Below are 144179 nucleotides of genomic sequence, written 5' to 3'. Positions count from 1 at the left end.
GAGCACAGGTAGACCTGTTTTCTTCCCTGGAATCCTCCCACTGCCCGCTTTGGTACACCCTGACCGAGGCACCCTTCGGTATAGTTGCGCTGGCACACAGCTGGCCCCCTGGACTATGCAAATACGTGTTTCCCCCAGTGAGCCTACTTGCACAGACCCTGTGGAAGGTCAGGGAGAACGAGGAGCAGATCGTCCTAGTAGCACCCTACTGGCCCACCCAGAACAGGTTCTCGGATCTCACGCTCCTCGTGACAGCCACCCCCCGGTGAATTCCCCTGAGGAAGGACCTTCTTTCTTAGGGAAGGGGCACCATCTGGCACCCGTGACCAGACCTCTGGAATCTCCACGTCTGGCCCCTGGACAGGACGTGGAAGACCTAAGTGGCCTACCCGCGGTGATAGACACGATCACTCAGGCTAGGTCTCCCTCTACGAGGCACCTGTATGCCTTGAAGTGGCATCTGTATGCTAAGTGGTGTTCTTCCCGACGCAAAGACCCCCAGAGATGTGCAGTCGGATCAGTGCTTTCCTTCCTGCAGGAGAGGCTGGAGGGGCGGCTGTTCCCCTCCACCTTGAAGGTGTATGGAGCCGCTATTTCGGCTCATCACGATGCAGTAGATGGTAAGTACTTAGGGAAGCATGACTTGATCATCAGGTTCCTGAGAGGCGCTAGAAAGTTGAATCCCTCCAGACCGCACCTCTTCCCCTCGTGGGACCTCTCTGTAGTCCTTCAGGGTATACAAAATAGCATTTTAGCTTAGCATAAAGCTAAATGTTCACATGACAATATACACAAGGTTAACTATTTCTGCTGCTCCAAATTGCTTCAAACCCCCACAGAGTGTCCACAACCACATCTTTTTCTGATTGCATCATTTACACACATAAATGTTTTCGAACTGAATAAACTAAATACATGAAACAAATAACAATAAAATGCAAAGTAATTTCTTCAGTAATCAAAATACTTTTTGAATGTAACTGTATTCCGATTACCAATGTAAATTGCAACTGTAGTGGAATATAGTTACTAATATTTTGTATTTTAAATACAGAATTCTGTTACATTTATTCTGTTACTCCCCAACCCTGTGTATACGTATATGTAGAAACTGACAATACCAAAATTTTAAAAATGTTGTTAAAGTAGTTCATTGTTAGTTCACCTTAACTCTTGAGTTAAATAATGTCAGTGCATACAATATCATTAATAAAGTGTTACCACAATATTAAGCAGAATGCAGTGTATACTGTGCAGTATTCAGTATGTAGTATGCTAGTAATCCATTCCAAACATTGCCAGATTTTCTAAATACCATATTGTCCACTGAAATCTTATTAGGTCACCCATACACCACCAGCCACCCGTGCCCCATATCTGCAACATCATGTACCTAATTTTGTCCCCTTAAAAACAATGGACCTGGCTCGCCCACATCACCAGGAGCAGAGAGCACAACTAGAAAAAGATCACAGTTCAAAACCAATCAGAAAGAAAATATGGAAAACAGGGGCAGCGGTCACTGCATCCCACCCCCCGATGCAGCAAGCTGCCACAGTTTGACTGACAAACTGACTTTTGGAGAGGCCCGTGCCCATTCTAGTCAGAGTTTATTGAAGGTGATTTTGATCTCCTCTATGAGGCCGCAGCAGTAGCTATGCCATCTGTCACCTTGATTGCATGGCGGCCTCTCTGGGGGGTGCTATGGCTCCTGATCGTTTACAGATTGCACTGCTTTCTCCTCCATAAGGACCACATGCACAGAGCCAGATGGTGGGTATACACGGTTATTATGAGTCTTTATCTCTGTGCAGGAAGGAGTGGAACCATTAGGCCTCCCTCAGGATCTCCACTCGGCTCTGAAGCCATGCTGTTCCTCCCCAAATACAGTCTTCTTCAGCTGTCAGCGTCCTGTGCACACTGCTAATAAAAAACAAACAATGATGCGATCATGCCATTTAATATGAAGTTAAACAAGAGCGTGCATGCATACGCACATTTGCACACTTTGTTTTTCGTCTGGATATAATGAGAGTTGTTGAAGGCTTTGCGAATGCTAGGGATCCGTGTTGATATCGGTTGCTATGGAAACTGTGACATCAAAGGTTGGCATAATAAGTCAGTAGGTTATTATGGGAATAAATGTTTTGTCCTGTCTAATACAGCCTTTGGTAACCAGCAAAATGTACATAATATCATAGTCCAAGTTAAATTCTCATGAATAACATCTCAAAACATAATGAGCAGATTAAAGCAGAACTGGTTTTATTATGTTATTACAAGGTGAAAATCTCACAATATCCCCAGCTTTTTTGTTTGTTTGTGCCTTTAATGTAAATCTATCATATTCTGTAAGTTTTGTTGTATTTTCTCCCCAAACATTATATGGTTAGTTGATGCATGGCATATCCACATTTTTAATCAACTTCAAGATTTAAGGTTGCAATTTCTATTATGTTACTGGTTACAATTTATTTTATGTTTTTCACCATTTTAATCACCTTTTTGCATTCTGTAGTTCGTTTTAATGGCCCTGTGATGTGACAAACACATTTCTGAAAGCACAAATATGCTTGCATATCTCCATATAGTCTCTCAATTATTATGAGAGAAAAAAAAAAAAAAAAAGATTCATGCATAATAAAAGAAGAAAAGAATTTGCAAAATACTGTTCAAAATAGTTTTAGATGGAGTATAGCATGTCATACTGCAGGACATGACAGCTATCCATATTCCTTTATAATATCATGTTTTATCAAAATGGGACTAAAATCAAAGTCTAACAGTTTATTTCTCTCATTCACAGATGGTTTAATGTCTGCCTTTTTTAGTAAAAGTCATTGGGCATAAGAGTGCCGCTTTCAGTCTGGTATGAAATTATGGCAGGCAATATGTGTTCCAATCCTAGACATATGTAGCACATGACCAGGAGGGTAAAGGACAATGTGCACAAAGAAAATAAAACATGTGTACCATCAATGCATATTTTTCATGCTTGTTTAAAACTCTAGAGTTCATTTGCGATATCATCCAGTGAAGAAAATTAGACAATTTCACACTGAGCAGTCCAGTCCTCAATGAAGAACATTATACTCACACAGCATGACAATGTCATGTCACAACAGCACAAAGCAGACACGATTAGAGATCTTAAAGTCACAAAACATAGTAGAAAAAAATAGCCAGTGAATTAGGGACTTTTCAAATATTCCAGTCTGTTCCAGAATTAGGCCTGAACTATCTAGGTGTTCCAATTCAAGTTGTGTAAAACAACATTGGGCCTCAAAAATTACAAATAGAAGTTCCTTTAAAATGTTGGCCGCCCTGGAAATCATTGTATAATTATACACTGTTCAGATCGTATTCAAAGTATGTGAGAGACATAATAACAAAACAGAAGTATTGCAACTCCAAATCTGTGCTGACAGCAAACAGAGTGGCATCTTGACAGCCTCATAAAACCTAAGCTACTTTTAATTGGTTCATTTCATTCTCAAGTAAAGTCATGTTTGGCTATGCTCAGAGGGAATAAACAGTGTGGAGACCTTGTGCGTGTCATTGTTTTTCGTTTCTGATTTCCTGTCCAAGGACAATGTGGCAATATGTTGCGTTGTTTAGGACAACAGTCTGTGAGCATGAGCCCTCCTTAGGCTACAGCACAGTGCTCACAGTGACACGAGCCTGTGGTCACAAATGTGCTTATGGCACACAGAAAAGCAATTTTAACGTCCTATGCTCAGCCATGCCACTAAAACGAAATCTCATCATGGCTATTCAGTACCATTCAGGACAGACTGTTTTTATTTAATATTTAGCTACATGCGTGAAATATGTCAAATTTAGAAATTTTTATATTTAAGCTGTGAGGTGTTTGCAGTATTATATTCAAGTATCCCATTTTTTTTTACATTCAATTTACTGTTGTTTTTTTGTTTTGTTTTTTCGGACAGAAACGCCTTGTTGATGAGAGAGGTCAACGGAGAATGGCCAAACTGGTTCGAGTTGACAGAAAGGCTACAGTAACTCGGATAACCACTCTGTACAATTGTAGTGAGCAGAATATCATCTCAGAATGCACAACACATCAAACCTTGAGGCGGATGGCCTACAAAAGTAGAAGGCCACGTCAGGCACTTTATTAGGACCATAGTGTTTCTAATAATGTGCTCAGGGAGTGTATTTTTATGTAGACTTATCACACAAAAATGAAACATATGTCGAAAGAAAGCTTAAAATGTCTACTTTTAAATAAAACAATTCAAATTTAAAACAAATATTCTCCTGCAATGTAATCTGTATGAAACCAAGTGATGTACAGTTTCTCCTGGCTCAGCTCATTATCGCTAATGTGATCACATCCACCAACAGAGCGCGCTATTCATGCGGTAATGTGCTGAGACGATCAATGCAAATATGCAAATGGTAAACGCCCCCACAACAATGCCTTAAAAAAACATCAAGTTCATCATCAGATTCATTCACTTTCCTGCGCGTTTGGAAGATGGCACGCTACACAGGTGAGGAAGCTCTACAGATGGTACTGGATAGTGACGAAGAGTTCACATTTTCCTTAGAAGAAGAGCAGGACTCCGACGATGAACGTTTGCATTTTGAAAAGCGATTTGATCCAGCCGAGGATACAATTTCGGATGAGTAAGTCATTTAGTTTTACTTACATTAGTTGACATGCTATTTTATATAAACATGGACATATTTTACTAGTTGGACTATTTCCAGACTTGCCAGCCAGTATTCAGAGTATTGACATTTGAAATATGTCCTAATAGGCAAGTTTTAGTTACATTTAAATGTTGTTTCGGCTAAATCAGGTATTTAAATTGTATGCTGTATGATATAAATATGATATGTAATATGATATAAAAATAATATGAATGTTTAGATTATATCTTAACTAGTGTATATGCTGCCTCATTATCATCAATGAAGCTTGTGCTTGCAAATATCTGTTCGGGTGTAAATGTGTAAAATGTGCTGTAAATACACCCATATTAGAAAATCAGCATATTAGAATGATTTCCAAAGGATCATGTGACACTGAAGACTGCAGTAATGATGCTGAAAATTCAGCTTTGATCACAGCAATAAATTGCATTTGACAGTATATTCAAATAGAAAACCGTTATTTTAAATTGTAAAAATATTTCACAATATCACTGTTTTTGCTGTATTTTGGATCAAATAAATGCAGCTTTGGTAAGCAGAAGAGACTTCTTTTAAAACATTAAAAAATCTTACAGATCTATAAACTTTTAAATGGTAGTGTAGGTCTAAATTTTTTAGTAAAGTCTTTATGTAAAGAAAATGTATAGTCAGATAATACATTCAATCATTAAGTCTCCTCACATTCATTCTCTCTCAGGGGAGGGGTCTTTGTCTCCTCAGGTGTGAATTACATCAATATTCATGATCATCCACGCCTCCTCGCATATGGCTTTTCTAACACTAAAAGTGTCTAACAAAAGTTAAATGACTATATTGTTTTGTATGAATGAGTGATCAGGATGGTTTCACATAATTTTTGTAGCAAAAACTCCAGGCTACAAGATCCAGTTCTCAAAAGTCTTGTGAACAAATGTTTAGTATGTGATATATGGCCTTATTTCAGTGACTTACAATTTTAGTTTTTATAAAAACCACGTATAAACGTTATTTTCTCAAAAATACAAACATGTACGTACATGTTGTTCACATATTATTGTAGCCCAGTTTGTGCTGAATACAGTGTTATCAGACTTTAGCCATTAATATGTTTTTAAGCAACTGAAAAAAGCACAAATGTCAAGGCATGTCAAAACATCTCCAGGGCCCAAAACACCCTCAGACCTCAGAGGGTTTTTAAGGAAGACTGTCCAAATATTTTTTGGGGCAACTGTATTATATAATATTTAATAACCTATGTAATCTGTCTGAATCACTTAAAGATGGTTTATATTGACACCGCCTGATGACCAAACCTGCTGGTAATTGGAACAGACCAGCATTACTACTCAAGACCCTTCACTCCAGAGAGCATGACAAGCCTCGCACAGAAGAACTGAGTTACTTAGGAGAAGCTTTTCCATATATTTGCTCTGGAATGGACTCATGGTGCACATATACACTCTAAGCCTCTCATCTCTCTCACCCCTCTGCATCAATCTGTTACCAAGCTGTTCCCACATTTTGGTGAATTTCCCAGGCTAATTCCTTGGCACAGACAGAGAAGAGTGGCTGATTACTTCAGTGTGAACCTCACAAGCCATTCCAAGCCTATGAAATGTTCAGTGGATGAGCATCTCTTCTTTGTCTGACTTAGGAAGCCTGAGGAATGTGCAGGGGCAGAGACTTTGATTTTCCAAATTTGATTACAAGCCACCAAACAATCTGTGTTTCATTGCTTTTTACCATAATTATTTAGACACTTACTGGATGGAATATTTTATAGAAATGCAACAAAAATAGGCATTAAATGAAATTTTTTTTGCTGTTTTAAGTGTTAAATTAATGTCCAAGTTAGAGAGACCGATAATCAATATTTTTACAGATATTCACACTTCTACCAGTTATCACTTCCCTAATATCCAGTCTACCAATGGGCAGCACGGTGGCTCAGTGGTTAGCACTGTCGCCTCACAGTAAGAAGGTCCCGGGTCAACTGGGCCTTTCTGTGTTTGCATGTTCTCTCTGTGTTTGCATGGGTTTCCCCCAGAAGTCCATAAACATGCAGGTTAAGTGATTTGAAGACTCTAAATTGCCCCGTAGGTGTGTGTGAGAGTCCCCCAGCCACTGGGGGTTGCGTCAGGAAGGGCATCCGGCGTAAAACCTGTGCCAAGTCAAATATGCAGATCACGGATGGTCCGCTGTGGCGACCCCTGATGGGAGCATCTGAAAGTAGTCTGATTATTTGAGTAATTACTTATAGACCAGTTAATAAAACAATAATTTAAAAATGGTTCTGCATATCGGTTATCAGACACTTAAACATTACAATAATTGGTATTTGTCATAAAAAACAATACTAGTCAATCTGGTCCAAGTAACCCCCAAGCAGTGATTAAAACTGTTTAAAATCGAGACTTGCAGCAATAACTGAATTTTTTAGAGTAGCCTTATAGATCTTTCAAAAAGTGCAACCAATAATGTATCTAAATATCATCAAAAGATATGAATTCTAAATCTATCCTGGAACTCTATCCACTGTTCATTTTTATTTTTTCTCTTCATAAATTACAGTTCTGGGGCTGTGTGCAGATATTACTAGGTTGCAGGACAGCTGTGTCCCATTAAAATATGTGATGGTTGCTGATTTCCTACAGCACATGGTCATCAGGCCAAATCTACAGCCTGTAATTAGGAAGATGAAATGTTTAATTGTACCTTAATTTTGATAACATTTATCTGTCACCCATCATATAATCAGCCATTATGCTCACAAATCAATGTCAGTAGATTTTAGCAGGGATGCATTCACCATTCTGACAGATATGTCTGCATGTGACATCATGTTCTACCCTGTCCTCAGTTCAGGGAGTCATTTTTGCTGTTTCATCACCTGCAACATTACCATCCTGTGCTTTCACTTATCATAGATCAACCTTAATAAAGACATGGCACTGCAAAACAAAAGGAGGAATTATTTTTTATGGATAGCTTAATTAATTGAGATATTCCCATTGGAGTCCATATCTGTTAGGCCATCTACACTCACTGAGCACTTTATTTGGAACACTATGGTAAAGTGCCCAACGTGGTCTTCTGCTGTTGTAGCCCATCCGCCTGAAGGTTCCACGTGTTGTGCATTCTGAGATGCTATTCTGCTCACTACAATTGTACAGAGTGGTTATCTGAGTTACCGTAGCCTTTCTGTCAGCTCGAACCAGTCTGGCCAATCTCTCTTGACCTCTCTTATCAAAAAGGCATTTCCATCCACAGAACTGCAGCTCACTGGATGTTTTTTGTTTTTGGCACCATTCTGAGTAAACTCTAGAGTCTGTTGTGCATGAAAATCCCAGGAGATCAGCAATTTGAAATACTCAAACCAGCCCATATGGCATCAACAATCATGCCATGGTCCAAATCACTGAGATCACATTTTTTCCCAATTCTGATGGTTGAAATGAATATTAACTGAAGCTCATGACCCGTATCTGCATGATTTTATGCATTGCACTGCTGCCACATGATTGGCTGATTAGATAATCGTATGAATAAGTAGGTGTACATGTGTTCCTAATAAAGTGCTCAGTGAGTGTATATGCTAGTGTACTAAATTCATTTTTAGCAGATAAACGCATTGTATATTTACAGTCTTTCTCTTAAGAGACAATAGGCCAATATATTGATGATTACTCATGCACTCACTGGCATATCAAAATGTTTGTCCAATAAAATATTTGTCTAATAGCTTGTGTGCTAACTGCTTGGCCACGACTCCAACAGTTTTTTGGGGGGTCTTTTTTTATCTGTTTTGGGTGACATTAATCTGAAATAATTCATGAAATATGACTAATAACTGCTACCGAAAGGTAGTACCTCTTGAAGTGATGTCGCAAACACAGAATCAGACCAGTTTAACTGAGCTTACTGTATTTGCCTCCACACATGCTACAGCACAGGAAGTTCTTGTTTCTGAGGGACAGAAACTGTCCATTCACTGTCAGTTCAGCATTATGGACAAATGGACAGATGGATGGAGGAGGCATAGGAGTGGGAGAAGGTCACGAGGAGAAAAACAAAGCTTTTCATGCCGCATGATGGAGTGTGATATTTCTAAGCAAAATGTACAGCTCTGCCAAGAGCGTCCCAGTCAAGCGCTGCCGAGCTTGTAGCAGTTATCAATGACAGCATGCTTGAGGGGGCACCCAAAACCCAACGGAGAGAGAGGAACAGATAATGCCTTCCTCTCCAGTCTTAAAAGAAGAAAACACAGTGTAATGGACCAGTAGCATTCATTATTACTGGCTCTTTGAATCTGGGGAAATCAATTGTAAAATATTGCATTGACAAGCAAATCAAGTAAATACTGTTTGTTCAGTGATCATTTGTTGCTGTTCTGTCATACAAGTTGTTAGCCAAGCCAATGACCATACAACTCCAATTGTTCTCTCTTATTCCGAGAATAACCAAAATATTTCTTCTGTTAATTTTCCTTTGCATTGCTTTAAAGGGATAGTTCACCCTGGAATGAAAATTCTGTCATAATTTACTCACCCTCATGTCATTCCAAACTCTATGCACTATAAATAACTCATTTTGTGTTACACAGAAAAGTCAAAGGGGTTTACAAAACATGAGGGCGAGTAAATGAATGAATTTGTATCTTTGAGTCAACAATTCCTTTAAACAATTGACAGCTTAAGACCAAGCACCATGACAGGCATGAATTATGGCTTTTAATGACTTCTGCACCTCTCAGGAGGGGCCGCATTCACCCTGGAGAATCATGGGCGATTATCATCAGCGCAGTGCTGCCAGCTACTCACCCCAAGCACTGCATGAGATGCATCACTACAAAAGGTAATATAGGGAATCAGATCTGGGGCAGGACTCCAGCAGTACAGCTTTATAATCACAGTCCAACGGTTCCTTTCTGCATTCACTCAATAATAATAGAATAATTATCTGTGTGGTTTCTCTAACTTCTGCAATAGTAGAACATTCTGCTAAACATGTGGCACCCATAATAATTAACACAAAATTAACACGTATAATTTTATAGCCCTTCTGCTGCCAAGCTTTGCCAAAACAGTCCCCTTGTTTGTGCAGTGATCTCTGGAGCACTTCATTACGCCCACCCTTCTTCAACATGCCTTACTCTGACAATGATTTGGAAAGACGAATACTTAAAGGTGTGCTCAAGAACCTTACAAGTGATTTATCCTATGATGTCCTATGAGGTATATACTGTATGAGATAAGGTTGGTATAATAGTAGTGTCATTAACACAAAAATAAGAGGGGGTGTTGTAATCATATACCACTCCTCACCTCATCCAGTGAAAATTGACCAAATAATGGATCATGTGATAGGTAGGAAGATTCTTGAGCCACGTTACTGCTAATCTCACATAGATTTATGACTGCTGGCATTAAGCTTGGTTCAATTTGCAGTTTATTCTAGCCAAGATCCACCTACTTAGAGAGGAAGAGACCATCTTTATGACATACAAACTGATCAACCACATTTTGCTTTTATGTGGCTTGTTGTATACATCGTGGTAGTTTCCTGGTTAAATAAACACTAGAGATGCTACAACAATGACTAAATCACTGTTACACAAATCAAAAGTAAAATGGCAGATTATCAATTCATAAACGCCTTTCACTCTGTTCCTCACACAATGCTATTTTATGACATCAAAACACATTACTATAGCACATGACTTGTAAGGCGATACATTTTAATGTTTGCATTACATAACCAAACTTTAGTTACAAGCCTGTTCGAATTTGATCAAATTACACGGCAGCTCAACTGAAAGTGTTGCACTTGTGATGCAAAGGTACAGGGTATGAGTTCTGAAGAGCATGCGAGTCAACACGTGAGTCAAAAGTGTCCACAAAATGACGTTGTTTTTTTTCAGCGAATGCGTTTTTCATGTCACATTTGCTTTCTATGACACTATCGGTTAGGTTTAGGTTTAAGGTTTAGGTTAGGAAAGTAGGGTTTGTTTATTTAAAACTCGATAGAGCATTAACCTTAAAAAAAGGTAACATTTTACTCACTTTGGCACCAAACAGTGGACATGTGATAAGAAGCATGGATTGACGGTCTCAGAAGAGGAGACAACTGAGATTTGTCCTCCGTCACCCGGATTGAGGTGAGTAACCATGCCACCACAAGGACCTACTAAATAGTGGGAATTGGGCATTCCAAATTGGGAGAAAAGGGGATAAAAAAATGTAATTAAAAAAAAAAATATATACATATATATATATATATATATATATATATATATATATATATATATATATATATATATATATATATATAATCCCTTAATTTCATCCCATTACCTGTATATACCATCACTAAAAAACGTAAATGAAATTACTGTACTTTGTGAACTATATAGGCAAATGTGAGATTGCATATGGCAGTGTCTAGCAGTTGGCAAGATAAAACACTTCAATTTCAGTCCTCTGTAACAGCAGGATGTCTTTTCAGTAGATCACAGAGAATAAGCCAGACACTGGATTCATACTTTTAGGTTGAATGAGCAATGATGCTCAGACACGTCAAACCTTTGTGGCCTCACTCAGATGCCCCACTGATGGCAAGAACTAAAAGGGAGAGCGTCTCAGTAAAAGGAACAAATCTCCCTCTTGTCCTTGATTTTTGTTCTTTGATTAAAGAAGAACATTTGTGATTTGCATTTTAAAATATGATGATCACAAACAATTATTGCTCCGTCTGTATGTCTTACAAAATATGAATTAGATTATAAGCCTCCGTGAGCACTGATTTCTTACAGCCTTGTTGCGCTGACAGTATTTGAAGTTTCCTGCAGTAACTTCATTACCCGTATTTTGTCCAGAATTAGTGGAGCGTGCTGAAAATTGCTAATGGCAGATGTTTCACCACTCTGTCACACTCCTTGTATCATTTGATTTGGAAAGCAACATACGGTGTTCTAGTCTATCAGTATGTCACAGACTGTCTGCAAACAGCTGGTCATAACTCAGTTCAGTGAAAACCATTACTTTCCAATGAAGTGCTGGAGACAGTCCAAATTGTGTTTTGGCATGGCCTCAGCCTCCTAATGCAGCCGGCTTGACGCTGCAGGTAGGGAGGGACAGGCCGGGTGCCAGCATCTTCAGCTAAACAAAGCACACAGCTAGCAGGAGGGGACAGAAGTCACCGGGAACGCTCCAAACATGGGGATGTTTGAGCCTATGATGAATGTTTGAATGGGGTTTAAATGAGGTGATCATCTTTGACCTTTAAACAAAATGTGCAGAGACAACTTCCTGCAGTGTAGCAAAGGCAAATCATAGCTGTAATGTCAAATTGGATGTGGCTGCAAGATAGCTAATCGCCACTGATTGTCAGTGCTGGATAGATTACTTCTGAATTGTAATCTGATACTGGTTACAAATTACATGACTAAAATTGTAGTCAGTAACATAATCTCTTGGATTACATTTTTAATGTGATTTTATCTAATTGCTTTTAGGTTACTTTTGGATTACTTCTGACCTAAATCTTGTTTATTTGATGTCACATGCATTTGAATAGGATAAACTTGTACCATTTTGACATAATCTTGCTTAAATGTTAAAGGGGTCATGACATGAGTAATAAAATTTTCCTTGATCTTTGACAAAGGTCATTGTAGTAAAAAATGAGTAGTAACAGATCATCAGTTATATCTGTGAGGCAATGTCACAAAAAAAGTTATTTTTGAAGCCGCGTATTAAAGCAATTGTGACACGAAACTTAACCGCACTAATGCAATCAGTTCTGCATTTATGTGTGGATTACCATTCCATCTTCAGTGTAATTACAGTATAGCTGATGGGTCTGTGTGCAATTCCACCCCCCCCCCCCCCCCATCCGAAAACCCTCAAAGATTTATCAAACGTATATACTTTTTTTTTTTTTTTTACAAATTTAAAATATTTAAAAAGAATAAGAGGGATCAATTAATTATGAGCCTTTGCCTGATTAATATGTAATCATTTAATCCATAAAAGTAACTGTAATATGATTATTTTTAATAAATTACATTATTTTTGTAATCTGATTACATAATCCAAATTATGTGTAATCCTTTACTACCAACACTGCTAATATTTTCTGTAATTAAAGGCAAAGTGTGTAATTTCTGTGCCACATAACAGAATCGCAAAAATAATTACTGTTTTCAAAAAGGTTTCCCAAACACTCCCCCTGTCTTCTATTGGTTGGTCAAACTGACAGTCCCACCCCAAACTCATGTGATTGGTTGAGCTAAATTTGCAATGTTGGGCTGGTTGGGATGCTCAAACAAACATAGTAATCTTCTGATAGTGTCAGAAAGCCACAGTATTTACATTTTATATTAAACTGTGATAGGAGAAAAGGATTTGAACATTAAAAAACATTACACATATAACCTGTAAAGACAATGCAGAACCCCAACATTAATGCACAAAATTCACCCCAAAATCATGCTTTGACCCTTTTTTAATGTCAAAGCATGACAAAATTGGTCAAAAATGTGCATATTTGACAAAAAAGACCTCTTGAAGACTTGCAGATCTTGCAGGCATCTTTTAGCAAATCCATATAACAAGGCATTACCCTTAAAAGCATCTAGGCAAAGGTTTATCAATATCCTACTGCCTACTAACTGATGCTTGAGGTCTGTTAAGCTAAAGTTTCCATCAGTAACATTTTCTGTAAGCTATTTACTTTTATTTTATTTGTTGGTTTGACAACTGTAAACTGACAACTGATCTATTAGTGGCCCTCTAATAATTATGGCTCGAAGGTCAAGTACAGCTCCGATGAGTCTGAGCAGTGTTAATCACATGTGATTCACTCCAGGATTTAAGTGTTTGTTTTTATGCAAGGCCAGAGTCCTCATTTTCTTTGCCCCTTGTTGGCAATGTGGGTTACAGGACTGACAAAATAGATGGAAATTGCACTAACGAATGTTTGCCACTGTGAATGAATGGATTCACATGAGTAATTGTGAACCCCCTCCTTGCTACTTTGAGTTGATTTCCTCTTTCAGTTACAATAATAAGTATGTCCCCATTCTGTGCCATGTCTCCAATGTGTTCTCCTCTCACATCAAGATTCACTGTTGTCATTCTCTTACCTGTATCACTTCTGTCTGACTATCCATGATTTCCATGATATTTTCCCCAAAAACAGCAACATTGTCATATCAGTTTGTCCAATTAATGGTAGACAAGTGGTGTTTGGGAAACCTGTTTGGAGAAAAATATACAGTACATGTTTTTTTTTTTTTTTTTCTTACAAATCAGGAAAAAGATACATTTAAAACATGACAATTTAAATAAAATGAAACACAAGTTACGCACAATAACTGGCTGCATTTACCTACACTATAAAAAAATAAAAAAAACTGTTAAAAAAAACTGTAATTTTCTGGCAGGAGGGGTGATGTAAAATGTCTGTTGAAAAACAGAAAAGTACTGTCAGATTAAAAACAGATAAAAAAAAAAAACAGTAATTAGCTTTACCATAATTAACACCTATTACTGTAATTCTACAATACATCTCCCTATAATTCCATGAAATCTTTTACTTTTAACATATATTAATTGTTAGAACAGAGTCATACACCTCTAAAACACAGAATAATTATCTTTAAAAGAATGATAAAGAAAAGCTTAAGTACAGATAATTACTATTGTTATTACAAAAAAATAATGTAAATCTAAGACAATTTATATATAAAACACTCACAAAAAAACATGTAATTTTACTGTTCAAAAGCCCAGGTTTAAATTAACTGTCAGAAAAAATGTTTTATTTTTTTATTTTATTTTTTTATTATTATAAATACATTAATAAACTGTCAAAATAAATGCATTTTCTTTCTCTAAATGTAGGTTAACTGTACTTTTGCATTGTGTCATTCTTCATTTAAAAAATATAAACTGCAAAAAAACTAATTATCTTATTGAAGCAGGATAAGATTTGTCTACATAATACTTTAAAATCACTGACATTTTTGCAGCAGTTCTTTTGTTCAGCATATTACAAGAACTCATTAGCAACAGCTTTAAATGCTTAAGCATGTTTTTTACACAACACTTTTGTTGCTTTTTTCACTGGTTCATCATTTTTTAAAGCTGACAAACCAATCTCTAAAATGTTTTTTTGCAGTGGGAACAACAGCTTTTGTTTTCCGCCCCTGAAAAAAATACAATGGCATTTTTGCCTTAACATAACAAATTTAAACATGATATCACACACACACACACACACACACATTCATACACATATCCACACATTCATACACATATATTTAAAATAATAATAAAAGCAGAATGAACCTGCAATGGAACATTTGAACATTTAAACATTACAAATTACACAAAAAAAAAATATAGCACTTTGGCTGAACAATGGACAGTGGTTCCACGTGACTAAAACAAGTTCTCTTTTTTTTATTTATTTTTTATTTGGAATGCCCAATTCCCAATGTGCTCTAAGTCCTCATGGTGGCGTAGTGACTCGCCTCAACCCAGATGGCGGAGGACGAATCTCAGCTGCCTCCGCGTCTGAGACCGTCAACCCCCGCATCTTATCACATGGCTTGTTTAGCGCGTTACCGTGGAGATATAGAGCGTGTGGAGGCTTCACGCCATCCACCGCGGCATCCACGCACAACTCACCACACGCCCCACCGAGAGCGAACCACATTATAGCGATCACGAGGAGGTTACCCCATGTGACTCTACCCTCCCTAGCAACCGGGCCAATTTGGTTGCTTAGGAGACCCGGCTGGAGTCACTCAGCACGCCATGGGATTCGAACTAGTGAACTCCAGGGGTGGTAGCCAGCGTCTTTACCACTGAGCTACCAACAAAACAACAATCAATTTAAAATTAACAAAACATAATCAATTTAAACCCAATAAAACAGACCATGTAAAACTAAGTTGAATGAATGGTGTTAGTTTAACATGTATGAATGGTGGTCATTTAACTTGAATGAATGGTGTTAGTTTAACATGAATGAATGGTTTTCATTTAACTTGAATCAGTTATGTTCTCCTAAATTTAAGCCTTCTTGTCTTGTTTAGCCTACATGTTTCTATCACGTTAGATGAAGTCGATTAGGTCAAGTTACTAGAACTAGGTATAATGCCAGTTATAAATGTCAATTCTGTTTTCTCATTCTTCAGTGACTGTCAAACAAGACTACAGAGGCAGCACACGGTATGAAACTAATCCATTTATTGGAAAAAAGTTCTGAAGTCTGTTGTACATACCACATTCAAAGCTTAAGAAAATACAGGTTCAATACAAGTTAAGCTCAATCAAAAGCATGTGTGTCAGTGTTGATTACCACAAAACTATTTTGACTTGTTCTTCCTTTTCTTTAAGTGAGGCACTTACAATGGAAGTAAATGAGGCCAAGTTTTGGAGGGTTTAAAAACACTGTAAACCTGTATAAGTTTTACTAACTTAAAAAATGTGATTGCCTTTACTTTTACAAGTATCAAAACTTAAGTCTCAATATGCATAACTTGTTTTTCTCAGAAACTATACATTAAAAGATATTATTTTGGTCCAATCAAAATATGCAATTACTAATGTTTATTTTAATAAACCACAACTAAAAATGTAAAGTTCTACAGAGTTAATTAATATATTTATACAACTTTAAAAATATATATGTTTTTGAAATCATTAAAGGAATAGTTCACCCAAAAATGAAAATTTGCTGATAATTTACTCACCCTCAGGCCATCCAAGATGTATCTGAGTTTCTTTCTTCATCAAAACAGAATTTAAGACTTTTAGGATTTCATTTCAGGCCTCCTGCTCTAAACAATGCAAGTGAATGTCCTCCATTTTTGACGGTCCAAAATGCATATTTAGGGTGCATCAAAATAATCCACATGACTCCAGTCGACAAATAAAGTTCTTCTGAACCCAAACGATTGATTATTTTTTACATTTATTTACATTTACATTACATTTATTCATTTGGCAGACGCTTTTATCCAAAGCAACTTACAAAAGAGGAAAAACATAAGCGAATCATCTTAAGGAGACAGTGGTATGCAAAGTGCTGTATTACAAAGTTTCAGTAGCATCAGAATAGTATTCAAAACAGAATAAAGTGCAACAGGAAATTTTTTATTTATTTTCTTTCTTTTTTTTAACGACTGGTTAAGTGCTTATGGAAAAGATGCGTTTTTAGTTGTTTTTTGAAGACAGTGAGTGAGTCAGCTTCACGGATGAAGTTGGGAAGGTCGTTCCACCAACGTGGTATGATGAAGCTGAAAGTCCGGGAAAGTGTATTGGTGTCTCTTTGTGTTGGTACAACAAGGCAACGTTCCTTAGCCAACCGCAGGCTTCTAGTGGACGCGTAGCTCTGCATAAATGATTTTAGGTATGCTGGAGCAGACCCAGTGACTGTTCTGTATGCCAGCATCAGAGCCTTGAATTTGAACGTGCATCAACCGGCAGCCAGTGGAGAGAGACAAGGAGTGGTGTAACATGTGGTCTCTTTGGTTGATTAAAGACCAGACGTGCTGCTGCATTCTGGATCATTTGGAGGGGTCTAATTGCACATGCAGGGAGACCTGCAATGAGAGCGTTACAGTAGTCCAATCTAGTTATGACAAGTGACTGGACAAGCAGTTGTGTGGCATGTTCAGAGAGGAAGGGTCTTATCTTCCTGATATTGTAGAGTGTAAATCTACATGATCATGCGGTCTTTGAGATGTGATCTGTGAAATTTAGTCTGTTGTCGATGGTTACCCCTAGATTTCTGACTGATTTGGAAGGCATTAGTGTAGTTGCACCCAGCTGCACGGTGATGTTGTGTTCAACAGCAGGGTTGGCTGGAAAGACAAGGAGTTCAGTCTTGGCTGGGTTGAGTTGCAGGTGGTGCTCCTTCATCCAGGCCGAGATGTCCGCCAGGCAGGCAGAAATTCGAGCAGTCACTGTGGTGTCGTTGGGCTGGAAAGACAAGTAGAGTTGCGTGTCATCAGCGTAGCAGTGGTAAGAGAAACCATGTGCCTGAATGATGGGCAAACAAAACAAAACAATACTTATATACTTTTTAACTACGAATGTTCGCTTCTGTACATCTCTGTGACGTGAGCTCATGAGAGGGATGACGTAAGCTTGTTGGAAAGGTCACGCGTCACGTGGAGGAGGAGTCAGGAAGTGCGTCATTGTTTACAAGAGAAACTTGTGCTGTTCGCAAACCAAAACAGTCCAAAACCATTTAAAAACTATATAAAATAAAAAATAATTTTCAAATAATAATAATAAAAAAAACAATGTAAACAATGATGTGCTTCCTGACTCCTCCTCCACGTGACGCACGACCTTACCAACGAGCTTACGTCATCCCTCTCATGAACGCACGTCAAAGAGATGTACAGAAGCGAACATTTGTAGTTAAAAAGTATATAAGTATTGTTTTGTTTCTCAAAATAATCAATCGTTTGCGTTCAGAATAAGTTTATTTGTCGACTGGAATCGTGTGGATTATTTTGATGCACGCTAAATATGCATTTTGGACCGTCAAAAAATGGAGGACATTCACTTGCATTGTTTAGAGGAGGAGGCCTGAAATGAAATCCTAAAAGTCTTAAATTCTGTTTTGATGAAGAAAGAAACTGCCTTGTTATTTTTGTTTTTTTATTTTTTATTATTATTTTTATTTCTTTAAATGTGAAAATGTTGCAGCTTAAACATAAAAAAATAAGCAAACTGCATGTAGTAAACATTTAATATAAAAAGACAAGGTACAATTATTGACAAAACATGAAAAAAAAAAAAAACATTTGACTCGGATCCAATGCATAAATCAGTCCAAACGTAAAAAGAAATCTGAAAAGCCTGGGCAGGTGGGTGATAACTGCACTTTCAAGAACAATGAAATTTCTGACCAGATTGTAGTGAATTGCAGCACCTGTGAGTTCTCTGACCGCTGTTAACAGGGCAACTGGTGAATATCCAACATTTGGCTCTTCTGAATCTTCAGCCCTGAAATGCAGAAATAGAAAAAAGTGACAAAATTAAAGAACAATTTATTCAAATCTGTTTCAAAATACACACCTACATAAAAGAATAGTTCACACAAAAATTATGTCATTATTTATATCTATTATATCTTCCATGGAAGACAAAATCTTTGTTTTTTGTTGTTGTTGTTGTTTACACATATATATATATATATATATATATATATATATATATATATATATATATATATATATATATATATATAAATCATCTTCTTTAAAAGGATAGTTCCCCAAAAATGATAATTCTCTCATCATTTACTCACCCTCATGCCATCCCAGATGTTTATGACTTACTTTCTTCTGCAGAACACAAATTATGATTTTAGAAAAATATCTCTATATTGGTCTATAAAATGCAAGTGAATGGTGACCAAAACTTTGAAGCTCCAAAAAGCACAAAAAGGCAGAAAAAAGTAATCCATAAGACTCTAGTGGTTAAATCCATATCTTCAGATACAATAAACAGATCAACAGATCAATATTTAAGTAATTTCTTTTCACAAAACTTTCAGATGTGAATGTGAAACTAAACAGGCTTTCAGATGTAAACGTGAAAGTAGAGATTTATAGTAATAAAGGACTTAAATATTGATCGTTTTCTCACCCACACTAATTATATCACTTCAGAAGACATGGATTTAACAACTGGAGTCATATGAATTACTTTTATGCTGTTTTTAACTGCTTTTTGGAGCTTCAAATTTCTGACACCCATTCGCTTGCATTGTGTGGCCTAACAGAGCTGAAATACTCTTATAAATATTTGTTTGTGATCTGCAGATGAAAGTCATATACATCTGGGATGTCATGAGGTTCAGTAAATAATGAAATAATTTTCATTTTAGGGTGAGGTATTACTTTAAGTTTCAAAAATGGTTAAATGATTTAGAAATGTGTGAATAAAGTAATTTACACCAAATATTTAGAAGAATCTTGAGGCGTCTTCTCTCAGCAACACAGGAAGTGCACGAAGCACAGTGGTTCAACTTGTGTGGACACTATGTTGATCCTGAAAGTACATTTTTAATCTAGTGTTATATGTTGAACATGCTGAATGTGTTATTCAGCCTAAACATTGTGAATTATCTAAAACCCTTCAGTTCCCAACCCAAATTCATAGCATTTGTAACCTTCTCAATAGTTTGAAGATAGGAAAGCACAGGCCCAGATGGAATCTGTAGACATTTTTGGCTCTTTCCAAGCAGATTGTTTGGGAAAATCTGCAGAATTCTGTGGATGGGATTTAAACATGTTAAAATGTGTTAAATGAACCTGAGAGTACTGTACACTAATATAGTGTTGGGTTCGAGTCCACCTTAGTTGAGTCAGAGTCAAGTCCGAGTCTTTAAACAATCGAGTCAGAGTCCAAAAGGGGCTGAGTCGGACTCAAAACCGAGTCCATAATAGGCCGAGTCCGAGTCGAGTCCATATGAATCTGTTCATGAATCTAAATTCAAATTGTAACTGTAAACTCAACATCAATATTTTAAGCTTATTTTAACTTTCACAACTTAGAAAACACAATTGTCAATATAAATGTAACAAAAACACTCCTATATTTTATGATTAGTTTCCTGCTGAACCAACTTCAGAGTGGTTTCAGAATGAAAGCATATGCTTTAGGTGTATGAACATAAAACTGTCCTTCAACACAATATTGCATTCTGTTGACATTTCAGTTATTTGTTGCTTTTTACCCTTTACTCCAATATAGATTAAAGCAAATGAAAGCTGCGTTAGTCATTAAAACCAGAGTTATTATTGTTTTGAATTTTAATTTTTTTGTTTTTTTGTTCTATTTCATTTTCATTTTGTCCTTTCAATTTAGCGTATTTTTATCTAAAATGATCCCTGTCTAAAAAAATAATATATACTGAGATTTCTTTTTTGTCTCTATCTGCCAACTGGTTTGGGAAAATAATGAGTCAACACAGTTGTAATTAGCACTCACTGAGAAGTTACATCTCATGACTTGACTGCAAATGCTACATCCGAAAACACTGGTGAAGCCCACTGCTAATATTAGGGCCATTTAACACAGACATGATTGTTAATTCACGGAAAACATTTGGCAGTTCTACGCACTGCTTGTGCATCTAAAACCCTGATGTGTCTGGGTGTTATCGTTTAAAAAAAAAAAAAAAAAGAGGTATCATAAAAATGCATTTAGTACTACCTTGAAGAAGCTATTTGACAACAGATACTCACATATATTCCACAAGACAGGTAACCTAACTTGAACAAATGATCCAGTTCAAAAGTTTACATTCCCTTGGTTCTAAAAGGATTAGTTCACCCAAAAATTTAAATTCAGTCATTGTTTACTCACCCCTGTGTTGTTATAACCCCATATGATTTTCTTTCTTTTTCTTAACACAAAGGGAGAAATTGTGAAAAACAAATTGTGCTCAGTGATCTCACACAGTGGCAGTTTATGGTGACCACCTCTTCAAACTTCAAAAGGACACAAAAGTATAATTCAGAAGTCTAATAAATTATTGTATGTGACTCATGTCTTGTTCTGAAGGAATACGCTAAAGTTTTGTGAGAAACAAACCAAAATCTTATGTATTATTTAGTGTAAATCTTCAACGACCATTGATCTTCTGTGCGCGTTCATGAGACAGACTGCACGCGAGCTTTAGAGCTACTGGCACAAGACCAAACCCTTTAATATTATGTGTTGCTTTCTCTATGATTAATGACTGTTTGTGTAATAATTGTTCATGAGTCCCTGCTTTGTCCTGAGCTGTGAAGCTGTCCACATTTCTTAAGAAAAATACTGTACATTCTTTATCTTCCCAGCATCTTCTGCACATTTGAGTTGTTCCCAACAGTGGCTAAATTATATAGACATCCAGCTTTTGACACTTAGGACAATTGATGGACATATACACAACTATTACAAAAGGTGCAAACATTCACTGATGCTCAAGAAGGCAAAACAAGAACCAAGAACCAAGGGGATGCAAACTTTTGAACAGGATGACTTGTGTAAGTTACAGTACATTATGTGTAATGTAGCTTTTGAAGGGCAGCACTACATAAAATATATAATATTTTATCTCTTATATTTGCATACATTCTGAAAGGGGGGTGAAAACGTATAGGCCTAAAACAAAAGGGCTATGCAAACTTCTTCAATATGTAGTTTGTGAAAATGTATATTTTATTTTATATTTTGTTTTTCACTATTTAACCACATTTAAGCTTTTTTTATTATTATTTCAAATTCCACGTAGCCTATTCTATCCATATAATTTCATTTTGCATGTGTAATTATGAGTAGACTTGTTATGTCAGGTACACATTTTAACACAAAATTCACAACATTGGAACCTAAAATTCAAAATAAAATCTCCACATCTCAGCATCTGAAGGAATGTTCTGGGTTCAATACAAGTTAAGCTCAACCAACAGCATTTGTAGTATAATATTGATTATCACAAAAATGTTTGACTCGTCTCTCATTTTCTTTAAAAAAGCAAAAATCGAGGTTACAGTGAGGCACTTACAATGGAAGTGAATGGGGAAAATGAAAGTGAATGTGGCCCATTTTTGGAGGGTTTAAACAAAGAAATGTGAAGCTTATAATTTTATAATAGCACTTGCATTAATTCTTCTGTTAAAACTTGTGTATTATTTGAGCTGTAAAGTTGTTTAAATAGTCATTTTTACAGTCGTTTTAGGGTTTGTTGACATTATATAATCATGACAAAGAAGTTGTAAAATTGGCTATAACTTTACACAGATGCAGTTAGTAAGTGATTTTGTCACACTAAAATGCATATCCTTTATGTCTTGTGGCTAAGCCTTTGAAACAGTGACTTTAACGTTCACAAACTGGCCCCATTCACTTCCATTGTAAGTGCCTCACTGGAACCTCGATTTTTGCTTAATTTTTTTTTCTCCCATTTTCTCCCCAATTTGGAATAACCAGTTCCCAATACGCTTTAAGTCCTTGTGGTGGCGTAGTGACTCGCCTCAATCCGGGTGGCGGAGGACAAATCTCAGTTGCCTCCATGTCTGAGACTGTCAATCTGCGCATCTTATCACATGGCTTGTTGTGCAGAGACATAGGGCATGTGGAGGCTTCACGCTACTCTCCACGGCATCCACGCACAACTCACCACGTGCCCCACCGAGAGCGAACCACATTATAGCGACCACGTGGAGGTTACCCCATGTGACTCTACCCTCCCTAGCAACCGGGCCAATTTGGTTGCTTAGGAGACCTGGCTGGAGTCACTCAGCATGCCCTGGATTCAAATTGTGTTTGTTCAACACGGTGAAACAAACTCTGGCTACATCTACGACATCAGGGGGTGCTACAACTGCTTGCAGACAGAGTGTCCATTTATTTCTGTTTCTTTATTTTTATTTCTTTATTTTGTTCATTGCATCACAAATCAAATGCCATGGACTCGGATAAAAATCCCGAGTCCCAAAGGCTCGAGTCCAAGTAAAAATGCATCCAAATCAAATCAAATCAAATCACTTTTATTGTCACACAGCCATATACACAAGTGCAATGGTGTGTGAAATTCTTGGGTGCAGTTCCGATCAACATAGCAGTCGTGACAGTGATGAGACATATACCAATTTACAATAACATCAAATTAACACAGCACAATTTAAAGTCTAATGTACACATAATTACACACAACAATATACAAATAATAACATACACTGTACAGTATACAATACACACAATATAGATACACATTATTCAATAAAACAATTTTTTTTAAAAGTATATATAGTAGTATATATAGAATGTACAGTAGGTTGTATTGTACTGTATTGACATTCAGGCTGTCGGTTGATAGTAAGTTGTTAAGAGAGAATATAATATAATAATAATATAATTTATGACAGTCCGGTGTGAGATATAAGAGTAAGAGTAATAAAGTGCAGTGCTGATGTATTTTGATCGTGGGAGATCAAGAGTTCAAAAGTCTGATTGCTTGGGGGAAGAAGCTATCATGGAGTCGGCTGGTGCGGGTCCTGATGCTGCGATACCGCCTGCCTGATGGTAGCAGTGAGAACAGCCCATGGCTCGGGTGGCTGGAGTCTCTGATGATCCTCCGAGCTTTTTTCACACACCGCCTTGTATATATATGTCCTGGAGGGAGGGAAGCTCACCTCCGATGATGTGTCTGGCAGTTCGCACCACCCTTTGCAGTGCTTTGCGGTTGTGGGCTGTGCTATTGCCGTACCAGGCGGAGATACAGCCAGTCAGGATGTTCTCTACTGTGCAGGTGTAGAACCGTGTGAAGATGTGGCGGTTCATTCCAAACTTCCTCAGCCGTCTCAGGAAGAAGAGGTGCTGATGAGCCTTCTTCACAACAACTTCAGTGTGGAAGGACCATGTGAGTTCCTCAGTGATGTGGACACCCAGGAACTTGAAGCTGCTGACTCTCTCTACTGGTGCTCCATTGATGGTGATGGGACTGTGTTCTCTGTCTTTTCTTCTGAAGTCCACCACAAGCTCCTTTGTCTTACTAACATTGAGGGAGAGGTTGTGCTCCTGACACCAGTGTGTCAGAGTGTGCACCTCCTCTCTGTAGGCTGTTTCATCATTGCCAGTGATCAGACCTACCACCGTCGTGTCATCAGCAAACTTAATGATGGCATTGGAGCTGTGTTGCCACACAGTCATGTGTGTACAAGGAATACAAGAGTGGGCTGAAAACACAGCCCTGTGGGGCTCCAGTGTTGAGGGTCAGTGATGAGGAGATGTTGCTGCCTATTCTAACCACCTGGCGTCTGCTTGACAGGAAGTCCAGGATCCAGCTGCACAGCGATCTATTTAAGCCCAGAGCCCGGAGTTTCTCATCTAGCTTGGAGGGCACTATGGTGTTGAATGCTGAGCTGTAGTCTACAAACAACATTCTCACATAAGTGTTCTTTTTTTCCAGGTGGGAGAGAGCAGTGTGTATTGTAGATGCAATGGCATCATCAGTGGAGCGGTTGTTGCGGTAAGCAAACTGCAATGGGTCTAGAGAGAGAGGCAGCACAGAGGAGATGTAATCTCTGATTAGTCTCTCAAAGCATTTGCTGATGATGGGGGTCAGAGCAACAGGACGCCAGTCATTTAAGCAAGTTATTTTTGATTGCTTTGGAACAGGCACAATGGTGGATGTTTTAAAGCATGTGGGGACTACAGACAAAGAGAGGGAAAGGTTGAAAATATCTGTAAAAACACCAGCCAGCTGGTTCACGCACACTCTGATGACACGGCCCGGAATGCCGTCTGGGCCCGCGGCTTTGTGGATATTCACTCGTCGGAAGGATCGGGTTACATCCGCTACAGAGACGGAGAGTGAACTAACCTCTGTAGCTTCGGCCGTGAGAGCTCTCTCCGCGAGGGCGGTGTTATTTCCCTCAAAACGAGCATAAAAACTATTTAGCTCATCCGGGAGAGAGGCAGTGGTGTTCATGGCGGAGTTTTTATTCCCTTTAAAGTCTGTGATGATGTTAATTCCCTGCCACATGCTTCTAGAGTTGGTGGTGTTAAACTGTCCTTCAATCTTGTTCCTGTACTGGCGTTTTGCTCTTCTGGCTTGTTTATGCTCCTCCGCGTTCCCGGAATTGAAAGCGGGCCCCATTCACACACACACACACACACACAAACACGCACCCCAGTGGTCATAAATATTTAGAAACATAACAAAAAACACAAAACACACAAAAAAACATAAAAAGTATACTTAAAAATCAACAAAATTGCACACACACTTTAAAACTACAGAGCCAAATATCTGCCCCATTTTTTATCAAATAAGACCAGATTGCCCAGCCTTCTATACGACATAACCTCAAATGCCGCTACCCTGCCCATCCCTGTGCACCACTCTAGAAATGAGGGCGCTCCAGCCGACTTCCATCCCCTAAGAATAACCCGTCTGCCGATCATAACACTGGCCAGTACCTAATTTTTAATGTATTTATACCCTATATTAATGACATCGCCTAAAATACAGAGTCTGGGGCAAAATGAAATTTGAGTGCCCAATACATCACACATAAAACTCTTAACACACCACCAAAAAACATGAGTTGTGTCCTCATCTTCTGATTGGCATCACCAGCAGGTGGGTGTATCTTTAAGACCAAGCCTATACAATCTAGAGGGGGTCCAATAGAATCGATGTAAAATCTTAAATTGCATAAGGCGCACCCTTGCATCTCTAGATACAGACTTGACATATTTTAGAATCCTAGCCCACACTCCCTCCTCCAATACCAAGTTTAAATCTCTCTCCCATAATCTCTTGAGAGAAGTTGAAGCTCTGTCCCCCAGACTATGAATTAGCAGGGAGTAATATATTGATGCCTCATGACCTTTTCCAAAAGCAATAATCACCACTCCCAGAGTATCTGCCGCTTTAGGGGGATGTATGCTACTCCTAAAAATAGTACAGAGCAGGTGGCGCAGCTGTAAATATCTAAAAGAACTGAGACCTGGGAATCCCAAAATGTTGAACCATATTTTCAAAGGATCTCAACACTCCACTCTCATATAGGTCACCGAGCGTATTAACCTCCCTCACAATCCACCCTGACCAGCAGAAAGGGGACTTATTAATACATAATTTTGGGTTCAGCCATATGCTCGAGGCTACATTTAAATAAATGTCCGAATTAAACACTCTGGACACTTTTGTCCATACCGAGTGCAAATGTGAGATAACGGGGTGTAACTTAACTTCTCCGGTTAGTTTGTTAGAAAGGCTTTGCAATGGCAAAATAGGGGCAAGAACTTCCTGTTCAATACAAAACCAGGGAGGGGCTCTCTCAGGTGGAAGTGACCAATGAGCCAAATGTCTGAGACCGAAAGCATAATAATAAAACAAATTCTTGGGTAGGCCTAGCCCACCTTTGTCAATCGACCTATGTAATTTATTGAAATCCAATCTGGGACGTTTACCATTCCAAATGAAGGATTTCACTGTGCTATCAAATTGCTTGAAATAAGAGAATGGGACATATACAGGGAGAGATTGTAGCAGGTAGTTGAATTTTGGAATACAATTCATTTTAATAACATTAACCTTCCCATTTATAGATAAATGTAATGAAGCCCATCTACCCACATCGCTCGAAAACCTTTTTATTTAAGGGTCAAAATTAACTAACTAAATCACACAAATTTGCTGGGAATAAAATTCCCAAATACTTAATGCCCTGTTTGGACCACTGGAAGGCGCCCAGCTGAAAAGCCGTTACCGGGCAGTACGCTGTCAAAGCCAAAGCTTCGGATTTAGACCAATTCACTATGTTGAGGCAAGGCATAGATCTAGTAGGGTCAGAGACAAATAATAAAATATCATCTGCGTAAAGCAAAAGTTTATGCGCCATACCTCCTACCATCACCCCTGGAAAATCATCCTTCTTTCTTATCACAGCTACTAATGGTTCCAGGGCAAGACAGAACAATAATGGGGAAAGAGGGCAACCCTGCCGGGTGCCCCCATCCAGAGTAAAATAATCTGAAATTAATCCATTTGTTTGTACCGCCGCTACCGGGTGTCTATAAAGTAACTTAATCCATCCAATAAAAGTATTCCTGAACCCGTATATTTCCAAAACCATAAAAAGATAATCCCATTCTACCATATCAAACGCCTTTTTGGCATCAAGCGAGATGGCAGTGACCGGAGTCTGATCATTCGCCATTGACCATGTTTTCAGAAGAGTTACGGCCCCGAATAAACCCCACCTGATCTATATGTATAAGAGATGTCATAACTTTACTTAAACGGTTAGCCAAAATTTTTGACAATGTTTTAATGTTTAGCTGGATCAGGTAAATTGGACGGTAACTCTTACACTTACTCTAATGGTTGCTAAAAGCATCACACAATTAGCCAAACTATTTCACAAACAACTTGCAAGTGATGGGGAATTTGTAGAACATTTAAGAAATGAGAAATGTTGCAATTCTGCTAGAGGTCTGCAACCCGACCCGGGCCCGATGGAACCTGAGAACCCAACAAATTTCGGGCCGGGTTCGGATCAGTTTTTCAAGTAGGTAGTGTTGTAGTACTCGAGATTGGTCACTTTTTGAAGGTCTCGGTCTCATCTCAGAATCAACCGCATTTTTACTCGGTCTTGTCGCTGTCTCAGACAAAGAGGACCGGAATTTTATTTCAAGACCGGTCAAGACCACAACTGCAGGGATATCACTAAATTGCCTGTGCATTGTCTGATTTATTTGTTAACATCATTACTGTGATTGGATGTAAAACTTCCTGCTTCAAATGCAAGCAATAACTTGACTCATTTCTAATTTGAAATTTTTGTTACTGTTAACGGCTGTCACCCCTCCCCGCCCTCCTTCACACGCACTCCAAGAAAGTGAATTCGGGAGACAGGAGAAGAAACTGTGGCTGTCTGAGAGATGTCAGCCAAATCTTCTTTAATACAATTTGGCTACCTAAACCAGTGTTTCCCAACCACTGTGCCCACTAGTGTGCCGTGAAAGATTGTCAGGTGTGCCAAGGAAAATTATCAAATTCCTCAAAATAAATAAATACCATTTTTTTCCAGTGTTTTTGTGAAGGCATAGAGACGGTAGACGAATTTTAAAGTTGCCAATTCAGTACATTTTCCATTAAAAAGTATTTTATGCAACAAGTTTAAATATGTTGTCCATCATAACATTATTGTTATAACAAACTCTAGTCCGCTGTCAAACGCGTCTCACATGCCCACAAAATGATGCTTCATCATCACACTTGTAGTAAAAACATTCAGTCAGTGAATCGAATGAATGAATAGAATACAACAGGTGTATTGTTTTACTCAAAGACTAAAAGCTGTTTATTTGTGCACAGCATAGAGTTACAGATGTTATGAACAGATTGAACTTGTTGCGTTTCTCTCATGAAACATAAAAAGAATATGAGAAACTGTTACATACGATTACTAAAAGCAAATTCTCCTGTTTTAAACAAGTCCAAAAACACCGTGATACGATGTGTAGATGCTGAGGTACTGTATGTTATCTTCACAGAGTGCGTTTGACATCTAAACCAGTGACTGGAGGCCAGGGGGCTACTCTCAGGTCCTGTTGTCTGCTGGATCCATTCTGTCAGTGCGACTTATGTGCTCTTTTTCTCTCTATCAACAACGCGATTTTGACCTGGTGCGACTTATAGTCAGGTGTGACATTATTTCTGGAAAATACAGTAAATAAATAAATACAAAATATAAAATTTGCTGTGCCGTTGCAAGAATTAATTTGCAAGAACAAATCTACAAATTTGAAAAGATACAAATTTGTTGGTTTTTTATTATCCAATTAGCGCTCTTGGCATCTATGACCTCATTATACAGCATTCCTATGTTACTTGTGTTTTTTGCATAACCGAATTTCAAACATTACGAGTTCACGCTACTAAGACAGACAGAAATAAACATGGATAAGTTCTTGAAAAGGAAATCTATCGACGATGGTTATGTGGGATAGTGGTGTGCCATGGGATTTTTTAATCATAAAAAGTGTGCTGTGGCAGAAAAAAGGTTGGGAAACACTGACCTAAACCACAAAGAGTTCATCTGCAAAAAAACGTCCAAAAGAAAACACAGCAGTATGTAAATTCGGCAATGCAATGCTTACCGAGACGGCTGGGACCATGTCAAACCTTTATCGGCACTTAGAAAGGAAGCATAAAGAAAGGTAAGCTAAGTTTAAGTGATGCTAGCAAAGCTAGCTAGCTAACATTAGCAATTTGCCTCTTGCTGCATTCCATTCAACCCAGAAAGTCGGATTTTCCAACTTCCTACTGGGAAAAGTGCAATGGAACACCACTTGAAGTCGTAATTACAACTTGGAATGTCGTGCGGAAATTTTAAACTCAGATTTCACCGAGATGCAGTGCGTGATGTCACACAATCTTGTCGGCACCAAGGAAGATGTACAAAATAAGTGATAACCATTCACTTTTATTAAATAATATAGATAAATTAGTCAAAGTTCCTACATTACATGATATTAAAGCTTGTTTAACAAATGTTAGCAGAGTAGCGGGTGTTCAAAACATGGTAAATTATACTCCCTTTTGATAATCGTACACCTGTAGCTAAAATGCTGGTGTTGCAGATTGTTTATGAGTTGGGTTGCTCTGAGACATCTGTGGTGACAGTCAAACACCTGCTAAGCTAACGGAAGCATTGCCGTTTTGTTTCCTTTAACGTCATCTTCCGAGCATCTGACATTGGAATGCCTTTAGTCGGAGATCAGAGATATCAAGTGGAATATCCCACATCCGATTTTAATGGAACGCAGCATCTGTACCTAAACTCATCTTCAGCCCTCACCCAAAGCGATTTAGCGAGTATTAGCTATACATATTAGCTGCCTATATATGTACTGTTTTTTAGGGCGCTAGTTTCAGTTGCATGCCAGCTATTTGCCACCTAGCTAGGTGCGCAAGCTACCTAATTTAGTTAACATATATTGAGGGATGTAGCTAATGCAGTGTTAACTTTGTCAGAGATTGAGGGGACAGGGCATTTAGTGAAAAATTGTTGTTCCCAAGTTACGTTTTTGCTTGTGATAAACAATGACGAGACAGGCCACATAAAGCTATGTAGCTAATGTATATAAAGTTACGTTACATCAACGTTAGCTAATGTCAGCTCCGACATAAACGCTACATGCCGCAGTAACACTCCCTCACTTGGGTGAGAAAGCTAGAGATGTGACAGCAGAGAGTGGAGACCAAGTAATGCGCCTCCACTTGTATGAAAAATTTACATTTTAAATAGGCTGCTATGCTTATGTTTAGCATTCTTTGTTCTATTTTCTAGATTTAGCTATGTGGTTAGCATATTGCACACATTTATACAAGGCTTGTTATTGGTTCAAAAACAACAAAAAACCTATATTGTTTAAGAAAAGACAGAGAAAAGTGAAGACTTATGTATTGAATAATTTCTTGATATATTCTGTGCTTAATGATGGATTCTAGGGGGAGAGTCATCCAGAAAACCTGATGCGATACTTGCACAAAAACGTTATTGTTTTAGGTGGTTGTTAAAAATTGGAAAAAGAGTGTTGAATAAAGATGGTTAAGTTGATTTCAGCTCCTTAGTGTTTGTTTGTATTTGTTTGCTCATAGAAAACAAAGGAAAATTCACACACAGAAAATTCACCTCTGCAATGCCTTTTGATCATTTTATCAAGACATTTCTCATGATACACTGTTACACACACACACATACATTCTATATATATATATATATATGAGAGAGAGAGAGAGAGAGAGAGAGAGAGAGAGAGAGAGTATGGCAATAAAAGAGGTGAAGAGGAATCTTTATTTGTTGTCTGTGGGTGTTTTTATGGGAATGTGGATCTTTCAGCTAAATTTGAGGAGTGCCTATGTGTCATGTAGTGTGGGATTTGCACTGGTCTGGTCTTGGTCTTGACACGGTCTCATCCTGCCTTGGTCTTGGTCTTGACTTGGTCTCAACCCCTCAGAGTCTTGGTCTTGTCTCAGTCTCGATACACTCTGGTCTTGGTTTTGACTTGGTCTCGGTTTAGGTGGTCTTGACTACAAAACTGCAAGTAGGACTTCGGGTTCGGGTCGGGTTCAGGTTTGTATTTAATGAAAAAATAAACAGGCTTACCTAACTCGTTTCGCACAGGCACTCTCACTCACAGACACGCGTGAACGGATGAGTTAGTCCATTTACACCAAACGTGTTTTTGACATTTGCACCACGTCTCGCTTTTTCTTCAGCGTCTCACAAAGGACCAGCACATTGTCAAGTTAATAAGAACTTCAGATTTTCAAAAACGCACGTCGAGACACCTGCGCTCTGTTTCATTCTTTGCGCTGCGTCTAGATTGTTTTTAGCACAGTTATCACAAAGATTCAACATTCTAAACAAGTTCAGGCTGCAAAGAGGGGACTGTTGCAATTTTTCATATTATTCCAGATTGTTCTGCACCAAGTGAAGTTTCAGCACATAAACGGAAAGACAGAGTTTTTTCCCTTCTGCTCTAGTGTACTAAGGCGCTGCTGTGCATTGCTAAAACTGTATGTTTACTGTTTCAATACTGTTACGAATGTTGCCTATATGCTTATATAAAATACAGCCTATTGCAACAGTACTTGCTAGGAGGAGAAATTAGATAGTAAGCGATTTCGGGTTCGGGCTTAAAATCGTCATGGTTACTGGTGTAACCTCCGTTCCCTGATGGAGGGAATGAGACGTTGGTGTTGATGTAGTGAGACTAGGGGTCACTCTTGGGAGCCCGAGACACCTCTGGTCTTTGATAAAAAGCCAATGAAATTTGGCGAGTGGTATTTGCATGCCACTCCCCCGGACATACGGGTATAAAAGGAGCTGGTATGCAACCACTCATTCAGGTTTTACGCTGAGGAGCCGATATAAGGTCCGGCCATTTCAGCGGGTAGTTCAGCGTTGTGGCAGGAGGGACCAACATCTCGTTCCCTCCATCAGGGAACGGAGGTTACACCAGTAACCATGACGTTCCCTATCTGTCACTCACTCGACGTTGGTGTCGATGTAGTGACACTAGGCTGAACTGTGTTACGTGAACTGGTGGTGTGTGGTGGGCAGACTTGCTGTGTGCCTCATAGCCAGCACACCAGGTCGACACGTAACCTCCCCCAACACAGTTATGAGTGTCGAACGGCCCTTTTTGGGGACAAGTCGACTACCCAGAGATAGAGACAGGCTTAACCCAGTCGTGGCCTCTTTCCCCTTCTCTTTTTCCACTCCCTAAAAAAGAAGGGGGATTATCTGACTGGGCCGCCAGGTCTAGTCGGGGGGTGTCCCTCCCAAGGGTAGGACACCGCGGAGACCACACCTCGCCCCAAGAGACGGGGGGGATATTTAAGTGGAAGAATACATCACATGGTCTTTCCAACCATGTGGAGAGCCTTCAAGGTAGATCCTGCCCAATGGGGGAGGAGTTACTACAACATGGAGACTGGGGCAGAGGGGCTCTGCCCAAGGAAGACGCAGTTTGCCAGTAGGGAAACGAACTAGCGGAAGATATAGATCGCATGGGGTTAGCCTTACAGGGAACCGCCACATGCGGAGCACCTACCCCAGAACTGGGCTCTTAGTTAGCGCGTGTACTGGGCCGGCAGTGAGTCTGTCCGAAAACTCGACTGCCACAGGGCTCGGAGGAAGTCAACCAGGGAACAACTTTTGTGAACACTACTGGGAATTAACAGCGCACGTCTTCAGCTCAAAAGGAGGTGGAAGGCGCTATGTGCAAGCGATACACCCGGCCGGCTATCCCAGGCTTATATGCTTGTGTTGCGTGCCACTACCTGGGACGAAACCGGTTCCACCCGGTGGTTGTAGAACCTTGCAAAGGTGTTGGGTGTTGCCCAGCCCGCTGCTCTGCAAATGTCTGTTAGAGAGGCACCTCTGGCCAGGGCCCAAGAAGCCGCTACACCACGGGTAGAATGGGCTCGTAGCCCTACCGGGGACGGCATGTTTTGGGCGAGATATGCCATAGTTATGGCGTCAATGAGCCAGTGGGCGATCCTCTGCTTGGAGACAGCGCTTCCTTTCCGCTGTGCACCAAAGCAGACAAAGAGCTGCTCAGAGATCCTAAAGCTCTGCATGCGATCCAAATAGATGCGTAAAGCGTGCACCGGACACAGCAACGACAGGGCTGGGTCTGCCTCCTCCTGGGGCAGCGCTTGCAGGTTCACCACCTGGTCCCTAAAAGGAGTGGTGGGAACCTTGGGCACATAGCCCGGTCGGGGGTCTCAGGATCACGTGAGAATAGCCCGGACCAAACTCCAGGCACGTTTCGCTGATAGAGAACGCTTGCAGGTCACCTACCCTCTTGATGGAAGTGAGCGAAGTCAGGAGGGCAGTCTTCAAGGAGAGTGCCTTAAGCTCGGCTGACTGCAAAGCTCAAAGGGGGCTCTCTGTAGACCCTGAAAAACTACAGAGGTCCGATGAGGGAACGAGGCGCGGCCTGGAGGGATTCAGCCTCCTGGCACCTCTTAGGAACCTGATGATCAGATCATGCTTCCCTAAGGACTTACCATCGACTGCGTCGTGGTGTGCTGCTATGGCAGCAATGTACACCTTCAAGGTGGAAGGGGACAGCCTCCCTTCCAACCTCTCTTGCAGGAAGGAAAGCACTGATCTGACTGCGCATCTCTGGGGGTCTTCCCGACGGGAAGAACACCACTTAGTGAACAGACGCCACTTAAAGGCATACAGGCACCTCGTAGAGGAAGCCCTAGCCTGAGTGAACGTGTCTACCATCGCAGGTGGGAGACAGCTTAGGTCTTCCGCGTCCCGTCCAGGGGCCAGACATGGAGATTCCAGAGGTCTGGGCGCGGGTGCCGGATGGTGCCCCTTCCCTGAGAAAGAAGGTCCTACCTCAGGGGAATTTGCCCGGGGGGAGCTGTCGCGAGGAGCGTGAGGTCCAAGCACCACGTCTGGGCGGGCCAGAGGGTGCTTACCAGGATGACCTTCTCCTCGTCCTCCCTGACCTTGCACAGGGTCTGTGCAAGCAGGCTCACTGGGGGAAAATGCATTTTTGCGAATGCCAGGGGACCAGCTGTGTGCCAGCACGTCTACTCCGAGGAAGGCCTCGGTCAGGGCGTACCAGAGCGGGCAGTGGGGAGGATTCTTGGGAGGCGAACAGGTGCACCTGTGCCTGTCGAATCGACTCCAAATTAGCTGGACCACCTGAAGGTGGAGTCTCCACTCTCCCTTGAGGGTAACCTGTTGTGACGGTGCGTCCGCCGAAGTGTTGAGGTTGCCCGGGATGTGAGTGGCTTGCAGTGACTTGAGGTGCTGCTGACTCCGTTGGAGGAGACGGCGGGCGAGTTGTGACATACAGCGGGAGCACAGACCGCCTTGGTGGTTGACATATGCTACCACTGCCGTGCTGTCTGTCCGAACTAGCACGTGCTTGCCCTGGATCAACGGCCGGAACCTCCGCAGGGCGAGCAGAATTGCCAGTAACTCGAGGCAGTTGATGTGCCAACGCAGCCGCGGACCCGTCCAGAGGCCAGCGGCTGCGTGCCCATTGCCAACAGCGCCGCAGCCCATTTTGGAGGCATCTGTCATGACCACGACGTGCCTGGAGATCAGTTCTAGGGGAACACCTGCTCGTAGAAACGAGAGGTCGGTCCAAGGGCTGAAAAGATGGTGACAGACCGATGTAATGGCCACGCGGTGTGTCCCGTGGCGCCATGCCCGTCTCGGGACTCGAGTCTGGAGCCAGTGCTGAAGCGGCCTCATATGCATCAACCCGAGCGGGGTGGCCACCGCCGAGGATGCCATATGCCCCAGGAGCCTCTGAAAATGTTTCAGTGGAACCGCTGTTTTCTGTTTGAACACCTTCAAACAGGCCAGCACGGACTGGGGGCGCTCATTCGTAAGGTGCGCCGTCAAGGAGACTGAGTCCAACTCCAAACCGAGAAAAGAGATGCTCTGAACCGGGAGGAGCTTGCTCTTTTCCCAGTTGACCCGAAGCCCTAGTCGGCTGAGGTGTGAGAGCACCAGGTCCCTGTGTGCGCATAACATGTCTCGAGAGTGAGCTAAGATTAGCCAGTCATCGAGATAGTTGAGAATGCGAATGCCCACCTCCCTTAATGGGGCAAGGGCAGCCTCTGCGATCTTTGTAAAGATGCGAGGAAACAGGGACAGGCCGAAAGGGAGGACTTGTACTGATATGCCTGAGCCTCGAACGCGAACCGCAGGAAGGGTCTGTGTCGAGAAAGGATCAAGACGTGAAAGTATGCATCCTTCGGGTCTACTGCCGCGAACCAATCTTGATGCCGGACGCTCGCTAGAATGCGTCTTTGCATCAGCATCTTGAACGGGAGTCTGTGTAAAGCCCGGTTCAGTACTCGCAGGTCCAAGATTGGCCGCAACCCACCGCCTTTTTTCGGTACAATGAAGTAGGGGCTGTAAAACCCTTTCTTCATCTCGGCTGGAGGGACAGGTTCTATCGCGTCGTAGGAGGGTAGCGATCTCCACGCAAAGTAGCAGTGTTTTTGTCTTTCACCAAGGTGAAGTGGACACCGCTGAACCTGGGCGGATGCCCGGCGAAGTGAATCGCGCAGCCGAGTCAGACGGTCCGGACCAGCCCTCGTGACGGACTGGAAGGCGCAAGCCATGCGTCCAAGTTCCACGCAAGGGGGACCAAAGGGACAACGTCATCGGATGTACCGGCAGGTGGGGCCTCGCGGCGTGGTGGAGCTCGAGGTGCCAAACCACGTCGTGGCCATGCTGAGTCCGATGACATCGAAGCACTTACCTGGCTCCTTGTGACCACCCCTGGAACAGCCTGGGACGGGGGAGGAAGAGACCTGTCCTCGTGACCCGTGGAGACTGTCACATCGGGGGCGGATTTGTGCCACAGCTGGGTGCTCAGGGCGGGAGACCGCCACTAGAGCGCCAACCTGCCAAATGGAGTGGTGGACGGTGGTCGTGATGCCAGCCGTACACACCGGATACGTGACCCAGGGAACAAGGAAACCACTCTTGCTGAGCTCTTGAGTACTGCAGCCACTTGGGCATGCAGCGCAATTAAATGCAAAAGGTAACAAAAAGATGAAGATCTGTTTACCAGCTCCAGAGCAGCGGGTTTCGTTGTCCCTGAGTCGCCCGTCTCAAGGGCACTTTGAAGCCTTTCACGGGTTCTGGGCGGCCGCGAGACGGGTGGCGTCTGCTTCCTGCAGTGGGCTCCACGCCGGGGCCAGGCCGAAGGGGCGGGCTGCGGTGGAGCCGGTGCAGTCACCGCAGGGGGACGCCCTTGGCGATGAGTAGATGGGGTGCGGGATCTGAGCCGCACCGGGGCAGGATATGCCGGCTAGCATCCATCTACTGCTCTACCATCGAGAAATGCTGGGCAAAGTCCTCGACGGTGTCGCCGAATAGGCCCGCCTGGGAAATGGGGGCAGCAAGGAATCGTGTCTTGTCGGCCTCACCCATTTCGACCAGGTTGAGCCAAAGGTGGCGCTCCTGGACCACTAGTGTGGCCATCGTCCGCCCGAGAGACCGCGCCGTGACCTCCGTCGCTCGGAGAGTGAGGTCGGTCGCCGAGCGCAGTTCCTGCATCAATCCCGGGGCGGATCTACCCTCGTGCAATTCCTTTAGCACCTTGGCGGACTTGCAGGAGAGCCATGGCGTGCAGGGCGGAGGCGGCTTGTCCAGCGGCACCGTAGGCCTTGGCCATCAGAGACGACGTAAACCTACAGGCCTTGGACGGGGGCTTTGGGCACCCGCGCCAGGTGGCAGCGCTCTGCAGGCATAGGTGCACCGCGAGCGCCTTCATCCACAAGGGGATTGCAGAATAACCCTTGGCCGCCCCACCATTGAGGGTAGTGAGAGCGGGGAAGCTGAAAAGATCGGGACCGGGCAGTAAAAAGTGCCTCCTGCGACCTTGTCAGCTCTTCATGCACTTCCGGGAAGAAAGGAACGGGGCGGGGCGTGGCTTTGAACGGCGCCGCGAGCCCAGGAACCAATCACCGAGCCGCGAGGGTTCAGGGAAGAGCGGTGAAATCCACTCTAACCGATGCTCGCGGCTGCCCGGGAAAGCATGTCGTCATCTCCGCATCAGCCTGTGACTGGGCGATCGACCCCGAAGGGAGGAGCCCAGCTGAGGCTTCTGACTGGACGAGCCTGCTCTCCGATGCTGCGCTAGAGAGCTCATCACTTTCGCAAGCTCCGAATAAGAGGTCGAACTCGCCGTGAGACGAGCCGGCGGACTCACCCGGAAGCCCGATCAGGGCAGACGAGCGTGCTGGGGAATGGGAGGTCCACGGGGGGATACCCGGCGGAGGCGGTCCCATTGGGGTCCCCAAATTGCCCCCAGTGCTAGCCGCACTGGCCTCAAACCCGTGGGTAAAAGGACCGAGGCGGGAGCCTCTGGGGTGGCTCGCTTTCTTACGAAGGCGAGCCCAGACCGCAACGTTGCCATGGACATATTCTCGCAATGAGAATATGACCATCCACGAACGCTGTCTCTGCGTGAGCAGTGCCCAGACACGAAAGACAGCGATCATGACCATTAGAAGGCGAGAGATAACGAGCACAACCAGGAATAACACACAATCGGAAAAGCATCTTTAAAAAGACGCGTTTTTAAAAAGACGCTCCGTGTGTGCGCTCTTTTAGAGAAATATATACTCTTTTAGAGGGGAAAAATGCTCTTTCAGAAAATATACTCTCTAGTTTTTCTGCCGAAGCGCCCAGGGGCGTTCTCTGCCGTGCACCAGTGCAGAGGAGGGAGAAGCCGCTGAAATGTGCCGTCAGATCCAGCAGAGGTGAATGAATAGTAGTATTCAGCTCAATGAGCATGACCGTTCGGCTCCGAAGAGAAAATCTGAATGAGTGGTTGCATACCAGCTCCATTTATACCCCTATGTTCGGGGGAGTGGCATGCAAATACCACTCCCCAATTTTCATTGGCCTTTTATCAAAGCCCAGAGGTGTCTCGGGCTCCCAAGAGTGACCCCTAGTGTCACTATATCGACACCAACGTCAAGTGAGTGACAGGTAGGGAACTGAAGGTATCATTCGGGGCGGGTTGGGTCGGGCCACACGTTCTCAGGTACGGGTCGGGTTTCATTTTAAGGCCCGTGCAGACCTCTAAATTCTGCTGAGTTTTCTGCATGCACAGATTCTATCTGGGCTTATAACATAAACATATTCTAACATAACATGTGAATACAACTTTTCAGTACACTCACCATTAAAGGGATAGTTCACCCAAAAATGAAAATTCTCTCATCATTTACTCAATCTTTACATTTTTAAATGTATAATTAACAGTATTTTTATGTATTTGACCGTGATATATTGCCATAACAAAAGCGATATTTTGTAAAATTAGAGAAAATTATGCTACTGTTGTCAATAAAGAATATTTTTACGGTTTGTTTTGTTAAAATTGTCATTTAAAAGCTGTTTAAAAAACAGATATTTAATGTATTCCATTTGTACAGAATTGTTTTTGTTAAATCATGTGACACTTTTCGATAAACAGTTTATTCTTGTAATTTTAGTAAAATGTTCCTGTCATTTTGAAATACAGGGAAAAAATTTATAATTTATTGGTAAAAACTGTCAAAAAAATAAAAAATAAAATAAAAACATTTATTGTTTCACTAAGCATTTGCAAAGCAAATTATCTAGTAACATCATTTTGTAGAAATATGAAATTCGATTGCAGATAATATAGAGAAAAAAACATATATATATATATTTTTTTATTAGATTTGGTTTTTTTTTTTTTATCCCCTTTTCTCCCAATTTGGAATGCCCAATTCCCACTACTTGGTGGGTCCTTGTGGTAGCGCGTTACTCAATCTGGGTGGCGGAGGACAAGTCTCAGTTGTCTCCGCTTCTGAGACCCTCAATGCGTGCATCTTATCACGTGGCTCACTGTGCATGACACCATGGAGACTCCGCATGTGGAGGCTCATGCTATTCTCTGCGATCCACACACAACTTACCACATCCCCATTGAGAGTGAGAACCACTAATTGTGACCAGGAGGAGGTTACCCCATGTCACTCTACCCTCCCTAGCAATTGGGCCAATTTGGTTGCTTAGGAGACCTGGCTGGAGTCACTCAGCATACCCTGGATTTGAACTTGCGACTCCAGGGGTGGTAGTCAGCATCAATACTCGCTGAGCTACCCAGGCCCCCCGAAAAATTGTTGTTTTTTTTTTGTTGTTTTTTTTTTTGCTTTGTCACTTAACATCAATATCTGCTTGAATGTGTATTTTTTTATAATGTAAAAGTCAGGTTTATGGAAAAATCTGACATATTGTATAACTTTAATAACTATTGGTACATTGTTGTAAATTTAGGTTAAAAATAAATAAAAAGGAAGACTTCTCACTCCACATACCATAAAAATATACAATTCCATCAGCAATTCCAAATGCCAATTATCAGACTTTCTGGAAAAGTGAGGGTTTGCATTTGAATGCATTTTATTGTCTCAAGGGAAAGTTTGGTTCACAATATAGCATCTTGTATACCACACTGTATTATTTTCATTTGCTTTTGACCTGATTGCTTTAATGATTTACCCCATTGTGTGCTCAGCTGTAGTCTCTCTCAAGCATAACAGTACCATCTCCATCCTGCCAATCAATGTGGCATGCTTCAGGGATTTCCCTCTATTTCACACCAAGCACTCTTCACCAAGCTCGAATGATAAGAAACATAAAGTCAGATTTATTTCCAATAACTGTCTTTTAGCCATAATGCACCAATATTAAAAGTGTGGCTGATAATACAGATAATCTGTAAATTAATGTATGTTATGTGGAATAGCCAGTAACTGGACAATATAAAATATCTATACTATTTTGTTTAAAAAAGCAAAATAAACCACAATAACAATTTTAATCAATAGCTTTAAATGCTACAATTAAATTTTGGCATCACAACATTATAATGTACAATATGAAAGATGGATAGTCATTTTGAGATCTGCTAAAGATCAACATTTAACATTGTTATTAAATGATCAGTATTTTTAAAAATGTATTTAAAGTTAGCACTAAATGATGGCAAAAGTAATCGAAATCTCAAAATAAGCTGAAACGAGCATCTGTAATTTAGTATCCAATGATGCATAAAGAAAACTACTAATATCGGCCGATAACTGATATGGTCCTGATATATTTTGCATTCTTACTGCCTTTATGTGGTTACTGTAGAGATTTTATTTTGTAACATATTCACTCTTATTTATTTATATTTGCTTCTTTCTTATTCTTCTTTTCTTTTTTCTTTTTTCTTTTTTTAGAGATTGTTGAGTTGGTGTATCCGATGCGGAGGCACGTATGCACTCTTGGAAGGTAATCTAAAAGCGAGTTGGCCATGACAAATGGGGACAGCTGGCCTAATTGAATCATTTGAGCTAAGACAGCTCAACTTGGTTATCCTCTCTGCTGCCCATAGTGATATTAGCGCGGGAATCATTAGGCATGAAATCATGTCTGCATTCTCGTCCTGCATCCTTTATGACACGACAGCCAGCAAGGCCTGCTTTGCGTTTTTAACACCAATGAGAGCCTTTAAGCAATCTTAGATGAGCAGGCTCTGTCAGTCATGCAATACGATGAATGTGTTTTGTCTCAGATATCTTTTGCAAATCACATTCTTGTCACATTTCAGATATATAGTATTTAACAAATTAATGCATCAGATTTATACTGCTGATTACCACTTTTAGATTTTGTATGCCACTGACACAATGTGATTTACTCAAGTAGGAGATGTTTCTGGATCAACATCTTTGTCAACATTCATATCAACCAATCAGATTTAAGGGGTATGATTTAGGGCCGATTTTAGTGACCAGATTGCTATTCATTTCGATTGTGTCTTGAGGGGAATTTTCACTTGATGTTTTCATGATCAGATAGCTAAATCATATACAGGCAATAACTGATTGATAGGAATGTTGTTTCTATATTCTGTAAAATCATGTTAAGTAATTTGCCAGACAGATTATTGTGTTTTGTTTTGTTTTTCTTCTAATACCTGTGTTGTATACAAAGGCCTTCAGGATATTTTTGAAGGTGGGAAAATGTAATCTCTTTTAACCACTGTCACACTTCAGAGCTCATAATGAGCTGCAATTACATTCATTCCTGCAGATCGTTTGTCTGTAATGTAATCAGGTGCATTTCATACGCCACTCCATAAATGGGCTCCTCAACGGGGTTGCAACAGCCTCATGCTTCCAGACCTCTCCTGTCTCCAGGCTTGGTCTTACCCTTCCTCCCTCCCCCTATCAAGCAGACTGTCATGCCAGACACAGCATCTCCGATCTGCACCCCCCTACGCACTCATGGCACAGAGTCTGGAATCTGGATAGTATGGCAAGTGTTATTTGAGGATGGATGGACTCTTGCAGTGTTGTCTATTATCATGGGTGCAAAGTACTCAATCATAATCAAAAAAGTGGTTCATACAACTTGTGTGATACGATACTGCAAAGTGTGTGTTAGGTAAAGAGTGAAATTTAAGTTATTCACTGATAATCTTCCCCTCCAGTGGGCTTTTAACCTCTGTTACTGGATGCTTTAGTAAGTGCTTTGAACTTCAGAACTGGATTGGTCTGATTTGTGATAAAATCCCTCAGATAACAATTGATTCACAAATAGGACATCGCTACTATAAACGTGACAAGAGAGTTAGGGCAGATGCCAAAATTTGGATGAATAGTGACTTAAATATTAGACTGTTCATCACACGAAGCTATCGTATGGATTTAAAAAACTTAATATAGCACACAAGTTGAATGGAACACTTTTATGATATTCTTATTGTGCTTTTCATCATTTTGACAGCTCTAGTCATCACTTTCTTTCATTATGTAGGAAAGAGTGGTCAGGATGATCTTTAAAAATTCACAGTTTGTGTTTGACAGAAGAAAAAAAAACTTTTACTTTTAAAAACTTAAAGGGATATACTGTAGTTCACCCAAAAATGAAAATTCTGTCATTATTTACTCACCAACCTATATTACTTTCTTTCATGGAACACAAAAGGGGGTGTTAGGCAGAATATTAGAGAATGACAGCCTCAGTCACCATTCACTTTCAATGCATCTTTTTTCCATACAACGAAAGTGAATGGTGACTGCAGCTGTCATTTTGCCTAACATCTCCTTTTGTGTTCTATGGAAGAAAGAAAGGCATACAGGTTTGTAACAACATGAGGGTTAGTAAATAATGACAGAATTTTAATTTTTGGTTGAACTGTCCCTTTAAGTACAAATAAATGTAGAGAAAGTCTTTTACTTTCACTCCATTATACTTTTAACCAGACACTTTTGGCATATTAATTTAAGTATAATTTCTCAGTACGTTTTACACCCCTGCCCATTGTGGAAGTTCACTTGTGACAGGGTGACTTAGCAGAGATGTGTGTGGGATCCCCTGCTACGTCTGAGCCAGTTTCCATTTTGAGGGTGTGATGTGACCCCAATGAGACGCCTACTTTAGCACCGTAGCATTAAATGATGTCCCAGATTTCCCTGAGCAGGGCCGTGCAGAGACCTCAATCTCTAGGGTGTGCTTGACTGGAGACGCGGTCGACAGGGGTACGTACACACGCCTCAAGGAAAATTTGCCATGAGCAATTATTGAGAGTTTTAAAATGACAGGTCTATTCCAGGTTTAAAACCCAAGCAGAGAGGAGAGGCGTGCTGACAGTCATTTGAAAAGATGGAATTACTGCTATCCCTGACTGTGTGGTCTTGGATGACTGCTCTCTCTCTCTCTCTCTCTCTCTCTCTCTCTCTCTCTCTCTCTCTCTCTCTCTCTCTCTCTCTCTCTCTCTCCATTTCTTTCTTCCTGCCCTTAGGGCTTTTGTGCAGTGTGCCTTTTGGATGTTTACACATAATTACAGGCATATCTCTCATACTTCTCGAGAAATACAGATGTGCATCCATAGCAGAAAATGAGTCATTCCTATTCAAGCATGAGAGAGCAGAGCTAGTGCTGTAACATGTGTTTATTGAGGAGATGACACACCCACTCACAGTCCAACATCAGGAAATTCAATGTCAAGTTAAATGTCATTGTTGTGTCACTTTGGGCCACTTTGTAGGCTGTTTTCAGTTGTGCTTTAGTCGCAGCTGAGATTAGAAATTTTAATATAGTGAATATAGATTTGCATTTCCTGCAGGAAATACCAGTGCTTGAAAGGCAGCAAAAGAATATTGTTAGTTTTATATAAAATGATAGTTAGGAAAGTTGTAGGAAGATGAAGATAGAGGGATAGTGCGATTGAAAGTAGGGATGCAACGATATGAAAATATTTGTCTGAAACTGAATTTAACAAAAAACTATTGATCGATACTGATATTTTGCCACTTACCTTATTTTGTCATCAGATCACTGTTTTACTTGGAAATGCTTAAAAATGTATTTAAGTACAAAAGCTTTTTTGTTCTACCAATAAATATAATTTACGATATCTCAGAAGTCAAAGTCTGCTGGTTTTAAAGCGTTTTGGATGATTTCCCTCATCATGGAGCCTATAGATGAAGTTACTGTTTACAAACAAACACTCCGCCCCACCACTTCCGGGTTCTTTTGGTAGCCCAGAAAAGAACAGCTGTCTATGGGCGCTTCGCTCAAATTGCGGTGAAACTGCCCAAAAAGTGTTGTTTGTGGGTTGAAACACCTATTTTCCACAGATTATTGGAGATTAGTGCTTCTTCAAATTTCTTCCAGATCGTTGCATCAGGAAAAACTCAGAGTTTTACATAAATGATGATATTTCACAGGTCACCGTCACTGTTATCTGCTCTCTTAGTCATAACTGACCCGCAGCAGCTGTTGGTGGATATGAAATTTGTTAACAAAAAAATTGTGCAAACTCTGATTGCAAATGGCTGTTTTTAATTTCTAAAGTGCTACAAAGATATACAAAGATATGTGCTACAAAGATATGAGGTCAAATATGATCTAACAATGATCTTATATGATCAAGACCACCATATATGATATAACGTGAGGAACAGGACCCGTCTCAACCACTGCAGGGCATGGATGCCATGGACTACTCTTTGTGAAAGGATAAATGAATAAAAATGATGTCATACTGATAAAATGATGTCTTTGCATTTATTTTCGATGCAGTAAATAATACTGTTCTATCGAAAATGGCTGTTATTAAGTTTTGATATGGAATAGGATCATATTGAAGTAAAACATTATTATTTATTGTATGTGGGTTAATAATTTAAGCATTTAAGACACATATTTTATGTCTGATGGTAGTTTTCATTTCTAAGTACACAAATTCTTAGGCTTTAGAAGTGTGTTAAATGTGTGAGGATGTGTATTCATCAACCTGTTAGACGTCCGACATAATCATACAGGCACATTGAACCAAGTTTAATCTTGTTTTGCCGATAATTCAGAAAAGAACCCATATAATTTCTTCACTGTAACCCATATATATTCCTTTATAATAACTTTTATTAACATTAACAGACATTATTACATTTTATATATCTTAAAAGATTATTAAAACTGCAGCGCTGCCTATTTCCACCATTGAAATCTGCAGCTCGAAAGAACCCGGAAGCATGGTTTCCTGCGGTGTGACGTCAGAAGCGCCAATTTTTTTCCGCATTAACGTGAGAACAAAGTGAATAAAAATGAAATATTACGTGTTCTTAGGAGTGCCAGCCATTCTACATATTGTGACTATTATTATTTCTGGATTGTGCATTTGAATCCAAGTGTTTTACTAATTAATTATAAAGAAACCATCTGTTTTTCATATCAGTGTTTTCATGCTTATTACCAATATGCTAATGGTTTTAATTTGGTCAATAACTGTTTACATCTGAAGACGTATTTTAGGTTATTTGCTCATCTGCAATACGTCTATAAGACTTTTCCTCTCAGATGTCAATAAGATATTCATCAGATGTCTTTGAGACATTTATGATTTAGAATGTTTTTAAATCGGATCTTTTTAAGATGTTTAGCAGATGTAAATTAGAATGTGATGCTTTCCAGATGAAAAGATCTCAAATAAAAAATCTCAGAGATGTACGTTTGCTATCTGGGTTAATACAGGTCTGCTTTGCAAGCAGTGTAATAATAAAGTGCTCTGTTCATATGTACACTTATTATCAGAACATGTTTTTCTTTTGAAGACAATTTGAGTCATATAAGGAATATTCCGGCTTCAATCCAAGTTAAGCTAAATTGACAGCATTTGTGGCATAATGTTGATTACCACAAAAAAAGAATTTCAATTCATCCCTATTTTCCTTAAAAAAAAAAACAAAAAAAATGAGGTTACAGTGAGTTACTTGCAATGGAAGTGAATGGTGCCAATTTTTGGAGGGTATAAAGGCAGAAATGTAAAGCATGACATTTTATAAAAGCACTTATATTAACTCTTAATTCTCAAATGCTGTCGATTGAGCTTAACTTGTATTGAACCTGGGATATTCCTTTAAATGTACAGTACATGTCGTCATAATCATTGGTTTTTATCATACTATGTAACAATATATTTAAATTTGTTACATAGACCACTGCCATTTGTGATAAAGCTTAAACCAGTTCATCAGATTCATTTTTCCCTTCAAAGTAGCAGAGAGAGAGGGAGAGAGAGAGTCTGGTGTGCTGCAGAGTGCAGACACGTTAGACAACACTGGCAATGAAGCATTGGCAGAAAGTGGTAATTATTTTAATTAATGATAATGGTTTTAATGATTCAACATTTTGGCTAATTGATTATGATTGATTGCACATTACTGAACAAGGAAAGTGAATCAGGGAGGTAATCAGGGAGATGACAGCACAGGTCAACACTGCAGCATGAGGGAACATACAGTACACGTGCTAATCAGGCCCATGGAGATAGCATAATGGAGTAAATGCTAAAGCAACCACCAACTCTGCATTTTATTCATGTAACCGTTTGTCAAAGGATGAACAAATTATATATTTTTGGGAAGTTGCCATATCCATTGAGGAAAAATTACATACTATTTAAATAATATAACTAAGGTTTTGTACACTATACACATATCCGTTAAACATAGACCTTGACTTACCGTAATCAGTTATAAGACAGTTATGAGAGCACCAATCCGTGGTTCATTATCTGAAGTTTTCGATGTGGGAATGGAAAATGGTGCTTTGCTCTGTGGTTTTGCTTTGTATGCCTACCCCAACGGAAGTCACCCTTGTGAAACATCATTTGGAAACAGCATTTTCACATTTTTCTATAATTATTATGCTGGCTGCTTTTATGACCTCATATTAATTAAATGTATAATTTACTTAAAAATGAAAATTCTCTCATCAGTTACTCACCGTCATGCCATCCCAGATGTGTATGACTTTATATCTTCTGCAAAAGACAAAGATTTTTAGAAGAATATCGCATCTCTCTAGGTCAATTCAATGCAAGTGAATGGTGGCCAGAACTCCAAAAGCCACAAAAAGGAGATAAAGTCATGATAAAAGTAATCCATAAGTTTTCTGAAGCGATCCAGTTGGTTTTGGGTGAGAACAGACCAAAATGTTTCTCCTTTTTTCACTGTACATCTTGCCATTGCAGTCTCTAGGCACGATCAAGATTTCAAGCTTGATTACACTTCCTAGTGCTTGACACAATAGATGGCGCTATTGGAAGTGTAAGTTTATAAGATCGGTTAAAGGAACAGTTCACCAAAATATGAAAGATGTACAGTGAAAAGGTGTTATATTTTGGTCTGTTCTCACCCAAAACCAGCTGGATCGCTTCAGATGACATTTATTAAACCACTAGAGTCTGATGGATTACTTTTATGCTGACTTTTATGCTCTCTAACTAAATTGTATGTAACTCTAATTTCTGAAGTGGACACCATTGTTTAACAGCAAGATTAATTTTTTTAACTTAGGAAATTACAATTATATTTATTCTCTTTAATTAGTGGGTTATGGCAGTTAATTGCTATGTGATCATTTTTGTTGCCATTTATGCCACTGCAGTTTGGATGTTCATTATGAGATCCTTAACATTGCTGCCAGATCTCTTACTAAACTGGTGTGGATAAACACTCCAAAAACTGTTGGCAAACACCAGCCTTCACTTTCACATTCTTTCATATTCACATGCTCATTACATGATGAGACACAAACCAGCAGATCAGTAGTTACACTGTGACATTCTTGGCTCTCTGGTACTAAGGCACTATACGCTTTTAGTGCTCACAAGGCTAGTGGTTTTCAGCTGGTAGGCCAAGAAACCAGGGAAAAACAATTGTTAATTCAAATAATAAAATGCAACTTACCATATTATCATGCATAGTTGGGATAGCTGCAGAAAACAGAAAGTCATACACATCTGGGATGGCATGAGGGTGAGTAAATGATAAGAGAATTGTCATTTTTGGGTGAACTAACCCTTTAACGTCAAAGGCCGTGTCCAATCAAATTATACAGTATTTTGCCCGCAAATTCATCTGTTACCTGGTAAAATCTAGTCAACTTTGACAGATTGCACGACATCCTTGAAAACCATGAACAAACCTATGCAAGTTCACTTGTTAGTCATGTTAATAATTTAGCATATTGTCTATAAAGTCTCCTCCCTGCCCAGCAGGTGGCAATATGCACAAAGAATGCAAATCACCAAACACCAAGGAAGAAGACTGTGAAAATGAGAGTGGAGATTTATAGCAAAAAGGAATGAAACATTGATCTGATTCTCACCCACACCTATCATATCGCCTCCGAAGATATAGATTTAACCACTGGAGTCATGTGGATTACTTTCATGCTGCCTTTATATGCTTTTTGGACATTCAAAGTTCTGGACAACATTCACTTGCATTGTGAGGACCTACAGAGCTGAGAGATTTTTCTAAAAATCTTTGTGTTCAGCAGAGGAAAGAATGTCATAGACATCTGGGATGGCATAAGGGTGAATAAATGATGAGAGAATTTAATTTTTTTGGGTGAACTATTCCTTTAATACATTTGATTTTAAGGACATTTGTTTATTTTTGTATGATGTCCAATGTAAAAACTGGGACCTGAAAAAACAGTTCAAAAACACTGCGCTAGGCAGTATATCCAGTTTTACTCAGCTTTGTATGAGGCTGCATGTGTTTACAAGAGCTAAATAAAGTATAAGCTACCCGTGATAATTGCAGCTGTTTGTGTACTTGAGAAAACGGTGATCTTGGTGAAATAAATGGGGGCATAGAGGGCACTCTGGAAAGAGACACACTTTTAAGAATCGTCACACTGGTGTCCATGACAGGTACCACTCATCCTGACCACTCCATGTTAATTTGAGTGGTCATGAGTTGTCTGTCTTGTTGTCCTCTTGTCATGGCTGACCCAAGATGTAATTTTGCCTTGCCCTTTTCCTCAAATTTCCCTGATGTTAGCTGCATTTAGAGGACACTCATCAGGAGAGGAACCCATCAAAACCTGCCCGCTAGAGTTGCCTCGAACGATCCCAAAATCCCCATACATGCAAATATCGCACCCTTTTTATATCATGTTGAAGAGACACTGAGTGGAGTGACCTTTTACCTGTGCCCTCTTCTCTCAACTACTTATCCCTTCAACTACTTATCTTGCGGTTTTACCCTCCGGAGGTGGCATCTTTCAGAGTAGGTTGACTGGGTTAGACTTTAATTAATGAAATGTATGATAATGTGATTTCTGTAATAGAATGACATAGTCTAATGGTGTTGTGTGATTATGATTAATACAGCACTTTACAACATGAACATCCAGCCAAAGGCTAAACGACGGCCTTTCTCTGTTTGATTCCAGACTCTGGCCTTCCTACAAAACTAGCAGACTGACCTAATCAGAAAGTTTATAAGATCAGTTAAAGGAACAGTTCACTCAAATATGAAAATTCTGTTATCATTTACTCATCCTCATGTTGTTCCAAACCCAAATGACTTTCTTTTGTCATTGGAACACAAAAGGAAATGTTATGCAGAATGTTAGGAGCTGACTGCCTCAGTCACTTTTTTGCAGCTTTTTTTTTTTCATACTATAAAAGTGAATGGTGACTGAGGAAGGATGTCATTCTGCCAACATTTGTGCTCAAATGGACATCTCCATGGAAGAAAGTCAACATGGGATTGGAACGACATGAGGGTGAGTAAATGATGAAAATACACACAACTCTGAAAAATATTAGACAATTTAAGATTCTTGCATAGGGATTCAATATTTACAGGCTAAATTTCTGAATCTCAAAGAACAACCCAAACAGCCTGACGAACATGACAGCATTAATTAGCAGATTTTTTGAAGGAGAAACACAAACCGTCTCCAGTAGCAACATAGAACTTTACAGGTCTCTGCAGAGGAGCGTTTGTCACCCTCAAACCTTGTGAATTTGATAATTAATACCGTAATTCAACTAAAACCACTCAGTGCAAGACATAATGAAAACTGATGCACCTACTCAGCACAGTGAGCATCACAGGTGGGCCCAAATTAATGTGCAAATAGAGCTAAATTGCCTGTGCTCAGTGTTTTCGTCAGCATCATTTCAGTTTGTTGGAACTATCAGTAATGAATTCTGATATAACAAAGTCGTAAATTTAAGGTTAAGCTCTGGCACTACCTTCAAGGGGGGTTAATTTGAGAGTCCTAGCTGAGACCCAACATCTCAGCATTACTGAAACATCATATGAGCCCTTTGAGACAAAGAGCAACAATATACTGTCTACAATTTGTGTCCATTATTTTTGTAGACCATGAAACTGCTTTAAAAATGTTGTTGACTTTTCACTTCTTAAAACCATCATTGGAATATCTGGCGTAAGACTATTCAGGGTTAATTTAGTTAATCTTGGGTAAGTTCTTTGCGAACTACTTAAATTAAAACATTTTTATACTGCTTTGGCTTTTTCTTCCTTTTTTTTCTTTATTTGCCACAAAGCTTCTTATTTATTGAAAATTGTGTCTGAGAACCAACCTCAGACAAATCAGAAAAATAATCACACATTTATGAATATTTAATATCATAGTCACGGCAAATAAGGCGAGTAATTAGTGGTTTCCATAAATTTGCAAATTGTTATTTCATGTTGATGAAAGAACTTCAGTTTTCTTCATGAATTATTCATGCATCAACAAAAGTTTAACGGAAAGAAATGAAAAGTGAAAATTGGTGGACTATGTAAACACACAGTAGCAAACAAACACGCACACACATGCACAGTTTATAATAAGCTCAGACAGCAGCATTTATTTACTTGAAATACAGTGAGATTTACACAGGAATAAAGTTTTGTAGGTTTACTTTCAGGTGTATAAGAAAATATGTGTGGGTACACATTTAGCTATATTTAAGGGGGGGTGGGGAAATGTCCTCGTAAGGGAGCTAAATCTAAAAATTTGGGATGTCCTTATTTGGATTGAAAAAAAATATACTATTTTAAGTCTTTAAATGCTTAAAAAAAAATTTAAGGATTAGGGTGTGGATTAAACCCATGTATGTAAATTATAATCATTTTCAACAATAGATGTCTATGGTGTCCAGATCCATGGTCTCACATTTGACCGCATTCTCAGAAGTAACTCATCCACAAACATGAAATATTACAGAAAAGAGCCACTTTGTAATTATTGTGTGTATGTTAGCGGGGTGGGGTGCAGGGGTTAATGTTTCAGTGAGGCCGTGAGATGCAATTATTCAGAAAACAGGAGCAAAGCAAATCTGTGATCTGGAACTTCCCAAGTACCCACTCAGGAGGGATTAATGAGGAGTACAATGCTGTGAAATTACGTGCCCTTTGAGTCAAGAAAATGGCCTTAGTGGTGCATGACCTTGAAATGAGGTGAGACAAAACACACCTGAACCACAATTAACAACGTGACATGGAGACGGTTTGACATTTATGAGACAAAGAATACAATACTCAATATTTTATGTGGAAAATTAACAAAACTCATTTTTGATGGAATGCGTTTTTGCTTTTCTTTCTTTTGTTTACACCCCAATTCAGGACTAATTTGGAGGCCTAACGTGAGCATCCTAAAATGACATTAGAATAAAAGGGATTACAGAAAAGGAACACTTGCTCACTAAGCGGATGTTTGTTTGTCTTTGTTGTCCAGTGGCCGCTTTTATTTTTGTGTAATTCTCTGTCTGCTGAAATGTATTTAAAGAGAAGAATTGGGATTGGAGGAGCCATCCTGACATGATTATGAAGGATTCATCGGGAGCCATCTGCCATCGTTATGAAAGGGGGTGAGGGTGGGTTCGCGCGGTGAGTGTGGAGAGACAGTGGACCTTCTGTTCAGCAGCCTTCCTACAATCACACAATAGACAAGCCTTTAGCATGTTGAATTAACACACTCTCGCATCCAGCTCGGCTTTGCGAGGGACAGTTGTTGGGTCAGGCAGACATGTTAAAGGTACGAATCCGTTCTCCGAGATGGACGCAGCCAGACGGGCATTGTCTTGGACAGAAATGTGTGATACTTTCCCAGAGTGAGGTCCAGGTAACAGAAGGACGAGGGTTCTCGCGGAACATATAGTTTACGTCATATTCACACACCAGTTGGAGGAATTTAAGGAGCAGATGGGTTCTATTGCTCATCAAAATGTCCAGTTGCTCTTCAAAAAGGACGAGGCCGGAAATCAAGCCAGCATGAGCTCTGATGGTGCATACTTAAAGAGTTATGTTTGAATATCAGACATTGTTTTCCCTCGCAATTTAAAGGGATTGTTCATCTGCAAATGAAAATTCTGTCATAATTTAATCGCATTAATGTTGTTCCAAACCTGTATGACTTTCTTTTTGTGTTCCTCAGAAGAAAGAAAGTCATATGGGTTTGGAACAACATCATGGTGAGTAAATGATGACAGAATTTTCATTTTGAGTGAACTATTTCATTAAATTCCGTGTTTAGTCTTTGGGCCATAAGTGACTGTATAGGCCAACATAAATCCATCACTGATAAACACGACACTGATTTAAAGACTTTTTTATTAAAGTCTTTATACTTTTGTTTTTATAGTTTAAAAGACAGAGAAGTAGGAAACAAAAATTATATTCTAATGGTTAGAATTGTTAATCTTCATAAAGCTTACAGCGCACATGGAATTCACCACAACGTGGTGAGTTAGTTTTAAAATACTGCTAATATAAACCGTCCTGTCTGCACTGATTTTGAGTGAACAACAACTTAAATTTCAGTCTTTTCCAATCCTCGCACAAAGCTATCATTTGGCTTCAAAAGACTTGGAATATAACAAGCTGCATGGATAACTTTTGTGGTGCTTTCAGTCATTTTTGGAGCTTGACAGCCTCTAGTCACTATATGCTTTCATTCCATGGAAAAGAGGAGTGTGAACATTCTTCAAAATATCTCAGTTTGTGTTCCATGGAAGAAAGTTAAAAGAGGCCTAGAACCAGATATGAGGTGGTTCAATAGATCAAATACTCCACAAATGTATTATTTCTGCAACTTTAGAGAGTTCTTTCTCATCAAATATACCCAGCATCCCGTCTTGACACTGATGCTGTGAACATAAAATCTCACTATAAAATATTTATATCACTCTCTTTAAAATTGATTTATATTACAATCCTTTAGACTATTTCTCCTCTAAAAAAAACGTCAGTGATGTGCACACTGCTGACAGGATGATCATTACCACAGTAAAAGGTGGTTGTGGCAAGTCTTTTCATCCTTTTAGGTGAATTAAATTTCACATCAATGCACCTTTAAAAAATTGAATTGAATTGTATATTGTCATACCAGCTCGAGGCAGACCAAGCACCATGTCCACTGTAATCATAACTGTGGTGAATTGTTGCCCGTAACCTCTGAGATAAACGGTCAAGAATCTCAGCACTGTCTGGGTATCTCTATGACAGGCCGTTACGAAGATAAACCCAAACAGAGTCAGAGCCAAATAATCCCTACTGATCTCCTCTTCTCTGCATTGTTTTAAAAGAGTGCCTCTTTCATTCCACCTATTACAATACTGCCATCACTTCACATTACAGGTCAAAGTTATGGTGTTTAATTACATGCCGCCTGCTCCCCGCTTCTAATAACCTGTCATTTGGTGGGGGTGGGGGAGATTTGAATGTCACACCATATTGCGGAGCCGTAATGGTGTCCGGCAGATCCACTGATGGGATGTTTTAGGACAATTAAATATTCAAATCACAGGTGGGATATTGAGTGACCCACAGCATGCACACACTTTTTCTCTCATTCACTAAAGCGCCCACACACACACAGACACACACACACACACACACACACTCAGAACTTGACCCTGGGATCCACTGCACTTGACATTGACAAAATGAATGCCTCCACCGCCAAAATAGTTTAACTGTAGCCTGATCGCTTTTATTATTCTTCTAATCCAGATATCAGCTATTTCATCAGGCCGGAAGATATGCATGTCATGAATTATTTTGACATGGAGACCTTTTAATTTTCTCCAGCAATATTTAATCTCACCAATCAGTGCCTGAAGTCGGTGGTGCCGTGCGGCCGTGGTGGTGTTAGAGGACAGTGCTTTTCCAACAGCTCCAAATCATCTGGGAGCCGTAATGAGCTATGGACACAATTATTATCATCTCCTGTGCTCACACATTCCATCAGCCTGTGGGGGGCACACACACACACACACACACACACACACAGAGTGAGAGAGAGAGAGAGAGAGAGAGAGAGAGAGAGAGAGAGAGAGAGAGAGAGAGAGAGCGAGAGGACAACTTAAACAAAACATAAGAGAGCTATTTGAGGCTGACGGTTATAAGAGTTTGAGTGTAAAGAAGGAATGTCATGGATTTGTTTAATTTCAAAGCAGATGTTATACAATGAGGTTGACAATCAAGTCATTTTAAACTACTTGAAATATTCCTTAATGTTGTATTACATACAATATCCTACAAAAGTTTGCCAATACTATGACATTTTTATGTTGTGTAAGAAAAATGATCATTTTATTCATCAAGTATGCATTAAAGGTGTACTCAGTAACTTTTGTCTTTGTGTAATCTTGGATTTACACTGACACCTAGTGGCTTGGATGCAGTTTTCAGTTTCAGACGCAATTGTAGAAATGTAGTATTCACAGTCAGCCATGATTACTTTAATCTATGAGTGAAAGTGTCAAATAATGGGACTGTTACTGAGATTATTCAGCTGGTCATGTGATTCTAACATGGCAGCCCCATGTGCGGACCCTCTCCATGTAGAATAAAACAGCTTTTATAAGGTTACTGATATGACTGGAGTCTTCATTTTAATGTGAGTGTTCATGATTTCTTACATATATTGCAAAATTGTAATTCATGTCTTTAGGAGTTAAACTTTTTTAATGAGGAAAAAATGACTGAGTACACTTATAAATTGATCAAGAATTACAGTAAAGACATTTATAATATAAAATGACTGGAGGCTCATGGTATCCTCCGCGATCCACGCACAACTCACCACGCGCCCCATTGAGAGCGAGAACCTCTAATCGTGACCACGAGGAGGTTACCTCATGTGACTATACCCTCCCTAGCAACTTGGCCAATTTGGTTGCTTAGGAGACCTGGCTGGAGTCACTCAGCACACCCTGGATTTGAACTTGCGACTCCAGGGGTGGTAGTCAGCGTCAATACTCGCTGAGCTACCCAGGCCCCCTGACTGTTTGTATTTAAATAAATGCTGTATTTTTCACAAAATAGTAGGTTGAAAGAGTAGGTTGACTTTTCTTTAGCTAAAATCGGTCTGTGCTTACCGAAATTCTAAACACTGCAATGTCCATGGAGGGGTGCCAAAAGCAAGTTGTTAAGTGAGTTCTTTTCAGCTGTACAGGCTGTAATACAATGAAGAGGATTGCATATTTTATACACTGTACACTGGGAAAAATGCAACCTTTGAATCACGCTCGTCAATAATTATGCTAACACTACTGTACCTTAGTGATGGGAAGATCGGATCATTTTACTGACTTGAATCTTTGAGTCTCGTTCAGCAAAATGAACGAATCTTTATTCAAGTCATTTCGTTCATTTGAGCAGAATTAAATTAATAGCCAAATAGCCAAATCCCCCCCCCGTCTACTTACGCAAACTTTGATTATAGTTCCAATAAGAAAAAATTGATAATGCAGCCAAGGACAAATTATGAGAAACAGAAAGATTAGTTCACCTCTGAAATCTTCTTGTCCGAGTTGTTTGTTCTTTTGTCACGTGACAGCCGTATGTGCATAGTGTATACGGCTGTCACGTTACAAAAGAACGAACGACTCGGACCAGAAGACTCGAGAGGTGAACTAATCATTTCTGTTTCCTGTGTGAGCAATGCATAACATATATGGCTGTCACGTGAGAAAAGAACGAACGACTCAACCAAAACAGTTGAAAGGTGAACTAATCATTTCTGTGTCCTGTACAGCACCTATGCGGTTTTCACGTAATAAACGAACGGAGGTTGCGTAATGTGCATGCGCGGCCAACAGAAAATGAACGAATCACTCTCTGAGACTACTCGTTCTTCTGAGTCACATAAAAGATTCGTTCAAAATGAACGAATTGTTCAAAATGAACAAATCATTCATGAACGACCCATCACTACTTTACCTGGATTCACTGTGGGATTCAAACCCAGGTTTCCCATGCTGCTGACACAACATTCCCTTGGTCGCCCCACAAGGGAAGGTAAACACATTGGAGCCAAAGCAAAAATCTTCGCTTTTGCAGATGAAAGTGGTGTTTGGCATGTACTGGTCAATGAAGCTGCCAGTTTAAGACCTTTGAGGGGTCGGGTTCTCAAACAAGAGACTCATATGACTTGTCATCTTGTTGTTGTGTACCTGGGACTTCCGCTTCCCTCTCTATCCTGGTTAGATCCAGTTTGTTTCCTTCTTTCAAGACAGTATTACATGGAATAGACTTCATCTCTCAAAAGAACAATAGACTGATTAATTTTAAGAGATATTTGTTTCTTTTTGGCAAATTTTAAGTGTTCCAAATACTTCAGCAACTGAAGAAAGTAACTATATTGTAATGTCCATACATTATTAAAGGGATAGTTTACCCAAAAAATGAAAATTCTCTCATCATTTACTCACCCTCATGCCATCCCAGATGTGTATGACTTTCTTTCTTCTGAAAGAAGAAGAATATCTCAGCTCTGTAGGTACATACAATGCAAGTGAATGGTGAATAGACCTTTCAAGCTCCAAAAATCACATAAAGGCAGCATAAAAGTAATCTCCAGTAAGACTCCAGTGGTTTAATATATGTCTTCTGAAGTGATGCAATCACTTTGGGTGAAAGAAATTCATACACATTTGGATGACATGAAAGTGAGTAAATGATAACAGAGTTTTCATTTTTGGGTGAAATATCCCTTTAAAAGCACAACCATGTTCAACTGTTCTAACAAAAAGAAATGTTTCTTGAGTACCAAATTAGCACATCTTAAGGATTATGTGATACATTATTTTCCTTTCCTATTAGACTGGATTAATGATTGCTGAAATAGGGCTTTGACATCAGGGATAAACATTTTATTTTAAAATAAATAAACATAAAAAGTTATTTCAAATGAAATGCAATAAACACAGTAATCCTGATAACTTCTGCATGATAAATGGAAGGTTACCAAGAAACTAGCTCACACAAAGCTATTGGGTGGCTTCAGAAGACTTGAAAATAGCACATATAGTCAAATTGAGTACTAATATTGTCATTTTTGGAACTTTACAGCCCTGGTCACTGTTTGCTTTCATTGTATGGAAAAGAGAATTCTCTTTTTGTTATACGGGTTTGGAACAACATCAGTGTGAGTAAATAATGACAGAATTGTTTTGAGTTTTTTTGTTTGTTTTTTTGTTTTTTTGGTGACCTATTCCTTAACAGGAATATTCCTTGAAGATGCCCTTATAAAAGTATCATCAATAATTTAAGGGACCACAAGACTCAAGTTTAGACCCCTGCACCTTGTTTTAGAGCATCTGCTTGATCTATATTCACTTGATAGTCACATCTTGATATATGGGCCAGTACCTATGTACACAAGCAGATTCCATTTCTGAATCCGGAAATCTATGACCTTCTCCCCGCCATTGTGATGACCCTACATTTAAAGTGAGACATTACAGGACATTAGACAACAACACAGCACTCCATCAAACTGTGAGGAAAAGAAAAATGTTTCAATTAAATCTTCAGTAACAGCTCCAGTGCTGAACACACACACACACACACACACACACACATCCTCAAAAAGTTATTTGACATAAATTACGGGTGTCACATCATTTTCCTGCACATAGAATGTAATTTACGGCCGATCCCATTGACTGGGAGCTGAACCTCAAATAAAATCGTCAAACTGCCTGGGCAATAAGACGCACCTTTCTCTCCCATCAGCACACAATCAGCCCTGCGCCCGCAAGCAGATTAGCAATGCAAATACAGCTCATGATAGTGACGACTTGTGCACAAATACGGAGCTGTAGCCGATATCTTGGAGCGCCAGGGAGGTTTGGAGACATTGGCTTTATCTGCATCCCTTTTCATCTAATGAAAACCTAGTGAGAGGGGAGTAGGTGTATCTGTAAAACTCAATACATTAAAACATGCTTTAGTTGAATTCACAGTACCACTGTTTTCATCTCCAGGGTGAGTCTAAAGGTCTTTATGACATTTAGGCTATTCAGGCAACAGTTATCAGTTATAGAGCAGTTTTGTGAGAGACATTAAAAAGTGTTATGAGTACATCAGATTCATTGAGTGGATGTTCAAGCATCATGTAATGCATGTGCAGGGGTGTAGCAATTATTTAAAAAATGAGGGGGACAGAATGATTAGCGCAAGATGAACATAAATGTATAAGATATATATATTTTTTATGGCTCTCAATAGATTAAGATTTTTAATGAATTAATAACATGAATGCCAGGGAATTTTAACTTTTGCATTTACACATTTAGACTTTTGCTATATGAAAGACACAGCGTAAACACATTTGCCCTGTGAAAAAGTGTGGGGGATGAACTCTGGTTTTATTGAAAGTGAGGGGGACACGTCTCCTGCATCCCCCGCGTATTCTACACCCTTGTGCATATGCATTACATGACACTTGATCATCCACTCAAAAAAAAAAAAGAACATTTTTGCTGCTTGTTCAAGTTACTTAATTAAAACAAACTAAAGCAACACAATTCTAGAACATGTCAAAGAGTTCTATTCATTTATAATTATAAAATGGGAAGTTTACTTAAAGTTAGGTCTACATGAATACTTTTTGTCATGTTAATGCAGCATTGATGAAACTGAGCAAAAGAATTCCATTTCCCTGCATGCTTTGCATGGGACTGGATAGGGAGACAAATGTTGAAATTAAGTTTTATTTTGTGCATTTTTGAGCAAGATGAGAATAGGAGGAGATTTGTTAATGTTAACTGTTCTGTTATATTGGTTTTTAAAAAGAGTGTCTGTTATGCTGGACTTTTTGTTATGGGGGTTACCGTTGTGGTGAAGAATGGCGGTTGTGCTTAGGTTGAGGATGGAAATTTATTTTCATGTAGTGATGCTTTGCTCTTTAAACAGGTGCTATTATATTAATAGTGCAACAGTTTATCTGTCCTTACATTAGTTCATCTGGCATATACCAATGCTATGGGATAGTTCACCCAAAAATATTATTTCTGTCATCATTTACTCAATCTCATGCCATCCCAGATGTGAATGACTTTCTTTTTTCTGCTGAACACAAACAAAGAGATTTGAAAAAATATTTTAGCTCTGGTGATCAGGCCTGTGAAGCTCCAAAAACTAGATAAAGTCAGCATAAAAGTGGTTCTGCATAAAAGACTCCAGTGGTTTAATTAATGTCTTCTGAAGTGATCTAGTTGGTTTTGGGTGAAAACAGAACAAAATATAGCTCCTTTTTCACTGTACATCTTGCCAATGCAGTCTCTAGGCATGATCATGATTTCAAGCTCAATTACACTTCCTATGTGCAGAGCTCTAGATGGCACTACAGGAAGTGTAATCGAGCTTGAATTGATTGCCAAGGAGACTGTTGTCAAGATATAGTGAAAAAGGAGTTACGGAGTTACATTTTGGTCTCAAAACCAACTGGATCGCTTCAGAAGAGATTGATTAAACCACTGGAGTCTTATGGATTATTTTTATACTGACTTTATCTCCTTTTTGGAGCTTTGGGAGTTCTGGTCACCATTCACTTGCATTGTATGGACCTACAGAGCTGCGATATTCTTTTAAAAATCTTTGTGTTCAGCAGAAGAAAGAAAGTCATACACATCTGGTATGGCATAAGAGTGAGTAAATGATGAGAATTTTCATTTTTGGGTGAGCCAACCCTTTAATAAATTAAATTAAGTTAAATTAAGAACATTTATTAAATAAACCTTAGTAAATTGAGTTGACAAACCTAATTCAGTTTAGTTCAAACTACTATAGCACATTTCTTTGACCTAATCCAACTATATTATGTTGGCTCAATGAAACTGATTTAATCTGAATGAAAGATATTACATTTCTTGTAAAAACTTTCTACAGTTCTAAAAATATATATATGTTTCTAAAATGTCTTTATGAAAAGAGTACATGTACTCTGACCTTATAAATTACTGTTGATACCAAACACCTTTGATACTTAATTGTAATGACGGTTAAGATATTAAATATCGTCTCAGACGTTGGACATACAGAGGCCTCAGAAAGTATCCGGACACTTAATGCACACTTAAAAGTGAATGTTGTATCATTAGATAACAAATTGTCAAACAAAGTGTCCTTTATTTTAAAGAAAGACAGCACAAGCATATTTTTTCCAAGCAGAACATTTCACAAAATGTTTTTAATAATAAAACAATATATACAGTATAATGAGGACATTTTCTGATTGTAAAACTTAGTGGAACATGTTCATCTCACCTGTGTGAACTTAAAAGGAAATGAGCCACTAAAAATTACCTTGGCATCATTTGGTTAAAAGGAATTGCAAAAATGTTGATGTGAAGTTTGTTCTGAGAAAAGATTTTGCATCACTTGTTTGCTGATAAAACTTGATATTTTGTTACCTAAAGCAATGACGTTTTGGCATGTTTAAGTGTGGTTTAAGTTTCCAAATACTTTGGGAGGCACTTTATATCAGCACACACTGTAAATGTGAATACATTGCAGCACTGTTTCAGTTACTCTGTATTTACCTTACTTTAAAACTAGCCCTATTCTGATTATCATTTTTAAATGGTTTTAAAGTATTCCAAACAATATTTGTACTGCTTTTCAAAAGTTATGTGAAAGAGTTTGGCCTATGTAAAAATGGTCAACAGAATAGATCATGAATCAGTTCTTGTCTTATTGACTTTTATGTAAATGCTTGGGACCTATATGACCATCACAAAGCTTTCATCAAACACTTACATGACAAGGCCAAATATGCACGTTGTCCTTAAAGTGATCATATAATTAGGAAGCAATTTTTCTGTGTACTTCACACTGCATGAAAATGCATGCAAATCATAGCCAACCAACGCCCCCTAGTGTCAGAGCTTACACAACTGTAAAAATGTCAGAAATTTCACCAAAGGCTTTGTAGAGGTCATCCTAAGTGGCTTTGGCTTTTTAAAAGCCAAAATCTATCTATAGAGTCACACAGTGCTAACATCCCCCAGCTAAACTAGTTGAATTTACCCTCCCTGGCTCCATACGGGCACAGTATGGTAGCCATGCGAGTCTTCTAGGCCTGTGGCCCAGTTGAAGAAGCTGACCCAGTTTACCGGCTAACGGTGGTGTTAGGGTCTTTCAGGCAGAGAGATGAAGGTGTGTCTGTTGAATAAGGTGCAATGTGAAGATTGATGAGGTTTCCTGCGGCTTTCTCTCTACTACAGGGGGCAGTTTTCAGAATTACTTTCTGGATATCTCCCTATACAGCGATCTTGGGCAATAGGCAATAAGACATGTTATATACTGGATGAGTGCAAGCAGTGAAAGCTGTTCAAAGACAAAAATCATATTGGTTTAATGTAAATTAAAGGTGAAAAGGTATTTTCTGTAATAACTGAGCCAGCGTTGCTATTTGAGTCTAGTTGTCGGGATGCTCAAACAAACAGAGCAATGATTTGATAGCACCACAAAACTACAGTCAATATGTTTACATGATCAGTTCTAATTGAGCTACAGCGGGTTTTAGCATAGTCAAACTACATTCTTCATCTGTCTGTCCAAGTATGAATTTACTTCAAATACGCAGGGTTAATTACAAGTTAACTATCTTTCAGAGCATGTGCACAATGCTGAGGCCAATTAACATGTATTAATGCTGGACGAAGTCAAGCTACAATCGCATTATAAATGTTTATTAGTACGACTTTGCAAACATTCGACTAATGCAGACTAATGCGTTTACATGACATTTTAAAAAGACAAATTGCTGTTTTAGTTGGAATCAAACTTTTAAAGTGCATATGCTGTAAAGGTATAAATGTAACAACACTTTTGGGGAATCAACCTACGAATGGCTTACTTATAGTTGACTCTGCAAATCAAACTGTAATGGGAAGAAATATAGCATTGTAAATTACATGTATGGCAAGTTTATACATTGAATAGATAAAAATGCTCCATATTCTAAACCATGAATGAACAACATCAATTCCAGGACAAACTGTGGTTAATCCATTTGGTGTTTAACCATATTAAAACAAGCTAATAATGTCTTTACATTGCTAATGCTGTGTGCTTAGCTTTCAGTGAGATGCCATAAGGAATCTACGACAAACATGATGTTTCCTCAGGCTTTCCTTGACTGGGCACTTGTCGATTTACCCATTAAAGCTTAGTGATCTAGCCGCTGTCGCCGGTACAGGCTCATAGCTTGCCCTCATCTCTGCTGTCTAAGTAGAACTGGAGGAGGTGGGGATGCCCTACGGCTGTTTACACCCATCATCATGAACAAAACAGATTTCATCCCTTCCAACCTCTTTCTCTTCTGCTCCTGCTGCAGGCCTCAGCACTTCAGCTGGCGTGGTGATGCTGGCAGTGCCGTGGCAGATGCTGTGTCCCCCAGCCAGGAGCTTGGACCCTGACATTACAACCCAGCAATCAGCAACCACAGATCTGGACCTACAGCCTGTGTGCAGGCATCTTGGGATGTCGTAGTTTTGTAAAAACAAGCATATATCAGCGCAGAAAATATAAGTCCGCAGAACTTAATTTACCTAGAACAATAGTCCCACTACTAAAAGGGGAATTTAAACAACTCTATAGCTCAAATAACAAATTTTTGTGTAGATGAATTAATATACAGTAAGGTACTGTTTAAAGTTCAAAGTTGTCACTGGGTTGGCAGCGGTTAAAGGCTCTGGGTTACTGACCAGAAGGTCGGGGGTTCAAGCCCCAACACTGCCAAGGTGCCACTGTTGGGCCCTTGAGCAAGGCCCTTGACCCTATCTGCTCCAGGTGCGCCATATCATAGCTGACCCTGCACTCTGACCCCAGCTTAGCTGGGATATGTGAAAACAAAGAACTTTCACTGTATATATGAAAAATATCAAAATAAAGGCTTTCTTCTTGTTTTGGATACATATTTGTACCCTTAAGGAGATTTCCAAAGGCACAAAACATATAAATGTACCTTTAGAGATACACAATAGGTCCTTATGGCACAATAACATACCCAAAATGAAGGTCCCCTTGAGGGTACCACCACAGTGACGGCCCTTGTACCTTTTTCTTAAACAGCACCTTTTTTCTTATAGTGCTCTTGCGTGATCACACGTGACATTGTGAACGCACAACAGATGTCAATATTTTCACTGAAAAATGCCTTAAATTTCGGGTTGTTTCTCACCAAATCGTATGTATTCAGAAGACTTGGAATATGACACTGTCCGTTGCCATTCTATTGAAAAGACAGACAGAGATATTCATTAAAACATCTTTTTTGTGTGTGTGTGTGTGTGTGTGTGTGTGTGTGTGTGTGTTTTTGAGTTTGGGAAAACTATTCCTTTAATTATCAGCCTCTTTAGCACTTCTTGGTGGTTGCCGAAACATAATGTTCCAGTTCTAACAGCCAACAGGAAGCAACCCATTCTAATAGGCACACAATGGAAACAAAAATAATAATCATAGATCATGAAACCCATCAATTTCCAATGAAACAACACAACAAAATAAAATTATACTGTCTATTTAATAATCCTTGTCATTACTGTGAACAGCCAAGAATCGTGTGTCCTAAAACTGTTGTTTATAACAGCAAATATGCACTGTACATGAGAAGCTACTAAATCTATCATGGGCTCTGGTTCTGCTTTTGTTAAGTAAGAGTGAATAGCTTAAAATGTTTCAAGGAAGTGTTTGTACAGTACAAAAGGGAAAAAAATAAAATACAGAAACTAGAAAATGCAATTTGGATCTGGTTCATAAATATAATACTGATGGCTTGTCTCATATTCAACCATATTCAAATTCTGTACACTAATGCGATCTTTATAACAAAGTCTCAACACCTCAGTTTTGATCAAAGTGAACATGATGCTATTTTTAAAAAAGAATATACGGTCATTTAAAGATCGCTAATTACATATGTTCAAATTATTTCAAAAGAGGAAAAATACAAAAGGACACAAACACTGATGCTTTACAAAAAGCCACTGAAGGCTTACAGGATAATAAGGGAAAAATCTGATGACGAATGATAATTCAATCAAACAGGAGTTAAAGGGATTGTTCACCAAAAATGTGAATTCTGTCATCATTTACTCACCACCATGTTGTTTCAAAACCCGTATGACTTCATTTCTTCTGCGGAGATGTTAGGCAGAATCACCTCAGTCACCGTTCACTCTCAATGAATATTTTTCCCATTGTCATTCTGCCTAACATCTCCTTTTACATTCTACAGAAGAAAGTCATAATGGTTTGAACAGCACGTGGGTGAATAATTGATTACAAAATGTTCATTTTAAGGTGAAATTTCTCTTTAAATTTAGGGATAACATACATGGTTTCGGACTTAATTTTTCATGTAGACTTGTGTTTTAAAATCGATGTGTGCAGGTCTCCTTTTGGGAACACACCCTATACTGAATGCAACCAAGGGGTGATACAACTTTAAACCCAGATTTAGTGTAAAACTGTAATGTACATTAGAACCATCAGCTGCGGGAGATCGTACACACATCCCTGAGCAGACTTCCTGAATGTGATATGTGAGGTCAGTTGATAATCTAACGGTTAATAAGATGTTGTTGTAGAGAGAAAGGTGCTGATTGGTGGTGGTCATGCAAAGATGACAGGCACATATCCAATCAGAGTTGACTGGATCATGCATTTGGCTAACAGGTGAACCACACACTTAAAATGAACGTGTATGAAAAGCTCTGAATAAAACATGGTTGTAAGGAATACACAGAAAAACAAAAGCAATTTATAAATAGTCAACATGCCTTTACTGATAAAGGAAAACTACGTATGGATGAAGCTTAAGAATTGATAAAGGATCTGATCTATTTTAAAACATACTTGGTTTGTGTAAAGAAGGTACTCTGGTGCTTGGCACATGCTGTAACAAAGAGGGTTAATATTACACACATTGTAACAGAAATTCTGAGGTGCTTTCACTTTTCTGGAGGTATTACCGTTCATTTTTATTACTGCACAGCAATCATTGCTGGTGTTTAAAGGGATAGTTCCCTCAAAAATGTCAATTCTGTCATAATTTACTAACCCTCATGTCATTCCAAACCTGTATCACTTTCTTCCATGGAACACAAAAGAAGATATTAAGCAGAATGTAGCCTCAGTCACCATTCACTTTCAGTATGTCTTTTTCCATACTATGAAACCCTATTTAGCCTAACATCATCATCTGTGTTTCTTGGAAGAACGAGAGAAAGGAACAACATGAGGGTGAGTAAATGAGGGCAAAATTTTAATTATTGGGTTTACTATCACTTTAAAGAGGAGTAACAATGAGCCATCACTACACATTTCAAACCTAAAACATACAGTAGATTATGTCTTCAGAAGGCTTTAGAACTTCAGAAGAAGCAAACAAGAGGATTTAAAATGAATGAATCACAACAAGCTACATCGTAAAGGCACACAAAAGGAATAAGGATTCAAAGAGGGTGGGAAAAAAGGCATAAAAATTACAGCATGCTTTGAAAAGTGCTGATGGATAATGTAATATTAGGATTATCAAATAATTGGCAAATGAAGATGTTTAAAATGTACAAGAAAGCTGAGATGAATGGTTGGAACACATAAGAAAGCACCCAAATTCATATAAATTTAAAAAAAAAAACTCAATGTATGACCCACACGACTACAAACCGTCCCGCTACGTGACAAAGATCTGAAGGTTGTTTAGTCTCAATAGACCTGGGGCCAAACGTTTTGAAACCATACCCCGACCAAACAAAAAAGGTGAGTGGAGAGCAAAGAGAGAGCAGATACACATGTAATGCTTTCTGTGAACTTCTCCCGATTGCTCTTTGGATTTAGTGTCTTGTGTGGTGCGTATGCAGGGCTAACGTGAGTTTCGGAGTAGGTTAAATTGCGTACTGTTTACAGCCGCCTGTCGTGGCGTTTTTTAGTCAGAACACGGTTATAAGTTTATTGCGAGTTGCGCTCAGCAGTCTTGCGATTCGAAGGCAGGTTGTAAAGGTGGGGCAGGGCATGCAGGGTCACCAGTAAAAGGAGCGGGACAGAAAATTAGCGGCCGTGCCCAGCCAGCTCACACCGTCTTGCACGGAGCCCAATCGCGTCACGGCTTTATGCTGCTCCTGAGACGGGCTCTCTTCCTCGGGGAGATAATCCGGCAAATTCATGTTCTGCTCGACCACCACATCCGAGTCCTCTTGGAATGGCATTACAATCTGAATTGGAGGGAAAGAGAGCAGTGGGAACAATCAGCCGTTTTGTTTTGATTTCTAAACTAGTAAGTAAAACCGAATGAAACCATAATAAAATGGACAAATTAAAGGGATAGTTCACCCAAGAATGAAAATTCTCTCATCATTTATTCACCCTCATGCCATACTAGATGTGTATGACTTACTTTCTTATGCAGAGCACAAACATTTATGCTGCCTTTTTGATTTTTGGAGCTTTAAAGTTCTGGCCACCATTCACTTGCATTGTAAGGACCTGCAGAGCTGAAATATTCTCCTAAAAATCTTCGTTTGTGTTCAGCAGAAGAAAGTCATACTCATCTGGGATGGCATAAAGGTGAGTAAATGATGAGAGAATTTTAATTTTTGGGTGAACTATCCCTTTAACTTTCATTCGGCATACTTTGAATTTAAATGGCACGATGACTGTTTGGTTGAAATTACAGTTCCTTTGAAAAGAAAATTCATGTAAACATATATATATATATATACACATACATACATACATACACACACATATATATACACACACAGTATTTACATTTCCACACAGTATATAATAGAGAGAGTAATTTATCGATAAGGCTGAAAAGTATCAATAATATCAATTAGAATATCAATAATATCACCCAGTCCTATTAACTATACTGCCATTCTCAATAGTACTTTCAAGACCATTTTTATTGGTGTTTGGACCAAGTGTGAAGTGCTACAGATTACAGAAAAATTATATCAAGAGTGCCATCTGATGGATGACAGAGGAACTGCATGATAAAGCAGTGTCCAAGACCAATGGGTTGACAGCCACCGGAGGTCATGACTGTGCCGCTGCAGGTAAAGATAGTCCTTCCAATTCAACCAGAGAGGACACATCTTTTTTTTAATTACCACACAGTGCCTATTGCACTGCATGCAAGAGCGTGTGTGGGACTCCAGGGCCCTTTGACACACTGTTCCAGGGGCAGAGGGGCATCCTGAAAGGGATCATGTGATGAGGGGAAAGTGAGTAACTCTTCTAAAGAGGAGGGAGAATGGTTCACCCAATCAGACACCAGCTCTACATGTCAAACTGCATTACTCTCTGCTGTCTCGCTGCTTTGAGGAAAGATGCAACACAGTGACCGCAGCCATGACAGATAGACCAACATCTTGAGGTAGATACAGTCAACACAGCAAAATACAGTGTACCAACAAAATACCTTCTGGCAACTGCATATTCATGTACATTTATAGTTTCCCTTACTTATGTGATGGTGATTATTGTTGGTATTTGGTACATGGTATTTGGCTTAAAAGGGAGAGGTAAATAAATGGCTTTATTAAAGGGATAGTTCTGTCATCATTTACTCATGTCATTCTAAACGGATGTGATTTTCCATGAAAAAACAAAAAGGGGAAATTTACAGAAAGGTCCAAGTTGTTCTTTTCCATAGTACAAAAGCAGATAGTACCTGGGTCTGTCTAGCTTCAAAAAGGACAAAAAAAGTAGTCCATACAACCCAGGCTCTATATTTTAAGTCTTCTAGAGCCATGCAATATTTTTCTGTCAACAACAAACTGGCATGAAGATGAGTTCTGGGAAAATGATTCATCAATTTAATTTTTGGTCAAATTATGCCATTAATTTGCACATTTTTCCGAGACATGCTTGTTTTATTCACTCACCTCAGATCCGTCTTCCCCCTTCACTACCTGCTGTGCTTTCATGACTTTGGTTGAAGCTATAGCAGTTCCCAAGGCCTGAAGAGTGAATACAATATTTACTGTTGTTAAAGGAATATTCCAGGTTCAATACAAGTTCAGCTCAATCGACAGCATTTGTGACATAATATTGATTACCACCAACAACAACTTTTTCAAAAGCATAACCCAAGATGTAAACAATATGCATGTTAACAATTTTAGTGTGATAAAATCGCTTACTAACCTTTTCTGTGTAAAGTTACAGCCAAATTTACAACTTTGTTGCCAAGACTCTCACGTCTGTGGTCATGAAGTCGTTTGAGAGACAAGTTTTTGGCCTACCTGAAGGACATCACTGGACCCCTGCTGGACCCCCTTTAGTTTGCTTACTGAGCAAACAGGTCTGTGGATCATGCTGTTTTTATCCTGCAACACCTTGACAGACCTGGCACTTATGCAAGGATCCTATTTGTGGACTTCAGTTCAGCCTTCAATACCATCATGCCTGATCTTCTCTCAGCCAAACTCACCCAGCCCTCCGTGCCCACCCCAATCTGTCGATGGATCAACAGCTTTCTGACAGATAGGCAGCAGCTAGTGAGACTGGGGAAACTCACATCCGGGACCCTCACTATTAGCACTTGTGCTCCCCAGGGATGCGTTCTCTCTCCACTGCTCTTCTCCCTGTACATGAATATACACTGTAAAAGACCCAACTGTCAAGCTCCTTAAGTTTGCAGATGACACCACAACCATCTGCCTCATCTGTAATGGTAACGGGTCTGCATACAGATGGAGGTTGATCAGCTGGCTGTGTGGTGCGGTCACAACAACCTTGAGCTGAACATGCTCAAAACAATGGAGATGATAGTGGACTGTGGCAGCAGTGGAGTCATTCAGGTTCCTGGGCTCTATTATCTCTCAGGACCTGAAGTAGGACACCCACATAGACTCCATCGTGAAGAAGGCTCAGCAGAGGTTGTACTTCCTTCGCTAGCTGAGGAAGTTCAACGTGCCACAGGAGCAGCTGACACAGTTCTACTCGGCCATCATTGAGTCTGTTCTGTGTACATCTATAACTGTCTGATTTGGTTCAGCCACCAAATCAGACAGAAGGAAACTACAACGGACAGTCAGTACTGCTGAGAGGATTACTGGTGCCCCCCTGCCCACCCTCCAAGACCTGTACGTCTCCAGAGTGAGGAAACGTGCAGGTAGAATCACTCTGGACCCCACACAGCCTGCCCACTCCCTCTTTGAACTGTTGCCCTATGGCCGGCGCTATAAAGCACTGAGTGCCAGGACATCCAGGCACAACAAGTTTTTACCCTCAGGCCATTTACCACATGAACAATTAAAGTGCCTCAGGACTCCCCCATAGTGCAATAATGTAAATACATATCTCATGTACATATGTAAATTCACACATTTAATTCAATAACTGTACATACCCCTACCTTACACATACATTACCACTTGCACATGTACATACGCCATTCTGTTATATGTCCTATTATTTGCATGTCTATGAAATATTTTGTGTCTCACTGTAAAGTTCTGTGTGCACTTGTTTCTCTTATCACCAAAAACATTCCTTGTGTACGTGACAACACTTGGCAATAAAGCTCATTCTGATTCTGAAGATGATGTAATGTCAACAAACCCTAAAATGACTGTAAAAATGAAGATTTAAACAACTTTACAGCTCAAATAATACATGAGTTTTAACAGAATAATGTAAGTGCTTTTATAAAATTATATTTCTGCCTTTAATCCCTCTAAAAATTGGCCCCATTCACTTCCATTGTAAGTGCGTCACTGTAACCTCGATATTTCCTTTTTTTAAGGTATGATGAATCAAAATGATTTTTTGTTGTAATCAACACTATACCACACATGCTGTCAATTGAGCTTCACTTGTATTTAACCTGTTATATTCTTTTAAATGTTATTAATGTTTTAAATCATTAAACAGCATATTTCATTTCTGGGGTTTCAAGAATGCTTTTAACAAAACAAATTATAACGAGAAAAAAAAAAAATCTAAACAAAACATGCAATCAAAGTAATAAGCAAAATTTCACAAGTTTTCTTATGCAATCTAAAGAGAGTGGTACATGTTTGACTTACCTCTGCCTTCAAGTCAGAACGGATCCTAACCACACATCTCTTCACAGCCATCTGGAAGGTAAAGCTGATGACTCCTTTGATTTTAAGCAGAGCCTCCTCACAGAGACTCCTCTTCGCCTGACAAACACAGAGACACACAGGGTCAAATTGTATATCAATTCAGAACAAAATATTCTACAATGTAAAGTCAAATATCATTATGCACCCTCTATACAGTATAATCACAAGGGGTTCCATTATTCTAAATCTGACATTACTACATCATGCAGTTTGGTGACATTTAGAGCTGTTAAACAAGAGTATGTATTGTGAAGGTTTTTTGAGGGGAGTGACAGTTACCGAGTCATCAAGCCCATCGATCTGAAGCACTACAGTTTTGGCCCGTTTGTTCGTGGCTCCCAGGAAGAACTGGGCTTTTTTTCGGCACGAGGCGGCAGCTTCTGCCCGATCGGCCTCCGGGCTGCTGGAGTTCTGCAGGATCTCGTAGATCTCAGAGGCCAGCAGCTTCGTCTCGCCTGGTGACGTGCCCCTAGCAAAAAAATAAAATAAAAATCATAGTTCACTGTAGACTGACTGTTCACAGCAGATTATAAAACTAAGAAATAAATGAGTAAATATGAAGATCTCATTTTATTAAGAGTGCATTTTGTGCATTTCAACGCTTGTCACGTGCTGATATTTGAAAAGGTCGCCTCTTCAGTAGACAAGAGGACACAACACTAATCTACGCATGGGTTTATCTGCCAGCATGGGGGCTGGGAAAAGTCACATCAATGGAGAGTGAAACAGCTAACTTTTAGCATGTAAAAATATTATGATTTATTTACAGTTGCTGCCACATACAGAATGTTTTAATATCTCTATTATTAACATAAGTTCAAATTTAACCTTAAAGAATAATAAAAAAAATGTATTCTGTCATTATGTACTCATCCTTTTGACGTTCCAAACCCCTATGCAGTTATTGTTTTTGCGTAGAACAGAAAAAGATCTTTTAAAGGATCTTCACATAGATCTTTTCTATACATCAATGGTTCATAGTGACCACGGGCTTTAAAGCCCACAAAAAGGACAAAAATGCACTAACAAAGGACCATAAAAGTAGTCCATAAAACTTACACTATATTCCAAGTCTTCTGAAGTCATATAATGGCTTTGTGTGAAGAACAGACCGAAATGTAAGCTTTTATTCACAGATAATCTTCGCTGCAGCTCTCAAATCAAATAGTGCAGTCAGAACGATATGAGGGTGGGAAAATAATTACAGAATTTTCATTTTTGGGAAACCTAATCCAAGTACACAGCCATGTGGAAAAACAAAGTAATTATATGCTCTATCAGAGAAGAAAACATACATAAATCTAAAGACATTTACTGAGACTATTTGCAGTAGCATAAATCTCTAAAAGTGTTATGAGGTCTCTTACTATAGTCAAGTGACCTGCTCATTTAATAAGGTTAAAAAAAAACAGCAGTTCATTGACATTACCATTTGAGGTCAGGCGTGACATCAGGATCTTGATATGCCCTACAGGGGCTAATGGGGTAGATGCAATACTGCCATCATTCATGCAGAGTTACAGAAACAGACATCTGCTCACTGGCATATCTGAGCTGCCTAGCCTCCACGCTTCCTATCTACACTTGAGGTAATGCTGACAGCATATATATCCATTTCTGTACCATCCAAAAGGAAGTTGTATCTCAACCTACAGTATGTGGCCAACAATATATTCATGTATGTCATGGAAATAATATGCACTATGAATAAGAGTGTCTTTAGGATGCATATTTTTGTTTCTAGATATGGCTAGGGTTCCCTCCTTCATCCACCAGCCAAAAATTGCAAGTCTGATGGCTTACAAAAGTAATAGCCTAACGCTAACCCACAAGCCACACAAATTGAGGTATCATTCACGTCCGTAGCACAAATAGTAATGGACGAGTTACGTGATGAAGTTTAATACCTGAGGTTTGGAATTGGGAAAAAACTCCCAACATGGAGTATGAGCAACAGTTATTGTGATGCACACATAGAAAATTGTGGCGTGGAAGGTTTTCTTCACTTCCTCTAGCCATAATGTTTTGCAGACCGGGGCGATACACAACCTCTACCCAAAGTTGCATGCCTGAAATAGTGACGAGCAGCCTGTGGAACTGCAGGGCACTCCTTGATGGCGTCTGTGCTAACTGAAGTGACTGGTGAATTGAAGGGGGCGGGCAGCGAGTCGCCCTGAGAAAAAGGATACGTAGCTGTCTGCCAAGCATTGGCACTTCTGTCTGTAAGGCTCCATGTTACACAGAAGGCACTCGCCGTCTAAAAGCCTGCAGACTTTCGCACTCAAAATAATGCTGAACTGTGACAAATATACACACATGTGGATCCTGCATCTCAATACTTAGCCTTGGGGGCGTCAAATTCATGCAGTTGGAAGTAGTTATACAGTTGCAAAAGAGGAAAAAAAAAAATCATACTGTAAAACAATTATCTGGGTTTAATACAAGTTAGGCTCAGTTAACAGCATTTGTGGCATAGTTTAGATTTCCGAAAAAAATGCTATATGGTAAACAAAGTAATACTTTTTCACTGACTGTATTTACAATCAGCTACAACAGGAATTAGTAATAGAGACTTCTGATCAGGCTTTATAAATAATTAGCCAAGGGGGACTGAATTTTGCATGACAACAGCCCTGCTGTAAGGTATAATGTGTTCTCTGATATCTTAAACTGACCTCTGCTGGACATTAACCCATGGTAAAATAAACAAATGCAATCTGCAATTATTCACCAAATCAAGCTGCTTGACAACTCACGTTAGGCTTTAACAGCAAGCTTGCATCATCACACCCATTCATTCTCAAAACAGACATAGCTGTTAATGACAGGGCGACCTTTCTCATGCTTGAAAATCTCCCCACGACACACATTTGCTCAAACCAAAGCTGCAGGATGAGGTTTTTGTTCAGGAAAGTGCAAAGTGAACTCGTGGCCTTTCATGTTCTGTGGCAGCATGATGGAATGTGACTTACTTCTGCACGACGTTCTGCAGACTCAGCATCATGCCCAGCTCACCCTTCATCTTCTCCCTGTTGGCGCGGCATTCTGCCAGGTAGCGCACCGCCTAGAAGTACACAAAGGCATTAAGGGTTACACAGAGGTATACTGCCAGGCACTGCTGTGATAACAAATCCTCCAGTATCGATGCTGACTACCACCCCTGGAGTCGCAAATTCGAATCCAGGGCGAAGTCGAGTTTAATTATGTATAACAGATGTTTAAATTGTGCTGTGTTAATTTGATGTTTTAAGTCGAGTTTAATTATGTATAACAGATGTTTAAATTGTGTTGTGTTAATTTGATGTTTATTGTAGATTGGCGTATGTCTCATCACTGTCACGACTGCTATGTTGATCGGAACTGCACCCAAGAATTTCACACACCATTGCACTTGTGTATATGGCTGTGTGACAATAAAGTGATTTGATTTTGATTTTTTTGCTGAGTGACTCCAGCTAGGTCTCCTAAGCAAACAAATTTGTCCGGTTACTAGGGAGGGTAGAGTCACATGGGGTAACCTCCTCGTGGTCGCAATTAGTGGTTCTCGCTCTCAATGGGGCGTGTGGTAAGCTGTGCGTGGATCGCGGTGATTAGCATGAGCCTCCACATGCGGAGTGTCCGCCGTGTTATGCACGACGAGCCACATAAGATGTGCGGACTGACGGTCTCAGAAGTGGAGGCAACTGAGACTTGTCCTCCGCCACCCGGATTGAGGCGAGTAACCACGCCACCACGAGGACCTACTAAGTAGTGGGAATTGGGCATTCCAAATTGGGAGAAAGGGGGATAAAAATAAAATTACAAAAAGAACACCACCACAGACCACCAGGGTCACTGTTCTAAGGGTTTGTGTGTGTTATTCTAGCATTCTTCAAGTCTCCATAGGTGTGATGTCCCGTTTAAAGATAAAGAAACATTGCATTAAGCTGTCGTTAAAGGGATAGTTGACCCAAAAATAAAAACTCGGTCATCTTTTACTCACTCTCATGTTGTTCCAAACCCAAACTACTTACTTCAGACTAAGTATGTTAATGAATAATCAATGGTCGATTATTTGTTGTTAATAATTTGACTGATTAAGCGCATCGATCATCGATTAATCAATTTCAGCACAAATGCACTCATCATGCCAGCAGATAGAGAAATGCCTGTCTTTACAGTTATCTGCTGATAGAGGGCGCACTGCTGCTTGCGCGATGCATGTCACATCCTGTCAGCAATATAAAATTTAAAAAAAACTTGTAAAGATGAAGTGGGGGTCAATGTAATCATGGAGCATTTCTCTATAGATTAACATTACGTTTACTGCATAAACCGTGATAGTGTGTTAAAGTACAACTTGACAACAAGCATTGTTGATACGGTCTTCCTGTATCATCCACACTGACAATCGAGTTAGTTCTTACCGGGAGAGCATGAAGTATATTTACCTGAAATATTACCGTCACCAGTGTAGAGGTATGTTATTAACTGTATAGACACAGCGTGTTATTATTTGATTTAATTTCAAATAAAAAGACCCGAAATATCCCACGATTTACGTGTAGTTTTGATTAACTCAAATCTGTATCTTCTACACAAGTTATCATTAACAGTAAAACAGTAACAGTAAATTAATTAAAACACAGCCTAAATCTATTAAAATACATTGAACTGAAAATGTATACAGAGGAAAATAACAATACCCACAAGTGTATTTATTAAAACAGTAGGTTTGGTGACTGTTTCACATTTCCTTCTAAAGTAAAGAATTTTTCTCCGATGCAACGTTGAAGTTTTCAAGCTTGCATTAGAACGGTTGTATTTTTTTGAGTATTTTCATTTATAATCGTTAACGATCGTCGATTAAGACATTATCCAATTTTCAACCCTATTTCCGAAACAAAATGAAATGTTAGGCAGAATTACAGTTTCAGTCACCATTAATGACCTCATTGTATGGAAAAAAGATACAATGAAAATTAATGGAGACTAAGGCTTACATTCTCCCTAATATCTCCTTTTGTGTTCAATAGAAGAGAAAAACACATATTGGTTTGAAACAGTTTACATAATCAAGCTACCACAGGTTTTTATGTAGTTGAGCTACAGTCTCTGTGTCCAAGTAAACATGACACCATGCATAATTGGATAGCTGAAGGTCGTGTCTAGATGACCTTCGGGTCTTATTTTTCAGTCAGACTAAAGTGTTTACATGACATTTTAAAAAGACCAGTTATTGCTTTAGTCTGACTGAAATCAAATGTAAAAAGTGCATGTAAACGCAGTCATTATGAGTGTGAGTAAATCATGAGTGGGTGAGCTATTCCTTTAAATAAAATAGACACCAGATGACTCGGTCTACTTCAGTCTTATAAAGGAGGAAGGGAAAACAGTAGATGTTTGGCCTTCCTGCACAGTGAGGCATTCCTGTAGAACAGGGCTCTTCAACTACTTTCTTGCGGGTGCCAGATTATCCAGATGAAAACACGACAGGGGCAAAACTTTTTCACCTATTATCTTAGCTAACACTTTCATTGTAACTAACAAGTTAACATAAAAAAACAGAACTAAACACCATTAATACTAAGAGTTTATTTGCATTAAAATAGTCTGGGATATTTCATTAACATTTTTTAAAGTCTGGCCATCAATTCCATCTCAAGATCTGGCTGAAGATCAAACATAACCTCACACCCTTAACTAACAAATAGGTTTTGATGAACTATACTTTGAAAATAAAAATATAATGATCATTTTAACATTGTATAATATTGTTTTTAAATTCTGAAAACTGCGGAAGAACATTTAGATCTGCTAAAAGGTTAAAAAACAACAAATATAGAACTGATGTTTTACATAAATGTAAAACTGAAAAAAAAAAGAAAATGTCTGTTGTTCTTCCTTTTTCTCTATTATCCTTCAATTCAATGAGGAGAAAATTTGTCTTTTCTTGTCCTGCACATATTGTGAATTTGTGCAGAAGCCAGATATTTGTGCAGATAACCATTGGTCAACAGAAAACAAACTGATTTGACGACATTCAGGATTGAGAACGCTGACACACATCTGTATATACAACCAAACAAAGTCCGGATACATGCATGTATGCAGGTTCACTGGCGCTTCACATTATCACTTTTTACGAGCACTACAGACCCTGAACAAATTAAACAAGCGCATTTAACATGAAGTATGGAAAATAAAAGCAAACTTTTCAGTGCATTTTCTTTGAAGGTTTGCTTTTCATTATCGATTTATGTTTTGTTGAAAGAGGTTGTGCTGTGATGTATAATTTTATGTCTGTAGATTTGACTGCACTCAGCAGCTAATAAATTTGCATCAATACATTTAATTGAAATTAACAGTAAATTAAGCACAATAATCAAAAGGCCACTTTTGTATAACAATCGTGATTATGTAATGTCAGCCTTCCAAAATTAATCTATGGATTTATTTTAGGATGAGATGAACCAAAAAAAAGATATGACAGGATCTGCCAAAATGATAAAAACAAAAATGTTCATAATTATTATAGCTAAATAAGTGCACGAGTTATCAACTAATCGAGTACTCGTTATGCAGCAATTAGTCAACTATAAAAAAAAAAACAACAACAAAAATACAATACTTGAATATCGCAAATTTATATTTGCACATTTGCCTTCTGTCGGCAATGCTGAATTATATTGTACATTCCCTATGAATCTCTCATCAGATCTTGCAGTTGCAAACAAATACACTGAAAAAGCATAGCTTTATACAGTTATCTTATTTTGAAACCGTTCTTGGCAACATTTGTGAATAAAACAATATATAAATTTCATGTACATGTCATACCTGTTATTTTTAACATACATTTTAATTTATGAGTGATCGATTATTCATTTTTTTTTTTTTTTTTTTTTGTGGGTTAAAGTACTCGAATACAAACTTACTCAATAATGCCCATCCCTAATTATAGCACAATGTTCATATTGAAGGGTAGTTGACATGTAACACTGTTTTTTTTTTTCAAACACCAAGACTGTAGGTTAAAATTTCAAAGGTAAAGTTTATATTTAAGGTGCCTTACCCAGTGACTACTACTTTTCAATCATTTCTTTTTACAACATTTTTATTGTCATTTTTTTGTACTATTAATTAATACTAGGGCATAAAAACTGCACGTATAATAATTATACAAAAATAAAATAAAAAAAGTTAAATTAGTTTTATATAAATTAGAGCTCATCACACTGCAGAACACTGCTTGAAATTTAATATAAACTATCCTGGAACACTATCATTATTATTATCATAATCTTGGGTTTATCAAGGTTCTTGATTTGAATTATTATGACTTCAGAAACAACACAGTAGATTTTTTGCACTACTGGAAGAACAAAAGACACTAACTGAAACGTCTAATAGGATCTTACCAATAGCGCAGAGTAGACGACTTGTGGATTGGGGTGGTCAAGGAAGAGAATGAGGCCGGGCAAGCAGCCTTGATCTTCAACAATAGCTCGCCTGTTGAGGGGGTCAGCAGCTAAGTCCCTCAGCTGATTCACCACAGCCAAGGCATCTGGCTCCCCGCTCATGGTGCTCCCACACCAAGGGCCATGCACATAAAACACGCAGATCAAAGCTGTGGGGGATAGAGAACAAAAATCATACTGCAATGATTGCAATCAACCTTCTTTGGCTGTGGCATGGTACTCATTTAAATGATTGCCATATTTATATACAGTGGTATTTACATGGTGCAATATGGTACATCTATGAAAACAATGGTTTTACCCTGGTAAAATTCCCCACCCCCACAAAAAACATGGCATTACCATGGCACATGTCCAGAAAACATGGTGATACCATGGTATTTTTTGTTATTGACAGAAAGCACACCAAGCTGTATTATAAAATATAAATCTATTTAATGGATTTCAGAATGAAAATTGTTCAGAAATCTGTTCTGCTCTGTAACAATCCCGACTGCTGAAGTGCACAGTGAGAGAATACACATGTAAACAGATGTGTTTTCAGTCTATTAGATATTATCGATGACAGGAATCAGTTACATTGGCTGAAATCAATCTGTCAACATTCGTTGATGTCGTGCTTCTCTTTCACATTGATTTATGGAAAATCTTCTGAACACGTGGCACATTATTGGCTCTCATCATGGGAATGACCCATCATGTGTGCGGTCATTTCTGGTGGCTTTACCCCATATACAATAGCTAATAACGAGGCCTTTAAATGGGGCCTGTGCTAACCGGCTAACACAAACACCGCCACCTTTTCAGCATCACAAGACACTGACAACCTGATCTATAACAGGCAACTAAAAACAGCATTTAAAAGCAAACGTTTAATGATAATGGATCATAATATTTAGTCTATACATATCAATGCATGTGGATCTGAATGTCTCTCTATGAACAAAAACAATGACAGCATGAAGAATCGGTAATCAGAATGAATTTCTTCCAAGACACATATAAACACACAATCAAATAAACATATTAAACGTATGACCCATATATTTAATTCTGATCTGCGTGGCCTGTATCTTGTTAACCTTGTGTCTGTCTGACTGAGTGTGTTGTGGCACTGTTGTCCACGCATAACCTTACAGCAACACGCCCAGGACGGCTCCTCGATTCAAATGATCCTCCTCAAATCAAAGGATGCAACCCGCCGAAAACTGAACTGGTGGTGGACACAAAAATTGAATGTTGCTCGTAACAATAACGACGTCAGTGAAACCAGTTAAAAATCAGTATGACAGCGGTTCTGGTCAAGTATATTTGGTCATTCTCTGTGGAGCTTTTAGCACCCCGTGAAACACTTCCTGGATTTAGACGCTCTGATTGGAGACTATGGACTATGACGCCATGGATTCTCGGCCAATAAAAGAGGGTTTTACTAAATGCTTTTAGTTCACATAAAAACTGTACAAATCTACCATTTAATGACTTAAGCAAATGTCAAATCTGACCTAAAACATACTATTGTATTTGATTGTTTGTCTATTGTTACTTATTAACAGTTATTTAAACAAAACAGTTTTTTTTGTATTACAATAATAAATAAATACATTGCTAGTATCAATTTCAAAGCCAAACAACCAAATGAAAAAATTTAATAATTATATTGCGCGTGGCAAAAAATGAAGGGAACTGATACAGGTATGATAGAAAAGACAAATAAAAAGGTCAACTAGCGTGTTACGACAGTATGTCACCGTTTGCGGACACATTACAAATGAATGGGGGGAGCCGTAAACTGACACTTTCCTGTCGCAAAATTTTCCGTGTCTTCTCTTACAAACATCACATTTATCGTAGTAAACTCCACACATAGTTGATTCAAATTGGATTGTTTAGTATAAAACATGTTGGAGATTAGCGGACAGGCGGTCAATTCATTAATTCATTAAGCTGTTTCTCACAAAAGCAGTTTATTCAGCATACTTAATCATCTCCTCCATTGACATCCATTAAAAAACGTGCTCTTGTCTCCTCGCCAGTGTACCGCCATAGAATGTTTATGGGACTGCCGAGTTATGCTACTTTATGCTAAGCTTGTAGACTAAATTTGTTAAGGGCTCTGCAATTGCTCATTATGGAAAAAAAAAAAATTTCACAAAAATGACTCGTGCGTGCGATCCATGTCTATTTTATGATTGGCCAGTTGAACTGCTAATCCGCCAGTTTAAACCAATGGTTGACTCATTAACAATACCACCCACCCATTGTTGGAATATTCTAAAAGCCTATTGGTCAATGTTGTATAACCCCACCCCTTTTTACTAAAGGTCCACACTCTGGAAAACCACACAGGTTGCCCGCTGTTAGCATTAGCTGCATGGTACAGTGGATGCCGTTAGAAAAGCCTGTGACACTACTACACGGTAAGTGTATTATTGATATTTCCGTTCAGTGGCCCATTAAAAATAACGACAAGTTTAATATTCAAATAAGTGCGCTTTTAATCCAGCACTGCCTTAATTTTAGCGTCTTTAACCACTGTGACAGGTTTGTTGACATCTCACTACTGTAGCTGTTGGTTTAGTATTTGTTTGAGACAGGCGCTCAAACTTCACAGCTCATGTGCTTTGAGAAGAAACAACTAGAAAATGGATTAGCACCGCAATGTACTTTCTGGCCAACGTTAAGGTGAAATCTATCAGCTTGAACAATGGCTGCTTGCCAAGTTTGTTGGCGGTTTAGGCCGACGTGTTCCTGGAAGGAGGAATGGAGACAAGTTTGTAAAAGATGCTTAAACTGATTTTTGCAGGAAAAGAGTACACTCTGTTAAAGAGTACATTTGAAATAATAATAATAAAAAAAATGTAATCTATTGTAAAATTTTAGGGAATCTTCCACTGAAGAAATAAATAAATTGTTATACTAATTTACCTTCTAAACAGGTTTTGAAATGACCTAGCAAAGATTGCAGATGATGAGACTGATGTGACTGCAGCTGAATCACAGGATGAGTAAAAGTCATAGACGGATAGAAATGGACCTGGTGAGTTTATGGAATAATTTTCATATGTACTGTAATGGCTGTTTGGCAGTTCTCATCCTGTGATTAGAGGAGTGATCATATTTGCGTCTCTTCTAGGCTTTAGGATCATCAAAGCCTTATGGGTCGTCCAGGAGTATTGTGAGAAGAATCGCCACAAGTCTTCCTCTGGCACCCTGTCCTCGTGTCCAATTTCAAGTATGACTACTGGATTGGTTTTTATGTTAATTTAAGTGTGTCAGACATGCATCTATTGGGTCAGCATGTAAAAGATGCCTTATTAGCAATTAAAGGGGTCATGGCATGCCTTGTTTGTTATTTTAATATGTTCCTTAAGGTTCACTTATAGTATTAGTAAAGTTTTTTTTGTTCAAATATTTGTAAAAAATGATGATTTTCCACCCTCATTCTGACCCTCTGTCAGAAACGCTCTGTTTTAGTGCTGCTTCTCCTTTTAAGACTTGACGGTAAACGCCCACTGTTATGATTGGCTTTCTGCTCTTGACTGACATGCTCGCTCTCCTTGCCAACTCACTGTTCATCATTACTGGGCGGGGTTACGGAAGTGATGAGTAGGCGTTGATGTGTTGTTTGGAGGTGGTCAGCTGCAAATGTCTACCACAGTGTGACATCGCAATGTGGAGGAAGTAGAGAACGAGTCGTTTTGGCAGCTTGGTTTCAACAAATGCTGTTTTTGCAGTGAGGAGAAAGTTTTGAGTTCTGAAACTTGCAGTATGTTTTTGTGGTACAATGACCTCTTATATGTCAAAAGATCAAGGAAAATTTTATTCCACATATCATGACCCCTTTAATACCTCATACTTTGAGACATAATTTCAAAAGCAATGGAAATTATTTTAACATACAAAAATGAGTATAGTGTTGCTTCAGCATATTTTAGATGCATGTTAGTGTATGTTTTAAATATTGATGGTCATTTATTGTATTTTTTGAAATGTCGGGAAGACTACTTATTGTATTCTGTCATTCCACTGATTTTGTAGCATTCTGTCGTCATTGTATTCTTTTTCTATATGCCCTTTCTGCATTTCTAAATCTTTACATTACGTGTTAATTTTTGGTTTTCTTTCAGTTTGCAACACCTTAATCTTTCAGTTCACCCATATCAACATATTTCTGGCCTCTTGTCTATTTTGACATCATTATAGTGCTGACAGTAAACAATCTTGAATAACAGGGACACAGTTTTTATATCGCACATTCTAATCTAGCCTTTTCCAACTGGGTAACTTTAACATGAATGAATCAAATATACAATGAACTCAAACTCACCTTAAAACTTTTATTACTGTCTTTGTGTTTTTCTCTTCTCTATTGCCCTTCCTTTCAGCTGTCCTGTACATAAGGAATGCAGCATGTCTGCTTTAGGTCAGTTCTCTGGTTTATTCTTGGAAATCTTGGCCAAGAAACCTTTAAAAAGATTGAAGCGCTCTGTGTATTTTAATAAAGTTGATGGTTAGCACAAATAAAATATATAATGCTCTGCTTCTCTCTATAACAGAGTTGAATGGCATTGTAAATCTTAACACTAATTGCTCCCGCAGCACTTTTATAAGGCAATATTTAAACCGGTTTCCCTGGTGCTGTTTGCTTTACTGTGTCTGTGAAAACACTAGAAGCTTACTCTGCTGTTGTATTTCTGACATGGGACAAGTACTTAAATGTGTGTGGGGGGTTTGTTGCTGTTTTTGTTGACAGACATTGTATGTGTTTGAGACTTGTAAAGTGCCTTGAGCAGGTGGTGCAATTATTAACTGTCCTTTAATCTATCTTTGGGACATGTAGCTTCATCCATTTACTGTTGGAGCCGGTTTCCTGAACAATTCCAATGGACCAAATGGACTTGTGGCAACTTTCGCTGATGTAGGCTGGATTGACAGAGAAGAGAGTGATGTAGCTGGCAAAACTAGGTGAAAATGTCTCTGCTTCTAAATAAAGTCAATATGAAATCAAAATTCACCCTATTCACTTCCCTCTTCATCTCTGCGGACCCGCCGGTGGGTCCAAAAGGGGGCGTTATATCGTTTTATGCTTAAAATGTCATTACACCATTTTTAATTGTCTGTGAGCTTGCTTGTGTGAATAATCCAAAGTTAGATCTTAGATGTCCAGGAAAAAAATATGCGGTCAAGCAGGAAAGGCATGCTAAACAAATCATTGGAAATATGTTATTGACTACTGATGATAAGATTTAATAAACTATCACAAAGGAGAGGATCTCTGCTTTCTAATGACACCTAGATTGAGCTTTTAGTCCACTCGGAGGCCGAGATATTATTCAATTAAACAATTAGGGTGGTGCATGAACTGAAAATTATACTTTATTTCTATGGGCGAGCACACCTGTGAGGTCTAAAATGCGTTAGAGCTCCACCTACATTTCGGGTCGGCACTTTGTGATGGAAGGTGATAGAGGAAACATAAATTATTCTAGTATTTGCTGCCATCTAGTGGAATAAAATAAGACTTTTTGGAGGGCGATAGAGTGAACAGAACCTGAATTGTATGCTTACAAATTTAGGACAAAAAAAGTAAAAAAAAAAAAAATCTATTCATCATAAGATTGTAAACATATACGATATTTTTTTATGAATAATTGGAGTCTTTTATTTGTTAAATAATAAAATAAATTGTGCACTATTTATCATGTATGTTGTACCAAAATAAAATAGATTCTACAAAAGTTTTGGCAATAATAGCAAATAACGTTTAATATGAAAAATAAGTGTTAGCATTGGGAGATGTTGAAATGCTCCAGGTGGTTTTCTTTTCCTTAGACAATGGATAAAATCAAGTAAATTGAGTTTAAATGCATATTGACGATCAAATATTTACGATTGTAATTTACAATATGGGTTGTGAATGTAAATAGAATTAATCATTGACTCTGCATAGCTCAGATGTGGTGTTTATTGTGAATGTATCTGTGTCTTGCAGGTTTAAAGCAGATTCTGGGTTGTTCTTCCGCACTCAGCAGTGCAGGCCCCTGAGACGGCAGCGCTCTTTACCCAGCTTGCATCAAGCTGAGCCTGCTCCTCAGAGCCAGGCGATTATCAATGATGAAGCAATTCAGAAGATCAGCGTTCTTGAGTCTGAGCTGGCCAAACTCAGAGTGCAAATCGCACAGATAGTTCAGGCACAGGAGCAAATTGCACAGTCCCCGGGTAAGCTGAGCTTTGATAATGGGTGTTAAAGAATACAACATTCTGAATATCCTCATTTCTTATTTAAGTCACCAAAGTGTTCCAGACTCAGATTTTTACAGTTATTTTGAGAAAAGCAAGAAATTATATTTTCAATAAGGAAAATGAAACCTGTTTTTAGAATCATTATTTTCAAGACAATCAAGCACATTTTCCCCCTCACATTCTCAGTACTGTGTGGAAAAAAAAAAAAAAAATGCTATATTATTTAAATTGTAAAGCGCACTCTTTATACAGTATTTTATAAAGGTTTTATTTATGTTGAAGCTCCAGCTCCAGGTGGCCCTCCTGTCCCCATGGCTCCACTGATGGCACCAGTCCCACCCCCGCCCCCTCCACCACCACCACCTCCTCCTCCTCCATGCTCCAGCATGCAGAGGAGCTATTCCGCCATCGACCTCATCAAAGAGCGCCGTGGGAAGAAAGCAGAGTACAATACAATACTGGACCTAGAATTAAAAAAGACAGAGGTGCCCAGCATGTTAGACGTGCTGAAAGACATGGGAAAAGTAAAGCTGCGCTCAGTTAAGAGGTGCGTTTGCTAGTTTTGGAACATGACAGCTTACATAGCTGTCAAAGAGTTACCAGAATGGTCATTAACATGTGTATTGGTTTTTCTTACACAGTCGTCCGGCAGATGGCCAAACGAAACCCAAGCCTGTTGAGCCAACAGATGCATCAGCGCTGATTGCCGAGGCACTGAAACGAAAGTTCGCTTACCGTTACCGTTGTGACAGCGAATGTGAAAGCAGCTTTAACTTTCCAGCCCCTGAGAATAAGGCCCATGTGGAAATGCCACTGGTAAGACTTAGTCACCCTTTAGTAGATTTGTAAATGTAAACATCACTTTTTAATCAGTATGAAACCAAAATATCCCCATTTCCTTTCTTAAAGGGATAGTTCACTCAAAAATGAAAGTTCTCTCATTTACTCACCCTTATGCCAACCCAGACGTGTATGACTTTCTTTCTTCTGCTGAACACAAATTAAGATTAAAAAAAAAATATCTCAGCACTGTAGGTCCATACTTTGAAGCTCCAAAAAGCATATAAAGGCAGCATAAAAGACTCCAGACTCCTGTGGTTAAATCCATATCTTCAGAAGCGATATGATAGGTGAGGGTGAGAAAAAAATCTATATTAGCGTACTTTTTTACAATAAATTCCAAGTATCCCTGGCTGCAGCTTGCAGAACGGGGCGGGGCAACACATTGAGGCGGGGCTACACGTTTCGCCTGCCCATAACGTACTCTAATTGGCTCGGTCATCCTTTATTGGTGTACATTATAGGAGATGCGTTTTTAAAATAATGTAGCCTGATAATTTTTATTATAGTGCTGTGGCTCTTAAGTGATATGAAATTGTGTTGTACCTCACGGATCATTGCAAACAGATGTAGCAAGAGTCTGACTGAGCAGCCTGTTGTTGTTTCAGTCGTGTTGAAAGTGGAGGGCGAAATTACTAATCCTACTATGGCGAAGATTCAACTCTAATGTGGTCGTGGTCAGTGTTGAAATAATTAGGAAAGATCATTTTGATTTTAGTGCTATGACTCGTAAGTGACTGTGTTGTACCTCACATGTCATTTCAAACAAATGTAGTAGGACTGAGTCGCATAGACTGATGAACAAACTGTGTTGATGTGTCTGCTGTCATTCAAATCTGTAAATCAAAAAGTTGTGCAATTTCACAAAGCCTTCATTATAACGCATGATTAGAGAAATGAATTATGAATAAAATTAATTCTAATATTTGTTCATTTTTTTTAATATCACCATAGTGCAAAGTATAATCAGTGCTGTTGTTATGTAAACATTTTAATTTATGACCCAACATATGGGTTATGAAAACCAACAGCGCCATCTACTGTAAATTATATTCCAATTCTCACAAAAGTTAGAGATAATACGTTTAAGATGTAATATAAACGTATTTTCAAATATCCTTTCGTTCATAAGGCATGTGCTTGTATGCAACGGGCAATTCTCGAAAAAACCGAGAGTATGCATGCACTTTTAATCTCCCGGTTTCTGCCATAACCGCTCATCATCGTGAGTGATTATTTTGCATGATTAATAATAGATTCTTTCATTGACCAAGTTTGCTTTATGAACGCCATCCTTATCTGCTCAATCTGTTATACTGCATTTTAGGAATTTAGTCATTTTAATTTATGCCATTGACAATAGCAAACAAGGGGCTGATGAACTGATGAAAATTGTTATTCCATTCTTGAGATAGTTGCGGTGCTTTCGCTCGTATTCTATATTGATTAATATTAATTTCTTTGAAGGATTGTAAACGATTATCTCTCCTCCTCGCTCCAAAAATGTGTTCTCCGTTATCTCATCGGCCTAAAAATTACTTTCTAACTGACATGCACACAGAAACCAACACCAGTCAATAAATAGTCCGTTACAGCGGAAAATAAGGAATATTGCATGAGGCAAACAGTCTAAAACTGTTAACACTGTACTGACGTACCGGTGCATGAGCACCAAACCCAAAAAACACATACGTGATTTTCAGTTGGCATTTGTTTAAGAACATTTTCACGTCAGTTTCAGCCTTTATTAATCCCGATTTGATCCTCATGTTTAACGTAGGATAAAATCCAAGGAATTTAGTATTGAATATCACATACAAGTAAGCAGTATAATCAAATGGTTTGGCTCAACTATTCAGTATCTCTCAAACAATAACACACCAGCAACAACGACCATATCTCTTATTATGCATGTCTATGAAAGATGAACGAGCCAGTGAGACTATGTTATGGGCAGGGCAACACGTGTAGTTCCGCCCCATATGTAGCCCCACCTCAGACTGCAGCCAGGTCCTTCACATAAATTCTCCTCCCTGCCCAGTAGGTGCCGATATGCACAAAGAATGATAATCGCAAAAAACAAAAGAAGTGAAAGTGGAGATTTATAGTAAAAAAGGACTTAAATATTGATCTGTTTCTCACCCACACCTATCATATTGCTACTGAAGATATGGATTTAACCACTGGAGTCTTATGGATTACTTTATGCCGTCTTAATGTGCTTTTTGGAACTTAAAAGGTCTCGTCACCATTCACTTGCATTGTATGGATCAACAGAGCTGAAATATTCTTCTAAAAATCTTCATTTGTGCTCTGCTGAAGAAAGAAAGTCAAACATCTGGGATGGCATGAGGGAGAGTAAATGATGAGAGAATCATTTCCAATCACATCCATCCTTTTTGGGTGGACAATCCCTTAAAAACTGGTTCCTGTTCTTATTGTGGACGATGCAACAGTGCACATTATTCCCAAAGAAATGTTTATCTTTATAATCTTTTATCAAAATTTGCTCCACCTCTGAAACGGCCAACTTGTTTGGCTGATATTCCTAAACCTAATCTTATATTTTCAACCCCTTCCCTTCACTGACCTGCCATATACTGTAGATCCCTTTTCATGATCAAATCAATACTTGATGGATATAATCAAGTCCCGCCTGCCTTTATTTCTCATTAAAAATACATTTTACAGTTTTTTTTTTTTTTGTTTGTTTTTCACATTCTCACAAATAATGTCATATTATGGATATAAATTGGAATGTGAACTGTTTCGTGTTGACTTTAAATGTGTGGCATGTGAATTGTCTCATCATTTGTCAGTATTCTTTAACCTTGGTGTCCAATGATTTTTTGGTGTTGTTTTGCAGTTTGGACAGCATATGTTGAAATCAACTGGGAGGAAACCATACTAATATGGACATACATCGAGCACATAGAACACTTAGAGGGTTAACTGAGTTAACCAGATGACTTTTAATGCCAAAGAGTGAGCTAACATTTTTTTTTTTTTTTGGCTCTCAAATATTGTTTGTTCATGTAAGTTAGCATGCACATGCCAAAACACTATGCCGTCAATCTGGTTTCACCTACTGGACATCAGCATTGTTGTGAATTTTTGTAATTTTGCACTTTTGAAGAGTTCATGTGTATCAGTATATACAGTGCAACAGTGGTCTCATTGTATACAAGTTCCATCATGCCAGTTATATGAAAAAATGCATTGTGTTTTATGTACAATTTTATGTGTTTTTAGTTTAATCTGTTTAAAGTCAATAGAGCTCTAATGCACACTAGTTGAATTCCTTATGTTTGAAGGGCTAGTATTGAAAGCAAGCACTAAAGTACTGACTGTTCTGGTTGCCTTATCAGTAGCATTGTGGTTTTCTGAAAACATATTGTTTTCAAAGGTACAATTCATAGCTGCTGGAAAATCACCACTTTCTTAGATGTTACAATGCTTTTTTTCTACCACACTACAAATTCTAGCCTGTCTGTAGGAACAATTATGTATCACACCTTCAAAGATTGGTGATCATAATATGGAATAGAAGGCACTATGTCAGTACTATTTGCTCATTTGTTTTTAGAGCTTATTTAAAATGCATTTTAGGTTGTAATTTATTTTGGAACATTTTATTGCAGTTCTGTAAGTAAATTAGTTATATAACAAATCACTTGAATAATGTAGTTTGTTTTTCATGTGAAACTGATTGACAGGAAAACACATTATCTACAAATACATTAAGCTGTGCATCTCTGAAGTATAACTTTACCTGATCATATCATAAGAATTGTGTTGACAAGTGTTTGTACCTTTAAAAAGGTTTGTTTCTTTGCACATTTAAAGGGATAGTTCACCCAAAAATGAAAATTCTCTCATAATTTACTCACCCTCATGCCACCCTAGATGTGTATGTCTTTCTTCTGCAGAACACAAACAATGATTTTTAAAAGAATATCTCAGCTCTGTGTGTTCCTTACAATGCAAGTGAATGGTGATAAGAACTCTAAAAGCTCCAAAAAGGAGATAAAATCAGCATAAAAGTAATCTATATGACTAGTGGTTTAATTAATGTCTTCAGAAGTGATCCAGTTGGTTTTGAGTGAGAACAGACCAAAATATAAGGCGATAAGGATTTCAAGCTTGATTACACTTCCTATAACCCCATCTAGTGCTCAGCGCATGCGTCAACCACTAGGAAGTGTAACTGAGGTTGAAGTCATGATTGTGCCTAGAGACTGTAATGGCAAGGTGTACAGTGAAACTAACTGGATCTCTTCAGATGACAAGAATTAAGCAACTAGAATCATATGGATTACTTTTATGCTGACTTTATCTCCTTTTTGGAGCTTTTAGAGTTCTTATCACCATTCACTTGCATTGTAAGGACCTACAGAACTGATATATTCTTTTAAAAATCATCGTTTGTGATCTGAAGAAAGTCAAACACATCTGGGATGGCATGAGGGTGAGTAAATGAGAATTATTTTTTATTTTTTTGGGGTGAATTATCCCTTTAACGCATCATTTATCTGCACCAAAACAACAGGATATAACTACAAATTAAATGCAGTTTATTAGCATTATACATTAACATTATTAATCCTATTTCTCATTTCAAGCTGTTTTAGAGTAAACCAACATGTGGCAAACACATAGGAACTATACCTCAGGATTTATGGAAATCTTTTTGAGATGTTTTTTCATTATAGATTGCAGTCATGTATAACCTAAGTGGGTTTATTATTGTTTTTCCCACAGTAAATAAGAACCATTTAAATGGAGTTTAATTTCTTTAATAAATCAGTCAATGCCTTGATGCAAATTTCGTTATTTTTTCAGTTGTGTAATCAGGTGTTTCTGTTTGGCTGCATTTCAAGCACATGACATTCTGATGCATTTTCTCAACATTACATTAGATATAGCAGCATGAGCTCATGTCATTCAATAGAGAAACATTTTATGAAGTTTTATTCATCAAAAAATGCAACTGCAACATGTATCAAAAGGTTATACGGCAAAGCCTTAACAAAATGGCTTGACACATAGGTCGTCTCCCCAAAATGGCTGTTACAACAAACTGTAAACAGTTTTTTTTTTTTTCTTAAATCAACAGTCTTACAGCACTTACAACAAAAAATACAAATCACCTAAAACAAAGCACCTCTTCTCTTTCTAAATATCAAGAGAAGCACAAAAACAACTGTCCATTCTGTACAGAATCAAAAACAATACACACAAAAAATTGAATGTTTAATGTTAAAAATAAAATGAAACCAATTAGCCTCCATTATATTTATATTATATATATATATATATATATATATATATATATATATATAAGTTGTTTTTGTCCACAACAAAAAGGATATAGTCAGACAGTGCACTAAATGAGTTTAAAATGAAAATGACAGTTGGTTTGGTCACTTAGCATTGTGCATAGTTTTAAGGCATCGTGTAGCAGTCTTTCGAAGAGACAAGAATGGCTTCGAGACAGATTCTGAGAAGGAGCTCTTACCTTTACAAAATACAGAGAGAGAGAAAGAGAGAGGGTGGTGGCTACCTACAAAAGGCACCTTAACTTCCTTGTTTCTCCCAATAAGCAGGTTGGTGAAACCCTGAGCAAAATCAATGAAGAGTCTAGCTACAAGAATCTTCTTCCACGGTCGAAAGGGTTCGTCTCTTCTACGTTTGCCACCTTTCACGGAGTGATGTTCCTTCAGCACAAGGGCATTGTCTGTAGGGGGGAGAGAGATGCAAATGGAGCTCAAATGGCATTCGTATGGCATTTGATGCGTCACACCGATAGAGTTGCAGTCCAATCGATTTGTTGATCATCAGCAGTATGTTTCGAAAAATGTACAAGTGGTTCTTCATGTCTGTGCTTAAAAGGCAATAAAACACAGAACATGATTCGTTTAGAAAACAACGTGTGTAAACAGTCTTCAGAGGCAGCAAAAGGACTGGGCTCTTCACATTTGTAATTTTTGTACACAAGGAGGAAGATTGGTTTGCAGAAGCACTGGTATGCTCACCCACTCACGCAAGCACACGCATACACACACATACTGTCTCTTGGTGCAGTTGTAAAAACCTCTCCTAGAAATACTCGAGATGCTTCAAATCACTTTCAGAGCAAGTGTATCAAATTGGCACTTTAAAGCCAAAGGAGGGGGCTTCCTTCCTACCCCCATATGTCCTTAGAGTCTCTATCAAAGCATCAGAGCTGACTTGGTAACGCCCAAAAAGAAAAAACAAATAAGGTTAAATAAATACATCACAATAATTAAAAGAAAAAACTGCAGCAGTAGCAAAATGAGGTATCTATGTATTGCTCTGTGTCAAAAGGGTAAATGAGAGTTTAAAATTAAATACTGTAAATTAAATCAACAAACAAACAAAAAGGGAAAAAAATACAAATCATCAGTGGTTGGTTCGAGATGGGTGGCGAGCAACTCAAATGTTTGGCTGAGGGCAGTAGAGGTGTTCTCCCCAATGCAAGTGTTGAGGTGTCATGACTCCTGGCTTCCCTGAGATAAGGCTCTGGAACTGGGCTCCTCAGTGGCCCGGGCCGGCTCGGACTCCCCCTCCTCAAAGCTCCCCGATGCCTCGGACTCCATGGCACTCCAGCTGGCCTTGTTCAGGCCCAAATGGCCAAGCATGGTCTGAGAGAGCCGGGTGTCTGAAAAACGCGCCCACTCAGCAAACAGAGGCTCCACCACATAGGTCATGAAACCTGGTCACAAAGAAAAAAATCAGATACAGTAAATCTGAGCCAGTTACAATTCATTTATACTAATATTACCGTCAGCATCTAAATTGGGTTTGAGATGCGGCAAATACGAGAAAAAAAATGGGTTAGTTGCCAATTTGCCAATAACATTATACGGTTTAAACCCTTAAACTCTACTGGACCCGCCAAAGGGGGGCACTATATTGCGTAAAAAGTTTATGCTTAAAACTTTAAAGTCACCCTATACATCAGTCAAGCATATGAGGTATCATTTGAAAGCTTAGAATCTGAACTTTTCAGAGGTAATTACTTCTCCATTTGTTACTTAAAATAACAAAATAAGGCCTCAAAACATTCACGTTGAAAATTAGCGCCCCCTAGAGTTAATGGTGTAGAAATATTTATATGAAAATAAAAGTCCTAAATGGACAAGTCATATATCAAATGAAAGTTCTCATTCTCAGGAATGCAACTGTACAGTTTATTTTGTTGCCTAATACTACTGTTTTTAAAATAATCACAAAATGAAATAAGATTTCTGTAAGTCATCAAATACAAATGTCTCTTTTATGTGCCGATTACTGCTGCTGTAAGCTCCAAATAGCTTAAAACGTATATCTGCTTTTACCTTAGGCAATTTTTACTTGTCTGTGAGCTTGCTTGGCTGAATAATCTAATGTTATATCTTAGATGCCCAGAACAAAATATGAATTTCCAGCAGGAAAAAAATAGCTTCTAGTCCACTCAGAGGCCGAGATATTCTATGAAATAACGAGGGTGGTGCATGAACTGAAAATTAGACTGAATGTCTATGGACGAGCACATCTTTGTGGCCTAAAATGCGTTAGAGTGCCACCTACATTTCAGATCTGCATACTGTGATAGAATGTGACGGAAAGAAAATGCTTTTTTTCTAGTGCTTACTGCCATCTAGTGGAATGAAATAAAACTTTTTAAAGTGTGGTAGAGTGAACAGAACCAGAATTACATGTTCACAAAGTTAGGACAAAAAAAAAAAAACTTTTTCATAAGATTATAAACAAATACAACATTATTTATGAATAATTTGAGTCTTTTTTTATTTAGGGGGATTTCGGAAAAAAAATTGTCCACAGTTTGCGTGAATGGTAGGCTGTAAGAGTGTGAAATATTGCGGGTGGCAACCCAAAAATTCACCAGAATGTTAGGGGTTAAGTTGAATTTTGACTGATGTAAGTGACGTCAGCATTTCAAAGGCATACAAACCTTCTACTAAAGAAAACACATGTTGAGTCCTGTGCATCGTCTTGTACTGGCGTCTCTGGGCACTTAGCTATTTTTTACATACCCACCAGATGGTGGCATTTATCTGTAAATCCGATGTTGAAAAACTGATGACGATTGCATGGTCATTTCAACAAAAATTCATAAATAAAACTAACGCAAAATAGAGTTTCAATGGCTGGCAAATGTTCTCAATTCAACTGACATTGGCAAGTTTGGCAAAAAAATATTATTTTGGATGCTGATCGTGAGCAAAGCTGGAGCATGTAAACAAGAGCAGTGCTTTCTTACCAATTTGCACACTCGCTATGGTGTTGGCTTCACTATCACACAGTGGGCTGACTTCAAGTTTATGCTTCTTTTCAATGTCACCTAAACAAGATGAGGAGATAGGGAGGAATATAACAATGCACTGATTAACTTTTTGATATAGTGGATTTGAACAAATAAACAAAGCATGGTCATGATAAGTATTGGGCACCTTGGTGGAAGAATTCCTCTGTAACCTTTTCACTCCACTGCTTGCTGAGCTCCCATGGTCTACATGGGTTACAGATATCTGCACACTTCAAGGCCATCTGGAACACAAACACATGTAGATTAAAGCTGGTTTGTGCTTGTTTTTAAGTGCCCAAACTATTTGTCTTGTATTTGGCCATCAAAATGACAGCAGGACTTTAAACTTGGTTAAAAAATATATTATCCCATCCTAGCATCAACTTCAAGTACCTTAAAGGAATATTCCGGGCTCAATACAAGTTAAGCTCAATCGACAGCATTTGTGGCATAAAGTGGATTACCACAAAATATTATTTCGACTTGTCTGCCTTTTTCTTTAAAAAAAAAAAAAAAGTTTGAATCAAAGTTACAATGAGGCACTTCCAATGGAAGTGAATGGGGCCGATTTTTGGAGGGTTTAAAAGGCAGAAATGTGAAACTTATAATTTTATAAAAGCACTTACATTAATTCTTCTGTTAAAACTCATGAATTATTTGAGCAGTAAAGTTGTTAAAACGTCGATTTTACAGTCGTTTTTGGGTTTTATGGTTTGTTGAAATTACATCGTCTTGGAAATGAAGTTGTAAAATTGGCTAAACTTTACACAGAAAAGGTTAGTAAGCAATATTGTGTATGTCTTGTGGCTATACTTTTGAAACAGTGAGTATTTTAATGTTTACGGACTGGCCCCATTAACTTCCATTGTTAAGTGCCTCACTGGAACCCAGATTTGTGCTTTTTTTTTTTTTTTTAAGAAAAGGAGGGACGAATCAAAATAAATTTTTGTGGTAATCAACATTGTGCCACAAATGCTGTTGATTGAGCTTAACTTGTACTCAACCCCAAATATTCCTTTAATCTGCAACAAGAATGCATTAAATTGACCACAGTGCAAAAAAATCCCTCTTAAACAGTATCTTTGGGTTGTCTTCCAATACAAAGAAATATCTAAACATCTTTAAAACAAGATCTGAGAAGCGACTGTTACAATATTATTGATTGTTTGCAGAGAATTTTGTCTTGTTCTATTAGTAGATTTTTCAGTTTTCAGCACAAACCTCCCTACATTTATCATTTCATTACTAGTTTTCATTACTCAAGTCACTTTTGTAGGGCATCTGCATTCTTGCATTGTTTTAACAAAAGGTTTAGCGAAATCGAAGTTGAATTCCAAATTCCCACCTGCAGAATGAAATGTCGATGAGAAGCGTTTCCCAAACAAAGGTTATTCTCATCCAGGTGAGTCCGGAAGCGGGACAGGTAATCGTTCTGTCTGCTGATGTCTGTGGCCAGAATCAGTGAGCCCAGCTGCCTCTCTATACTCAGACTGTGAGACACCACAAACACCAATTAAGGGGGACATCTCGTGGAACACGGGATTTTCCGTGCACTTTTGAAATAAAAGTGTTTGATACAACATAAACATACTCTAACTTTCACAATTCAAAGCTCTCACTGCAGTTCAACCAATCTATTAATGAAAACTAAGCAGTAAAAACAGGCCATTCAATACCACCGTTACACAGATGTTAGCCAGTCATAAAGATATTTTGCATACTGTATCCTCTACATGGCCAAAGCTATGTGGACACCAAAATAAACAGGGAGAAGAAGGGAGTTGGTCCTCCTTTTGCTGCTATTACAGCTTTCCACTATATGTAAGCAGAACAAGGCTGCAGGGATTTGCTTCCATTTAGACTCAAGTGCAACAGTAATGTACAACTAAATTATGATTATTTATTGTGCAAGAAACATTGATTACATTTATAAGTGGACATTAGGGAAATAATTAAATGCTAATGAAGCCTAGTGCAGAATATAGCCCCTGTAAATATAAAAAATATATAAGTATGTAACAACACTATGTCGTAAGTTTTACAACACTATGTCGAAGTGAACAAGCCTGTAGGAGACACTAACCTGTCCTCTGCGGGCAGATGGGAGAAAAGTTCGGTCTCTCTCAGCAGACCCACTGCAGACTTCCAGTGATGATTCTCCAGAACTGAGGTATTCTACAGAGTTACACACACACACACACACACACACACACACACCCGTCAGCAGTGAGTGACTTTGACATATTTACAAATACAGCAATTGACTTGGAACACAAAGAGGATTATAGGGCTAATGATGCACTTAAATTCCATTGGATAGTGCTCTAACCCGGTACAAAGCTGCAAGGTAATGGTTGGTTTTAATGAGGAAAGGCTGGTTGACTCCAGGGTGGTCCAGATCGTGTGTGGCCGCTGCCAGCAACCCTAAGAGGATGTCACATGATGTGAGGGACTGGGTGAGCTGTGAACACAGACACAAACAGACATTCTTAAGTGTAAGTAGTCATTCTTAAGCAGTCATTTTATCATTTAGCACATTCTTAAAGGCATAGTTCACCCAAAAATGACATTCTCCAATCACCCATTCACCCTCACGTCATCCCTTCTGCTCATTACAAACAAAGATTTTAAGAAGAATATTTTAGCTCCTTTCAATGCAAGTAAATGGTGGCCAGAACTTTGAAGTTCCAAAAATCACATAAAGGCAGCATAAACGTAATCCATACTCTAGAGGTTTAATATATGTCTTCTGAAGTGACACAATCACTTTGGATGAGAAACAGATCAATAGTTCTATCCTTTTTTACTATAAATCTACATTTTCACTTTCAGAATGTGAAAAAGTGAAGATTTATAGTTAAAAAAGGACTTAAATATTGATCTGTTTCTCACACACCTATCATATCGCTTCTGAAGATATAGATTTAACCACTGGGGTCATATGGATTACTTTTATACTGCATTTATGTGATTTTTGGAGCTTGAAAGGTCTGGTCACCATTCACTTGCATTGTATGGACCTACAGAGCTGAGATATTCTTCTAAAAATATTCGTTTGTGTTCAGCAGAATAAAGTCATACACATCGGGGATGACATGAGGGTGAGTAATGATGACAGAATTTACATTTTTGGGTGAACTATCCCTTTAAAGGATACTTTCAGTATATTATGTGGGTTCAGCAACACCACAGCAAAATAAATAAATATATATATATATATATATATATATATATATATTTTAGCTATAAAAAAAATAAATAAAAAAAAGCATTTGAGCTTGTGAATTGCATGTGACGATGACAGAAGAAAAAAACTGGGCTCCACAAAATATTATATTGACAATAAATAGTCAACATGACATATCCTTGCTGACTGCATGCAAAAAACAAGCATGCAGTGCAACAAGCAATTCAATTAGTGTACAAACTGCTCAGTTGGTGCAGTTCTTTTTAATGAATCATTCGAGCCGACAGGCAAAACATCCTGTAGGAAACACTGCTCTGTGAACATCTCAGCAAGGTTTTGGCTGAAAGACTCACCTTGGGTTCTCTAAGGTAACAGTGCATGGCCTGGGTGACGTCAGCAGCATGGACTGCATTGTGGTACGGGTTCTGATTGTGGTAGTCTTCTTGTACCAGAACTGAAAATCAGAGCACAGCTTCCAATGAGAGACAAATAAGCATATAAGTTCTGTTTATGGACGCAATTCTAATGTATACAAGCACTTGAATGTTTTGAGTCACTTTGGTAAGAAACTTTTCCCAAGATCATGAGGGTAAACATAATGGACAGTTCCCCAAGTCTAATTTTGCAAAAACAAGTGACGTCAAACTTAATTCAGTCTGGAAAACACCTACCTAAAAAGTGACGCACTTTAACCATGTCTAACTGGAAGAGCTCAATGAGGCCATATTGATTCAGCAAATGAAATGTCAAGCAGACAAGACTGTTACCTGAAAAACAGAATGCAAGATGTACAAAGATTCACGCCCAAAGGACATGCTTTTTGCTCAATATTGCATATGTGCGTGTCAACCAACAAGTGGCAGTGTTGACCACAACTGAATGTGAACTACTGTTCAGTCGTTTGTTAAAGTGGATTACAAGAAAGAGAGGTAAAAGATCACAAATGCTTTTACACACAAACACAGATTTATGACCAACAAAAATATTTACCATTTGTAAGTCTGTCAAAGAGGAATATGTCGAAATTCCAGCTTCCAACCTTTTCTAGCATACACTGTGAGAAAATTAAAACACAGATGAAAATGTCAAGTAGTATGAAATTTCAAACACAATGATGTAAACTAATTTAAAGCTAATGTGTGTAATTTTTGCACCGCAAGCACTTTAAAAATCCTTTGAGTCACTGAGGTTTTCTTAATCGGGTTGGTGTGTGTGTGTGTGTGTGTGTGTGTGTCCGCACATACCTTGGCCTGGCCGCAGTAGTCCTCATCCAGAATGTGGAGGGGGTTGAGGTGTGGTGCTCCTCGTAGCAGACGGGATGAAAGCAGGTGTCGCTGGAAACTAAAGAGCCTCTGGATTCTCCGAGCTGGGATCGACCCTGCTGACTCAGCACGGGCTGTGTACACACAAGAAAAAGAGGGCATGACAATTCCATAATACAGGACACCGAACAGCTGTCATTGTTGTGACTTAAGCTTTGAATTCTGTCAAAATCTACCCCACCCTCACCCAGACTTACATCCCTGCTGTTTAAAACTTTTGGTTGCTATCGTTGCAATTGTCTTGCTTAGGCAGCCTATGAGAGGTCACACCTGACTGGAGCACAAAGGGCAAGACCAGTCTAAGAAGCATCTTTAAAACTGAGTTTCACCACAACAAAAGAGCAACAAACCTTGTCATGTACTCTTAGTGTACGGTTCTCCTAAAGAAATAGATTTTTAGTGTTAACATACAAAACTTTTATTCTTCTTTAGAAGTAGGGCTGTCACGATTATGAAATTTGGCTGATGATTAATTATCATGGCGCGTGTGGAGGCTTCACGCCATCCACCGCGGCATCCGCACTCAACTCACCACGCGCCCCACCGAGAACAAACCACATTATAGCGACCACGAAGAGGTTACCCCATGTGACTCTACCCTCCCTAGCAACCGGGCCTATTTGGTTGCTTAGGAGACCTGGCTGAAGTCACTCAGCACGCCCTGAGATTTGAACTAGCGAACTCCAGCGAACGTAGTCAGCGTCTTTACCACTGAGCTACCCAGGACCCTGCTTTAGTCTACATTAACTTTATATTTACACTTTTTTAATATTTATAATATATTAAATTATACTATACAGTATATCTTTATTATACTATGCAACAGTAATATATTTCTGTCCTAAATTATTCACTTTCACACATTATATTAAGGCTCTACGATTAAACCCACAAGCCCTTATTTAGAATGTGGAGCAAAAATGGGGTAGGCAGCAGCTGTGGTTAGATCAAATCACATTCAGGCAATTATGTAATAATTGCGATAGGCATATTTAGAGGTCAAAAGTAGTAAGTGTGATTTTAACTCAATTGCTGAATTCTTACTAGTGGTCGACCGGTTTTTCACTGGCCGATGCCAATACGATATCTAGAGAGCAGGATGGCCGATCTAAATGCCGATAAACATCATACAATTCAACAACAGCAAAATGAGATGTATACAAAATTTCTAAAGTGAAACAAAGACTTATTTTATTCAATATGTCCTCAAATTTGCATAAACTTCAAAGGTGCTATATGTAAGATTGACAAAAAGCGCTTGAAATGGGTACTGCAGTCCAAATTCAAAATATTGGAGAGTTGTCTGCCCCGCCCCAGACTCGAAGCTCATGCGGGTTGCCAGAATGACACTCAATGCTTACTTGTTAAGGAGAAAATTAGCCAACTCAGCATCCGTTTTAAAGGATTTCTGGGCTTTAAGCTGTCTCCATCTTCCAAAGGCATCTCCAAAATGTATCCTTGTTTTACTACGCCTCTGGTCATGGTGGTTTTAGTTTGGCGAGGCTTTTTAGGTCGGGTGGAATCTGTTATCTCTGATCCAGTTCGTTTGCTGGCTTCCATGGCTGCAGCACGCAGTGTTGTTTGCCTGCAAACTTGTTCAAATCTGGCAACCCGGTGGTGTCGAAATACTATTGGTGAGTGGGCAGTGGGCGGGATCACACAGGCCAAAACAGAAACAGAAATTCCAGCCCGGAATGGAAACTTCAAAGTAGAATATACTGCCATTTTATGATTTAGTACAGTAAAAATATTACATATAACATCTATAATATATATATATATATATATATATATATATTTAAATAGTGTTGACTATCCATTGACAAATCTATTGGAAGATTTTGGAACTGACACAAGGGAAAGTTAACACTTCTGTTAATCAGATAAGCGGTTATCCAGATAATCGCAAAAAAAAAAAAAAAAGGCCAAATATCGGCCGATTAATCGGCCTGACCGATATATCAGTCTATTACTAATTCTTACTACACAAAGTACTACACTACCCACAATCCTGAAGAGAGATCCACCGATCAGAAAATTTGCTGTTACCATGGAAACAGGAATAAGACAATTTCCACAGCAGTGGTTTCCACAGGCTAACTAGCTGCCTACCTAACTTCAGTTAAAATGTGTTAGACAGTTAAAGCATTAGACAGAGGTTTTGTTTCCATAAGACTCCAGTGGTTAAATCTATATCTTCAGAAGCGATACAATAGATGTGGGTGAGAAACAGATCAAAATGTACGTCCTTTTTTACACTAAATCTCCACTTTCACTTTCAGATGTGAAAGTGAAACTAAACAGGCACCACATGTGGTGTAAATGGCTTTCAGATGTAAAAGTGGAGATTTAGAATAAAAAAAGGGCTTAAATTTTGATCTGTTTCTCACCCACATCTATCATATCACTAATGATATACAGATTTAACCACTGGAGTCTTATGGATTACTTTTATGTTTCCGTCATGTGATATTTGGAGCTACAAAGGTCTGATCACCATTCACTTGCATTGTTTGGACCTACAGAGCTGAAATATTCTTCAAAAAAATCTTCATTTGTGTTCAGCAGAAGAAAGAAAGTCATACACATCTGGGATGGCATGAGGGTGAGCAAATGATGTTTGAATTTTCATTTTTGGGTGAACTATCCCTTTAATTCCCCAAGTACAATTTTTTTTTTACTTTTGTCCCTTTTGGCTTAGAATCGAATGCTGTTATATTGAGATTTACAGTGCATCCAGAAAGTATTCCCAGCGCTTCACTTTTTCCCACATTTTGTTGTTACAGCCTTATTCCAAAATGGATTAAATTCATTATTTTCCTCAAAATTCTACAAACAATACCCCATAATGACAACGTGAAAGAAGTTTGTTTGAAATCTTTGCAAATTTATAAAAAAGAAATCACATGTACATAAGTATTCACAGCCTTTGCTCAATACTTTGTTGAAGCACCTTTGGCACCACTTACAGCCTCAAGTCTTTGAATATGATGCTACAAGCTTGGCACACCTATTTTTGGGCAGTTTCTCCCATTCTTCTTTGCAGGACCTCTCAAGCTCCATCAGGTTGGATGGGGAGCGTCGGTGCACAGCCATTTTCAGATCTCTCCAGAGATGTTCAATCAGGTTCAAGTCTGGGCTCTGGCTGGGCCACTCAAGGACATTCACAGAGTTGTCCCGTAGCCACTCACTTTGTTATCTTGGCTATGTGCTTAGGGTCGTTGTCCTGTTGGAAGATGAACCTTCACCCCAGTCTGAGGTCCAGAGCGCTCTGGAGCAAGTTTTCATCAAGGATGTCTCTGTACATTGCTGCATTCATCTTTCCCTCGATCCTGACTAGTCTCCCAGTTCCTGCCGCTGAAAAACATCCCACAGCATGATGCTGCCACCACCATGCTTCACTGTAGGGATGGTATTGGCCAGGTGATGAGCGGTGCCTGGTTTCCTCCAGACATGACGTTTGCCATTCAGGCCAAAGAGTTCAATCTTTGTTTCATCAGACCAGAGAATTTTGTTTCTCATGGTCTGAGAGTCCTTCAGGTGCCTTTTGGCAAACTCCAGGCGGGCTGTCATATGCCTTTTACTGAGGAGTGGCTTCCGTCTGGCCACTCTACCATACAGGCCTGATTGGTGGAGTGCTGCAGAGATGGTTGTTCTTCTGGAAGGTTCTCCTCTCTCCACAGAGAAATGCTGGAGCTTTGTCAGAGTGACCATCGGGTTCTTGGTCACCTCCCTGACTAAGGCCCTTCTCCCCCGATCGCTCAGTTTGGCCGGGCGGCCAGCTCTAGGAAGAGTCCTGGTGGTTCCAAACTTCTTCCATTTATGGATGATGGAGGCCACTGTGCTCATTGGGACCTTCAATGCTGCAGACATTTTTCTGTACCCTTCCCCAGATCTGTGCCTCGGTACAAACCTGTCTCGGAGGTCTACAGACAATTCCTTGGACTTCATGGCTTGGTTTGCGCTCTGACATGCACTGTTAACTGTGGGACCTTATATAGACAGGTGTGTGCCTTTCCAAATCATGTCCAATCAACTGAATTTACCAGAGGTGGACTCCAATCAAGTTGTAGAAACATCTCAAGGATGATCAGTGGAAACAGGATGCACCTGAGCTCAATTTTGAGTGTCATGGCAAAGGCTGTGAATACTTATGTACATGTGATTTTTTTTTATTTATTTATTTTTTTATAAATTTGCAAAGATTTCAAACAAACTTCTTTCACGTTGTCATTATGGGGTATTGTTTGTAGAATTTTGAGGAAAATAATGAATTTAATCCATTTTGGAATAAGGCTGTAACATAACAAAATGTGGAAAAAGTAAAGCGCTGTGAATACTTTCCGGATGCACTGTATCTCCCAGCTCATTGGTTTGATTCATGGCTTAGAACTTTTTCAAATGCCTATGGAGAAAATAAATGGAAAAAATACTTCTGGAACCAAAGGTGTCTGTTATGATTTTTAGTGCTTTGATTGTCCATGCATTTACAGTAGCAATGTGTGTGATTGGACAAGTGAATTATTTCAATACTTACAGTGCAATGTGCGGAAATCGACGCCCAGGTATGGGTGCGAGCCTCTTCGTTCAGGTTCAAAGCCTACCTGACTTCTCACTCTCACATCTCCTAGAAGGCATCAACACACAGGTCCTCAAGACATTTGTTAGAAAACACAATGTACACTTTAACCCACAGCAGGGTAAGAGGCTTGGCTATGGGGGTACAGAAACATACACAAACAGGCGATGGAAGAACACAGAGGGGGTTTGGGGGCTGGGCCATGCATTGCCATGCCAGAGGGACTTATGCATTACTATTCAGACGGCTAGGAGCACAGGAGGACGAATGGAAGAAAGACAAGCTTGTGCTATAGCCCAGGACAGAATGGAGAGGAAATCAGAGGGACCTCAACGAGGCTGGCCAAAGCTCTTAAGTCACATCTGTTAAAAGTCATTCAATAGGCCTTTTCATCAAACTCTTGGCTGTGTGTGTGTGTATTTGCATGGGGAGGGAGGGGGGGGGGGACGCATAAACTTTAACGGAGTAATGGCAGCCTCCAACATGTCAGTCACTACTGATTGGAGTGTATGTGCAGTGTAGTCAATGTGTAAATTAAGTCAATAAACAAATAAAAAAAATACAGCCTCCCACCGGTTTATTTACTTACTTGAAAACAGCTGTTTGAATATTACACAAGCCCCTATCAAAATACCAAAACTGTGAATTACAATTACATAAAAACACTATTTAAATGAATAAAAAAAATGAAAGACATGAGTTTTCAAACGAAACATAACAAAACAAAAAAAATAGCAATCATAGAATCGGACCAAATGTACAAGTCACATGCCACAGGCGAATCAGACATAAAAATAAATAAATAAATAAATAAACAGACGAAAGCTATATGAACATGCAGAAGAAAAAGAGGTTGAGAAAGCAAGAGCCACATCCAAGTGACCACTATCGATTAGGGTCTTACTGTTTTACGTTAAACCTACGTAACTTCTCGTACGTAGCCAAAACTTCTCCCCTGACACATAAACATTATAAGACTTTTAAACGTGAGAAGTGCCACTGATTAGGCTGTGCCCACTGATGCAGGTCTTTAAGGAGGAATGGTGTGGAAGAGTTGTTAAAGGGATAGGCCGTGAAAGCTAGTGAGCGGTTGTCTCTCCTTGTGAAGATGTATGTGTTGGTTCATACCTGGTGTAAACACGAATGAGGGTTTGATTGTTTTGTTTGTCACAGCTTAAAAAAAACAAACAAAAAAAGAAATTATGATCAAATATTAGGAGTTAGAGTTAGCTTTACTGGGATTTTGGCTACATGCTTAAGAAAGTGATGTTATAGATGTGTAGCTATTCCAGGTTATTCAGAATTTTCTAGCGTCTTCATCATTTATTGTTCAGTGTAAAGACAGAAGGCAAGGCAGCCATGGTAAGACGGTAGTTAATGTTCATAAGAGGAATTAATTTATAAAACACTGGACATGATTGTGAAATGATTGTGTAAATGCCAGTCAATTTAATTTTAATGTAGACATACATGGAACAAGCTTAAATTGAGGTGCATTACTATCATGTAAAATCTCTGACAGCACAGACGAGGAGCCTCATGTATAAAACCTAGCATAGGTTTTATCCTAAAAATATGTATACAAACAAATGGCAGATTTTGAGTACACACAAACATTTTTAGATTTATAAAATAGTTTGTTCGCCACAACCTGCACAGTTCACTTTCTAAATCCTAATTGGTAGGGCTGAGCTGTATGATCATATATAGGCCTAAAATTCTGCTAAAAAAATCGATAAATTATCTATAAATAAGATAAATTAGCTCGATTTGCACGTTCGTGAGTGCATGCAAGAAGCTCATTCACAGTGGAATGCGTTTGAGAGAACTTGCATTGTTTTTAGCGCTAGCGAACACGCAAGCCACTGTGAACGTGCTTCTCTCATAGCACTCAAGAACGTCAAGATTTTCACTGAAAAAATCACTTACATTTAGTGTTGTTTCTCATCAAAAGTACTGAGAAGTAGAAGACTTCTTTTAGAAGACTTAAGAGTATAACGCACAAGTCGCATGGACTACTTTTATGATACTTTTGGGTCCTTTTTTAAGCTTAAAAGCGAGTTACTAAATACTAGGGCTGGGTAAAAAGTATTGATTTTTAGATTATTTACAATCTTCAATTGATCGATCCCGATATCGATTCTTTTTTATTGTTTGGGCCCTAGTGTTATTTTTTTATTAATATTTTCTTAACATACCAAGTTAGAAGGTTCCTTGTGTAATTTATAGCATTAACTGAGAGAATTTCTTTCACATGTAAGCAAAATAGACAGTATAACTGAAATGTACCCAAATAAATCAGAACTAGGGCTGTCAACTGATTTAACATTTTTAATCGAATTAATTTCATGATATGCCGATTAGTCAAAGTAGTCGCGTTTATAAATATTTGCTGAGAAAGGTCCTCAATACATGTGGGTAAAAATATCGATTTTCCAATGCATCGCAATCTTCATTTGAACGATCACGAGATCCTTTCACTGCATTCAGAGTGGCGCTCCGTCCAGCAGCTGTGTTTGAACGCGTTCTCATCTTGTGCTGTCACTATAGATCTTTTTCACACTCCGGGTCTTAGAATGCGGAAGTAAACATTTGCAGGGTAAACTTCGACAGTGGTGAATGGGAGTGAATGGAAGATCGCAGCAAATATTATTTTCACCTACCCATTTGCTCCAAGACCAAAAGAAAAAAATCCACTATTACGTTTGAATGACTTTCCAGAAGAGGAAAAAATAGAGAGCGGTGGATTAAGACAGTAAAATGGGAGAAGATGCCAAATTTACTGTCATTCTCAGGAGCTGTGATAGAAACCCCTCGCAGCTGTGGTAATTCGTTTTTTAAAACTAATTTCAGGGTAATATAACACATAGCATAATGTTATAAATTTACACTCAATATTTTAAAAATGTATAATATAAAAAATTTGCAAGATTTACGCTGCTAAATAAGGCAACATCACAGTCTGTGAAAAAGGACTAGTGTCAAGCCTGAGTGTGGGTTGTTGTCTTTACAGCTTCGCGTTGCCTATACAGCTGGAGTTTCGCTTACTGCCCCCTCCTGAAAACAGGTGGTACTTCAAGCTTGAATTGCTTTCTATGGTAAGAATATTTTTTATTATGGTCTGGGAACATGAATATTTGCGTACATTTTTTTAACACGTTATTTTCATATAATTAATCGCACTGAATTAACGCATTAATTCGACAGCCCTAATCAGAACCAAATCAAAATCTAATCAAATCGGGAAATGTGTATTAATTTCCCAGCCCTACTATCAACTACCATTATATTGAAAAGATGGACTAAGATATTCATTACAATTTCTCCTTTTGTGTTCTGCATAAGAAAGTAAGTAATATGGGTTTGGAACGACATGAGGTTGACTAAATGATGACAGAATTTTTATTTTGTGTGAAATATTTTTGTAAGGTATTTTGCTTCTCCAGTAAATCCGGTGTAGGATTGTGAATGCACTTTTCAATTACCATTGCACATACACCGTGTTTGTACAGCAGGCCCCTAGGGCCTAATTTATAAAATGATCTTAAATGTGAACGCACGACAATTTCCTTAATGTTCCTACGAATGATTTATAAAACGTCCGTATGCACGAAGAAATCGCAATTCATCTTAAAAACATACACTCGTTCCACCTACAGGACACCCACAAATTTCCTAATATAGTGAAAAGAAATGCAATAAAAACGCATGTGCAAACTTATTCAATTCGTTCATTCATATAAAATGTTCTTGTGCGATTGGCCAGGATTTCAAAAAAAAAATTTAAAAAAGAGAAAAAAAAAAAGGGAGTGCAGCGACCAGTTTCTGCCCATACATTGTAACCTAATCAATAATTCAGTGTAATCAGTTATTCATTTACATCATCAATAATAAATCCATTCATTGGCCACTTTTTTCCCATTAATTTCAAAAAGAGGTTTGTGCTTCTTTACATATAATGAAGTATGCATAGTCTACATGGCAATCGTGTTTAAACTACATGCGCATTCTTTTTTCGCTAGTCTGTGCGCTCTTTTTTTTTTTTTTTTCACCCAATTTGGAATGCCTAATTCCCAAAGCGCTTTTAAGTCCTCGTGGTCGAGTAGTGATTCACCTCAATCCAGGTGGCGGAGGACGAATCCCAGCTGCCTCCGCGTCTGAGACCGCTAACCCACGCATCTTATCACGTGGCTTGTTGAGCGCGTTGCCACGGAGACATAGCGCGTGTAGGGGCTTCACGCCATCCACCGCGGCATCCACGCTCAACTCACCACGCGCCCCTCCGAGAACGAACCACATTATAGTGACCATGAGGAGGTTACCCCATGTGACTCTACCCTCCCTAGCAACCGGGCCAATTTGGTTGCTCAGGAGACTTGGCTGGAGTCACTCAGCACGCCCTGGGATTCGAACTAGCAAACTAGCGAACTCCAGGGCTGGTAGCCAGTGTCTTTTACCACTGAGCTACCCAGGCCCCAGTCTGTGCGCTCTTGATTACGCTGCATTTTAGTATTTTAGTCAAATTATTCAGTTTTACTTATGTCCTTTAAACAGCAGACAAGAGGCTAAAGGATGTATTGATGAAAAAATGTAGGCCAGTTTTAAATAAGGGATTGTTACAGTGCTTTCAACCATCTGTATATTGATTTAGCTATGCTTTAAGGGTTTTATAACTATAATCTCTCCTCACTCCAAAAATTTACTTGGCATATTACATACCATTTACTACACCTGCTGGTTATCTCGAAGGTCTCAAAATTAGTTTATTATGGTAATGTGCCGATAGGGCTATAAAGAAATATTCTGTTACAGCAGAAAAGCATTTACATAATGCATACACAATCTAAATATGACCACATTCGGACTGATCGTACGTACGTTTTATAAATGAGGCCCCTGGATCTTTCAGTGTGGTCCTAGTCAATGGGGCAAAGTAAAACGAAAGAAGGTCCCAGGGGTCAGCAATCAGGCTGAGTCGGGGTTTGATAACTATTAAATCAAAGGAAAATTCAGGGAAATGCTAAGCAATTCCCATTTGATGAAAGACTTAAGCTTTGGATGTAACAAAGAGATTATCAGAGGCTTTTTTGACTGACGGTAGAGGCTCTCCATCCCCTCCCTGTTACACAATCTGTTGTTTAATGGGTGTGCTTGGTAACTTCCAGTGCAGAGTGGTACAGCTACCCTGTGTCTGCATTTGTTTACAGGTTGAGTGTGTATGTGTGTGTCTCAGGCTGAGAAGATGGTGCTTACCTAACATGCGAATATACAGAGCAGTTTGATCAGAGCTGTCATAGGAGATTGCTCCGCGTCTCTGCGGGGGAAGAGATGCAGACAAACGTCACTATTTGCATTTACTCAAACATGCAAGAAAAACTCATATTCAAGCCAAATGCTCAGCAGTGTATATTCAAATACAGCTTAACCAAACACTGCCATTACTCACAAAAAAAATCAACAGTAACACACAGTAGTATCTGTTGTGTATTTCCCTTCAGAAACCATTTGAAGATTTTCTTTTATTAAAAGAGCCTATTAACTTTATTTATTTGTTTTTGGCAGTTGGAACAATTTATCAAAAAACACACATCCAGCTGATATGTGTGTAAACAACCAAATGACATGGACATTTATATATGCTTTTCTTCTAAACATTAACAAATAAATCAGACTAAAAAGTCAAAGAGCTTTTAAAAGGCAAGTGACATACAGATAACAATACTCACTTACTGTTCTAAAGGAAACTGGTCAAGACATGGTATTACCATGTTTTTTTAGACATGTAACCATGGTAATATTATGGTATTTTGTTAAGTACCTTGGAGGGCAATGTAAATATTATGGTTTATTGCACTGTAAGAATATGTTAATCGTTTAGTAGCATATATGGTATTATAATATGGTACAATCACTGTACTTTTTGTAAGGGCAGTAAACAATATGGAAGTACCAAAGAAGTATGAAAGTAATAAAGTATGTACAAAGTAGAGCTGGGTTAAATATATAGATTTTTCTAATTTGAGTAATCCCAATATCAATACTTAAAATCCCCAAATCAATATTTTACTTTTAGTTTAAAGTTAACTTCAGCTTTGGTTGCATTGATTATACCTGTTAAATAAAAATCAATTGGAACACATAGTTTGGACCCTGTTGTTTTCATGTACCTACCAAATTAGAAGGTTCCCTATATAATTTTCAGCATTGGCTGAGAAAATCTCTTTCATATGTAAACAAAATGGACATTATAAATGAAATTTACCCAAATAAATCAGAATCAAAACATACTGAAATCAAATCGAGAGGTTGTGAATCAGAATCAAACACCCCCCCCCCCCACCCCCACCCCGAATTAAGCGTGCATCATCTGTCCTGTGTAATCTGCTCTCCTGTCCATTATGCTTCCATACAGGGCCACTCAGAAATGTATTCAAGAACAGACACTCGTACCACTGCTTATGATGCTCTGTTGCATGTGATTGGCCCATCCAGGGACGGAGGACGGTGCATTCTCTGACCTCAGCACTTGAAAGAGGCTTCTTTGTGTCGAACATGCAGTTTAATTACTCGCTGTTTCTTAAAAGGTAGCACAGGTTTTTTTTTTAGATGTCATAGGCACTGCTGGAACAAAGAACAGTCTGAACAGCAGAGGAAAGCATAAGGGCTTGTTATCAAATGCTTTGCGAGAAAAAGAAACAGATGAATAGATGAATAATTCGACCTTTTGCTGTCATACATTTTTTGTCTTGTCTTTAAAAGTCCCCAAAAATGAAAATGTTGTTCCAAACCTATTTGACTTTCTTTCTTCAGTGGAACGCAAAAACATATGTAAGGCTTAAGGCATCTTTCTTCCATACAATGAAAGTGAATGGGAAGTCTGAACATTCTGCCAAACATCTTGTGTGTTCAACGGAAGAAAGAAAGCCACTGATGTTTGAGACAGCATGAGCGTGAGTAAATGATGGCAGCATTTTCATTTTTGGGTGACCCATCCATTTAATTACTCAAACGCAAATACATACAGAAACAAGGCTTTGGGCATCCTTTGGAAATAAGTATGAGGAGAAAAGCTCATTGTGAAAATACAAGAACCGCCATATATATATATATATATATATAAAAACCCGTGCATCGTACCCAAAGACAACCACTTCAGCGCTGCTCTTAGATGGCTTTTCGGAGTGTCCCCAGATGGCATACAATTCAGCCTCTCACGTCAATAGACTGAACCAATTTGCATACTTGATTTTTATCCATTAACAGTCCTCCCGCGCCTTAAGCCTCTGTCCAAATGCACACGAGCTGCAACTACAAAGATGATTTAAACACATTATGCGTACACGTAATCCAGCGCCAAGTGCACTTAACGAAAATGAAAGACAGAGGGTCCTGTAATCTGCAGGCAGGGACAGTTCGGTCGGGGTATTAATGTGCTGGAGGCCAGTCTACATTTTGAAAGGCAACAGGCCATAAATGATAGCAGTGCTTCGAGTTAAACTAATAACCAGCAGAAAAGATGAACTGTAAAACTGCAAAGTGAATATCAGTGTTGGAGAAGCTACTTTGAAACTGCAGCTTGCCAAACTACAAGTTACTCATTTAAAAGGAGTTAAACTACATTCAAGCAACCCTTTAAAAAAGTAGTTAGCAACACTACAAGATACTAACAAGAAGTACATTGAAGCTATTAAAGGGAACAATATTTTTATAACAAATTTACAACAAAAACTAAAAACATTTATATAGCGGAGTCTAAAAGTGTGGAACATGAGCAATTAACTAAATATTTAGCAACAAAACGGATGACACGGACTTCTGCAAGGGAACTTTAAAGAATCTGTAAATCATTTATTGGTGAATGGTTCAGCCAAACAAACTGATTCTGTAAACTGAATCTGATTTACGAACACTACTTGAGAAGAATCAAATTTAGGATTTTTTTTTTTTTTTTCATTTTATCCCCTTTTCTCCCAATTTGGAATGCCCAATTCCCCCTACTTAGTAGGTCCTCATGATGGCACAGTTACTCACCTCAATCCGGGTGGCGGAGGACAAGTCTCAGTTGCCTCTGCTTCTGAGACCATCAATCCGTTTGTTGTGCATGACACCGTGGAGACTCACAGCATGTGGAGGCTCATGCTATCCTCCGCGATCCACGCACAACTTACCACGCGCCCCTTTGAGAGCAAGAACCTCTAATCGCGACCACGAAGAGGTTACCCCATGTGACTCTACCCTCCCTAGCAACCGGGCCAATTTGGTTACTTAGGAGACCTGGCTGGAGTCACTCAGCACGCCCTGGATTCGAACTCGCGACTCCAGGTGTGGTAGTCAGCATCGATACTCGCTGAGCTACCCAGGCCCTCCTCTATTTAGGACAGTTTTTAAGAGCGTGTTTGATTATAGAGTGCAACAGTGCCCACTTTTTCAACTGTCTTTTTTCCAGAAGAGTTTTTCCCATTCATTTTTTCTATGGGGACTTCATAAAAGCATTCGAAGCAATAAATCAAACCAATAACTCCGAAGTGAATCACGACATTGCACACTTTGATTTGAAGCAAAGAAGTATTTGAAAATCAGACAAAAAGTCCAAAAAGTGTCCTTAATGTTTTTAATGAGGGAATGAACTACAATCCCATGAAGCATTGCGAATGACAAAATGGAATTAAAAACAATTTAAACTGTTGACTTCTAAATAGTATAAAAAATATATTTTTTTTATTTTAACTAAAAATTCAAATGAAACTGGAAAAAAATTAAGTGCAATTAAAATGTGTGTTGTTCAACTTTTTGAAAGATGGCTAACAACAGTTGTGAATTTCGTTGTCTGGGAAAATACATCATTTGTGTGAATACATTTGTTTTGTTCCCTCCTTCACGATATATATATATATATATATATATATATATATATATATATATATATATATATATATATATATATATATACGCAATATCCAATTACATCGACAACCCCCGGGCTGAGGGATCGGTGAATATTTTTGCTTTAGTGATTTTGCATTAAAAATTTAATTAATTTATTGAAAAAACGAAAAACTTAAATCAAATAAATTTCTCAATTCAAATTGCGCTCCAAACGAAATTAAAAAGCAATTAAAATAATAAAGTGATCAAAAAAATTATATATATACACAAGTAACCACCTTTCCACTTACAGTCAGGCAAGTATCCATCTAAACATGCAGGAGGAAAATTACTTACACAAATGAAGACATAAAAACTATTATAAGTGTAAAAATAATCATTATAATGATGATAATAATCACTGAAATATAAATCATGGTTCGAGGTGAACGTGTTTTTGTTTTGTTGCAGAGTTGTGTTCACAATGAACTGCTCTGTGCTCAGAACTCAGAGCACCCCCTGAGGTCATTTGCAGCACTCATAGACGATACTGTTCTTGCAAAAAAATTAAAAATAAATCGGAAGACAGAAACAAAGAGTGAGAACTTTTACATGCGCGTGTTCCATGAGCCTGCACACCTCCGTATCAGCACGTCAGACATGCGCATAGACGGTCATCTGACATCTATATAAATAATATAAAGTGTGTTACTTCAAGCGCGTATCTGTGTCTACGGGAAAATTATTTGTAATATTAATTTAATAATAATAATATTTTAAAATACATTAATGGAAAAATGAGCCAAATATTGTCTTGACCTGGTCAAAGTCATCAGCTATTGGCGATCACTCTGACCATCGTTGATCCCCGAGATCGTCTGTCGGCACAACCGTTATATGAATTTCTCTCTATAAATTAACAAAGTGTTCAGACAGTCTGCTTGCTTTTGCGACACATTCGGAATCATTACCGCTTATGCCGGTGTCGTTGCGGCTCGCATCGTGCGTGCGCTTGTAAAATTTATATTTTAAAGGCTCATTATTACGGTTTAGTATTTTTCTGTAATGTAGAACAGTGTTAGCAATGTTACTTATAACATTCTTTCTCAGCCCTGGAACTGAGAAATGTTACTTATAACATTCTTTCTCAGCCCTGGAACTCAAGCGATTTTCTGATGCCCCCCCCAATAAATATATTTAAGTAATTAAATTAATATCATAAACGTGCGACAACTAGTCGACTAATGGCTTAATTTAATGCCTAGTACTTGTCGACTAGGAAAATCTTTGGTCGGGGGCAGCCCTAAATCAATCACAGTAGGCCATGGGAGTGGACGGTCGCTGTAGGGCTTGTTTGGCGAGCTTTGTTCACTGCAGTTCTCTGATTGGTGGAACGTTTCCCTTTAGGATAATTGGTAGCGTAGTTCTTCACCAGAAATTCCGCAATTAAACACAATTTAAGTTGAAATAAGTTGAAATTACGTGGACTGATGGCTTCAACAGAAACGTATACCACTGATTAACTACACTGGCGCTCACAGTAGGTCTGTCTTTAAAGGTTTATAAGTTGTTGTTAAAACACGATTAGTCTATGCAGAAAATGAATGGGATATTTACTTCCGGAACCAGACTGTTGCGCACTATTGCCTCAGTTCGTTCAGCTACAGAGGTATATGATCAATTCAAAGTAGCACTTTGAAATACTACACCACTACTCACTGGAAACTGTTTTGAACACAGCTGAGGAATACATTTTACATACTGAAAAACGTAGTAGTAATCCTTAGTTAGTTATTCCCCTACACTGGTGTATAGGCTAATGATGGCACCTTACCTCAAATTACATTTTGACACCCTCTATCTGCTATAGCCACCATTCAGCCTGTGAAAACCGAGTATTGAGTCATCGCTATAGCCGCGGCAGTATTTTAGTATCAACAAACTCAGTGTTTACACACATTACTTGGTGTTTTTGCGTGTGAGTAATTTCTACCAGGGGGCTGAGCAGGGCATGACAAACCACCCAGCCGTGTCCATATGGGCTGAGCACACGAGCTGCATCAGCGCAGCCGGACACGGAGAGCGGGAACGGAGGAGTTGAATTTCTTGGAGAGGCCAACGTCGCTGTGCGCCAGCGAGGCATGACGGTCTGCTCTGTTTTGCTGACTTTCAGCGAGCTGGCTTGGGGCCCGAAAAAAAAAAAATCAGGAAATTATTTTGGAGTTCAGCACAGATAGTTCAAAGATAACTGAGGAAAGCAATTCCCCGAATTTACCTAATGACAGACACAAAATGTCACTGTCTTCACTCATCCTTTCACTGATACTTTTTAAAATCCAAAGTAAGTCTACAACTAACAATTATTTTGATAAGAGTAAAAGGTCTAAAAACCCCACTTTCAAACCTACCTAGATAACATTCCACCTCATTTATAATTGGTCGGAATGTTTCAGAGCCATCTAAACACTATTATGTTTGTCTGGCACAATACTCCAAGTAGCCTGTGGCAAACATGTAATGCAAGCCCATCCAGCTAGTTTGTTAAACAATCCATTCCTTTCTGTGTCATTCATTGATCATTCATACTTCATTGAGACACAAAGTTCAACCACAACTATTTAGATGATTAACAACTCATGCAAAGACTCAAAAATGCATTATGTCACAGCTACTTCTGCACAAAATACTACGTATGGCAATTAGAGATTAGCACGAGTAATTGGCTAACTGAGTTAACGTTCTGCACCAGCTAGTCGACTATTACAAACATTACTCGAATTTAGCAAATAGATTTTTCTTTGCGCATATGCCTGCCATGAGCAGCACTGAATTATACTGTACTTTCCCTCCGAATATCTTACCAAATGTCCAAATGTAACAACTGAGTCCACTAGTTGGTGTTGTGGATGTGTGTCTTCGAGGTGTTTGATGAGAGAAAGAATGATGATGGCATCCCTAGCCATGTGTGAAGCCAAGTGTGGCAAAACTTGTAATATTTTATTCTTATTGCATTATACTCTATTGGTATTTGGTTCTTGTTGGAGTCATCCCAACCAACAAAGAAAAAGATCACGCGAAGCTGTACGAGAAACTCTGAAGCTTATCAGACCAGTATTTGTTTATGTTCGTTGAATCTCTGAACACCGACAGAACGCATTTTATAAAAAGCAACTTTCACCACTTGTTTTTCTGAATAATAACACATGTGAAATTACAAAAATGTGATAGCCTTTATGTAGACTCAGAGTTTATAAATGTGCATTACCCTGAAGCTGCCAGTATTGATTTCTATGTTTCTAAGCTCCGGGTGAGTGCAAATTGTTTTTACTGATATTTTTAAATCTTTTCTTTTTTTTTCTTTTTTTATTAAAGCATATTGTTCATTTAATTTTTTCCTGAAAGAAAAGCATAGTTTGTTGAAGTTAGCTTATCTTGAAACCGTTCTTAGTAAAGTTTGTGAATAAAACAAAATATAAATTTCACTCACATGTTATAAGTGTTATTTACGAGCAATCGATTAATCATTTTTGTGGGTTAGAGTACTCGACTACAAAATTACTCATTAATGCCCATCCCTAATTGCAATGCAAATTAATACCTTGTTTAAACTTAACAAAACAATGTTCATGAGTGGACATTAACAAGTTGTCTAGAAAAGAATCACAACACCTGCCATTTATGTACAATCACATACCGCAAAACATCCATATTCATACACATTCCACATTTCATCTGAATGCATTATGGGTGTTTAAAACTTTCTATGTAAACAAGGTGTTGTTGTGATATACAAGCTTAGTTTCAAAATGCAACAATCAACTGCTGTCACCGTTTGCACTGTTTTGAATCTCTGACATTTGACATTTATCGCCGCATCTATGTTTACTGTATTTCTGGATCCACTGTCACTCTGCAGTATTCAAAGATGAAAAGGATTAATTTAAAGATATTTCCTAATCAAATTACTCAAACATTTTCTGTACAGCCTAAAGCCAAAGCAACATGCAGTACACTAACTGCAGGAACAGTCCCATTGGGGCAACCTGAGGTTAAGTGCATTTCTCAAGGGAACTACAGTTCACTCGGAAACTGTCAAGTTCACAGTTGCCTATTCCTTGGAAGTGACCCTACAACCTTCAAGCTACCAACTCAGAGCCTTGACCACTTGATTACCACCATTCACTTTATTAAATGAAAATGTCCAAATTGCTGCTGCTTTGATGGTGTGGAAAGACACGATTGCCATCTTTTATAAAGCTCTGAGGAATTTAAGCAATGCTTTGAGGGCTCTATTTGAACAGGTTAGCCTAACGTAACATTGCGGGCCTACAAGCCAATTATTGACACAACGTTACGATGCGAAACAAGTTAAAGGCTTGTGCGAAGAGGGATGGAGCCCAATTAAATCACCAAAGGACTTCACAGTAACATGCCACAACCACAGTGGATTCAGTTCCACACCACAGGCCTTCAACAAGGGAAAACCCAATCACCACTTTCTTTAAATTAATCCAGGAAGAGACAGTCTGAAAAATAATTTAGCACTTTGTTCCTTTTTGGGCACCACATACAGTAGATTGACTGAGTACTACTTCTCAAAATGAGAATGTAATTTATTGAATGTGAATTTCAGTCAATCACACAGCGATGTGGTTTATCACCCAACCCCGACCAGCACGGGTGGATGTCTACACCATAAATCAACAAGACTTATCTACACCAACTAAACAATTACTGCTGAAACATACATGCACACACACATTTGCAGTTCTTAAGGCCAAAGCATACTTCGGTTTTCTTGTGCCAGTACGTCTCGCTCACAGTGCACGTGATGCAAATTTTGTCATCAGTATGCGCGCGGCTGGCCGCATTGTTGCACCATATTGACAAACGTGTCCATATGCGCTACAGGTCAAAAGAGTATACTTTAAAAGGCTGAGCTCTCAACTGTGTGCAATACGGAACAGCACATGAAAAAATGAAGTATAGCCTTTAATTAGCCACAGTGTTTAGCACACTGAAGAAGTAATCTCTACAGCAGTATTTTCTAGTGATAGACCGATATATCGACCATGGCGATTAATCGACCAAAATTTGGCCATTTTGAGAATTTTGGTATTACTCGATAACAATTTTTGCTTGCCCGACTAACCAAAATTGAGTTTGGTTAGTCGTAAATAGATTTTAAATTAAATAGATTTTAGTCAATAGATTTTAAAAATCAGTTTTCTAGGGGGGCCTGGGTAGCTCAGTGGTAAAGACGCTGGCTACCACCCCTGGAGTTCGCTAGTTCACTAGTTCAAATCCCAGGGCATGCTGAGTGACTCCAGCCAGGTCTCCTAAGCAACCTAATTGGCCCGGTTGCTAGGGAGGGTAGTCACATGGGGTAACCTCCTGGTGATCACTATAATGTGGTTCGTTCTCAGTGGGGTGCGTGGTGAGCTGAGCATGGATGAAGCCTCCACACACGCTATGTCTCTGTGGCAATGCGCTCAACAAGCCACATGATAAGATGTGCAGGTTGATGATCTCAGATACAGAGGCAACTGGGATTCATTCTCCACCACCCAGACTGAGGTGAATCACTACACAACCAGCACATTGGGAATTGGGGGCATTCCAAATTGGGAGAAAAAGTTTTCTATTTATTTGCCAAGTATTTCATTTCAGTAATTTTATGTACATCTCATTTAAATTGCATTATGTAAATATCAGCATTATATGGGACCTCAGCCACCTGGCTCTCTAGATATGGAGATCGGCCATTGAAAAATCCATACGGGTTGACCAATTTGTGAATTGGTGGTCATGCCAGGTCCAAAACATTATTATAATCAACCATTTTATTATAACCCAGTGGCAGATTAAAGAGTATTATTTAAGTGTCTTGATCAGGACAACAAAGTTTTCATAGAGTAAAGCAAGCCTGAGGCATTAGGCAACACAAAACACCCAATAGAACCAAATGGACAATTAATTAGCGCTTCCCAAGGTGACTGCTACGACTAAATCCATGGTGAGGGAGGGTCATACTAGGACTGGGGGGGGGGGGTTGGGTGGTCCTCACTGATCAGTTGTGATAGATAATCACTACTTGATTAGCGAGCAACTTTAAAGTGAAGTTATCTTCAAGTCACGATCTGTATATGATTTTGACACGTGCCAATACCAAAACACAAATATTCTGGGTCTATTAATGGAGTTAGTTTTCCCTCTAAAACATACGTGGAACAGTTGTTAAAATGTTATTCTACCAAGCCAACTAGGAAATCCACCGAAACCTACCTTAGAAAAAATCCATCTGACAAGAATCGTAATTATAGACCAGATCAGAGCTATTCCCATTGGACCTTGTGAAAACTGTGGATCATAGTCTCTGTCTTAGTTTGAGTGCAGGTGTTACAGTGTACGTCACTATGTGGGTGTATGGATTTGTGTACGTGTGTTAGTGTGTGTGTTACTGTAGATGGCTGGAGACCAGCTCAAGGCCCAGACAGAATGCATGCTGAGCTTAGTGCAGCTGTCTTTGTACACACACATACACACACTTAAAACGAGCTGCTCAAGCTAGCCCTAAATGTCTCGCTCTCTTTCTGTCCTTCCATTTCTCTGACTCCCTCTCTCTTGCACACTTACACACAGCCGCCTAGCAACAGCCAACCAGACCGGCAGCTCCATTGACGCACATGGTGGGAGTGGCTGGCAGGAGGAGAGCATGCTAGAGTCATCTTATCAGCGGTGCAGAGAGCAGATTGTACTCTTTATTTTCTAAATAACTGCCAACTTCTCTGCTGCCTCATAATCAAAGATGTGTGCTAGCTATCATGGAGCATATTTATTTTTCATTTGTGGTTTTGTGACCTCAAGGACTAAGTACTCATACGACTCTAGTTCAAGAGTCTATTTAGAGCAAGATTTGTTTTTATATCTAGTCAATATACAAGCTTTGAATGACAGCTTGGGTCGATGAAAGTTTGGGTGCACATGTATACATGAATAATATTAGTTTAAAATATATATTGTTTGCTTGTATTATTTGGTAATTTTTTTAATCTTTTGACAATTTCAACTTGCAATTTTACACACAAAACTAGATTAATATATTTTCTGAAGTCGCCAGGGAATTGGTGGTTGCTATTGTGTTTTGAGTGTTTTTAGCGCACTGCAACATGGTTATGGTGTTCTGGGTGGTTGCTTGAGCATTACTAGGGTGTTGTAGGTGGATACTTGATGGTCAATTACTGGCCCAAGGCAAAAAATCCCACTCCCAATTCTAAATAAAATGTTGGTCTCTAGATATGACTCTGCCTTCAATGCAAGTCTATCGGTGATACTCCAAATCAATACGAAAATAAAATAAGAATGTATTATAAATAAAGAAATTGAAGCTAACATTTCTGCATTGTGACATTCTTTTCAAGACACTTAAGCACATTAAACCACCCAAATCTCATTACCATAACGTGTCCAGACGTTTTAATTTCACTATTCCCTTTGTTTTTAATGAATCTCTGTATCTCAATTATTTTTTAAATGAACATCAGCCAAAATGAAAAGCAGTACTTAGGGAGTACTAATGGTGTATAAATACTTTATAATTTAAATAATAAAAAAATGTCACATAGTGGTAATGAGAACATCACAATGGCCGTCTGTTTTTGCATGGTCCTAAAATATGCTTCATTTTCTTCTGCATACTATAATTTCCTATTTATTTATTTATTTATTTATTTTTTGGAGTAAAACAGGACCAGGACATTGTCTTGACAGGTTTTGTGAGAATTACTGTGGTATTTTTTTTATTTTGTTAGTGATTTAATCAGATAAATATACAGTCTGCATGTGCTGCATGCTTCAAAGTGAATGTGTAAAGCCGCTCATACACTAAAAACACCACATTTTATGAGCATCGTGCGCTGTGCTTGTTGTAGTAGATGACAGAAGAGAGCGCCTGTAGACAGCATATTTATATAAAATTAAATCGCAGCATTCTGCTCGACCATTGTCACATGACCATTGTCTTATCCAGAGGCAAGAAACTACCGTCAAAAAACAATTTTTTTAAAAGCCTTCACATAAAACAAAAAGCTTGATTCAAAATAAAACTTGCCGCATTAAACTGAATCACAACAGAAATATGTTACTACTGTATAGCATAATGTAATATTTAATGTAATAATAAAAATAATTATGATATTTAAGCAATATCTCACAAGCAAGTGTGCTGTACATACCGAATAGTAGTTTTCATCAATGTGATGCTCTGTTGCGCAGCAATTTATTTGACAAAATTAAGACCAATGTTCACATTTTAATTTCAGAGTCTTACTGGTCATTGTCAACTAATGCATTTTAGGGGTCAAAAAGTCACCATAAATCACAAAATGCATTGTTTGGCCCACTGGCCTAATTTTTATCATAAATAATATGGATAATGTTAAATATATTGTTACGCACAAGACTCAATTATTTGTAGGCTTTCTTTGAACGTAGTTTAGACTTGCTTTAGGAACAGGTGTAACACAAGCTCCCTCTCTCAGACCAAAGTTGTCCTCTCTTAGCAGTGACATCACCACATCTATCTGCGGAGAAGCATTTCCTTAAATAGCAAAACGGCAAGTTGGATGAGCTGAACCCCCGCAAACCACAGTCACAGAAAACAGACTTTTCTCGCAATTCAAAGACACTAACGGCCCATTTCACAGAAGCAAGACACATTCTACACAACACTGTTGATATCATGATTATGGAATGAGCTTCAAAATATTATTTCTTTTAAAGAGACAGATCAACAAAGGTTATTATTTACTCACCCTCACATTGTTCCAAACTTGTATGACTTTCTTTTTTCCATGGAATTAAACAGCTCTTTGGCAAAACAGCCTCAGTCACCATTCACTTTCAATGCATGTTTTTCCATACAATGAAAGTAAATGGTGACCCAAGGCTAACATTCTGCCTAACATCTTTTGTGCTCCACGGAAAGAAAGTCATACAGATATGGAACAGCATGACAGGGCTCCAGACTAGTGTTGTCACGGTACCAAAATTTCAGTAGTCGGTACCGATACCAGTGAACTTTCACGGTTCTCGATACCAATTTCGGTACCACAGCATAAATATGCTAATATGACAATGTGCTATTGAACACACCCGTTTAGCCCATTTAAAAAGTTACATTTCACTGTAACTAATAAATTAAAAGAAATGCATGTTTCCTCAAGTGTTTCTCAATCAAGGATGCATTGCTAAAGTGTTTTTAAGTAGCACCCTACTGAAATCTGTTTTATTCTTTACCAAATCATGTTTTCCTTTTTGTTGTTATTATTATTATTATGATCATTTCCAGATCTCCATGTTTTAGAGTTTAGTTTAATTTAATCATAAAAATGGTGTCTAATCAATTCATTTTAAAAAAAATTTAACAAGTGAAAATAGAACCTTTCAACATGTCATTTCATTTTTGTTGCCAAACTTTTATTCAACAGCAGTCTTGCTTGTGAACTATTGCTTCATTATTATTATCATTATCATTACAGTGAATATTACATTTTACTAAACAGTTAAAATATATTTCTGTCACAATTTCTTCAATTTCAGGGCTCTAGCTTATATTTTGAAATGTGCTTTTATTATGACGTTTATTTTTTGCCGGAGGCTTCACTTTCCGGATAAACAGTTTGCGACACAGTGGCTTTTAAGTCATGTCTGTAATCTCATCTCTTTACACTGGTCTTTGAGTCTGACAAATGAAATGTAGGACTGTATGTGGTAATGTTTAAATGTTTTAAATGTTATTACTGTGAAGCACTTTGGTCAACTCTGTTGTTTTAAATGCTTTATAAATAGTATAAATAATAAAGTTGAGTTGAGATTAAAGCACAAATTCTGTGATTTAATTATATAAATATATAGTTTACATGTGCTGCGTTGTTCACAGTAGATTAGTGCTCTGCTCTGTCATCTTAAACAATGTGTCGTGAATGATTCTCATTATGTATGAGCGGCCGGATTTATACATTCATTCAAAGTACGCAGCTCTTCCACACTAAAATTGCAGTCTTTAGCGGTTTAATAAATCACACTAGGACGTGTCACAATTTTAATTTGATTAATTGTTCAATTTCAGTGTAAGGAGTCACAGAGCACGCACTCAAAATGAACATTTAAAAGCAGTCGTGTGTAAGTCATACTGCGCACTGGTACCTGATTGAGTCAGTGCTCGGTACTACTGGTACTGCAGAAACACTGGTATAGTTATATCTTTTTTTTTATTTTAGTATCAACTTGGTACTAAAGTACCATTATTTTTGACAACACTATTCCAGACTAAAAAAAATTACTAAGGAGCCATTGGCTCCTAAACTGAAACATTTAGTAGCCAAATGGCTGTTTAAGTTGCCACATCACAGAATTGCTCGATTTAGATTGTTGTTCAAAAACAAGATAGAAAGCCAAAGAAAAGACAGCTGATAGCTCATTAATCAGGTGTTTAATATATATACTCTATAGTTGAGTGCACAAATTTGCATTCCCCTTTTGTCTCATAAGTTTTCACACCCCTTTCAGAATTTCACATCACAAATAAATAAAAAAATGTTTTATTATATATATATATATATATATATATATATATATATATATATATATATATATATAAATAAAATTGATGTTATATATTATACATATATGTATATTCTGTATACAGTATATATATATATATATATATATATATATATATATATATATATATATATATATATATATATATATATATATAAAATTAAAAAAGAAAAATCTTAATCTTTCTTTACTGTGACTAGATGGCAAAGACACAAAAACTACAAGAGTGCAAATTGAATGAACTCCCAGATGCAGTTTATTGTGCTACTCCAATCCCAATAAATAATAGCCAGGAAAAAGAAAAAAAAAAAAGATTTGGTACATAACATGGGACTTTTAATTATAAACAAGCCTGAAATACACATGGGACTACTATTTTGGAATGTCTGTGCTCCCAGTTGTGAACTCACTGACGGCTGTTTCGCTGAGAAAAAGACTCTAATTCAAACTGCTAACCTGAGTTCAAACGAACTCTTGTTGGGTGATTTGTTATAAGACCCGGTTCAAAAGAGTCATTTGTTCATGAATCGGACATCATGGCTCATGCTGTGTTCATTGTTGCGTGCAGCCAGCGAGCTCATATCATCAACAGAATGGATGAAAAGCGGCACGAGACACACTGGTGCTCTAAAGATGTATTAAATAACTCACAAGATGATATCTGACGAAACCGCATATGAAAGCACACATCCTGACTGTCGCCAACGGCGACTAGATTTAAAATTATTGTCGTAATGATTTATTTTTGGTCGCATTTGTGACCATTTTAGTCATGAGGGTGAATGATTCAGTAAATGATGACTACATTTTCATTTTTGGATGAATTATCCCTAACAGCTTCGCTTACTGCCCAGGAAAACAGTCCAAAACCCAACATGCTCTCTGCTTTGAATGTTCCTCCCAGAGCTGAATTACTGGCACTCATGTAAATGTGAGATCAATGACATAGAAGTTGCGCACTTGGTCACATGTCTAATAAACAGCACAGCTGACGATGTGCACATTTGCATGGGAGAGCAAAAAAGTACAGTGGTGGAGAGAGGGGCCATTGCAGCTGTGGATTCCTGAGTCAAACACAGGAAGTGCAATGATGGAGAGCATTAACTGAGGCTCCTGCTCCTGACCTCATGCTTTCAGTTCCCAGGCCACAGTACAAGCAAAAAAAAAAACCTGACAACACATGAGTTTTGATCACGATTCACTGTGTAATGCATCCCAATGGGAAGAAAAACTCAGTCAGTCCTACGATTGCTAACGATCCAAGGCCTGTCACTTGGAGTCCGTCTGATGTCTGATTACAGTCTGTTATAAGGCTTCTGATTAGGGTTTGGACCGAGAGGCAAGATCAGCTCTTCTCTGCCCCAAGGTTACAAACATACAGTCTGAGATCATTTTTGGGGGGTTGGGGGGGAACAACCAGGAATGTTGTCCTAGGCCCTTTGATAAGGGGGCCCACTATGGTCCTTTACTGTGTAGCCTACACTTTGGGTATGGAATATAAGGTATGCCGGCAATAAAACTTTTGTCCCTGGTGAATTTTAAAGTCTCAGCTATTGAATAAGAGGGATGGGTCAGAATGATCGATTAGTTAGACCAGTCATACAACAACCAACTAGAGAGTTCCAAACTGAACCTTCACACTAATTCTGTCAAGAAAATGTCCTGGTTCTATTGTACTCCAAAATTAAAAGAAACAAATAAATTATGTTTTGCATATAGAAAACAAAGCCTTTTTAGGGCCATTAAGATATTTAACATTATGACATTATTTTTATGACCGTTACGCCCATTTTACCCCATAAATAAACACCCCCCCCACCCCCACCCATTACCGCAAATGCGAAAAAAGATAGTCATTATGATAAAAATTATAAAACATCCCGACACGTTATGGTAATAAGAAATAGTGGGTAAAATGTGCTTTAGTGTCTCGACCAATAGTTCAGATAACCCACCACCTAGTTGATTTTAAAAATGTGCAGTTTTGCACATCCCAAATCAATCAATACCTTTGAATGCACTTTAAAAATTTTATTTCAGACTAAAACAATAATTAGTCTTCAGTAAGTGTCTAAACATTTTAGTCCAAAATTGTTTTGCAAAGTTGGACTAACTAACAGACCTAGATAATGTAATTGTAGCTCAGCTTTGTCCAGCACGTATACATGTTAATCGGATTACAACTGGCCATGGCATTGTGCACATGCATGCTCATTAAGAGAGGTCATGGGTTGCGTGTTTTTAACCCACCGTTTTTGACATCCTTCCTTTAAATAATCCATTACGCATTGTGTCATGTATACTTGGATGGACACATGAACACTGTAGCTAGCTTGACTACGCAAAAACCTGCTAAAGATAGATTATATCCACGCATGTAAACATACTGACAAATAAAATCCTTCAATCAGACCAAGGGAAGAAGCTAAATCAAACTTGGCTTTCAGAAGGTAGGATATCCTCTTCATGTCTTGACGCAAATCAGGTGTTAAGACTACTCGTTATGTTCTGGGTTGTCCTGTTTTGCTTTTAGTTTTTCCACACAAAAATCACAGGTTATACCCTATATTTATCCAACCTGACTTGGTTTGAAGTAAAAAAGAAAGATCCATGTCAGCATAAGGTCGACTCGGGTGTGCTGCGTTCCTTCCTCTAAACATGTACCTGCTATTTTTTTTCCTTAAAGTGATAACAGTAAGTTTATAGTCAAGCTCAAACGTATTTCTTCCTTGTGTCTAACTGTGGGTGAGAAAAAAAGGGAGTGGGTTCATGAAAGAATAAGCAAACAAGATTCCCATTAGGCTAAATCTTTTAGATGTGTTTCTAAACTCACTCAGATTAAAGGAACAGGCCTTGGAGAGGCCTCATAAATTCAAAGCGTCCTCATGAGTTATTGCACCATTCTGAGAGATGCTGGATAACGGTAGTGCACATTCCTGTAAGTGCAAAGCCATAAACGCTGTTTTTACCGTACATGTTATAGTGGCCAAAAGTCGCCGCATAAACAAACTTATTCATTGAATACACCTGCACATTCTCCACTGGAGTAGGATGGCACATTAATACGGGCCTTTCTTTGTGCTTAAAGGGATTGTTCATCCAAAAAATGTAAATACTGCCATCATTTACTCACCCTCATGTTGTTCCAAATCCCTTTGACTTTCTTCCTTGGAGATGTTAGGCAGAATGTTTGGGACTGCCAGCTCAGTCATCATTCACTTCAATTGCATTTTTTTCCATACAATGAAAGCGAAAGGCGACTGTGGCTGTCATTCTGCCAACCATCTCCTTTTGAGTTCCATGAAAGAAAGTCAAATGGTTTCAAATGAATTTCCATTTTTAGGTGAACTATCCCTTTAAATGGCAAGAAATAGTTGACGTTAAAAAAAAGTGTCAAACTTGAGGTTAATCGTTCTCTGAACTGCTGAAGTTGATTTTCTCCAAGTGTTGTGTAACAGAACTTGGCGTTCTTATGGCAGATCTGCTAACCTTGCTGCTAGATGGCAGCACAATTTGCTGATGGCCGTTTTGTGGTGCGACAAGGATTAATGTCAGAGGAAGTGAATCAGTGTTATATTGTGACATGACATTCAACAGTCACAGCTTTGAGCCAACAATCCAATCGACAAACCAAACACAGCTCTACAAAAGAGATCATTCGTGTCGATTTACCTCAAGCACATCCACCCAAACTAAAGAAATATCTCAGAGGCCCAAATGTAATTGAAATGACATCAAGACAGCAAAAGAATGAGACATTCCATGACTGTCAACAAGGGTGTGGTTGTTTACGTCATTTCTAATCAAATGGAATACTTTAATGCACAAGTTCCGCCATTCTGATGCACTTGCATTGAAATGGGTGTCTCTGAAACTCACTGACCTGAACAGCGAGAAAAAAAAAATCCCAGTGCAAACATTACGGAAAAAGGATCCATAAACACAATCTATATGCGACTGTAAAAGCTAACACAACTGGTGTGACTGCACAGAGCTTAAAGGAATAGTTCATTCAAAAATGAAAACTTGTTTACTCACCCTCATGTAGTTTCAAACCTGAAACTTTCTTTCTTGCATGGAACACAAAAGGAGTTATATTGCAGAATGTCCATGCTGCTCTATTCCAGGTCACCATTCACTTTCACTGTATATCAATAAATGTGAATGGTGACCAGGGAGAGTCCAGCTCAGACATTGGAATGATTAAAGTCATTCAGGTATGAAACAACATGAGGGTAAAATAATTTTCATTTTTGAGTGAACTATCCTTTTAAGTGACTGTGCATGTGAAAGCAGTACTCGGCAGTGCAGGGGTTACACACGCATTTACACATACCAGCAGCAAGTTGAAAAATACTGAAAACCGAACAGCTCCCTCCACATTCTTACCACATCCTGAAACTTACGTCAGTAGAACAACATGGCACAAAACAAAAAACCTTATCGCTTGAGTGAGATAAACAAACTCCTTCAAAAAAACAAAACAACTCCTCCTCACCCTGTCTGCACCACCAAACACGGCTGATACAACCTCCAACGAAAGCACGCCGATGCAAGCATTTATGTCGACCCTTTCAGCTACAAAACCATCATGATGTTCACTACCTTTGGCTCTCTGCTTGCACACTAAATGCCAATGGTGTCAATGGTGTCAGGTCCATCAGAGGACTGCAATGCTTCACATGGTGCTCAGAACGGGCTGCACTGCTGCTTTGCATAAATGGCAGAAACATGCTGTCATGCGGCTGATAACTCATTGCCGCAGTAAAGTAATACAGCACATTAATAAGTGCGAGATTCAGGAGCACAGGCACATCAGACCACACCAGAAAGGGCAGGAAAATTCACATGCACATGCCTCATACAGCTGTTTTACCTGCTCAAAATCACGTCATAATCTGGCATGTTCGTGAGATTCTTAAAAACACATGTAGCAATTTACTAACTAGTCAAGTCATTTTTATTTGTATAGCGCCTTTCACAACACACATCGTTTCAAAGCAGCTTTACAGAAAATCATGCATTAACTGCTATGACTACAACATTTATCTTTCCCACAGAAACATTTTTCAGGAACTTCAAGTGTGTTTCTGGCCTAAAGCTGAAGTATGTAATTTTTTGGATGTTAAAATACTTTCTCTGATCCTTGCTTAATGCGTACAGACAATTATAAGCAAGCCATTTGTAGGCCAATTTCCCAAAATGTGCAAATACTGTGGCTCAAATCATTTACATTTATTCATTTGGCAGACACTTTTATCCAAAGCGACTTACAAAAGAGGAATAATACATCATAAGCGATTCATCTTAAGGAGACAGTGCTACAAAAAAATTGTTGCATTACAAAGTTTCACTAGCATTAGAATAGTAGTATCCAAGACAGATTAGAGTGCAACATGGTTAAGTGCTCATGGAAAAGATGTGTTTTTAGCAGTTTTTTGAAGACAGAGAGTGAGTCTACTTCATGGTTGGAGTTGGGAAGGTCATTTCACCAACATGGTACAGTGAAACCTAAAGTCCGGAAAAGTGTTTTGGTGACTCTTTGTATTAGTACAACAAGGCGCCACTCAGGCTTCTGGTGGAACGTAGCTCTGCAGAAATGATTTTAGGAATGCTGGAGCGGACCCAGTGACTGTTCTGAATGCCAGCATCAGAGTCTTGAATTTGATACGTGCATCAACCGGCAGCCAGTGAAGAGACACAAGGAGTGGTGTAACACAGGGCTCCAGACTAAAAAAAATGACTTAGTAGCCATTAGCTCCTAAACTGAAACATTAAGGAGCCAAATGGCTGTTTTTAGTTGCCAAATCACAGAATTGCTCAATTTAGATTGTTGTTCAGAAACAAAATAGAAAGCCAAATAAAAGACAGCTGATAACCCATTAATCAGAGATTTAATAAACAGTATATATAGTTGAGAAGACACATTTGCATTTCCATTTGTCTCAAATGTTCACACCCCTTTCATAATTTATACAAATATAAGAGATAAAATATTTTTTTTATTTAGAACTGCTCTTCAGAATCTACATTACAGGTATTTACATATAGTATGCATATAGTCGTGTGTTGTCTTCTTGAGCATCGATGAATATTTGCACCTTGTGTAATAGTTGTGTACCAGTCAAAAGCTTGATTTATATACACTGGCAGACAAAATTTGGAATAATGTACATATTTTGCTCTTATGGAAAGAAATTGGTACTTTTATTCACCAAAGTGGCATTCATCTGATTACAATGTATAGTCAGGACATTAATAATGTGAAAAACTACTATTACAATTTGAAAAAAATTACTACTTCAAAGAGTTCTCATCAAAAAATCCTCCACGTGCAGCAATGACAGCTTTGCAGATCCTTGGCATTCTAGCTGTCAGTTTGTCCAGTAGCACTTGCCATAGATGTGACTGTCTTGTCGGGCACTTCTCACGCACCTTACAGTCTACCTGATCCCACAAAAGCTCAATGGGGTTAAGATCCATAACACTCTTTTCCAGTTATCTGTTGTCCAATGTCTGTTTCTTTGCCCACTCTAACTTTTCTTTTTCTGTTTTAAAAGTGGCTTTTTCTTTGCAATTCTTTTGATAAGCCCTGCACCCCTCAGTCTTCTCTTTACTGTTGTACATGAAACTGGTGTTGAGCAGGTAGAATTCAATGAAGTTGTCAGCTGAGGACATGCGAGGCATCTATTTCTCAAACTAGAGACTCTGATGTACTTATCCTCTTGTTTAGTTGTACATCTGGCCTTCCACATCTCTTTCTGTCCTTATTAGAGCCAGTTGTCCTTTGTCTTTGAAGACAAGTGTACACCTTTGTATGAAATCTTCAGTTTTTTGGCAATTTCAAGCATTGTACAGCCTTCATTCCTCAAAACAATGATTGACTGATGAGTTTCTAGAGAAAGCTGTTTCTTTTTTTCCATTTTTGACCTAATATTAACCTTAAGACATGCCAGTCTATTGCATACTGTGGCAACTCAAAAACAAACACAAAGACAATGTTAAGCTTCATTTAATGAACCAAATAGCTTTCAGCTGTGTTTGATATAATGGCAAGTGATTTTCTAGTGCCAAATTAGCAATTTAGCATGTTTACTTAAGGATAAGGTGTTGGAGTGATGGCTGCTGGAAATGGGGCCTGTCTAGATTTGATCAAAAATAACTTTTTTCAAATAGTGATGGTGCTGTTTTTTACATCAGTAATGTCCTGACTATACTTTGTGATCAGTTGAATGCCACTTTGGTGAATTAAATTACCAATTTCCTTCTGAAACAGCTAAATCTGTACATTTTTCCAAACGTTTGGCCGCCAGTGTGTGTGCATGTGTGTGTATATCTATATATATATATAAATTGTTTTAAAATATTGCCTTAGTCTTTCTTTACTTTTACCGGATGGCCCCAGACATAGAGACTACAAGAGTGCAAACTGAATGAAATCCCAGATGCAGTTTATTGTGCTACTTCAATCCCAATTAATAATTACCTGAAGAAAAAAAAGTGGTACACAATACAGGACATTTAATTATAATGAAGCCCAAAATATAACATGGGACTCTTATTTTGAAATGTCTGCACTCCCAGGTGTGAGCTCACTGACGGCTGATTCGCTGAGAAAGTTAATCTGATTCAAACTGCTTACCTGAGCTCCAGAGTTCTCACCCTCAGTTCTTTTCGGATGATTCATGAAAAAGATCTGTTTCAAAAGAGTAATTTGGTCACGACTCTCTCGAGCTGGGTTTGTTTTTGCGTGGGGTGCAGCGAGTTTGTCAGAAACAGAACAGGTGAAAAGCGGCACGAAACACACTGGCGCTCTAAAGATGAATTCAATAACTCACAAGATAACATCTGATGAAACCTCATATGAAAGCACACATCCCCACTGTCACCAATGGCGACAAGATTTTAAATGATTGTCACAATCAATTATTTTTGGTCGCATTTGCAACCATTTTAGTCGCAGTCTGGAGCCCTGTAACATGCGCTCTTTTTGGTTCATTAAAGACCAGATGTGCTGCTGCATTCTGGATCATTTGCAGGGGCCTAATTGCACATGCAGGGAAGCCTGCAATTAGAGCGTTACAGCAGTCCAGTCAAGTTATGACAAGTGACTGAACAAGGAATTGTGTGGCATGTTCAGAGAGGAAGGGTCTTATTTTCCTGATATTGTAGAGTGTAAATCTACATGATTGTGCTGTCTTAGGGATGAAGTCTGAATGTTTCTGCATTTTTACGAGCATCCTAACCAACCTTGGCTCAACCAATGGCACGAGTTTGAGGCACAACTGTCTGTTTGTTTGACCAATGGAAGACAAGGGGAGTGTTTAGGAAACCTGTTTGAATACTATTTTTTTGCAATTCTGTTTGCCACACTAGTGGCACAGGATTTTTAAAATAGCTGATGTCCATAATTTCTGCAAAACTAGCACCACCAAATGGAATTGCAAATATAAGCATGGTTTTCAAACAACCTTCCTGAATCTTCTGTAGATTGAATAAACAGTCCTGCCTCAAATTCACACATTTGAGTCAATGTTGTCGTGTTGGGATGGACGGGCTGCTCAAATAAATGGAGCAATTTCTATAGCACCACAACAACATGCTTAAAACAGCCACACAGTTTCTCTTAATTATACTTGATAAGCGCAAACATGATGTTTAGAGTTATTTTAGTGGAATATATGTATTAACTGAGCTTCTAATGTGCATGCTTCTTATATCTGTGTCACTGCATGTTGATATCAGACACACTGAAGAGTTTCGTAAGTTCTTGTGCATGTATTCGCTTCTAAATATGTTCCAATCGGATGGTTATTTCCCTTTAAATCCGCTCATAACAGGCAAAGTTTAAACTCTGTTTTATTATTTGGCACTCTGCTGCTGTGGCAATACAAGCCAAATGTCTGAATGTTTTTGTAATGGACAAATCTAAAAACAGTTATGACCACGTTACAGCTGTCTTTAGCTTCATCCCATTTCATACGGATAGGCCAAATTGCATCTTAAAATAACAATAACGAAATTAATTCGGAAACTCACGCAGTTTATTCGTGATAACATGTCAACAAACATGAAAGAACTGCTCGTGCCCATTTTTGCACTGGTTCACACTGAAAAGAAAAAAATCATAAAAGCTGAAAATAAACAGCGTGTAGGGAGATGTAGTTGTTTTATTTTATTTTCTAATAATATTTTGTCTCCTGCTTCCCAATACCTTGCTCTCCTCTCGCGTACCCTCTCTATTTCATTGGCTGGAGCTCATTATCATTCTTTCACTCATCGGGGCAGTGCGCACATCTGAGGACAAGATGTCTAGATATTAAGCTGGTCTGAAATCCGTCTGCGACTAGTCGGTCCGTGCCACAGGAGTGTGGACACTACATGAAAATTGGTCGTTTGATCTGAGACTTCTTGTAGCAAACCAGTGGCCGACTCAAAAGGAGATGAGCTCGAGTCGTGTAAAGTGCGTGATCTCTTCACTTCTGCTCTGCACTGGCTGATAACACAAAGAAACATCCTCATTTTTGGGAAGATGAGTGTTCATTTACAAAAAGCATGTTTCAAAAAATCAAGAGTAGGAGAGCAGAGTTGAGAGGGGGGAAAAAAAAAGAGTGAAGTTAATGGAAAAGTGAGAGGAATAACGATAGAGAAGAGAGAGAGAGAGAGAGAGAGAGAGAGAAAGAGAAAGAGAAAGAGACCCTGGCCATCTGTGATGTTGGCAGCTGGCCAAACCACCGCCCCCGGAGTCCAGGCACATGCTTAACTACCTCCCTCTGCAATGGTAGCCTGCCTCAACTCCAACAAACACAGCAGCAAGGGGCAACTACATGCACACAAGCGCTGCAACAGTCACTTGTATTTTTTGGTTGCACAAACAAAACAAAAACAATTTTGTTTACAAAAAGCGAACCGCCCTCCCTCTACAAGCCTGCTAAGTGTGCATATAACCTAAATGTTACTGACACAACTTGAGGCACCATTTGTGGCCAAGTAATTTCTTACATGTGCACCTTAAAGATAATATAATCTTTTTCAATGTTAAAATACTTTCTTATATCCCAGTTTAATATGCAGATTATAATTAATTAAATAGTTACACAAGTACAATATATGTAAGCCATTTGTAGCTTGATTCCCCTGAAAAGCGTTAACACTAGGCCTGTTGCGACTATGGCTGGGTATTGATACAGATTTCCCAATTCGTTTCGATTCAGATTCACAAGCTCTCGATTCGAATCCATATTGATACATATGGGTATATTTCAGTTATAATGTCAATTTTGCTAACATATGAAAGAAATTCTCTCCCAGCTAATGCTGATAATTATGCAGGGGTCCTTCTAAATAGGTACATTACCAAAATATTAATTTTACAAATTATATTTTCTTTGTTTTTCATCATTTTGGTCACATTTTAGATTTAAAAAATGTATTTATTGTATTCCATCAATAAATGTGATTGTATATAACATATACTGTATTATATTTTGTTACATCTTTATTGTTTAACCACTTATAAAGCACTGTGATGCACGTGCGATCTGCGGAGATTCACGGCAAACTCCCACGAGAATATGAGCAAGGATTTAAAGTGCTTGATTAAACGTTTACATAATGACAATTGTTCTTGGTCGTTGTGGGTCCACACACCCAGTGTTAATGACATGCAGTGACAGAGGAGAAGACCCCTTCTTACTCTTTCTGTGGAGATGATTATAATATAATATATATAATAATAATTCCTTACATTTATATAGTGCTTTACTAGGCACTCAAAGCACTTTACATAGTATAGGGGGACTCTCCTCAACCACCACCAGTGTGCAGCATCCACCTGGATGACATGAGCCATAGTGCACCAGTACTCTCTCCACAAACCAGCTATTGATGGAGAGGAGAGTAGAGTGATGTAGCCAATTCAGGGATGGGGATTATTAGGAGGCAATGATAGATATGGGCCAATAGGAGTAATTTGGCCAGGACACCAGGGTTGCACCCCTACTCTTTGCAAGAAGTGCCCCCTTTTTAATGACCACAGAGTCAGAGTCAGGACCCTAGTTTAAAGTCTCATCTGAAGGACAGTGACTTTTTACAGTACAGTGTCCCCATCACTATACTGGGACATTAGGACCCAACCAGACCACCCCCTGCTGGCCTCCTAATACCTCTTCCAGCAGCAAACTCAGTTTTCCCCAGGAGGTCTCCCATCCAGGTACTGGCCAAGCTCAACCCTGCTTAGCTTTAGTGGGCAACCAGGCAAGAGAATAACTATTCAGGTTGGCTGGGTTCCAAAAACAACAGTGTAAATGTAAATGGACCAAGATTAAAGTTGACCAAAAAGAGAAACATATTACAAATATTTAGAAATATTTTTATATTTAAAATATTATTTTTCATGCCATTCTACCCCCGTGCAATGTTTTACAAGTTTGTACAGCCTTAAAGGAAACCAAACCGTATATACCCATTTTATTATATGATTCCAAGTTAAATATGAAAAAATAACTAAGCACACAAACACCTTAAGTATGACAATTTGAATGACAATTAATCGTCATAATCCTGAAAGCCCTAAAACAGACAATTAATCGTCAACCAAATTTCATAATCGTGGCAGCCCAAGTTAACACAGAGTGTGTTTACATGCAATGTAAGGTCAGCGTAGTAAGGTCATAAACGGTTTAAGCAAAAAAAACGTTTGACAAAGATAGATTTTTGCCCATTACTTGTTGCATGTAAATACTTTTACTGGCTTTTTTATCGGCTTATCCAATGTGCACAAGCATTTTGCACATGTCTGTTTACATTTTTGTATCAAAAGCACAGAATGACCTGATGTTTTCAAGTTTCTCAAACCTTTTCTTGCACTGTTTGAGTTTATTTGAACAAGCTCATTTTGGCAATTATCAGCGTATTTGTGTGCATGTAAACGCACTTAATGTGGCATTACTTGCAACATTACTGAGAGGCCCACAGAGCAACAGTGGCTCAACCAAATGGCATTCGTTTGGGGTGGGACCACCTGTTTTAAGAACAGATGGAGAAGTGTTTGGTAAACATTATATTTGCAATTTAGTTTAGTACCACTCGTGACACATAAATTATATGCCGTGTTCAGTATGCAATTCAATATTTAGGACTACATTATTATTCAAAATCAACATACGGGACAGGACTACGTCATGACAACCTGAAAGTAATGGAAAGCTGGGTTGCAAACAAACACACAGGGCTTTCTAACATACAGTAGGTTCTAATCTCATCTCCCCATGGCATTATTTTCTAGGTGGCTGAAAGTCGTTTACATTGGGTCTCACTGTTAATTCAGTCAACAAGCTCATTTGTCACAACAGAATTCCTAAATATGCTCTCTTTCCCTATGGAGGGAGTACAAAGGCCTGGACTTGTCAGGACCGAGGGCCAAGAGCTGCTTCGAGTCTATCCCACATTCCACCCACAGATGAAATTCCAGTGAAAATCCAGGGAGAGCTTCGTTGCGTTTCAGTACAAGCTCTATCTGGGAGGCATTTAGTCAGTCATTGTGTTTTCAGAGAAGGCGGTTGTAGCTGCTGGGCCTTTCTTTTTGTACTTTTTTTTTTTCTTTTTTTGCAGTGTAACGGACAGAGAAAAGGGACAAATGCTTTCTGCACAAATCTTGCCAAAGCAATGCTATTAAGAGACGCAAATAAGTCTCAATGTATTCTAGTTCAAACTCCCAATGGACCCTAGCATTGTATAATAATAATCATTTAAAAAATAATAATAATAATAAAAAAGTGAAACAAAAATTATACAAAAAGCTGGAGGGAGAAAAATATAGTTTGACAAAATACCAGTTTAGATTTTCTGAAAATCTCAGCCACTATAGTCTTGCCATATGATGTAATACCAAACCACTCACTGTTTCACTTGCTATGCAATATTTTGCTAATTTTACTAGAAAGGCAGTACACAAATACATTTGCATGCATTTGATGTGTGTGCTGATAGCATCTCAGGGACTCTGAGACAACCAGGAGCAGAAGGGTTATCTAATCTAACTCCCAATACAAGCAGTTGCCTGGTGACATGACCCCTTATTATTGACTGACTACATCTTACATTCTAGGCCTCAAAGAACTACAGGGCTCTTCATCATCTAAGCATGTTATCTTGCACTATGTGAGCTTGCTGTAAGACCGATACATTTACCATGTACAGTGAGTGACAATCTTTTCACCTGAAGATACGCATTATCTCTTATTAAAGATTAAGTACAGGCACACAATACGTACCCCCAAGATTACAGTTCATCCTAAATGAATGCGTTTTCATTCATGGCTTTTATAATTGAGATATATAATTGACATTATTGAGTTGAATTCAGTGTTAAAGCAACTGGTTTGTCAAATTGTGTGCAAACACAACTTGGAAAGCTAGCAAAAGATGGTTAAATGAGATGCAACGCTACTTAAAAGGACCAGATTAATCATTTAACTCCTTACAGTAGCAGAGAAATACCTAATGGACACGGAGTAACAAGTTGTAATAGGGCTGTTTAAGAGAATTCCCAACAAATTCAAAAGTTGTGCTTGAGGGGGGAGAGTGACACACTTTCTGTCTGAAATGACTGTCAGCATGTGGCCCAAAGGGACAACAAAACATATTTTGTGTTGCCAACACCGCAGTATGACAGCGACAACAGACAATTAGGGAAAATAATGCGGTCTCTTGTCAAGCACTGACACTTGGGAACTTGAGTAAATAAATCAAGACCTTGAAAAAGCACAAGAATAATTGAGCACACATAAAAAATTGGCCTGTGTATCAAAACATTGACTTTTTTGAGAATCATACGCGCTTTCCGAACATTCGAATCCTATTCGAGTAGTTTGCGATGCGTCAAATAGCTACGTTCGAATCGTACGATTCACAAAATGCTCTGTGTTTTTTTGTTTTGTTTTTTATTTACCTGTGACAGCTGCCTCGGGTCGGGGGCTCCGAATAAAGATGAACTGGAGCTGAAACTGATGGCTCCTCTCCGGCTGAGAACATGTTTGGGAACCGGCCTGTCTAGAGGCAAAACCGGTAACTGATAACATAATTCCATTGAATAATATCAACGCTATGGATCCGGATCAAAAATAATTCAAACACCCGTGTAGTAGTAAAATAATGAAAGAAATCAAAAGAAGACGGGTAGGAGAACTTGCATTAAACTTGAGCGATGTTTGCAACTCTCAAAACACACGGGAATCCCCTCTCCCTTTAATTGCAAATAAAAATATTCAGTTTAAATGCTCAAGAGGTGAAGTGCTTCATTTTGTTGGGATCGATCTGGTTCTCGCGCACGCCGCCGTCATTATTGATATGGTCCATATTTCCCCACGCGCGTGTCTCGTGCTCCATTTCACTCGATTTTTATTCATCAGGCTCGTTTGGTCTTCCTTTCTTCTCCCTTTTTCCATGCACAGATCACGGCCTACAGACGACGAAGCCTCTCCTCTATCTTTTTAGTATCTTTAGAAAAAAATGCTTCCTCATTTTTTAAAATCCGTCCAGTCGTGAATCATCATCATCGTGCAAATGGCTCCACAGTCTCGTCTCCCAAATTAAAACAAATGGCATGACCACTTCAAACCCTTGCTGGAGAAAACCGAGAGATCCTGCGAATAAATAAATAAATGTACGGGAAGTTTGCTTTGAACACAAGCTCTGCCGTGTATGGACATTTATTTCTCTCTTGCTCTTTCTCAATGCAGACACAGTCTTTCTTTTTTCTCAATGCAAGCAAACACACTCAATGCAGCACTGTACATTTAACCAGAAGAAAGTGGCCTGGGTGAAATAAAAACACAATCCGCGACCACGCCGTGCGTGTATTGGCACATTGTTCGGTCAATGTCAAAACCAAAACGCAAAACGGGAAATAAATTACGCTGGTTACACACGACAGTCTCAGTTCGTTTTGTACAATGCAAGCTGTTTCCGAACATGCATTACCTGCGAATGAGATGGGCTTGTACAGAAAGCGTTTACAGAACATCTTCGTCTTTTTGAGCCAATGGGTGTTCAGCTGTGTATATAACGCGGATTCTCATTGGACCAAACCGCACAGCGCTTTTGAGACGACGAGTCTCATTGGCTATGCTTTCACGGCGATTCCAAGACTGATTTATGCACTCGTTCACTGACTGTACGGACCTCAACAAGGGTATTCCACTACATCGGGGTTTGCCCTGCAGCCGGTCTACATCATTGCCAGTGATTACCTTTCCCGTATGAGTCATCCAGTTATTCGTGAGAAGTGAGCTGCTGTTAAGTTCTCTTAATAATAAAAACCCAGGAGTTCCCATGTGTTTTGTGAAAAAGAGCATTTAACTTTTAATAGGTGTTTCCTATTTCTTTTTAGAACTTTAAGAAAATAGATCTGCCAATCATAGGTATGTCATCCAGTTACCTATATGTCATGTTCAAATGTTATAAGGCCCAATAAATTACAGATCTTCGACTAATAGCATAGTTCAAATATACTCCTCCTGGTTTCCATTGTTGCCTTTGGAGTGTGTTTGTGTGCTTTGGATAGAAACTTAAGACACAGAACTTTGTAAGTTTAAACAATACGTGAGCTGTCAGGCATTACAAGGTAATTGCATGACCACTGATAGTCAATAGCAGTGTCTGAGTATCACATTGTGTGCACACTGAGTACAATTCGCATGGAAACGCACTTCACAAAGGGGCTTTTCCAGAGTTAAAGGGATAGTTCATCCAAAAATGAATATTCTCATCATTTATGCACCCTCATGCAATCCCAGATGTGTATGACTTTCTTTCTTCTGCTGAACACAAATAAAGATTTTAGAAGAATATTTCAGCTCTGTATGTCCTCACAATGCAAGTGAATGGGTACCAACATTTTAAAGCTCCAAAAGCACATGAAGGCAGCATAAAAGTAATCCATATGACTCCAGTGGTTATATCTATATCTTCAGAGGGAATAAGATAGGTGTGTGAGAGAAACAGATATTTAAGTCCATTTTTACTATCAATCTCCACTTTCACGTTCTTCTTCTTTTGTTTTTGGCGATTCGTATTCTTCGTATATATCGCCACCTACTGGTTAGGGAGTATTTATAGTAAAAAAGGACTAAAATGTTTATCTGTTTCTCACCCACACCTATCATATCGCTTCTGACAATATATATTTAACAACTGGAGTCTTGTGGATTTCTTTTATGCTGCTTTTATGTGCTTTATGGAGCTTCAAAGTTCTGCCCACCATTCACTTGCATTGTATGTACCTTCAGAGCACAGATATTGTTCTAAAAATCTTCATTTGTGTTCAGCAGAAGAAAGCCAGTCATACCCTCATGCCATCCCAGATGTGTGAGTATATAATGAGGGAATTTTCATTTTTGGCTGAACTATCCCTTTAACAATAGGCTAATAATACAGCAAATAAACATAAAGTGTACTAACTGAAAATCCTTGTGGCATTTATATATCTGAAATAATGCAGATACTGGAATATTGTGACACAATTTTACGTATAGTTTTCTTTTAAAAGAACAATGATTCATGCAATGGCCATTTTTAAATTTAGTCCTTCTTTTTATGAGAAAATTAATCTTTGCGAGGTTGGTGCACACTATGGGTCAAGTCATAGAGCTTTGCAAGGTTAGCAAATGTTTTAACTTGAGTTTCCGGGGACCAGGGGGACAATAGTGAACTGTGCCATGGCAACAGAGGCCATATGCCAGTAGTGAGTATAATTACTCCCTCCCACCCCGTCCCCACCGCTCACAATACAATTCTGCAGAACCAAACCCATCACTATGCAGCCCTAAGCCTTTTCCAGGCATCCTGGCAAAATGGTGCCAAATCACACAGATTACCACAGTGCTTTAGCCCCATGTACACTAGAACCTACTTCAGCTTTTATGAAATATGCCTGCAAAAGGATTGAGAAAAAGGATTTCTTACTTCCTGGACTGACTAAATTCAAATGGCTCTTTAGAAATGTACTATTCACAAACCTATTGTTGGTATATTATTGGTTGGATTGTGATTTATGTGGTCACTGCTGCACTGATGCAGTAACAGTCTGTTGATACTGTATAAAAGCATGCAATACAGTTATTGTATTACTAAATATAGCGCTATTTTGATCAACATTTATTTGGACCAAACAGAGAAAGCAAACATTACATGCATCACACACCATACATAAAGGAATAGTTCACCCAAATATGAAAATGTTGTTATCATTGCCTGGTGTTCCACCTGGTATGACTTTTTTCTTCCTTGTAACACAAAAGAGGATGTTTAGGCAGAATGTTAGGAACTGACATAGACGAATGAAGAATTTTGATTTTTTGGATGAACTAACCCTTTAACAAGCTCATGTGTCCATCAGTCTAGTTTTCAGCTGTTCACTTAATACTGTTTAATCAGTGTCAAGGATTACATCCTGTCTACTACTGGTGGCCCAGTGTGCTGTTCATCTGGGAGTCTCACATTTCCTGACTGAGGGGCAATCTTTTCATTAATGGTTTGTTTCTGAGGCTTAGTTTGCCACAAATGCCGTTCCCCAGGCAGACGTGCTTTGCAGGAACAGCCTCCTGAGGAGACAATGATGAGGGGTGGCGAGCAGCACACCTGCTAATTCCCCTCGAGACACTATGTATCCACTTGCAATCCGACCTGTGCTATGAACCAGTCATCAGGAGACCACAAACAAGGGGAGCGCCAGCATAATTGACACTGCTGGTTGACGTCAGTCGTGGCTCTTTCCTGCTGCACTGCTCAGTCACCGATGACTTCCCTGTTGTTTTGACTGCTGCCTCAATTGCATGTGGTTTTGTAAAAATAAATGTGAACTATTGTCTTTTTCCCCATCATTTTTTGTATGCATAATATATATATATATAACAGTTGTGCTCAAAAGTTTGCATACCCTGGCAGAAATTGTGAAATTTTGGCATTGATTTTGAAAATATGACTGATCATGCAAAAAAAAACTGTCTTTTATTTAAGGATAGTGATCATATGAAGCCATTTATTATCATATAGTTGTTTGGCTCCTTTTTAAATAATAATGATAACAGAAATCACCCAAATGGCCCTGATCAAAAGTTTACATACCCTTGAATCTTTGGCCTTATTACAGACACACAAGGTGACACACTCAGGTTTAAATGGCAATTAAAGTTTAATTTCCCACACCTGTGGCTTTTTAAATTGCAACTAGTGTCTGTGTATAAATAGTCAATGAGTTTGTTAGCTCTCACGTGGATGCACTGAGCAGGCTAGATACTGAGCCATGGGGAGCAGAAAAGAACTGTCAAAAGACTTGCATAACAAGGTAATGGAACTTTATAAAGATGGAAAAGGATATAAAAAGATATCCAAAGCCTTGAAAATGTCAGTCAGTTCTGTTCAATCACTTATTAGTGGAAAATTCTGGGATCTCTTGATAACAAGCCAAGGTCAGGTAGACCAAGAAAGATTTCAGCCACAACTGCCAGACGAATTGTTCGGGATACAAAGAAAAACCCACAGGTAACCTCAGGAGAAATACAGGCTGCTCTGGAAAAAGATGGTGTGGTTGTTTCAAGGAGCACAATACGACGATACTTGAACAAACATGAGCTGCATGGTCGAGTTGCCAGAAAGAAGCCTTTACTGCGCCAATGCCACAAAAAAGCCCGGTTACAATATGCCCGACAACACCTTGACATGCCTCACAGCTTCTGGCACACTGTAATTTGGAGTGACGAGACCAAAATAGAGTTTTATGGTCACAACCATAAGCGCTATGTTTGGAGAGGGGTCAACAAGGCCTATAGTAAAAAGAATACCATCATCACTGTGAAGCATGGTGGTAGCTCACTGATGTTTTGGGGGTGTGTGAGCTCTAAAGGCATGGGGAATCTTGTGAAAATTGATGGCAAGATGAATGCAGCATGTTATCAGAAAATACTGGCAGATAATTTGCATTCTTCTGCATGAAAGCTGTGCATGGGACGCTCTTGGACTTTCCAGCACGACAATGACCCTAAACACAAGGCCAAGTTGACCCTCCAGTGGTTACAGCAGAAAAAGGTGAAGGTTCTGGAGTGGCCATCACAGTCTCCTGACCTTAATATCATCGAGCCACTCTGGGGAGATCTCAAACGTGCGGTTCATGCAAGATGACCAAAGACTTTGCATGACCTGGAAGCATTTTGCCAAGATGAATGGGCAGCTATACCACCTGCAAGAATTTGGGGCCTCATAGACAACTATTACAAAAGACTGCACGCTGTCATTGATGCTAAAGGGGGCAATACACAGTATTAAGAACTAAGGGTATGCAGACTTTTGAACAGGGGTCATTTCATTTTTTTCTTTGTTGCCATGTTTTGTTTTATGATTGTGCCATTCTGTTATAACCTACAGTTGAATATGAATCCTATAAGAAATAAAAGAAATGTGTTTTGCCTGCTCACTCATGTATTCTTTAAAAATGGTACATATATTACCAATTCTCCAAGGGTATGCAAACTTTTGAGCACAACTGTATATACAGTATATATATATATATATATATATATATATAGCAGAAGTTTACATACACCTTAACCAAATACATTTAAACTCAGTTTTTCACAATTCCTGACACAATTTGCAGAAAACATTCCCTGTCTTAGGTCAGTTAGGATCACTTTATTTTAAGAATGTGAAATGTCAGAATAATAGTAGAGAGAATTATTTATTTCAGTTTTTATTTCTTTCATCACATTCCCAGTGGGTCAGAAGTTTACATACACTTTGTTAGTATTTGGTAGTATTGCATTTAAATTGTTTAACTTGTGTCAAACGTTTTGGGTAGCCTTCCACAAGCTTCTCACAATAAGTTGCTGGAATTTTGGCCCATTTCTCCAGACAGAACTGGTGTAACTGAGTCAGGTTTGTAGGCCTCCTTGCTCGCACACGCTTTTTCAGTTCTGTCCACAAAGTTTCTATCGGAATGAGGTCCGTGTTTTGTGATGGCCACTCCAATACCTTGACTTTGTTGTCCTTAAGCCATTTTGCCACAACTTTGGAGGTATGCTTGGGGTCATTATCCATTTGGAAGACCCATTTGCGACCGAGCTTTAACTTCCTGGCTGATGTCTTGATTTTGCTTCAATATATCCATATCATTTTCCTTCCTCATGATGCCATCTATTTTGTGAAGTGCACCAGCCCTTCTGCAGCAAAGCACCCCCACAACATGATGCTGCCATCCCCATGCTTCACAGTTGGGATGGTGTTCTTTGGCTTGCAAGCCTCACCCTTTTTCCTCCAAACATAACGATGGTCATTATGGCCAAACAGTTACATTTTTGTTTCATTAGACCAGAGGACATTTCTCCAAAAAGTAATATCTTTGTCCCCATGTACACTTGCAAACTGTAGTCTGGCTTTTTTTATGGCGGTTTTGGAGAAGTGGCTTCTTCCTCGCTGAGCAGCCTCTCAGGTAGGACTCGTTTTACTGTGGATATAGATACTTGTCTACCTGTTTCCTCGAACATCTTCACAAGGTCCTTTGCTGTTGTTCTGGGACTGATTTGTACTTTTCTCAGCAAACTATGTTCATCTCTAGGAGATAGAATGCGTCTCCTTCCTGAGCGGTATGATGGTTGCGTGGTCCAATGGTGTTTATACTTGCATTCTATTGTTTGTGCAGATGAACATGGTACCTTCAGGCATTTGGAAATTGCTCTCAAGGATGAACCAGACATGTGGAGGTCCACAATTTTTTTCTGAGGTCTTGGCTGATTTAGATTTTCCCATGATGTCAAGCAAAGTGGCACTGAGTTTGAAGGTAGGCCTTAAAATACATCCACAGGTATACCTCCAATTCAGTACACCTCCTATCAAAAGCTAATTGGCTAATTGTCTAAAGGAATTTTCCAAGCTGCTTAAAGGCACAGTTAACTTAGTGTATGTAAATGTCTGACCCACTGGAATTGTGATATAGTTAATTAAAAGTGAAACATTCTCTCTGTAAACAATTGTTGGAAAAATTATTCGTGTCATGCACAAAGTAGATGTCCTAAACGACTTGCCAAAACTATAGTTTGCTAATATTAAATCTGTGGAGTGGTTAAAAAATTTGTTTTAATGACTTCACCTAAGTGTATGTAAACTTCTGACTTCAACTGTATATATATATATATATATATATATATATATATATATATATATATATATATATATATATATATATATATACACACACACAGTATAAGAATGTGAATTCACTGTGTGGTTTTTCTTTTTGCACTTTAAAACCATTTTGCAAAGGTGGAGTAAAAAGAATGTTTTAAGTTAGAAACTATTAAAGAGCTGTCTCCTTCCTTAAAGGGATAGTTTAAACAAAAATTTAAATTCTGTCATCATTTACTTAAACCTGCATGGCTCTCTCTCTCTCTCTCTCTCTCTCTCTCTCTCTCTCTCTCTCTCTCTCTCTCTCTCTCTCTGGAACACAAAAGGAGATGTTTGGCAATATGTTAGTATCAGTCACCAATCACTTTCATTGTATCTTTTTCCATACATGTCACTTTGTCAAACGTCTCTTTTTGTGTTACATAAAGTAAATTATGACAGAATTTTAATTTTGGGGGGGAACTAGCCATTTAAGTTGTGGAAGAATAAAAGATGTCTTTAGCTGCCATCTTGTGGTTATACAAGATAAGCGCTATACCTTTTTTCCCACCATTATTATCGCTTTAGAACCACAACAAATTATATTTGTGAAAAAACTAGCAGACATGTGGATGGTGTTATAATGCTGCTCAGCAGGTAAAATGTATCAAAATACATCTGCCACAAAATAATCCACTTTCAAAAGATGACATTCTGGTAAATTCTAAATAATTTGGCTCTACGTTTGGCACCGTCTCTGGTCTGATAATATTCTAAACATAAATTTGGCATTACTAAAAAGCCATTCTACTACATTTAGATATTAAAGTTAAAGGATAACTTTGATATCAGTTTTGTACTCTTATTATTTAAATGTTAAGACTCACACATTGTTAACAGTGTTCTAGTTTTCACCACTGACTTAGTCACACAGCTAATGTATTTATTTTTATTTATTTTTCAGAAAATGTAATAAAGCATAAAGCAGCATCATAGAGTCAAGTAACAAACAGTTCTCTTTGTTTTTGAATGTTGACAAATGACTAAATTAACGAATCTATGTTTTCTTGCAATACATAGTAGCAAAATATTAAACAAATAGTTCACAGCAAAAGGGAAAATTCTCCTATCATTTACTCACCCAGCTATCCCAGAAGTGTATCACTGTCTTTCTTCTGCAGAACACAAACAAAGATTTTTAGAAGAATATCTCAGCTCTGTAGGTCCATACAATGCAAGTGAATGATGACCAAAACCTTGAAGCTCCAAAAAACACATACAAATTATTCCTATAATTAAAGTATTTTTAATCCACATCTTTTAAAGCTATCTAATTGGTTTGTGGTGATAACAGACCAAAATACAACACCTTTTTCACAATAAATCTTGAGATCAGCAGTCTCATTGGCGATCATGGTTTTAAGCTCGATTACACTTCCTAGTGACACCTAGCATGCGTCCAGCACTAGGAAGTGTAATATAGCTTGAAATCATGATTGTTCCAAGAGACTGCAATGGCAAGATGTACAGTGAAAAAGGAG

General features: G+C 38.7%; 3 protein-coding genes across 9 annotated transcripts; 1 reads left to right on the top strand and 2 right to left on the bottom strand.

Moving 5' to 3' along the window:
- Positions 1–63432: 63432 nt before the first annotated feature.
- LOC127432133 (armadillo repeat-containing protein 1-like) lies at positions 63433–78847 on the bottom strand. 2 transcript variants are annotated; one of them, XM_051682967.1, is made up of 7 exons: positions 78574–78847; positions 77432–77640; positions 73004–73095; positions 70311–70500; positions 69972–70088; positions 67824–67898; positions 63433–66143 (listed from the first exon to the last, which is right to left on the bottom strand). In XM_051682967.1, the coding sequence occupies exons 2-7, from the start codon at positions 77591–77593 to the stop codon at positions 65952–65954; spliced, it is 828 nt and encodes a 275-aa protein (XP_051538927.1). In that variant the 5' UTR covers positions 77594–77640; positions 78574–78847; the 3' UTR covers positions 63433–65951. The 2 variants fall into 2 exon arrangements, with proteins under 2 accessions (XP_051538927.1, XP_051538926.1); XM_051682966.1 differs by having other exon boundaries at positions 78629–78847.
- A 978-nt stretch (positions 78848–79825) lies between these two features.
- On the top strand, positions 79826–87634 carry mtfr1 (mitochondrial fission regulator 1). The gene is made up of 8 exons (XM_051682965.1): positions 79826–79908; positions 80428–80528; positions 80625–80723; positions 82332–82456; positions 83484–83710; positions 84017–84281; positions 84376–84550; positions 87441–87634. The coding sequence occupies exons 2-8, from the start codon at positions 80493–80495 to the stop codon at positions 87483–87485; spliced, it is 972 nt and encodes a 323-aa protein (XP_051538925.1). The 5' UTR covers positions 79826–79908; positions 80428–80492; the 3' UTR covers positions 87486–87634.
- Positions 87635–89528: 1894 nt separating this feature from the next.
- On the bottom strand, positions 89529–136470 carry LOC127432126 (high affinity cAMP-specific 3',5'-cyclic phosphodiesterase 7A-like). Of its 6 annotated transcripts, XM_051682945.1 has the most exons (15): positions 135434–136470; positions 107248–107308; positions 103123–103167; positions 102584–102616; positions 101953–102042; positions 97338–97489; positions 97084–97147; positions 96765–96860; positions 96447–96547; positions 95236–95367; positions 94990–95081; positions 94252–94396; positions 93052–93148; positions 92862–92942; positions 89529–91310 (listed from the first exon to the last, which is right to left on the bottom strand). In XM_051682945.1, exons 1-15 carry the CDS (start codon positions 135569–135571, stop codon positions 91087–91089), a joined length of 1551 nt encoding a protein of 516 aa, XP_051538905.1. In that variant the 5' UTR covers positions 135572–136470; the 3' UTR covers positions 89529–91086. The 6 variants fall into 6 exon arrangements, with proteins under 6 accessions (XP_051538905.1, XP_051538906.1, XP_051538907.1 ...); XM_051682946.1 differs by lacking the exon at positions 102584–102616 and having other exon boundaries at positions 135434–136469; XM_051682947.1 differs by lacking the exon at positions 102584–102616 and having other exon boundaries at positions 101953–102039; positions 135434–136469.
- Between the last annotated feature and the right edge of the window lie 7709 nt (positions 136471–144179).

This window comes from Myxocyprinus asiaticus, chromosome 41, assembly GCF_019703515.2.
Source record: "Myxocyprinus asiaticus isolate MX2 ecotype Aquarium Trade chromosome 41, UBuf_Myxa_2, whole genome shotgun sequence".
Classification (NCBI taxonomy): Eukaryota; Metazoa; Chordata; class Actinopteri; order Cypriniformes; family Catostomidae; genus Myxocyprinus; species Myxocyprinus asiaticus.
This window is presented reverse-complemented; position numbering and strand designations above follow the sequence as displayed.

Bases quoted from the DNA above. Each gene is read 5' to 3' on its own strand.
- mtfr1 (XM_051682965.1), top strand. From the start codon at position 80,493: ATGAGTAAAAGTCATAGACGGATAGAAATGGACCTG. The intron at 82,457-83,483 runs GTGAAAATGTCT...TGTGTCTTGCAG, and splicing joins GATGTAGCTGGCAAAACTAG to GTTTAAAGCAGATTCTGGGT. The intron at 84,282-84,375 runs GTGCGTTTGCTA...TTTCTTACACAG, and splicing joins AAGCTGCGCTCAGTTAAGAG to TCGTCCGGCAGATGGCCAAA.
- LOC127432133 (XM_051682967.1), bottom strand. From the start codon at position 77,593: ATGAGCGGGGAGCCAGATGCCTTGGCTGTGGTGAATCAGCTGAGGGAC. The intron at 70,089-70,310 runs GTAACTGTCACT...TGTGTTTGTCAG, and splicing joins TCGATGGGCTTGATGACTCG to GCGAAGAGGAGTCTCTGTGA. The intron at 67,899-69,971 runs GTAAGTCAAACA...TTCACTCTTCAG, and splicing joins GTTCTGACTTGAAGGCAGAG to GCCTTGGGAACTGCTATAGC.
- LOC127432126 (XM_051682945.1), bottom strand. From the start codon at position 135,571: ATGGAATTATGTTATCAGTTACCGGTTTTGCCTCTAGACAGGCCGGTT. The intron at 103,168-107,247 runs GTAAGCACCATC...GTTTTTTTTAAG, and splicing joins TCTGTATATTCGCATGTTAG to CTGTGACAAACAAAACAATC. The intron at 97,490-101,952 runs GTAAGTATTGAA...GTGTGTACACAG, and splicing joins CGATTTCCGCACATTGCACT to CCCGTGCTGAGTCAGCAGGG.